A 144,179-nucleotide genomic window follows, 5' to 3' on the forward strand; every position below is an offset into this window, starting at 1 on the left:
TAAATTTTCTATTTGACATTGTAGCATATATGGTTTCTAATCTTTCTTTTATCTTGCAGGTACCACCTATCCCTGGGGGACAAAGTGTGAGGGATGAGCCAGAACCCATTGACAAAGGAAAGGTAATTAGGTGCTTTCTATTTAATTATATATCAATGTATTCTTTTAAAATATTTTTGGTAATGAAATTTAATTACATTCTTTATTGTATAGTGCCCATGCAAATTTTGCATCATAGATGCTCAGGCATTTCCATTCGCACTGAGAGCCCCATTGTATGTATAAGTATCATTAATTTTTTATTTTCCTTATTTTCATAAATAAATTCAGAATTGATTTTTGTGATATTAACAACTAGTATTTTGTATCTCATAGGAAACTCCTAGTGCACATGAGGTTGGACAGGAGAGTTTTGTATCTTTGATAATGTAGCCATGACATCCTGAGGAGGAGCCTACACTAGTAAGTTGTAGTTTGAATTCTTGATTATATGCTATAAATTTAGCATTGTATGAATTATAGTATTATATTTTAAGTTGTAGATTCATTTGAAAAACATATTTGAACATACACAGGCCACAATCAGTGAGGTACATGCATTGTTGAGGGCATATGAGAGGACTCCTGACTGGCGTAGGAGGTTGATGAGAGAGGTATTTATGATGAAATTTTAATAGCATAAATCTTCATAAAAAAAAGATTGTTATGCATTTGAGTAATTAAATTTTAGATACAAAGAATCATATAAATTTAGTAGTCTAACTTTGGGTTTTCCTTTTTTGTTTATGTAGGAGGCATCTAATCCACCTAGTATAGCAAAGAGGTTGCATTTTGATCATCCACCAGTAGCCTAGGATAGTATAGTTGTTATAGGATGCATCATGAAAATTTTTGAGATGGCAGATGCCACATTATTTACAGAAATATTGATATTATTTGCATTCTGATGGCATGATCAGCCACATTTTGTATATGGGTCTATGTATTTTGATATATATATTTTTTTCATTTATGTGCACAATGATATACATATTAATTTAGTATCTAGTATTGTTATATTTATCATGGATCATGTGTATTGTTCATGTTTATGGAATATCATTAATTTTGACAATATTTTTTATATTCAATTCAAATGCAATAATTTTTTAATAACATTTTAACAACCTTTATTATCAAATTTGGATGCAATTTTAAATTTGAAGTGCTATCATGACATAAACACATTTGTTAACCTCCTACACAAGGTTCACATAACCTCAAATCTAATTTTAAACTCCACTTTTAACCATGAAACTAACTCTTGGCTTCAAATCTAATCTCAACACCCTTAAGGGCTCCACTCCTCAACCATGGATTCTATTTCCAACAACAAACTCATTCCTAGATTCATAATCTTTGATAACTAGCCCTTCACTTTATTACTATCCTCATACTACAACTTTTTAATTACAACATAACCTCAAAATATACCAACTTAAGAGACTTAATTGGATCAAATCTTTTTAACTTGGTTCCCCAATACCATATCCATATGAATAACATCTATACATTTCTCACATTGATCAAATTACCCATACTGATCCACTTAACAAAAGTTAGAAACCAAATCATCCAAAACACACCTTCTTGCCATCCTTTGTATAGACCCAAACACAATCATTCATAACTTTTGAACCATACTTCATTTCCTCAATCCAATCATCGAGTAATGCATTCTATCATTATGTAATTTGGCTTCATTAATGCATTCTATCATTTCACACCTTATATAGGTGTTTCTAACCTTGTATGGTCATGCTCAAACCCCTAACTAACTCTTTGCCATCATTTTCACTTTGCAAAAAAAAGTTGCAAAAGTTGCAAAATTTCAAATTTGCAACTTTTTTCAATTTTGAGCAATTTTTGCTATAACTTAAAATTCTTAATTAGATGAGTTCACAAAACTTGGTAAGGGGTTATTGATAGCCTACATGATCTTTGAGTTACGACCCTCAAAAGATTGACCTTGATATGCACTTAGAGCACCTTGGAGACTCCTTGGTAGGAGGTGATTGTAGATGATGGAGGGTCTTTATGGTTAAAACAAGGGTGTCACTAGGGTTAAACCACCCATTTGGAGCTAATGGCACTGACAATTTGATGCCAAGATCAATGATTTCAAAGTTATGCTATGGTGCACTTATGAACTAAGGCACACTACAAGTTTTGGCATCAAGCAATATCACTATGTCAAATCCAAATAGAATGTGATCTCTTAAAAATGAGATAGGTTATTTTAGGCCTTAGCATCACCATCTTGTAGCATTTGAGATTTCATCAATAGCCCTCATGAGCTTCAAGTTATGACCCTTGGAAGATTGACCTTGAAACACACTTAGAGCACCTTGGAGACTCCTCGATATGGAGTGGTTATGGATGATGGATGGTCTCCATGCCTAGAAAAAGGGTGTCATTAGGGTTCACTCACCCATTTGAAGCTAATGATGCTGACAATTTGATGCCAAGATCAACAGTTTCAAAGTTACGTTGTGGTGCACCTATGAACTGAGACACATTATGAGTTTTGGCATTGAGGGAGATCACTGTGCCAAATCCAAATAGAATGTGATCTCTCAAAAATGAGATAGGTTATTTCAAGCCTCAGAATTTCCATCCCATAGAATTTGACATTTCATCAATACCCCTCACGAGCTTCGAGTTACAACCCTCAGAAGATTTACCTTTAAATGCACTTAGAACACATTGGAGACTCCTTAGTATGGGGTGGCCGTGAATGATGGATGGTCTCCATGGCTATCATAAGGGTGTCACTAGGGTTCACCTACCCATCTAGAGCTAATGGCACTAACAATTTGATGCCAAGATCAGCGGTTTCAAAGGTACGCTGTAGTGCACCTATGAACTTAGGCATACTATGAGTTTTGCCATTGAGAAAGATCACTGTGCCAAATCCAAATGGAATGTGATCTCTCAAAAATGACATAGGTTATTTTAGACCTTGACATGACCATCCTATTGCATTTGACATTTCATCAATAGCCCTCATGAGCTCTAAGTTATGACCCTCAAAAGATTGACCTCGAAATGCACTTAGAGCACCTTGGAGACTCCTTGGTACGGGGTGGCTATGGACAATAGATGGTCTCCATGGCCAGAATAAGGGTGTCACTAGGGTTCAATCACTCATTCAAAGTTAATGGTGCTGATTATTTGATGCCAAGATCAACGGTTTCAAAGTTACGCTATGGTGCACCTATAAATTGAGGCACGCTACAATTTTTGGCATCGAGAGAGATCGTTGTTCCAAATCCATATGGAATGTGATCTCTTAAAAATGAGATAGGTTATTGTAGGCATTGGCATGACCGTCCTATAGCATTCAATGTTTTATCGATAGCCCTCATAAACTCTGAGTTATGACCCTCGAAAGATCAACCTTGAAACACACTTAGAGCACCTTGGAGACTAGTCAGTATGGGGTGGCCGTAGATGATGGAAAATCTCCATAGCCAGAACAAGGGTATTGCTAGGGTTCACCTATCCATCTAGAGCTAATGGCACTAATGATTTGATGCTAAGATCAACAGTTTCAAATTTACATTGTGGTGCACCTATGAATTGAGACATACTGCCAATTTTGGCATCAAGTGAGATCACTGTGCTAAATCCAAACAGAATATGATCTCTTAAAAATGTGATAGGTTATTTTAGGCCTTGACATCATCATCTTGTAGCATTTGACATTTCATCAATATCCCTCATGAGCTCCAAGTTATGATCCTCGAAAGATCAACCACGAAACGCACATAGAGCACCTTGGGGACTCCTCAGTACGGGGTGGTCACGGACGATGATGGTCTTTGTAGTTGGAACAAGGATTTTACTAGGGTTTACCCACCCATTTAGAGCTAATAACACTGACAATTCAATGCCAAGATTAGCAGTTTCAAAGTTATGCTATGGTGCACCTATGAATTGAGGCACACTGCAAGTTTTGGTATCAAGAAAGATCATTGTGCCGAATCCAAATGGAATGTGGTCTCTTGAAAATGAGATAGATTATTTTAGGTCTCAGCATCACCATCCTATATCATTTGATGTTTCATTGATAGCCCTTATGAGCTCTGAGTTACGACCCTAAGAAGATTAACCTTGAAACACACTTCGAGCACCTTGGAGACTCCTTGGTACGGGGTGGCCGCTGGTGATGTAGGGTCTCCATGGCAGGAACAAGGGTGTCACTAGGGTTAGTATTAAAAGAAAGAAAACATTATTTTTTACCTCTCTCAAGTTTTTGGCATTTGGTACAATGCAAGTTTGGTGTTAATATTTATTAAAATAATCATTTTTTAGGTCTCATCACATAAATTGCATTAAGTAAAATTATCTTTGTTTCTTACATTAAATCGACAAGTTTCCATTTACAATATATCAAGTGTTTTATTATTATTACATCAATACACAACTACCAAAAATCTTAATGTCAAAAATAGTGTCAAAAATCATAAAGTCAATAAAAGTATTGTTAGAAATCATAGTGTTAAAAATAGAATAGATTTTTCTTCATTCTACTCTTTATTTAGCTTTTTATCTTCATGCATGGCTACTCTTAATGATGTACCTACATTCCAATATCATTAAAAGTATTAGTAATTTATTGTATTAAACAAGATAACCATCAGTTTACTAAATAATTATGAAAAAAATAACATAAGTAAATATACCTAGTCGAGTGTTCCAGCAGGGTCCTCTCTCTATTTTAGGTTTTCCAACAAGGCTTCATGATCAGCATTAGTACTAGTAAAAAATTTATTTACTTTTGGTCTTCCTTGATGCTTCAACAACTTTATATTTTTTGCTATAATAAGATGTGAATATATGAGAATTACTTTGTGCTTCTGATAGTCTTCGAATGCAGGAATTGCATTCCTTCTAAGCATGTGTCCATAGCTATGTTCTAGTGACAACGACTAAACTAGTAGGTTATGTGAATCCATCATCATTTGTGATCGATTATGCAAGATTTTATTTACCTCTTACACAACATGCTAACTAATAATCAAATTTCTCATCATTCTCTTGTGGTACAACCAATGCAAAGACATATCCTAGCTGAAGAAGATGTGATAGATGGTTATGCTCAAGTGAACTTTCCATGTCATCATTTCTAATAGAGGGTATGATAGAAAATGGAGTAAGATAATGTGGATCCCATGTGTCCACCCATTGACTTGACTCATAGTGATCCCAATCACAATGAAAATAACTAGGACAAAAGCAAGCTAGCTATCGTGTCCAAATGGTCCATGTACTAGAATTAGAGCTCTAGAATGAATGCATTTTTGATGAGTCTCTCACTATAGCATAACCTGATCTATCACCTATGGACCCTTCATCAACCAACCAAAAGAACCAACATACTACTGAATCAAGAGTCTCCCCTTTGGTAATGCTAAACGACACCAATCAAGAATGCTACGAGCATTAAGAGGCTCTACTCCTGAAACCTTCAATTGCTCCTTAACTAGACCTCTCTTCACACATGCCCCTACTCCATCATATTCCCCTTTCCCATGGCCAAACTAAAAAGACTCCAAATACGAGGCACCCCCTCTCTACGTACATCCTACACAACCAATAAAACATGCGAGCATTCTTGAATTGACTTGTACAGTTATCTGACCGAATGATATGTCCATCCCTAGAAATTGCATGCTCCTATAACAAATCAAAATAATTCTCAAAAAAATGTTGCACAAACTTGTTAAAGTGAGATCTATCATCACTCATATAAAAATGATACTCTCTAATAATCTTCTGATTATCTTCTGCACTATCAGGGGCATGTCTATATGTTATGTGGATGAAAATAACAATCTGAATGGAGTTGTAATACTAAGATTGTATCTCATTTTGAGGTTGCAATGTGTAGTTCTCAGCAAAGTCAATAATTGATATAATAGTGTTAATGGGAAAAGTCTCCTTACACATTCTAAATTGTTGATTGAACCATTGAGACCTATGTCTATGTCTTGCATACTTGTAGAAAAGATTTGTCTTAAAATATGAAATAAAACTAGTCATGTTGATTTCTTTTGCAACCAATTCACATCTAGAGCCCTCACCCCCAGTCTTCAATGTTTATTTCACCATTTCATATATCTTTTTTTTTACTATTATCTTTCCAAGATCTTGTTTGCACCCCTCATGGAAACATGTGTCAAACTTAGATAAGCCACCACATTTTGAACACTTCCATTTAAGCAAATATTTCTATAAAATAAACAACCATAAACTCTATGACATAAAAATCGATCTAGCAAGTTTCTTGATGATTTTGGAAGCCCGCTAACACCATGATTCTCCAACATTTCTTTACTATGCAAAGTAGAATAGATGAAGCATAATAGTTCATGGTGCATAGAAAACTCCACATGATATTTGCAACAACATGTATTTCAAATTTTAAGTGGCACACAATAAAATGACTTCAAAGATTCAAAAGCCCTTTGTGATATATGAAGACTTGGATGGCTCTCTTTGAATTGTTTGAACAAAATAGTTTGACTTACCTCCAAATAATGTTTAGGATGTGGCGTGTGGTCTCTAATGCCAATTCTCAACTTCAACATGTCTTTAGCATTGGGTGATACTCTTGTGCTAGAGTGCCAAAATTGTGTAATTTCTTCCTTCACATCATCAAATAGCTTCTTATTAGAATGTGGAAGTCTCCCACCAAAATTCCATGTTTCATTTTGAAGAGGATCATCAATTCTCTTTCATCTACTAAGTGCTCTTCTCAAAGTAGTATGATTTAGGTTCAAGTCAATACAAGTTTGTCTCATATATCTACCCTTTCTCAAATGATGACTTACCAAAGAGGTTGTAATTGTATATGAGAAATATGTTAGCAAGTAATACTAATCTATTCAAAAACAAAAGCATTAACTAGCATATAAACCATAACATAAATGAGAGACTAAAGAGGAAACCCCAATTGGAAATGTGAGCCAAATGAATGGACTCTCCCAATGGGATTTAGCTACTTTCTTGGTAGATGGGTCTAAAGATTGGGATGTATGCTCAAGGCTCCCAAAAACTAGCTTCAATGGAGATGAAAAATGGCAAATTGGTAGCTTTGTGAGCTCTCAATTTGGCATCATAAGGGTATGGTTGATGGCTTTTGGCTCTCAAAAGGGCATTATAACTTTAGCTCCAAGATTGTGAATGAAAAGGCTTGGGAGGGGATTCAATTTATAGTCTAAGGGCTTGAGAGATGGAGGGCTAAGATGGAAGGAAAGATGAAAGCTTAAGGAGGGCTAGGATGCACTCAAAAGGGAGCACATGGATTGTGCTTGTTTAGCACCAATCAGGGAGTGACACATGTCACAAGGTGAGTGGATGGAGGAAAGGGGAAGGATGAGTCAACAAAAGAGGCTCAAAGGATAATATCTTCATAAAGACCCTTCATTATGGCTTGTAAGAGCTTGTAAGAGTCTTTATGGCTTTTGTAAGAGCATTCATTGTTGGGTGGTTGGGATATTTTGAGGGGAGTTGAGATTGTTGACTTTCCTTAGCTTAAGAAAGTCTTAAGCTTGCTTAGGGAATGTGACAACATTAGGGGGTGGATTAGGCTTGGGTTTAGGATTAGATTAGGGATGTTAGAGATTTTCAAGTGGATGGCATTCATGAGGCTGGGTGAGTTAGTGACTAGGCTTAGTTAGTATGGGTGGATGGGGTGGATTAGGCTAAAAAGAGGGTTTAGGAATAAGTTAAGGGTTATTAGATTTGAGAGTTTCATTTATCAAATAGGTTTATTTAATAAATGGGGATTTTGGAATTAGATAGAAGAATAGGATTTAATTGATAAATAATAGGTTATTTGATTTATCAATTAGGACTATAGATGATTAATTAAATTAATCAGCTAGGGGATGGCAAAGGATTAATTAAATAGGAATTTAATTAATGATGCCTTTAGAGATAACTAAATAGGATTACCAAAGCAATGTAATCAAATTTAGGTGTCTATAGTGATAACCTTTCGAGAAGCTCTCTTATCCTTCTCCCTGCTATTTTTTCCAATTCTATTGAGAGCACTGAAAAGATTCTTCACAATAATGGCATTTCTTTCCAATTTTTTATTGACATGAATCTTCAATTTGGAAAGCATAGGTCTCATCTTTTGCATCTTTAATAACTACATAAAAACCTGACATTGCTCCACCACTATCTTGTTGCCGAAAAATATCTTTTTTATTTTTTCCCTTCCAAATTGGTAACAATCATTTCATCAATTTTAATTATCCATTTTGGTGTTCTATAACCTTCATGTTGATTATAATTAGGAGATATGTAAGGTTCCTATGCATTGTCATGTTCGGCATGGTCAATCATGCAATTTACATTATGACCTAGTAGCATTTCATCCTCCAAATTTTTATTCTCTAATTTTTCAATCGTGGCATTATTGTTATCAATTGGTACATTTTCATTTCTCAATTGCACATATTTATTATCTAATTCTGATTTCACCTTCGACAAATTCATCATCAACTTGACTCACATTTAACATACCTTGTCTTTTCCTTCAATGTTTTACCTTGTCCCTTTCCCTATATTCTGGAATGTCTTCATTGGATACCTTCCTTTTGCATTTAGCCTTTCGATGACTATTGCTCCCCATTCAAATGACAATATCGCACACCTAATGATATATTATCAAACCTTTTTTAACCATTTGGGCCCCAAAACATTAGTTTTCCCAAAACCCATGAAAATGGCCCACAAAAAGTGATGTTGTCAGGTCTACAGTGACAGGGAATATATTGGAAAAATTATGCTAGTTTAATTAGGTATCTAATCTAAGATCACATACCTAATAATAAATCATATATCTGATTTTAGATCGGATATCTGATATTGATTCCAATATTTTGGAGGGAATTATGGGCAATGTATGATGATTAATATTATATAGGATTATTATTATGTATTATATATTATTATGACCTATGATTATGACCTATTATTATTAATATATGTGATTATTATATTATATTATTATTAAATATAATAACGTCATATATGTTAAATTATTATTATTATAAACTATAAATATTATATATATGATTATTATATTACGTTATCATTTTTACTATTATTATTAAATATAATAATGTAATATATTATATATGTTATTATTATTATTAAGAATAACAACATATATTATTATTGTTATTATTATTATTATGACCTATGATCCATTTGGTTGGTTCTCTAATGTGTTGAGAGGGTCATAGGTTAACCTATGACCCCTCATGAAATGCATCGAGAGGAGTCATAGATTAACTTATGACCCCTCTCAACACATTTCATGACAACCTATGTCCCTAGGGGTCCTAGGGTCCCTAGGGACGCATCTGGTTGGTTCCAATGCATCGAGAGGGGTCATAGGTTAACCTATGACACTCTCAACGCATTAGAGAACCGGCCAAGTGGATCATAGGTCATAATAACAATAATAATATATGTTGTTATACTTAATAATAATAATAACATATATAATATATTACATTATTATATTTAATAATAATAGTAAAAATGATAATATAATATAATAATCATATATATATATATACATATATATATATGTATATATATACATATATATATATATACATGTATATATATGTATATACATATGTATATATATGTATATACATATGTATATATATGTATATACATATGTATATATGTATATACATATGTATATACATATATATATACATGTATATATATATATACATGTATATATATACATGTATATATATACATGTATATATATATATACATGTATATATATACATGTATATATATATATACATGTATATATATACATGTATATATATATATACATGTATATATATACATGTATATATATATATATATATTATAGGTTAACCTATGACCTCTCTCAATTCATTTCATGACAATGTATGTCCCTAGGGCCCCTAGGGCCCCTAGGGATGCATCTAGTTGGTTCTAATGTGTCGAAAGGGGTCATAGGTTAACCTATGACCCCTATCAATGCATTTCATGACAACCTATGTCTCTAGGGGTCCTAGGGGCCCTAGGACCCCTAGGCACATATGTTGTCATAAAATATGTCGAGAGGGTTCATAGGCCCCTCTCGACACATTGAAACCAACCAAATATGTCCCTAGGGGTCCCACGGCCCCTAGAGACATACATTGTCATGAAATGTGTTGAGAAGGGTCATAGGTTAACCTATGATCCCTCTTGACGCATTGGAACCAACTAGATGTGTCCCTAAGACCCATAAGGATGCATTTGGTTGGTTCAAATGCATCGGGAGGGGTCATAGGTTTGCCTATGATCTCTCTCAATGCATTTCATGACAACATATGTCCCTAGGGGTCCTAGGGCCCCTAGAGATGCATGTGGTTGGTTCCAATGCATTGAGAGGGGTCATAGGTTAACCTATGAACCCTATCGATGCGTTTCATGACAACCTATGTCAGATGCATATGGTTGGTTCCAATTCATCGAGAGGGGTCATAGGTTAACCTATGACCTCTCTCAACACATTTCATGATAGTCTATGTCCCTAGGGCCTCTTGGGCCATAGGGATGCATCTAGTTGGTTCCAATGTGTCAAGAGGGGTCACAGGTTAACCTATGACCACTCTTGATGCATTTCATTGCAACCTATGTCCCTAGGGTGCCTAGAGATGCATCTACTTGGTTCCAATGCATAAAGAGGGGTCATAGGCATCTGTTTGGTTCCAATCCATTGAGAGGGATCATAGGTTTACCTATCACTCCTCTGGATGCATTAAAACCAAGCAGATGCATCCTTAGGGGCCCTAGGGACATAGGTTGTCATGAAATACATCGAGAGGGGTCATAGGTTAACCTATGACATCTTTCAATGCATTTCATGACAACATATATCGCTAGGGGCCCTAGGACTATTAGAGACACATTTGGTTAGTTCCAATGTGTTGAGAGGGGTCATAGGTTAACATGTGACCCCTCTCAATGTATTTCATAAAAATGTATGATGACAACGTATGTCCCTAGGGGCCCTAGGGCCTCTAGGGACACATTTGGTTGGTTCTAATGCATCAAGAGGGGCCATAGGTTAACTTATGACCCCTATTGATGCATTTCAAAACAACGTATGTCCCTAGGGGCCCTAGTACCCCTAGGGACACATTGGGTTAGTTCTAATACATCAAGAGGGGTCATCAATTAACCTATAACCTCTATCAATGCATTTCATGACAACGTATGTCCCTAGGGACCCTAGGACCCCTAAGGATGCATTTGGTTGGTTCTAATGCATTGAGAGAGGTCATAGATTAATTTATGACCCCTCTTGATGTATTTCATGACAACGTATGTCCCTAGGGGCCCTAGGTCCCCTAGGGACACATTTGGTTGGTTCTAATGCGTCAAGAGAGGTCATAGGTTAACCTATGACCCCTATCAATATATTTCATAACAACATATGTCCCTAGGGGGCCTTAGGACCCTTAGGGACCCATTTGGAATGCATCAAAAGGGGTCATAGGCTAACCTATGACCCCTATAGATGCATTTCATGACAATATTATATTTAATAGTAATATAATACTGCATATTTTAATATAATAATAATATATTATTAGATTATATAACAATAATAATCATATATATTACTAGATTATAGATTTAATAATAATAAAAATAACCATATATATTATAATATAGATAATAATCATATAATATTACTATATATATTTAATAATAATAATATTTATCATATATATTAATATATTATATTTAGTTATAATAATAATTATATTTATAACTATATTATATTTAATAAGAATAATCATGCATATTACTCTATATAATAGTAATTATAATAATATATAATAATAATAATTATAATCATATGTAATAATAATATTAATGTCCACACTTCAACCAAATAAATTTCACTCTAAAATTCTCTAAAGTTTCCCTCTCAAATTTCCTCCCTCCAAAATTGCAATTGGAAAATATTTCCTCTCAAATTTTCATCCATATTTGCAGTTGGAAAACTTGCAATAATCAAATACCTGATTTCATCGATATGAGTTCGGGTATCTAATTAGGCTCAGCATTTACCAAGCCTATTTGGTCAACCCAAAAAATGTGTTTGAGAAGGGTTTCACTAACACTTAAACTATGGGTAGCCATCTCACAATGTTATTTTTATCTAAATTGAATAAAACGAAAAAGATTTTTTTATAACACTCTCGAGATTCCATCAATATAATTGCTATCAAATTCTAAATTTGATAAGTATATATTACTTAATTTTCAATTAAGATGATTGTAAAGTGCTAATTGACATACTGATTGAAAAATAGCTATAACTTTCAAATGGTATAACATTTTTTAAATCCAAAACTTACATCACATTTTATGCTTTGCCTAGTATAAGGAAAAAAAGTTAATTTGGTAAAGTTTTTAATTAGTTAAGGTGGTTAGACACAAGAGTTTTCTTTTCAAAAAAGTTTTAGTAAAAAATTCATATTTAATTATTTATTTGGAATAAAAATACCAAAAAATATGTGTCATATCTGGGCACGAGTCTAATTTATATATATATATATATATATATATTAAAAAATATTATCATTTGATTTTGATTAAGGTGGTCAAACGTACACCTACTTTTTATATTCGCCTTGAAATTCTCATACTACTGCATTAAAATCCAAACTTTTGACCAATCAAATTTTTTTTTCTCTAGATAAGGCCTAGTAGTTCAGAAACTACATTCAATTTCTTACAAATTATTTTCTTACAACTTTTTGATATAAAGTCCAGAACCACTTTAAAATTATGTGTCAAGTTGGCATAACTCTGATTTACTAGTTTTTCACTACCACTTAAGGCCATAGTTTGGTTGACCATGATCTTGCACATACCTTGGTATTGTCAATAAAAAATACAAAATTTGAGTAAAGAGCATTGGAAAAAGTGATATAAATGCTTCTTTATCTTATAGGCATAAGTGACTATAAGTTTATAGTGGTTGCAATGATTTTGTTGATGGTTATTTTGATCTAGACAAAAGATCCACTTTATGTATTCACTCTTGTTGGAGAACATATTTGTTGGATGTCAAGCCTTTATGAATGTCAAACCTTCAAGGAATAGTTGAGGCATAATATATAAAAGATAGTATCTTTGCATGAAGGTTGTCTCACATGCATGCAAAGATGCAACTCGATCGAGGGTATATTGGGTGCGTTTGGAGAAGTGTAGTGCAAGTTAAATTTATTCTATGATATTCAAATTACTATTCATTTAGCTAAAAATCAGTTCATCACAGTGTGATCAAGCATACTTCAGATAAATAAAGAAGTTATTGATGGAAGTGCACTAGCACTTGAGAAAGTTCATATGCCAAATATGCCAAATTTTATGTAGTTATGTTTACAAAACCAATACTATTATGGAGTTTGGCTTCTCTTGGCTTGTAGAAAAGGTGATGAATGGGCATGGGTTGGTATTAAATAAATTATTGCTAAGGCTGATTGTTGGATTGTGACAACAACAAAACAAAACAAAAAATTGTATTTGAAAAACTACATTTTCTTAAAAGGTAATCTATAATTTCCTTTGGAGAAACAATTAGGTTTTTAAAAAGTTGAAGTTATCATTGTCCTAAAGATATTATAGATATCTTTGTAACCTTGTAAGGAAAATCAACTTGTAATAGCAGCAGCTATGTGAAAATTGTAAATTTTCTTCTGAAAAATAAAAGTATTGATACTTTGTCCCGTAATGTTTTCCTTGTCAAGGTTTAGCATAAATTCGTGTCTTGTTGAATGAGTGAGAAATATTATAAACTTAAATTACAACTCACAACCCTAAACCTAAAATCTTTACTCGGCACTTGAAAAAGTGCTCAACACATGAAGGTGCCGAGTGCCATTTTTGCTTGGCACTTGCTCGACACAGGAAGGTGCCGAGTGATAGATTGCTCAGCACGTGATGTGCTGAGTGACAGGCAACAGGTGCTCAGTAAACTCGACACACAAAGGAGAAACCTCAACACCAATGGATGTCGAGTGAGCTCGGCTCACAAAGAAAATTATCGGCACTTGAAAAGCTCGGCACAAAAATGCAGTAGGTGTCGAGTGTTCTATTTCAACTGAAATATTATAACTTAGAGAAATTCAATGTGAATGCTTTCACCATTAAAACCAGAAAGGCCAAAGCTTTAACTTTTTAAACAAACTTGTCAAATGCAATGAATAGAAGAGGAAGATAGATTCAAGTATGCCTGCTTGCTTTCTATTAAATTTTTCATTAAACTATTACAAAATTTGGGAGCATTCGGCTTCAACCAGAAAACCCTAAAATAACCCTAAACCGATAATACTTCAAACTTCAATAAAATTTTAAACCTACAACTCTAACGGATACATACAATGGTTCCTAGAGCAATCACTTCTTCAATAGGACAAAATAAAACAACAACCAACTCATAGAATGAACAAAGGAGTCACGTGCAACTGGAGACACTGAACATACTTCCTTCTATCTCTGCAACAAGTGGATCTGCTGACCACTTTCTTCTTCTTCCTTTTTTCTTCTCTGGTGAACTGAAACTCTAAATAATCTGACTGAATGAATGAATGCATAAACATTCTTTTTTCACATTCCATTTTCCCCCTCTTTTTAGAATTTGAAAAAACTTCACCTACCCGTATTAATTTTTTCTGTCTGTTCTGGACGTCTGGGGGGTAGGTGGGCATTTGGCTCTAAGGGAAAACATCAATGCTACATTAAATATTCCAACACTCCCCCTTTGTCCCAAGCCAAACAAATAAAGATCGCAGCTGATTCAAATCAACTACACCAAGACACTCTCTTAGGTGTACAAAAGATCCAATGCCTAATGGCTTTGTGAAAATGTCTGCTAGCTGCTGCTCATACTTGCAAAAATTCATTTTGATATCCCCATTCTCCACCAACTCTCTGATGAAGTGATATCTGATTTCTATGTGTTTGCTTCTCCCATGGGAGACTGGATTCTTAGACAATGCAATTGATGAGATGTTGTCACAATAAATTGTGGTTCCAACCTCTTGCCTTTCATTCAAATCTGTCAAGATCCTCCTTAACCAAATAGCTTGGCATGCTACTACATTTTCTGCTATGTATTCAGCCTCTGCCGTAGATTGAGCAACAATAGGTTGCTTCTTGGATGCCTATGAAATTGCACCCGATCCCATATGAAACATGTATCCAGAAGTGCTCTTCCTATCATCTATACTTCCAACCCAATCACTATCTATGTATCCCACCAACTTGAAATCATCATTTGTAGTATACAAAATTCCAAATCCCTTGGTACCTTTCACATACCTTAGGATCCTTTTTCCCACTTGCCAATGGGAATCCTTTGGTATTTCCATAAATTTGGAAATCAGACTTACTGCATGCATTATGTCTGGCCGAGTTACAATCAAATACATTAAAATCCCAACCATACTCTTGTATAATGTTGGATCCACTCTCTTGCTGATGTCTTCTTTGCTCAACTTCAGACCTACTGATGTTGGTGGCGAGGCTGCCTTACTATTATGCATTTTAAATCTCTCCAAGATCTACCCTATATACTTTTCTTGAGAGATGAAGATGCCATCATGCATTTGTTTTACTTCTATCCCTAGAAAATATTTCAAGAGACCTAGCTCTGTCATTTCAAATTCACTTTTCATGGCCTCTTTAAACTCACCAATTAGAGCCTTGTCATTTTCAGCAAAAATTAAGTCATCTACATACAAGACAACAATCAATACATTACCATTTTCTGCCTTGATGTAAAGAGTGAGCTCACCATTGCTTTTGCTAAAGCCATTGCTCATCAAATATGAGTCAATCCTACTGTACCATGCCCTTGGAGCTTTCTTGAGCCCATAAAGAGCTCTCTTCAATCTATATACATTGTTCTCTTCACCTACAACTTCATAACTAGGTGGCTGCTCCACATACACTTCTTCTTTCAATACACCATTTAGGAACGCGAACTTCACATCTATTTGAAATATCTTCCATTTATGTTGGGCTGCAATTGCTATGACAGCACGCACAGTTTCCATTCTTGCAATAGGGGCATATGTCTCATCATAGTCTCTTCCATATTGTTGTTTGTAGCCCTTGACTACTAGCCTTGCCTTATGCTTATCAATCTTGCCTTCAGCATTGCATTTGGTCTTATAGACCCATTTCACTCCAATCACTTGCTTCTTGGGAGGCAATTCAGTTAGCTCACATGTCTCATTTCTTTCTATAGCATCTATTTCCTCATCCATGGCTTTACACCATTTCTTCTCCTTAATAGCTTCTTCAAAATATATTGCATCACTATGAGAAAATAATGCAAAATTAACACTCTCATCATAATATTCATACCTTTCATCTTGGTATATCTCCCTAAGGCTCTTGGTCTTTCTTGGTAATAGGGAGGAGAGTGTAGGATCAAAATCTTCACTACTGTTGCTTTGCCGACTTGTTCAGTCTTCACTGGTACTTGGCACTGACACTCGATCATGCCTAGAGGAGCTCGGCACTGTCTGAACTTGCTTGCCTTTTCTCTTATTTGCTCCTTCTTGATGTTCATCAATATCTTCTTCACTCATAATTGGCACTTTACTTGAAGTGCTCGATGACTCATCAATTGAACCATACCAAGATTGATTTTCAAGAAATTCCACATCTCTTGAAAGAGTCATCTTGTTGTTCAATGGGTCATACAATCTGTATGCCTTTGATTCTGAGTTGTACCCTATGAAGATGCACTTCACACCTTTGTCATCCAATTTTTGTCTTTCCTCTTTAGGCACATGTGCATATGCAACACATCCAAACACCCTTAGGTGTTCAACTATCCATCTTGCTCGTAACCATGCTTCCATTGGAATTTTGTCACGGACTGCCTTTTTAGGACATGTATTAATTAGGTAAACTATTGTTGCCATAGCCTCTCCCCAAAATTTAGTTGGGAGACTTTTCTCCTTCATCATGTTCCTTGCCATTTCAATAATGGTCTTATTCTTTCTTTTAGCCACTCCATTATGCTATGTGTATAGCTAGTTGTAAGCTCTTTCTTTATGCCATGTTTCCTACAAAAATTTACAAAAGAATTGGAGGTATACTCCCATCCTCTATCTAATATTAGGACCTTGATATAGTGTCCACATTCTTTTTCAGCCTAGGCTTTAAATTCTACAAATTTATCGAATGCTTCAGATTTATTCTTTAAGAAATACACCCATTCCCTACGATTGAAATCATCAACGAATGTCATGAAATAAGTACTCCCCCCAATGGAAGTAACTTGTTTAAGACCGACTAGGTTAGTATGCACTAACTCTAATGGATATCTAGCCCTCCTAGAATTTTCAGAATTAAAGGGAAGCCTATGTTGCTTACCCAAAATACAAGCCTCACACTTGTCACAAGAATTTCCTACACGTGGCAAACCATCTACCATTCTTTTATTTGATAACAAATTTAAACCAACATAGCCAAGATGACCATACCTAAGATGCCACAACCATGAAGGGTCTTTAATCACACTCCTTAGAGCTGATTGTGTGTGAGGTGTAGCACAAACTTGAGATGAGAAACATGTCTCTATGCTCAAGGGAAACATTCTGTTCTTTGTCATTTGAACTGCTGCAAGTAAGTTCTTGCTCCCATCCTTTTCAAGAATGACACACCTGTCATTTTCCATCAGCACTTTGTATCCATTTTGAATGATCTGACCAATGCTCATCAAATTGTGCTTCATACCAAGGGCGAAATACACATTTTGTATTTCCTTCTTCTCACCTTTCTTGGTGCGGACCATAATAGATCCTTTGCCCACAACTAGTAGGGTTCCATTGTTACCCATCTTAATTTCTGATTTGAAACTCTTGTTAATGAATGAAAACAAGGTTTCATTACCACTCATGTGGTTGCTACATCCACTATCAAGGTACCAAACCTCAGGGCTTCCTTCTTCACCAACATTACACATGATGAAGGCAGTGTTTTCACTTCCCATATTCACGTCAGCCACATTTGCTTGTCTTGACTTATCTTTCTAACTTTTCTAGCATTCATTTTCATAATGCCCATATTTATGATAGTAGTAGCATTCTACATTAATCTTATTTGAGTTTTAGTTTCTCTTACCTCGTCTTGAAGTATTTTGAGAGCTACTTGCTCCATCTTCTCTTCCTGAGCTTTCTGCTACAGCATTTCTTTGTCCTCCATTTCCTCGACCTCTTCCTCTGGAGTTTCTGCCTGAGCAATTTCTTCCTCTCCCCCTTCCTCTTGGATTTGACTGATCCTTGAATGCTTGCTCTTGAGAAGAAGAAGATGTGGATGTATTGATCCTATGCTCATGGGTTTGAAGTGTACCCATTAACTCATCCATTGTCAAAATAGTGAGGTCTTTTGCCTCTTCTACGATCATGACCAAATTGTCATATTTATTAGGTAAACTCCTCAATATCTTCTCCACTATCCTCTACTCTTGATATTCTTCTCCATTTGACTTCAGTTGGTTAATCACATTGGAGGTCCTTAAACTAAAGTTAGCAATTGATTCATTTTCTTTCATCTGAAGGTTCTCAAACTCCCTCCTTATATTCTGTAGCTTTACAGTACGAACTTAGTCCCCTTGAAGTTTGTCTCAAGGATATCTCATGCTTCCTTTGCATAATTTTCTCCTGCAATCTTTAAGAATACTGTCTCTGTCATTGCTGCTTCAATAAGACTTAATGCCTTTGCATCTTTCCTCCTTGACTCCTTCAAATGAGTCTTCTATGCATTTGTGAGGGCAGCATACTGAGTTGGGTCTATCACATCATTGAATCCATTGACCACAAACTCCCACAAATCATTTGCAACCATTATGGTCTTCATCTTCTTTGCCTATGTATCATAATTCTGTCCATTAAAAGATGGTGGTTGTTGCCATATCTTTCCTGCATCTCCTACCATGTCAAATATCCCAAGAAAAACAAATGCCCTAACTCACTATGGATGTGGGGCCTCAAAGCTCTAATACCATGTGAGAAAAATTATAAACTTAAATTGCAACTCACAACCCTAAACTTGAAATCTTTACTCGGTACTTGAAAAAGTGCTTGGCACATGAAGGTGCTGAGTGCTAGTTTTGCTCGGTACTTGCTCAACACAGGAAGGTGTCAAGTGATAGATTTCTCGGCACTTGATGTGCCAAGTGACAGGCAACAGGTGCCGAGTAAACTCGGCACACAAAGGAGAAAGCTCAACAACAATGGATGTCGAGTGAGCTCATCTCACAAAGAAAATGCTCGGCACTTGAAAAGCTTGGCAAAAAAATGTAGTAGGTGCCGAGTGTTCTGTTTCAACTGAAATATTATAACTTAGAGAAATTCAACGTGAATGCTTTCACCATTAAAACCAGAAAGGCCAAAGCTTTAACTTTTTAAACAAACTTGTCAAATGCAATGAATAGAAGAGGAAGATAGATTCAAGTATGCCTGCTTGCTTTCTATTCAATCTTTCATTAAACTATTATAAAATCTGGGAGTATTCAGCTTCAACTAGAAAACCCTAAAATAACCCTAAACTGATAATACTTCAAACTTCAATAAACTTTTAAACCTGCAACTCTAATGGCTGCATACAATGGTGCCTGGAGCAGTCACTATTTCAATAGGACAAAACAAAACAACAACCAACTCATAGAATGAACAAAGGAGTCACGTGCAATTGGAGACACTGAACATACTTCCTCCTGTCTCTGCAACAAGTGGATCTCCTGACCACTTTCTTCTTCTTCCTTTTTTCTGCTCTACTAAACTGAAACTCTAAATAATCTGACTAAATGAATGATTGAATAAACATTCTTTTTTACATTCCATTTTTCCACTCTTTTCAAAATTTAAAAAAAATTCACCTACCCATACTAATTTTTTCTATTTTTTCTGGACGTCAGGGGAGTAGGTGAGCATTTGGCTCTAAGGGCAAATGTCAATACTGCATTAAATATTCCAATAGAATGTTATTCTATTGTTCTATATTATCATTTCTTTTATTTCTTCAAAACTATTTTGTACTGTATCATCATGCAATAATTTGAGCTCATGGTTTTCAGCCATATTCTTAAGATAAATGATGAAACATCTGATGCTTTGCTTAATGTTTTTCTGTGGGCTCAACTTCTCAACAATGTTTTTCACTCATAGTGAGTAATCCAAATGTTTTTGTTTGGCTCTGTTTCTTGAACCCCTTCTTATGATTTTCCAGATTATCCAGTAGTGTAAGAAAAACTATTTGTATGGTCTTATGAGGCACTGCATGTTAATGCTGGCAATATTTGACAATTATGTTGGTTTAATGCAGGAGAAAATGTTATGACCAACCTAGGGCGAGCGGTGCTTTTGATATGGTTGTTTGTTGTTTTGATCATTAATTCTAGTTATACTGCAAGCCTGACCTCAATTCTTACGGTACAACAGCTTTCACCGATAATAAATGGGATTGATAGTTTAATCCAAAGCAATGAACCAGTTCGGTATCAAGAAGGGACCTATATAAGAAGATATTTATCTCAGGAGTTAAATATAAATGAATCTAGACTTGTTCCTCTTAATGCTCCAGAAAGTTATGCGAGAGCATTGACACTAGGACCAAGCAAACCTGGAGGGGTAGCAGCAATTGTGGATTCATCGCCAATTATCCAGCTCTTTCTCTCTAAGCAATGTGGTTTGACAACTGTTGGCCCAGCATTTAACAAATCAGGATGGGGATTTGTAAGTAAAACAATTGATTATGTCAATTTCTTCTAAACAATAATTTTGCACACATGATTGATTTGGCTGATAAAAGTCATCGAACATCAAACTCTCTTTGTTTTCTGTTGCATGTTAATAGGTTTTCCAAAAGGACTCACAACTAGCAATTGATAAGTCAACGGTGATCCTGACCCTTTCAAAAAGTGGTGAGCTTCAGAGAATTCATGACAAATGGTTAAGTAGATCTCATTGTGATACACAAGCCACAGAGGTTGAATCAACTCAGCTTCAATTGAAATGTTTTTGGGTCTTTTCTTGATCAGTGGAGTGGTATCATTTGTAGCTCTCATTGTCTTTTTGGTTCGCATGATCTTTCAATTTGTTTGGAATTATAATAACTCGCAAGATCATTCTACAAGATCCTACCCATCAAGAATTTTACATGCATTTTTTGATTTTATAGATAAAAAAGAGAAAGATAGTAGTGCTAGCGAAGATGATAAAAGGAACGATTGTTCAAGAATTGAAGAGAGTGTTACCCCAAGAAGTCAACAAAAAACTTGGCTCAAATTTGAATACTACTCTACAAATTAGTCGACTTCAACTAGCTAAAATGTAATGTAGGATTCACATAGTATAAAAATAGCTTAAGTTATATTATTAGTTTATGTGCAGGAGGCACAAGAGATAAAGGGTTATAAAACTGTTCAGGTGGCATCAATTGGAATCAGTTTCAAGTTTGTTTGATTCATTAGCAAATGCTGCATTTGTTTTATATTTAGAATTTGTGAGATGTATTTGTTAATTCAATATTGAGTTTTGTTGAGTGGGAAAAAAAATAAATTCAAATTTAATTTAATTCCAATCTTAATATTACCTCTTGAGATGGAATTAACAAATCTTCATTTTGAACAAAAATGGGAATTTGAAACTCATATTCCAATTCTGGGTTGATACATCCAAATTGATGATTAAATTTTTTTATAATTTTTTCTTACCAATTTTGGTTCAATTTCAACAACCAAGCGAGCCCTCAGTTCTCTAGCCTTGTAAAGAATATTTCATTTTTCTTGACGCGGTTAATTTTTTTAAAAAAAATTTTCCTTAAAGTTGTGGTTTAATGGGGGAGAGGTTGAGGTTGTGATAAGTTTAATTATTTAATGTAGGTTGGTGAGAAACTTTAATCTTATACTTTTGTATAACAATAATGTTGATAGAACTTTGTTTCTTGCATTGCCAATAGAGTAATAGTTGTCACTGGACTAGAATGTTTGACCATTATCACCTAAAAGAGTAGAGAGAGGAACTCTCAACTCCCAAGCTCTTGTAGATCGAGTCTTGATCGTGCAAGAAATAGACAAAATTTGGATGAGGAGGTGACTGAGTTTACAATAAGGTGGGCAGAGTCTTCATCGATTCTTTGTGTTAATTGGATTTTGGCAATAGGTCACTTGAAATGGGTTGGGAAAATGTCATAGGATGGAACCAAAGGGGGTTACAAGAAGAAAATAATATGAAAGTAAAGAGCCTACATAGTTAGAGATTTAATCTACATGTAGTCTACTTTTGCACTATTATTATCAACTATACATGCTTGAATGGTGGGACAACTTAAGTACATGTTTGATCAATCAATCTAACATTACTAAATGTTGCAAATGAAATAATACCAAAGTAAACAAGATCATTTAGATTTATCCAAGACAAGGAAGATAACAGTAACAAAATAGAAAGATCTCACCACTTTCTAAGATAAATGAATCCCATAGCAAGCACTCTAGGATTCCTCTACTCTAATAACATCTCAAAATATCAACAAGCACTGGGCCGAACAACGCTTCAAGGAAGCCAATTTGCAAAATAAAAGGTGGTATTGCTTTTATTCATAACAATGCTATTACAATGAAATGGAACACAAAATCATCAATTTTATAGACCCTAGAATAGTCAACGATCTTATTTATAGGCCACTATCTACAACTTTAGATAGGAAACTAACTTCTTACCTTAGCTAATTCACCTAGCACCTTTGAGATTTACAAAATATACTACTATCTTCATGCAAAATAGCAGTGGAAGAGGAAATTACACTTGAAAAGCCATGAAAGGAGGATAGAAAGAAGTAGGCAATGAGAAAAGGGATTTCCCAAGGAAAATTTGATCCGTAAAAGTTGATCTTTACACACTTTTTCTATCATGTCTCTGATAGTTATCTCCTCAAGGCATCCACAGATTGATAAGATAACTCCACTCCTTTGACAACCTTAAATGCATCGAGTATGCAGGGGAACACATAGTTTGACAAAAGAGGAATTCTTTATCTGTCATCATTAACTATTTGTTGCATCAATAATGAATCTATTAGCTACATCAGTAGTGGAATGATGGATTTGGAAGGAATATAAGCACATTTGTCTATGCATCAAAAGGACTAGAGTTCCAAAACCTTTGAGCATGAAACAACAATTATTGGCTACCACCTAATGCAAGCTCACCCAACCAAGTCATAAGGAAAAGGAATCCCCAGACCTAGATTTGTATTCCATAGAGTTGTGGTGCCTCCAAAAGCAAGTGAAGCTCCCACTCAGCAATTTATTGAAATTGGCCAAAAAATCTAGCTTGTAGGGAGGTCCTCTTTATGTACTCTCCCATCACATGCCATCAAAAGGGTTAGAAGTGGAAGGGGAAGCCTCATCGACCTTAGAGGATAATCATTTATAACCCGCTCACACAAAGTGCCAATTGTATAAGTACCTTTCCATTTGCTAACTCACTAGGGCTTGTGTTCTTGGGAAGGCTTGCCTCTAATGTTTCTAGTTCAACCTTCCATAGTTTGGATCTCAGGACTAGACTAACCTAGACCCATCAGAGAATCATCTTCCGAACTTTGTTTGGGGATACCCTTTTTATCAAGAGACCTCCATCTTATGGAATTTATATCGTTCTTTGTGTAACCATGATACCTAAACAATTTTATCAATCCTCCAAAGCCAATACCCATTACCACTTGCAGAGACGGGACACTTGTTAATACCATGATCTTCATTTCAATAATAGTTCATTTATCAGATTTAAGATTTCAAGGATTTCAGGGTTCCATGCTTTCTCATCCTTACAAAAGATAAATGTGCCACATGAAGAAGGAATGCAAAACCTAGAATCCTAAACATATATAACAACTAACAAAAGAGAAAAGAAAGGTAATTAGAAGCCATACCTTGGGAGATGAAAACTATCTCTCACCAATAATGGGGTGAAGAATCCCCAAATCTTGAGAACTTGCAATTTCAAACTTCCCAAGTGCCAAAGTGTATAGTTTCAAAACTTGAAACATATTATTTTATGTATATTAGAAACCCAAAAATGTGTCACCCGAATAAAACTTTCGGCAACATGGCTCATGATGTTGACTTGTCCCTACATGATTGACAAGAATACTATTCAACATCCACTCACATGACACATGGGACTAATATATGTTGGGTGACTTTGATGTGACAGTCATTCAAATATGAAATACTAGTAAATACATTATAAATGATGCAAGACACTCAGCCTCAGCAAGAATTTTGCATCTAGGTAGATGAAGAAATTGGAAAACCACCACTCACTACCACCCAAAATGCTATGGAGTTGCTAGTGCAATGCCAAACAAGCCATTGCTCATCCTACCAAGGCTGAGGTCACACATGTGCATGTACTAGTGACAACATAATTGTAATTTTGATTTTTCAAAGCCAAAAACCACCACCTAGACATCCATGGAGGTATGGTTGCAACTTCTTTGGTCAAGAAAAAGAAGGTTGCTCAGTGAGATCCTATCTCACACCAAAACTAGGAGCAAAATAGGGTACCAAAGAGTACCTAGATTGCAAACACCACCTCTTGGTAGAGCAAGCACTTATAAAAACTAGAATAAATGGAGCTTGCACCACCAAACCAAGTAACACAAAAGGAATTGACTATGCCCCCCATTAAAGGGATGAGTTTTGAACTACGAATTCTAGGAACCCTTTATAGGATCCCAAAGTCCAAACTGCCTAAAACTAGCTTGACAACACACAAAGGGTGGAGCCAAAGTGGCTCCAACCAATGACAAACAAAAAAAATGATGAGATGCAACACACAAACTTGACCAAAGGAGGATCCACATGACCACCAAAACTACACTGAAGTGGCAAGAAAAACACAAAACAAAGACAAGTGAACAAATGAAAGAAAGAACACACTTTGCAAAAAGGACCTAGAAGACATGACTTGCAAAAGAAAATAAATGCAACAAAAGGAGAAACAAAACAACCAACTAAGAGCATTGGGGTAGGGGAGTATTGCACTGTTAGAACTTGTCCCTATCTGCATTCAAACTAGAACTAGCTTGGCCTTGAGAAGACTCATTTGTGGACTTGTAGAACAAATACTTCTAGGTAGGGTGATGACTCGAACAACAAATTTTCTTGCAGAGACAACTGTGATTATCGAAAAAAATGATAATTAATCCCTATAGCTATCTTAGATAGCATGGTTATCATGATAGCTAAAGGGGTGCATTCGTTTTACTTATCTTTCGTTAATGAACATTGCCACATGTCTAGCTTTAGGACCATAGAAATATTCCCCCCCCTCCCCCCCATCCAAGACATACAAGAGTAGATTCCTACCTAATCAAACAGTAACTTTTATGGAGACCAAGGACATCTTGCCCCAAGCCCAGGAATCCTCACTTCCTTCTTCCACATGCAAGGGTCTCATGTCCAGGATAGGGTTATGAAAACCAAAATACGGAAAAATGAAACCAAACAAAGTAACCTACCCCAAATGAGGTAAGTCAAGAATGAAAAGAGGGGACCCAACTTTTTTCTCACAAAAATTAGGGACATGTATGTAGGGCATAACAAATAGTTAATGGAAAAAATAAATAAAAGTTTTCAAAAAGTTAGTGGTTTCATGATTTTAAAAAAAATCTATATTATTATATTAACATCATAAAGAGAGAGATAATTCTTCTTTTAAAAATTTATCTAAAGTCTATAAAGTAATTTTATAATTATGTCTTGTGAAGCTATAATGTGGGCTCACTTATTTTTTGAATTTTAGATTATAATTTCTCCCATAACAACTTATTCATCAATCCATAGAAACTATCACTCAACAAATGAATTTGGAGCCCTATGTCAAGCATCATCTCCTTAGTGTGAGTTTTATTAAACTCTTTATACCTATGGTAGAAGACCAATAAAGTGATTTGAATGTACGTGTACACTCTCTAAGAAGGGTATTTTTCCTATTCAAAAATTATAAGATAGAGGGTAGAATATGTGCTCAAAATATTAGTTGCACAACATATGTTTTTCATATTTTTATTTGGATGAAGGTGTGTACTTGTTGTAATGGATATTGTTAGGGATGTTGTATTTTATGAAATAGATGTATGGATTTGGTACAAGGACCCATAAGTGGTAAACCACTAAGCATGAGTCAAAACCATGACCCATAGATGGTGCCTAAATCTAGACCTTAATTCTAGAGCCATTTTGCATGATGAGTCAATATGTTGATAATAGTAGATGTTTTACATTCTTGTAATGCTCAAAAATTATCTCATAATCCACTTACCAATTGGGTGCTTTATTTTGGCTCTATAATTTGTTTCTAAAGATGCTTCATGACACATAATAAAATGTGGCATATAGTTCATCATGCTTCATAGTCAATAATGTTACTTCTCAACCATTATGCTCTTATGCATCTTAAAACTTATTACACCACTATATTTGCCAAAGATACTATGTGAAACATAATATAATATGTCTAACAGTTGATCATGATTAGTAATCAATGATGTAACTCATCACCCCATTATTTTTATCGAAGATGTTCTTATACAACCTTCATGATAAATTATTCTCTTGCACATCCCTATTCACAATATATAATAAGGAATACAAAACATAATGAATAAATGTATTTTAGATGCCCATTTTGTAGTAAGTTGGTCATGATTTGTAATTAGTAGTGTAACTCCTCAATAATCACAATCTTATGAATATTAATATATACACCACTATTTTATCAAAGATGTCCTTACCCATCCTTTATGATAAATTGTTCTTTTTTTTTATATCGATAAACGACCAAAGCCTAGATTAATTATTATTAATATCATTTTTTGGAATTTATTATTATTATCTCTTAATTTTGAGTATTATTTGAACCCAAGACCCCCTTCATGAGAGGCGCACAAGTTACCCTTGTGTTGTAGGCTCTTGCAAAAATGATAAATCATTCTTTTACACATTGTTATTCACATCATAATAATATATAAGACATACAAAACATAATCAATAACTATATATTAGATGCCCTTTTTGAGTCGGCTCACAAATAATAAGCAAAGATAATATTAATAATTAAATTCAAAATTTAGAATTATAAGGAGTATGATACATAAGTCTCAACATTTACCCACTTAATGTAAGAGCAAAGTAGAACACCAAAATGTTCAATTAATTAATAGAGGTCATAAGGCCCATAAACTCATTACACCACTTGAACATCTATGTAAACACATGATTCACCAATGTATCTACAACATTTTTAATGTATCAACCTTCACTAGCATCATCTTCCAATCATTCATTGTGTGATGAATAAATTGGTACTTGTCACAAAAGTTTGCACCCTTGCCCAAAGTTTGACCTAAAGGAAACCTTGTGAAACATGGAATTAATCTCCAAGTTGTGGGACTTGAATAATGAGATTGAGTCTTCAAAGAAGTTTGGCTTCCTCACTATTGGGATGTGCCTAACTACTTCTTAGAAGGAAAAGGGAGAAGGAAATGCATGCAATCAAACTACCTAGTCTAATCTAGAGGAGTGATACACCAAATAGTACATTCAGTCTTATCTCTGTCTAGAATTGTGTAGTTCATCACTATAATCCAAAAGTACATAGATACAATCTTTGCTTTAACTCAACAACCACATGTAGATCATAAACCAATAGAACTTTATAAGGAAGGATCTTTACTCTATATCATTCAAAGGAAATATAGATACAACATATAGGTTGAAGAATGGAAACAACACATTAACAGAAGGCAAGAAGGTTTTTCACATGTATTAACAGAAGAAAGAGGTACAAAAGAGAAATATATTCATTCAGAGGCAAAGGAAATTATAGTAGCCGAGTATACAATATAGCTGATACAAAATCAGAGAAGAGATTGACCCTTTGAAAGAGTTACAAAATTTATCTTTACAACTTAGGCATAACTGAGAAGACCTCCACTAAAACCCTAAAACTCAACCACTATCTTCAAGGTGTAGAGAACAATAACTACTGATCCAAGGAAGATTTGATCGGATGCCTATCCCTATGTAAAAAAAAATTGATTTTTACATGAAAACTAGGGCCCTAAAGAGACAAAAATGATGGTCATAATTTTCTCTAACTAGTAGATGGATAACCATGATAGTGGTAGAATGAAATTTACATTTATGAGGTGCCAAGAACACCAAAGAGGTGGTTTTAGGTGATCAAATCATTTTTCTACCATTAATGAGCCACTTTTGATAGTGTTTACAACAACACAAGGTCAACTATGTAATTGAGTCAATTGAATTCAATAGTCAACCTCACCATGTGGCCTTATATCTTTGAAGCATTCTACCAAATCATCCTATTCTTTCTAACTACCATGTCAAGCCTATTATGACTTGGAATTCAAACCCTTTTTATCTTGAAAAGAGGCCCTTTAGGTTTCTTGCGATCTTACGAGCCACAACTTATTGTAAGATTGGAACACTGAAAGCTGTGTCTTCTTTTAGAGCTGCAAACTTACACTTAGGGTTTTCTAAACCTTTTTGTAGCTTCACCAACATGTGTCTTATCCCATATGATCTTACAATCATAGCTTTTCATAACATTGGAGTTCACCTTCTCTTGCCTTATGATCTCTTGATCACGATTAACTGAGCCTCTTTGTAACTTTAGAAGTTATCTCTTAACCACTACTTTTACCTCCCCATCATATGCCTGGATGTACTTCATGGCTTTGGAAAACATTACTATTTTCTTCTACAATCTTACAATTCATTTCCTTTCATAACTTTGGGAGATTCAAATGTCACATTTCTCAAATTCTTTATGCTCATACACCTAGCCCCCCTCTACAGAACAACCAATAAAATATGAACACCTATCATCTTCCCCAACATCTTTACCAACTGCAAAAGAAGTGGCCCACAAGGATGCATGTCTCTTCATAACTTTCCTACTTTGGTTAAACATTACACATCTTCAAAATGTGGGAAAGAGATGATCATTGATCCTAATTTGATCGACAATCATAGAAAAGCAATACACTTTTTTATACTCTGCATTTTTGGAAAATCAAGACTCACCATCTAGAACCTTGTACTGACATCACCCTTTGGTGATTCATAACCCAGAATGGCCCTACCATTTCCATGTGTCATTATGTCACTTTATTGCTTTAGTTAATCTTTATATAGCTTTAGAAAGAAAGAAAGCATCAACAATCAATCTACATTTGATTAATGGTCTCTATAAAACTGAAATTTTATTGTCATAGTTAGCACCTCCAACAAACTAGAACATGCCACTCTATCAACTTGCTCTGACATACCCTTTTGTGGCCCACAAATAAGTTTGGTCCCACTATGTCCACATGTTGAATGCTCATTTTATTGCTTTATTTAATTTTCATGCATCTTTGAAAAGAAGGAAAACGAAAAGAATTGATCTGCAAAAATATGGCACCTATCATTGATCGCGAGTATTTGAAACATTTCTTCCTTCGATTCATTGAGATCTCCTAGAATGCTGACACCTATCCAATGCTACATCACCACCATCGAGTCTCACTAAGACATGTTTCCAATGCTTGCTTTCTCACTTTGGCTAAACTTCATGCATCTTCCAAAAGTGGAAAGTGATGATCGCTGATCATTTGAGATCTAACGATTATAAAAGACTCCCTTGGGTTAAGAAACTAAAATGAAACAAAGGATGAGCTAACCAAAGGTAAACCTAGGTTGGATATGGGTTAGGTTCTAGGGAAAATAGGCTTTTACATAATTATTTAAAAAGGTTGTGTGAAACTTTATAATAAAAGGTTTTTTAAAGGGGTTTTAGGGCTTTATTTAAAAAACCTTCCTACACATATTTGAAAATGTGAACAACGTCAACCAATCTTAGAGACATATAGAACAAAAGACATTTAGGGAAATACAATTAGGGGTTTGCTAAAATGGCTAACATTTTTGGTGACTCAAAGGGGATGCTTGCATGTTAAGAATGGGCCAGTGGACTTAGCAATCCATTGGGCATAGAGTCCCAAAAAATGAACCTTGTTCTACAACAAAAAATTGCAACCTCTACAACTGCAAAAAACCTCAAAAAATTTCTATTTCACAAAGAAATAACTTATGCTTATGCACTTATTGAAAATAGAGAAAATACTCTATTATGTATAGAAACCCTCAGCCTTCCCTAGAAGCAAGGCTTAAGGTAAATTCCATTGAATAGAATTGGAAAAATATCACCATTAGGCCTAGATAATTGAAAAGCATTGGCCTCTTTACAACTAGTGATAACATATGGGTCACTCCACATAACAAAAAACTTGGAGTGTCTCCCTAGTTTAGCTCTACCTGCATCCCACTTGAGAACAAGGTCTTCCTCCTTGAAAACCCTAGCTTTAGCCTTCCTTTCAAAACTCCTTTTTACATGTTGTCGATGTGTCTCAAGTGTTTGCATAGCTTGTTATCTTTTTTCTTATAGTTTAATCAATTCTACCATCTTTATTTTCATGACATTATCTTCAATCATCTCTAATTGATGAGCTAATTCAAGAGAGGGAAACTCTAGTGAAATAGGAAGCCTTGTTTCCCTTCCATATACTAGCATAAAGGGTGAGTTCCCAAATGCTCTCTTAGGTGTATTCCTATCAACCCTAAGAGTTGTTCTTAACTTTGAATGCCAACATCTTTGATTGCCTTCAATTGTCCTTTTGATAATTCTAATTAGGTTCTTTTTGGAGGACTCAACCAAGCCATTTCCCTAGGGATAGTAATTTGAGGATGTGCTCAAATAAATACCATGGTCAACTTCCCAAGAGAAAATGTGAGCCACTAAAGGACTTGGAATTATTTGATATAATTGTTGAAGGGACACCAAACTTGGTAACAATTTCATCAAGGAATTCCACTATTGAAGTCTCTATGGCATCCTTCAAGGCTATTGCTTCTGTCGCCCTTGTAAAGTAGTTTGTTGCAGCTAAGATCCACTTGTGACTAGAGCTAGAAGGTGGATTTATTGGAACAATGAAATCTAGCCCCACTGGGAAAAATGGTTGATCAACCTAAATAGGATGAAGCGGAAGAGCTACTAACCTTTGTTTATTTCAAAAGAAGGCACACATCTCACATTTCCTCACATGCTTATGTCATTCATTGAATAGAGTTGGCCAATAATAACTAACTCTCATTATCTTTATGGTTTTTGTTCTAGTTAAGAAGTGGCCAACATTAGGGACATCAAGAAACTCTTTGATCATTATATCTATTTGATCAGGGTTAATGCATCTTGATAGGACTCCATTGAGATCTCTCCTAAAAAGAATCCCATCCACTAGGACAAAAAGGAATAGACTACAATTTAAATTGTCTTCTTTTAGCTCTATCTAACCCTTGTGGATATCCTCCTCCCAATAAGAAGGTTGTCATATCATGTATCCAACTATTCAAATTTGCATCCCTTGCTGGTTGTTCATCCTCTAATACTAGTGTAGCCTCTTCAGTCATTTCCTAGGATAAAATCATCTGCTTGCACAATCCTTTACCTCTCACAAGCTTTGTGATTTTGATTTCAATATCATATTCCATGGCCTTGGTGATTCATCTATCTCTTTTCTCACTGATATCTTTGTTCAAGAGGAACTCATTCATACTTGCATGTGGAACTAGGAGCTAGACCTTGTTATGTGATAACAAATGTCTACATTTCTTTAAAGCTCTTATTAAAGAAAGAACTTGTTTTTCAACATAATTGTATTTTTCCTCATAATTCTTTAGCCCTTCATTGAAAAAGGCTATAGGTTTCTCTTCATCTGCATCAATCAACTATGTCAAGAAAACTAATATTCTTGACTCACCCCTAAGATAAGATAATGAAATCTTTATCAAGGTTGGAATTGATAAGGGTAGGAATTGATGCTATTATTGCTTTGATTTCTTCAAAACTAGCTCTCCCTTCATTTGTCCAAGTGAAAACCATATTCTTCTTTAGCATGGCTATAAGGGGTTTGACCATGGTAGCAAGGTTAGGAATGAACATTCTTAGAAAGTTGATTCTACCAAGGAAGCTTTGCAGCCCCTTCTTATGACTAGGGAGTGGAAGAGCAAGGATTTATTTTAAGCCATCCCTAAACACAATATGTCCTAGCAATTTTCCTTGATTGGTGGAAAATACACACTTTCTTGGATTTAAGGTTAAACCATATTCTCTGCACTTGATGAACACCTGCCTCAAATGACCAAAGTGGTCTGCTACATTCTTTGAGTAGACCATTATGTCATCAAGGTAGACCAACACAAATTTCTCAAGCATGCTCTTGAAATCCATCTCCATTTCTTTTTAGAAGGTAGCACCTGCATTGGTTAATCCAAAAGGCACTTTTCAATAGGCATAAGTGCCCCATTTAGTAGTAAAGCCTATCTTGTACCTATTAGACTCCTAGACTAACAATTGGTTATATCCCGAAAACCCATCTAGGAAGGAAAATATTTCAGAGCCACTAACCTAAGATAAGATTTGTTCCATGGAAGGGAGAGGATGGTGACTTTGAGAGAGGCCCTATTTAGGTCTTTAAAATCTACACATAATCTAATTTCTCCACTATTCTTTCTAACACAAACAAGGTGGGCTACCCTAAAGGAATTATTAATTGGAAAAATAATATTAGCTGTAGCTCCTTTCTCATCATACGTTCAATCTTAGGATTTACTGGTCTTTGCTTTTTCCTAATAGGCTTTACATCACTATTTAAATCTATGGTATGTTGAAAAAAATTGGGTTTAAACCCTTTAAATCATCATATGTCCATGCAAATACAGCATTGAATTCTTGACATAAATGAACAAAATTTTCTTGTTTAGCTTCAGAGCATACCTTTCCCAAACTGAGAACCTTTCCATCATTAGTGGAAACTGGTATGTGATCATCTTTATTTGTAGCTAGGTTCATAATCCTACTCTTTGCTTGACCATTATGATTGAAAACACCCTGTAAAGTGATTAGACCCTTAGGAAACTTGTTGGATCATGAGGTCCATGATTTGATCACCATATTGGATTTTTAGCTTGGATTGATTCCTATCAAAGAATTTTGCTTCTCTTTGTAGAAAGTTGACAATTTTCACATTAGAGTCAAACACCTGCCAATTGGCATGGTTATCTAGAATTGCAGGTCTTACAACAAGTCTGATGTGTTGCTCTCTTTTTTCCTCAACATGCTCTAGTACATCATAGTAAAAACCTATTTCTTCAAGTCTATCAACATTTTTGTTATCTCTTCTAGGGATACTTAAAATATTGAATGATTGGAAGCTGTCATGTAGATCCCAAACTCTATGCTTGTATGATTTGAGCATATTATTCTTTGTGATATTTTGGCTCCTTACTTGGTTAACAACCACCTCACTATCTCCAAAGGTCTTTAAATATTTTATCCCCCTCTTTTGTGCAAGATGGAGGCCTTGAATCAATGCTTCATATTCAGCCACATTATTAGTGTAGCTGAATTAGAGCCTATATGAAAAGTAATATTTCTCCAAACTAGGGGAAAAAAACATTGCACTGGCACCTGAACCATTCTTGTTCCTTGAGCCATCAAAGAACATGTTCCATATTCCATCAATGTCCTCTTATATTTAAATGAGATTAGGAATAGGAGCACCTTTCTCCAATGCGCAATAAGTTCCAAGGCCTGTCTCTTTAGCTTCTTGTATTGGGTTAGGTTGGAAAGTAGTGGCTCACTCATCTAAAAGATAATTAGGTACCTCTATTAATAGTGTAGCATGTTCATGAGTTATGCACTCCTCATCCATCTCATGAATTGTATAGTTCATATTTCTAGGGCTAGGTGTGTATGTCTCTTTGTGATTAAGGGCCAAAGGTTCTATCCTTAGGGAAGCTTCTGGCCCATATCTTGTCCTAAAGAACATATAGGACCAGTCTGATGCAATATAAACACCTATTTGTGTAGCAAACTCTCTTGAAAGACATATGGAAAAATGTGGAGGAAGCTCAACTACTGACATGTCATGAGTGATAGTACAACTAGGGCATTCATGTAATGCCATTTCCACATTTTTTAGGATTACTACTATTATAACAAAGCTACCATCTAACTTAAGTACATCTCTAACCATTTGTTCATATTTAATACCAAGGAGTTCAGCTATACATTTAGGCATCATAGAACTACTAGCTTTAGAATCTATCATGCAATTATGAACTATTTGTTTGTTATAATCAAGGATGTTATTGTATATAGAATCTCTAATAGGAATACTAGTAAAGATAATTATAGTCTTACCTTTCTTAATGCTGATGTATAAATCTTTAGATTCAATCTTCAATGGCCAATGCTAACAATGTGTACTTTGAAACTATAGGTTAAAGAACAATCTTCTGACTGCAAATATGTTAGTACTTAATAATACATTGTCTCCAAGTTCGGTGAGCATATATATCATATAGAAAAGACATGCCCCCATAGGGGCATGACCTACATAGCCAAAGGCCACATAGAGTCATGACACTATGTGGTCATGATTTATATTGTAAGCTCTGATTAGTTAAGGATAACAAGCTCAATACTTATTGGGTGTTATACATAGCAATACAACAAGCCCAATACTTATTAGGTGTGATAAAATCATTGTATATATACAACATGAACATAGAGTATAATCATACTTTTTCTAAGATTATATATAGTCCAATTCATTATCAAATGCTTGCATGAAGTTAAGCCATAACAAGATTAGTGATAAGAACCCAATCCTTGATTGGTGTAACAAAAAGTGTCATCAGCCAACCCGATATGAATTAGAGGCAATCATAAAACTCAGATACTTTTATATATATATATATATATATATATATATATATATATATGCACAAGTACATATAATCTGATGATTACTTTGACAGATGCTAAACTTCAACACTCCCTCTTTAGCAAAGGAGAAGTAATAATCTGGATATTAGAATATCTAATCTTAACACATTATTTGAAACTACCACTCTAAGAATAGAGACTTATCAAATAATTTAAGTTTTCATGCAATGAACACTATCAAGCATGAGATAAGATCTCTAATTATCTAAAACAATATCTAGAGTAATCATAACTTTTTTTGTTATTCTTGATTTCTGACCAAATTTGAACACTGTCATGATAATCGGCCTATCATTTGTAACATCGTCACCTTACAAAGATTACCTTCTAAATGAATATGTCAATGAAATATCATCACCTTTCATTACATATTGGATGCAACTAAACTACCATAGAGAAATAAACACACATATAAATTGAAACTTAAGTTGAATATTCAAAAATTACAATTTGATTAGGTTTACCTCTGAAATATTCCAATTTAATATTGGCAAGAGGTTCAATAAGAATATATTTTGATTTCTCATCAATCTTGCTATAAAATATCTTTAATTCAAAAATTGAACTTATAGATAATTGATTTATTTGAGTACAACATTACATATTCCACTTATGTATTCAAACTTTGGAAATGTACCATTCTCCCTCTAATTCCTCACTATGAGATTCTCATTCCATTTTATCTCTTTGTTGAAAAAACTTAAAATGCAAGATTTTTATCTTTTTCATACTTATCTTCTACTAGGATTTCTTGAATTTTCTCTCATTCTAAAAATAAGCTATGAGTGTGACCAAATTTTTCACATTTGAAGCTTTATATTTTGGACCAATCTCTTTTCCTATATGATTTGTTGAATTCCTTTTTGTCTTGATGAATTCCCTTACTTTTTCCCTTATCATTGGTACTAGCTTGAAGATCTTGAAATTCTCCCTCTTGACTTGAAATGATTCTTCTTGTAATTAATGTTGACTCTTCTTGAGTCCATTCATTTTTGAGATATTCAAATTTAGGAAGCTCAGGTTGGGAGCTTAGACCTCTGATAAAGTTTTCCCAAGATATGGGAAGACCTCTTAGGGAAACCATGGAAAGTTCTTTTTCATCAACTTGATTACCAATAGTTGCAAGTTGATCTTTTAGTTCAAATATTCTCATAAAATATGATGTTATAGATTCTCCATTATTCATTTTAATGTATAATAAATCCTATTTTAATGTCATCAGTCTGCTACTATTGTTAATCTCAAAAGTATCTCTAATTTTAGATAACATTTTGAATGTTGTATTAAGATTTGAGATTGAAGGGAGAATATGATCTTTAATAGAATCTATAATTATTTTCATAGCTTTGTTATTATGTCTTTTCCATGTATTTTTCTCTTGCTCATTGTCAAGAATGACTTTATTTGTTTCTATAGATTCTTATAATTCAATTTCTCTTAAAATAATCATAACACGATTTTTCCATGAAGGAAAATTTGTTGTCCCTTCTGACCTATCTTCTAGTCTTACGTGGTTGGCCATTTTGATTTGAGAAGATTGAAAATCTTTTTCTAAGTTTTATAAATAAATATGTACAATTTTTTAATAATTACTTCTTATCAAAAGGATTGTAATTACTAAGTAATAATTTCTTATCAAAATTTATTTGATACCATGTTATTGCATATAGGATCTCTGATAGAAATACTGGTAAAGATAATAAATAGTCTTACCTTTCTTAATGCTGATGTATAAATCTTCAAATTCAATCTTCAATGGCCAATGCTAACAATGTGTACTTTGAAACTGTAGGTTAAAGAATGATCTTGGGACTGCAAATATGTTAGTACTTGATATTGTATTGTCTCCAAGTTCAGTGAGCATATATATCATATAGAAGAGACATGACCCTATGTGATCATGATTCATACTATAAGCTTTGATTAGTTAAGGATAACAAGCCTGATACTTATCAAGTGTTATACACAACAACACAGCAAGCTTGATACTAATTAGGTGTGATACAAAAATTACATATATAAAAAATGCACAGAGATTATAATCAAACTTTGTCTAAGATTATATATAGCCCGATTCATTATTAGATGCTTACATGAAGTTAAGACATAGCAAGATCACTGATAAAAAACTAATCCTTGATTAGTGTAATAGCAAGTGTCATTAGCCAACGTGACATGAATTAGAGGCAATCATAAAATTAAGATACTTATATATATATATATATATATATGTGCATAGGTACGTATAATCTGATGATTTCTTTGATAGATGCTAAACTTCAACAAAGGAGACATAAAAAGGAGGCTTGTTTTTCTTACTTGTGCCCCCTTCTTTTGTTGGCTGCACCAAACTTGTTGCATAATCTAAGGTAGCTGACTAATTTGACACCTCCACACTCTTTAATTTTTGTTGTAGTAGCTCTAGTTGTGGTGGCATAATGAGAACATCCCACATAGGAATATTAACACTAGTCTTCTCCATATTATCTATTATGTTGAGAGGAGTGTCAACTGCTTTGACTGGAGCCTTGGGGACTATAGAAATTCATGACTAAATTTGAGCAACCTAAGGTTTAGTAGACCTCTTGTTGCTTATGTTTTTCTTCTTTTAGGGAGAAAAATTAGATTTTTCATTTATAATTGGAGCATGAGGGGAAACATCTAAAGTTGAAGCCTATTTTGATGGAGGAGGTGCAACACTCTCAATGACTCTTATTTTTCTTCTGGTATTATGAGCTATAGCATCATAGTTATCATGGTTGGCATGAAAATACTCCTCTAGCTAATGGTTCATAAAAGAACAATCACCCTGCTGTTGTAAATGAGAATCATCAATAGGTTGACCAACACCATACTATTGTCCTACTGATTGATCCTATGTGACTAATGTCTGAGATGGTTTTGCCTTATGGCATAGGCCATATTCATATAAATAATTTCAAGAAGGAAAATGTTCTTTTTGTCAAGCTAGATTTCTTTGAGAAACTAATGTCCTTTTTTGGATTTATGCTTGTATTTGTAGTAGAGGCATTACCCATAGGTCTATTTTGGTTGTGTGGAACATAACCTTGACCATGATTAGGTTTCTTATTATATGTGGGGTTTTGATAATGAGACTGAAAGGGCCTATTACATTGAGTTTGTTTCCTTTCCAAGGTCACCAACTTATTACTCATATTTTGAATTTTTGAGAAATGGTCTTGAAACTTCCTAGCCATATTTGTTCTTTGATCCTTGATCTTGTCAATATTTTTCATCAAAGTTTAAATCATGTTCTTCAACTCTCCTAACTCATTAGAAGATGTAGAGGCTATTGGAGTTATGGAAAAAGGTTTACTTGTGGATGTGGTAGGAATCAGGGCTACTATAGGTTGATGAGTAGGCATGTCAGGAAAGAAAGGAATTAGAGGCCTTGGGGCTAACTTTCCTCCCTAAATCAAGGTATTTTATTCTCTTATGGCAATTTCATATGCAACTAGTAAGGTATCCCCTCCCATGGTTTGTAAATTAGTAGCAATATTACTATTGAAAGCTCTTAGGTAATACAAAAAAGTATTACCAGGGGAAGGTTTTACTACAGTAGGTATTTTATCTCATGTCTTTTGGAATATATAATTAAAATATGTCATATATTCATGGGGTGTTCTCTTAATCATAGTCAACTTCTCTAAAATTGATAGGTGATCATTTTTATCTTCAAAATATTTGCATATGCTTCTCCTAACTCATCCTAATTATTGATAGAGTAATGTGGTAATCCCCTATACCATTGTAAAGATTTTTCCTTAAGTGATGAAGCTAAAATTCTAACAACAACATGATCCTCTATAATACCATGTGTATTGTAGATGTTGGAAACTTCCTAAATATGTTCTATTGGGGAAATAGAATTTTCACTGGTAAAATTTGGTAGACTTTTAAGAGAAAATACTGGGATATCATGTCTTTAGGCTAAGATGAGAGGACTGACTCCATTGAAGGTAGCAAAAACTTGATTCCTAAGGAGGGTCATATGGAATAATGATCTATTTAGATGAAAATATGGTACTCTAGGTTGTGATCCATCATCTGGAGGAGTAGAAAGAGATCTAGTAGGTGTATGGGCTACTCTTGAACTCCTAACTAGTGATAGAGAGAGTCTACTTCTTTTCCTCCAAGGGTTTGAAATGAAAGTTTATGAAACTAAAAAATGCCTCTAGAAGATGCCCTTGTTTGAACCTTGGGCATGACTTATAGCAATTATGATTTTGAAACCAAGATGTAGAGATGGAGTCTCCAAGTGCTTTGAATGAGAGCCTCTTGAAGGCTTGAAATTCTAGGAGCAACACTATTTCCTCAACATAAGTTTGAAGTTCCTTTCTTGACACTAGTGAACTAGTAGACTTTAGAAGTGTTTCAATGTATGCCCCACCAGGCATGCCAAAAACTCTTGTCACAAAATTTTTCATCCTTGTTTGAAGTTTGACTTAAAGGAAACCATATGAAACAACAATCTCCAAGTTGTGGGACTTGAAAAATGAGATTGAGTCTCTAGAGAAGGTTGAGTTCCTCACTATTACAATGTTCCTAACTACTTCTTAGAAGGAAAAGGGAGAAGGAAATGCATGAAATCAAACTACCTAGTCTAATCTAGAGGGTTGATATACCAAATAGCATGTTTAGTCTTATCTGTTCCTAGAACTACATAGTTCATCAATATATTCCCAAAGTACATAGATTCAATCTTTGCTTTAACTCAACAACCACATGTAGATCAGAAGGAAGATTTGATTAGGTGCCCATCCCTATGCACAAAAACTTAATTTTTATATGCAAACTTAGGCCTTGAAGAGACATAAATGACATCCATAACTTCTCTAACTGGTAAATGGATAACCATGATGGTGGTAGAATGAAATTTGTATTTATTAGGCACCAAGAACACCAAAAATGTGGTTTTAGGTGATCAAAGGATTTGTCCACCATCAATGAGCCACTTTTGATAGTGTTTACAATAGTGCCAGGTTAGTTGTGTCATCAAGTAAATTGAATTCAACAATCAACCTCACCATGTGGCCTTTATATCTTTGAAGCATTCTATGGGATCATCCTATTCTTTCTCACTACCATGTCAAGCCTACGATGACTTAAAATTCAAACCCTTCGTATCTTTGAAAGAGGCCCTTTATGTTTCTTACAATTTTATGAGCCATAGCTTATCATAAGATTGAAAAACTAAAAGCTATGTCTTCTTTTGGAGCCATGAACTTATGCCTAGCATTTTATAAACCTTTTCGTAGCATCACCAACATGTGTCTTAGCCCATATGATCTTACGATCATAGCTTTTCATAACATTGGAATTCAACTTCTCTTTCCTTGTGATCTCTTGATCATGGATAACTGAGCCTCTTTGTAACTTCATAAGTTATCTCTTAACTGCTTCTTTTACCTCCCAATCATATGCCTAGCTATATTTCATGGCTTTGGAAACCATTACTATTTTCTTATGCAATCTTATGTTCCATTTCCTTTTGTAACTTTGGGAGATTCAAATGTCATGTGTCTCAAATTATTTATGCTCATGTGCCTAGCCCCACTCTGTATAACAACCAATCAAATACAAAAACCTATCATCTCTCTTAACATCTTTACTAGCTATAAAAGAAGTGGCCTACAAGGATGTGCATCTCTTCATTGATTTCCCACTTTGGTTAAACATTACACATCTTCAAAATGTGGGAAAGAAATTATCATTGATTTTGATTCGTTCAATAATCAAGAAAAAGAAATACCCTTTTTTACACTCTGCATTTTTGGCAAATCAAGACTCACCATCTAGAACCAACAACAACCTTTGAATATTCACAACACTGAATGGCCCTACCATTTCCACATGTCATTATGTCACTTTCTTGCTTTGGTTAATCTTTGTGCAACTTACGAAAGTGAGAAAGTGACAACCATTGATCTACATCCAATCAATGATCTCTATCAAATTGAAATTCTTGTCATAGTCAGCACCTTCGGCCAACGAAAACATGTCGATCTATCAACTTTCTCTGACACACACTTTTGTAGTCCACACCTAAGTTTTCTCCCACTATGTCTATGTGTTGAATGCTCACTTTCTTGCTTTAGTTTATTTTCATTCATCTTTAGAAATTGGGAAAACAATGAGCATTGATCTGCTAAAATTTGATAGCTATGATTGATGGTGGGCCTTTGAGACATTTCTTCCTTCAATCCATTGAGATCTCCCAGAATTTTGACACCTTTCCAATGCTACATCACCACCACCAGGTCCTACTAAGACATGTATCCAATGCTCACTTTCTCTCTTTGTCTAAACTTCATGCATCTTTCAAAAGTAGGAAAGTGATGATCGTTGATCATCTAAGATCTGATAATCACAAAAGTCTTTCTTGGGTTAAGAAACTAAAATGAAACAAAGGATGGGATAACCAAAGGTAAGCCTAGGTTGGAGATAGGTCAGGAACCAAGGTAAACATGCTTTCATGAGAGAAACTTTATAATAAAAGGTATTTTTTAAGGGGTTTTAGGGCTTTATTTAAAAAACCTTCCTGTGCATATTTGAAAATGTGAACAACATCAACGATCTTAGAGACCTAGGGCACAATTTTTTTTAAAGGGAAATACAATTAGGGGTTTCCTAAAATGGCTAATAGTACTAAACACTAATATGTTTCATACCCACATGAATGGTTAGGTTGTTTTCTAAACATATAGAACTTGAGATCTTAACTCAAACCCACATATGAAAAAAATCCCTTAAGCCATATTTATTCCTTGTGTGTGTGTGAATAGTCATTCACTTAACCTCTATAGTGGATAAAGGGAGTACAATGTCTCACTTTATCATCAAGCTTATATTACCAAGATATGATAAAACATTTCAAGTAATCAAATATTTCACATTATCAAATGTCAAGTGTTGACATCGCATACCAATTTTTAACTCATAATTACATGAATCACCATGATTTAAAAAAGGAATATTTAGAGGTGTTTGATAAATTTTGAAAACCATCTTAATCACTTCTGAACATGTTTGTAAAATATTAGCCATGAAATGACCAGGTACTCCCACTACTTGGACAATGTCTAGTCTTCTATTGACGATAACATACATTAAACACATAAAATTATTGGGATAAGTATTCAAGTTGAGACATATTTGGATGAACTCATCACAATTGAAAGAAGAACACTCAAAATCCTACAAATTAATATGATGAATTTTTAAACATTTATTTCTCATGCTTGATGTAGCTCAAATGATGAATTTTATTTATTGTATCTCTTCTAATCTTCATGACTATAATGTAATTGGTTACTCCCAAATCTTTCATGTTAGATTTTTGTGAAAAACAAGATCACAAATGATGAATCACATTCTTATTATTAAAAAAGAAAAACATACTTGCATATATTAAGGTGACAAGAAAATTATCATTGTCCATCATATATACACATAATGACAAATTGATATCTCTAAAATCATAATCTAAAAACAAAATAATAAATTTTTTTAGCCCATTCTCTAAGTGATTCTCTAAGACCATACAAGATTTTTAACTTACAAACTAGTTTTTATACTTAAGCCATATTATACTCACACATGAATGTAAAAACCTCTACGTATAAAAATTGGGAGCATTTATGTTGACATTTATGTGACATTTCAATAATTTTCTAGATAAGATAATAAGAAAGGTTATCTTATAATCATGCATTTAATACTTAATGACTTATGAAATACACTAAGTTGTGAAGACATGTGCGTGGATACATGTATTTGGACATGGTGAAGAAACAAGAAAGTAAAAATCAAGTATGGAGTGTTGAGTATTTGTTAATTAACCATGGTAATAAGTATCATTAATTGCTTGATTTATATCTTAGATATAGTATCATATTGTGTCTCTTAATAGAATATAATTTAGTATAGTTAAGAATAAGATATTTTGGATGTTTGATGTCCTTGTGTGGAAGGTTCCTCAATGGTGCACAATAGTCAAACATTTCACATTATTTTGAAATTTCATCAAGTTTGGAAATACTTTAGCATAAGTAGGCTTTTCAAAACTCTATAAAGTTGAATAACTCTCTAGAATGAAGTTTTATGAAAGTGGTTATAGTAACTACCCAAGAAGCCAACTATTTTTAAAAATAGAAATACACGATACTGTAGGATGAGGGAAATGGTATACCAAATCAAAGATCTAATTCTTCCAACATTACAAACAATGAAATTATTATGAAAATATAAATACAAATATTTAATAAATAACTAAATGCATTATATGAAAACTTATTTCTATTGCCATCCTATTAACACAATTTGGTTATTTTAAGTATTGTTTGCTCTCATATCACATCACACAAAAGGTTGTAAATAAATGGAGGAATTAAAGATAAGAATGAAAACTCAAATTGTAACTATATAGAAATATATTTATAGATAATGAAAAAAAAAGTTAAGAAAAAATGCAAGAGATATTTATATGTAAGAATTAATAAAGATGCCATGGGGCTTTGGTGCAAAGCACCAAGATACTTGGTTTATATTTTGGTTTTCATGTTTTTTTTCACCTACATAGGCTAGAATAAAAAAAACTTGGATGAAAAGTTCATGGTTGTCAAAGCAAGACACCATTTTGTATGCTTAAAGCACTTATGCAATTTATAAGCAAAAGTTGCTCATTAGGCAGATTTGGTCTTCTATGTATTTAGTCAAGAAAGCCTAGGATTAGGTGGTTTTAGTTTTTTTTAGGCATTCTGAAACCTTTTCCAAGTCCTAAAAATGGAATCAAGTGAAAAATGTAAAAAATGTACTTTTGTGCAAAGTTGCATTGTTGAAAGTTGTAAAAGTTGCTCAAAATTGCAACTTGTTGGGAAAAGGGTTATAACTATTAAAATATTGGTTGTAACAATTCAAATATACATAGGAGAGATATATACCTCATTTGTGAGAAATGGAGGGCATTAATGTACTAATTTGAAGAAGTTGCAAAGAAGAAAAATTTAGTTTTGGAGTCATTTTTACTATTGTTTGCATATTGCATGAACTATACAGATTGTCATACCAAGGTTTGATGGATTTTTGAGATATATCTTTGAATCAGCTTTCATTTTCTTCTAGCCTTATCATTCTAAGTGTTCTCTTGCTCAAATTATGGGATTTTTAGTGAAACTAGGTTTTTAGGACAACATTTTGGTGCATTCAACAAAGATGCGCCTCTAACTGCAATTTCTTTGTTTGGAATTTCATGGCCACTTGGGAAATGGTATCTAGTAGGTTCCTTTTGAATATTTTATGGTTCCAAATATGGAGGATTTGTTTTGTGATTTTTCCAACCAAGCCCTAGGTCAAGTGCCATGAAGGATTTGACCTCTTGTAGTGTGCTAATTTGTGAATGGCAAGAGTTTGGAACCTGGTGAAGGGATGAGAATTTGGAAATAAGTTACTTTAGTGTTTCCATTAATTAATTAATATTTAGTTCATTTCCATGACCCCATTTCCTACTAGTTTCTATGTAAACCAAGCCTAACTTGATCACTTAGGTCTGTGTTTCTTTGCGAAGGAAAGGGAATGTTTGAGTGGGGCTAGATTGGGCTTTGAATTAACTTTAAGAAGGGTATTGAAAAACCTAATTTTTTTGGGGTCTTTTTTTGAAACATTGTGAAGTTAGATCCAAAAGCCATTTTAGGAGGGCTAAAAGGGGCTCATAGGGCTACTAGGCCAAATTGGGGTTTGAGACTTTGTGAAAGCGTATGATTCAAACTAGTGGTGTAGTTTGTGGTAAATAGGTTCCCTAAGATCATTTAACATCTTAAAACCCTTGGGTCAAACTTTTAGGGTGTTTTCCTAGTATTGACCTAGTTGTGGGAGATTGGTGCAAAACCCATAAAGTGGGCAAGATTGGTTCTTTGTCCTTGGATTCTTGGTGGAGTTGGTGAGTGTGTTTCTTTGATACATTGGAGGATTTAAGTGTGCTAAAACCTTGTTAGAAGGTTGAAGAGGTGATAGCCATTTGGTTGATTGCAAGAGTGGGAAGTCCATTTTGAAGCTTCTTAGTTGTGCTCTCTACAATAGGTAGTATCAAAACCACTAAGTATCTTTTGGGAAAGAAAAAATGATAGAAGGAGAAGATATCCCTTTGAGGATAATGAACATTGAGTTGGAAAAATAAGTGAAAGAACAAATGGCTGAGAGCGGGACAGTTACAGAGGAAAATAGAGCAATGAGAAGAGAAATTGATAAGTCGAAAGGGAAAATATGGAGAGGAGACCATGAGGATTCTGAAGAAGAAGAAGAAGAAGATGGAGGTAACTTGCCTAACATGCCTGAAGATCAGAGGATCGTAGCAGCCCTACAGAGGGTAGGAAGAAAAGACAAAGGGGATTTACATATGTTTGATGGAAAGTTGGAACTTGGGGCATGCATGGAATGGTTGGAGGCTCTTGAAAACCATTTTTAAGTAGATGGGATACTTGCAAAAGTAGAGGGGATACCTACAAATTAGAGGGTGAAAGTGGCAAAAGCCAAGTTGAAGGGACCATCCCTAAGTTGGTGGAACTGTCTCCAAGATAAAAGGGTAGAAGAGGAGAAGCAACCCATTTCTACATGGAAGAGGATGATGGAAGAAATCATAAAGCAAATTATTCTAGAGGACTATGAAGTGCTACTCCACAAATGGCTGCATAACCTCAAGAAAAAGGACATGGATGTAAGTGCTTATACTCAAGAATTTCATACTTTGACTCTTAGAGCTAAGTTGAATGAAAATGAAAAGAAAAATCTTGCACGGTATATTAGTGGGCTTAGATATAGTGTACAAGATGAACTAACCTTTGTGACAATAGAATCAGTCCACAAATGTTATCAACTTGTCTCAGGATTAAGGAGAAACAAAAAAGAAAAGGTAAACAAAGTAGTAGAGGAAGAGGTAGATTTCAAGGAAGAGGAAACTACCCAAATAAACCAAGGGGAAGCTAGCATGAGTCAAGGGGCTAAGAATTATACAAAAATTATAGGTTCCTTTAGAGGAAGGAGACCTAATCAAAGAGGTATATTTGGTGGAAGGGGAACAAGTGTTTTCATAGGAAGGTGTTACAATTACAATCAAGTGCGTCACCAAACTTTTAGGTGTCCATAGAAGCAAGGCTTAGTGGGAAACCCAAGTGAAAGAAGAATTAATTTGTTGCAAGATGAGGATGTACAAAGTACAAGTTCTCATGACAATATAATAGATCTAGAGAGAGGAGAGTATCTCATGCTGGAAAAAACTCTCTTGAAGGTGCCTACTAATAAGGAGCCACAACAAAGAAGGTCATTTTTTAGAACCACATGCAAGGTAAGTGGTAAAGTTTGTAAACTTATTTTTGATTCTGGTTCAAATGATAATTTTACTTCTAAGGAGATGGTAGACAGGTGAGGATTGCAAACAATACCTCATCCTTACCCCTATAGAGTGTCTTGGTTGAACAAGGAGAAACATGCCTTGATTGGTGAACAAGTATGGGTATAATTTCAGATTAGGGAGTATAAAGATAAAATCTATGTGATGTGACTAAAATAGATTCTTTCCATTTACTTTTAGATAGGACTTGGAAATATGGTGTAGATGCTAGGCATGATGGGAAACAAAACATTTAATAGTATAACCAAGGATGGAGAAATCTACACTATGAGGCCACTCCTTGATGATGGAAGCCATAGGGTGAGTAGTGTCATGATTGTAGGAGGTAAAGATTTTTTTTCAGACCTTTAAGGAGGAGAAAACACCATGTTTTTCCATCATAGTTAGACCTAAGAAGGAAGTCAAAGTTAATCTCCAAGCCAAGAGTATGGAACATCAAGTAGGACCTAGAGAGGTCAGGGAGTTGTTGGAACAATATAAGAGTGTTGTTGTAGGTATGGAACTAGAATGTTTGCCACCACAAAGGGAGATAGGCCATTGCATAGAATTGATACCAGGTGGTATATTACCTAATAAGGCAGCCTACAAGTTTACCCCTGAGCAAAATGTAGAATTAGCAAGACAAAATGAAGAATTGTTGGCCAGGTGCTTCATAAGGAAGTGTTAGTCCTTGTGTTGTACTTGTCATACTAGCTTCTAAAAAGGAAGGTACATCGAGGCTATGTATAGATTCTAGAGCCATTAACAAGATAACTATTAGAGATAAATTCCCCATGCCAAGAATTCAAGATCTTTTGGATTGCCTAGTAGGTGCAAGTCACTATTCAAAGATGGACTTAAAGAGTGATTACTATCAAATCAAGATAGGGAAGGTGATGAATGGAAAACTACCTTCAAGACAAATGAGAGACTATATGAATGGCGTGTGATGCCATTTCACCTATCTAATGCACCTAGAACATTTATTTAAGACTTATGAATGAAGTCTTAAAGCCTTTTATCAATAGATTTTGCGTTGTTTATCAAGATGACATTCTTGTTTTCAATAGGAGTAGGCAGGAGCACCTAAAGCATTTGGGGTTAGTCTTTGAAAGGTTACATAAGGAGCAATTGAAGATAAATTTGGAGAAGTGTTCATTTTTATAAGAAGAGTTGGTGTTCCTTGGGTTCATCATTTCCAAAAATTAGTTAAAGATGGATCCATCCAAGGTAGAAGCAATTCCAAATTGGCCTAAACCTAGGATAGCTAGTGAGGTAAAAAGTTTTCATGTTCTTGCAAGTTTTTATAGAAAATTTGTGAAGAAATTTAGTGGTGTTTGTGCCCCTATGATTGATACTATAAAAGGGGGCAAAAAAATTAAATTTGTATGGAATAATGAGGTAGATAAGTCATTTGAGTATCTTAAGAGAAGAGTTACAGAGCAACCAATCTTAGCATTACTTGATTTCCACAAGGCGTTCAAAGTGGAATGCGATACTATTAACAAGGCAATTGAAGGAGTGTTAAGCCAGGAAGGGAGGCCCATAGTCTTCTTTAGTGAAAAGATAAATGAAGCTAAATAAAAGTATTCAACTTATGATTTAGAAATGTATGCTTTGGTTTAGTCCTTGAGAAAGTGGAGGCATTATCTCTTTCCCAAAGAATTTATTATTTTTACTGATAATCAAGATCTTAACTCTTGAATAGATAGGGAAAGATGAACCACATGCACATGAAGTGGATGGAATTCATCCAAGCTTACACTTTCTCCATAAAACACAAGAAGGGGACAACAAAAGAAGTTGTAGATGCCCTTAGTAGGATGAATTTGATAGTAAAAGAAATTCAAGTGAGTAGTGTTGGTATTGAAGCCATGAAGGACATGTATGCAGCATATGAAGACTTCAAGGAGGCATATGAGTTTTTTCAAACAATGAATGAAAGGTATTATACTAATTTTTCTATGTTTATATTACAAGATGGATTTTTTTTAAAGATAATTAGCTTTGTGTACCTAAAGGATCAGTTATGGAGAACATTGTCAAAGAGAAGCATTGTGGGAGTCTTATAAGGCACTTTGGCATTGATAAGACTCTAGAATAGGTTAGAAGATTTTTATATTGGCCAAAGATGCGGATAGATATTAGCAAGTTTGTAGAATGTTGCATGATTTGTCAAAAGACCAAAGGGAGACTATCAAATGTTAGACTATATACTCCTTTACCTAAACCCCGTAAGCCATGGGACTCCATCAACATGGAATTTTTCATGGGGTTTCCTAGGACTAAAAGTGGACTTGATAGCATATTTTTTGTTGTTCAAAATTTCTCTAAGATGGATCACTTTCTACCTTGTAAAAAAACTCATGATGCTTCTCACATAGCAGGCATCTTATTTAAGGAAGTTGTTAGGCTCCATGGATTATCTTTGGACATTGTGTCTAATAGAGATTCTAAATTTCTTGGACATTTTTAGAGAGCATTATGGGAGAGACTAGGAACACAACTATCATTTTTTTTAGCATACCATCCCTAATCAAATGGCCAAACTAAAGTTATCAATAGTTCATCATAACCTACTAAGATGTCTAACCAAAGAACATGGAGTTGCTTGGGATGTTGTTCTTCCATAGGCTAAATTCTCATTTAATTATTCTATGAATGGAAGTATAGGTTTAACTCCATTTTAGATTGTATATGGAGGCCATCCAAGAGGTTGGAGTTGAGAGACTTGGGAGATAGTCACAAGAGGAGTGCACAAGCTAAAGAATTTGTAGATGTTTTGAAGGGCATCCATCAACAAGTTAAGGATAAGTTGAAAATTTCAGCAATAAAATACAAGGCACATGCTAATAAGAAGAGAAGGTACTTACATTTTTAGCTAGGGGATCTAATAATGATTCACCTAAGGAAGGAGAGAATGCCAAGTGAGAAGTATACTAAGTTAATGATGAAGAAGAGAAGACCATTCAAAATTTTGAAGAAATGTGGGAAAAATGCCTATCAAATTGACTTGCCTACTAATTTAGGAATATCTCCTATCTTTAGTGTGGAAAATATCTATGCATTCAAGGGTCCAAATCATAATGAGGAATTTGAGTTAGTGCAACAAGAAGAAGAATCTGATTTACTACAAGAACTACCACAAGTGCCTAAACCTACCACACAAAAGAAAAGGAGGAAAGGATATTATAAATACTTGGTCAAGTGGTAAAACAAACCAATAGAGGATGAAAGTTGGCTTTCAGAGAAAGACATCATCAAGCTTGGGAGCAAACGTGAAGACATTCCAACTCAAGAGACTTGAGTTTCTTTTCACTTGGGGAATATGGTGTAGAGAACCAAGGTACTTAGTTTATATGTTGGTTTTCATGTTTTTTTTCACCTAATTAGGCTAGAATAAATGAACCTTGGATGAAAAGTCCATGGTTATCAAAGAAAGACACCATTTTGTATGCTTAAGGCACTTTATGCAATTTACAAGCAAAAGTTGCTCATTAGGAAACTTTCAGTTTTTTAATGTTTTTGGTCAATAAAGCCTAGGATTAGATGGTTTTAGTTTTTTTTATGTATTTTGGAACCTTTTCCAAGTCCTAGAAGTGGAATTAAGTGAAAAATATAAAAATTGCACTTTTGTGCAAAGTTGCATTGTTAAAAGTTGTAAAAGTTGCTCAAAATTGTAACTTGGTGGGAAAAGGGTTATAACTATTAAAATAGTAGTTGTAACCATTTAAATATACAAAGGAGAGATATATACCTCATTTGTGAGGTCTAGAGGGCATTAATGCATAGATAGGAAGAAGTTGCAAAGAAGAAAATTTAGCTTTGGAGTCATTTTATTGTTGTTTGCATGTTGCATGAATTTATAGATTGCCAAACTAGATCTAATAGATTTTAGAGATAGATATTTGAATCAGATTTCATTTTATTCTAATATTATTTTTCTAAGTGTTTTCTTTCTCAAGTTATTGCATTTTTAGTGAAACTAGGTTTTAGGACAACATTTTGGTGCATTTAGCAAAGATGGGCCTCTACCTACAATTTCCTTGGTTAGAATTTCATGGACACTTGGGAAATGGTAGTTAGTAGGGTCCTTTTGAAGATTCTAGGGTTCCAAAATTGGAGGATGTATTTTGTGATTTTTCCAACCAAGCCCTAGGTCAAGTGCCATGAAGGATTTAACCTCTTATAGTGTGTTGATTTGTGAATGAAAGAAGTTCGAGACTTGGTGAAGGGCTAAGAATTTAGAAATAAGATATTTTAGTGTTTTTGGTAATTTTTGAGTATTGAATTCATTTCCATGACCCCATTACCTATTGGTTACTTTGTAAACCAAGCCTAACTTGATCACTTAGGTTTGTGTTGCTTTATGAAGGAAAGGGAATGTTGGAGTGGGGCTAGAACTTGGTTCTTTTGGGTTTAAAGTAACTTTAAAAATGGTATTCAAAAACCTAATTTTTTTTGGGTCTTGTTTTAAAATTTTTGAAGTTAGATCCAAAGAGCCATTTTAGGAGGGCTAAAAGGGGCTCACAAGGCTACTAGGCCAAATTGGGGTTTGAGGCTTTGTGCAAGTGTATGATTCAAACTAGTGGTGTAGTCTATGGTAAATAGGTGCCCTAAGATCATTTAACATCTTATAACCCTTGGGAAAAACTTTTAGGGTGTTTTCCTAGTATTGAACTAGTTGTGGGAGATTGGTGCAAAACTCATAAAGTGTGCACATTTGGTTCTTTGTCCTTGGATTCTTCATGAACTTGGAAAATTTGTTTATTTGATCCATTGGAGGATTTTAGTGTACTAAAACCTTGTAAGAAGGTTGAAGAGTTGATAGCTAGTTGGTTGATTGCAAGAGTGGGAATTCAATTTTGAAGCTTTATAGTTGTGCTCTCTACATCAGGCTTGAATGCAAGAGGAGGGAGGGAGGGAGGTATTTATAGTTTTAGTATAAGAATATAAATTTGTCTATTGAATGTGGGATAAAGGAAGGTAATTAGGAGGTAGTTGGAGGCCCTTTGGTCCCACATTTCATAAGTGAGTGAAATAGTGGGGTTGGAAGTAATAAATAGGATAGCTTGTCATAAGAAAGATATTATGATTAAATGATAATGAGCTTATTTAATTGATATAGAATAATGAAATGCATATGTATCATGGAGTGTGATCTAAAAACTTGATGAATTTTTTTGATACACAATCAAACCTAGAGACATTGCAAACATACTTATAGATTGTGGAAGCTTGCAAAATATAATAATGAGATTATTTAATGAACTAAATAGAGAAGAAAACCATAATAATTAACTAACTAGATAAGAAATATCACTTACTAAATTAATACAAGATATTTGATTTATTTTAAGGAAAAAATTATGTGTATATATTTTTCCCATCTTTGAGACAATGCAACCTATTTTGTTGTTTTAAAGAATATCTAATACAAAGATTTCTTGATACACTCCCCAACTATAGGTAAGAATTGATAAATGTGTCACATTGAGACTTCTCATAATGTGGTTAATATTCATCAAAGAAGAAACATGATCCCTTCAAAATATTTTCTCTTATAAGAAAATTTTGTATTATGTATAGAATTAGGACCCTCTGATCAATTTAGCACCCTCTTCACTTAATTTTTTTAACTCTTCTTGCTTAACATATTTGTCCCTTTGAATTAAATGTGTCCTCTATAAAATTTCTTATAAGATTGTAGGTAGTCTCAATGTTGTAGCAATCTCTCATGCCTCTAATAATTTTATTTTTCTTTCTTGTCTTTCCCTATATGTTCTTAATTTTTTTTTTAATAGAGGGTTCAGACCTATGAGGCATCCCAGTGAGGCACAAAGCCTACAAGCTACCAACCAGTGAAGGCCACCACAAAATCATTTTAGGAACCCAATATAGGCCCACACATACCTAAAACCTCTTCAATTTAGAGCCAAGGATTGAGGGGAATCCATGCCATCAAAATCACTCAGGGCATGATCTCGACCTCATCCCTTATTATGTCAGAACTTTGCATTGAAAAAGACTTGATCCCTAGTGGGCTCTTTGTGAACCATTTAGCTTCACCAATAGACCAAGGGCCGGTTGACATATGTTCTTGATATTGCTTTTGTATCCTATTAGATATTCTCCTCTATTATGTTATTTGAGTGTTTAGATAATTGAGACCATAATTTGATGCTCTATGAGTTTTGATTTACTCCAAAAATATGTTTTAAATGGACATGAAACACTTTACAAAGATTTTATGAAATATTAAACTTTAGAGAACCCTAGCATAAAATAGTTAGACAACAAAAAACCTTCACTAGAAAATAACCAATACAAAGCTAACAAAACATAACTCAGAACAAACTAAAGGTTAACAAGGTTTTTCAAGGTTTTAGTGGCCTCTTCTTCTATTTGCTTCATATTTTAGAGCCACAATCTTTATCTTATGAATGTTGTGTTCCAAGGAGACAACTTTCTTTTTAATGATGGCTCTAGTTCTCTTACCTAGGTCTTCCACTTCACTAGCAATCAACTCTTTATCCTAATCAAGGTTGAGAATCTCCTTCTCCTATTAAGAAGACTCTAAAGTTTCAACCAAGGCTCTCATATTATCTACAAAAGACTTAATGATTTTGAAGTTATGATCCATTATTTTCTTGAGCTTGTATAATTTCTCTTACCAACTTATTGCCTCAGATTTTCTATCTCCTCAAAGATCTTAGTGGCCTTCACATTCATATAATTTTTCATTTTGTTCTTTTCATTAGAATACCATATGACATAAGGGAAAATATCAAGAATAGTCTCCTACTGAGCATCTTTAATCCCACCATTTTGTTGCATCTCCTCGATTTTAGATGATAGGCCATGATATTTAAGTTAAGAAAGTTAATTTCTTGAAAGGCCCATCTCATAACCCTTAAGGGAGTATATGGAGTTGGATTTTTTACTTCTTAAAACCCCAAAGTTGAGCTCAATTTTATCCTTAAAATACCAAAGTTAAATAGAGGAGGCCCTAAGAGTGCCTATGTTTTGGGGTAATGACTCATAATCCTTAGACCCATGTGGATAGATAGGAATATCATGATCAATGCATCTCTCATAATCAACTAAACATTGAACCTTTCCCTTACCCTTTTCATCTTTCTTAGCACCACCATCTTCAAAAATAGGGGAATATTTCTCCATTTTTTCCTTTTTTCTAGCTCTAGTCTTTCCAATAGAATGAGTGGCCAAACCTGCATCAATTGGTTCACTCTTACTAGATTCACCAACATTCTTCTTAGTTCTAGTATTTTTCTTCATGTGCAAGGGTAAAGGTTAAACAAATCCTTCCTCACCTTTTTAAGTATCCATCCTATCTTCCTCCATTTATTCTCCAACTTTAGAAGTAACAAACTTCATGGTAACATACTTCTTGCTACTTGAAGGGTTAAGGGTAAAAGTTTCCTCTCCACTCACCTCATTTAACATACCCTCATCATCCTCATACTTTCTCATTTTATTATTCCAACCACCTTATTTTTTCACCATAGGAGGTGGATAATTGTTTTGGAAATATAAGAGGAGTAACTAAGAGGGGAGGAGTGAATTAGTTACTACAAAAATAAATGCCAAATCCCTTAGATGTTAGCACAAAAGAAACTTTGAATACTGATACTCAACATACACATATTTAGTGTTGTAATTTAGTAAATACTAAATGTATTATGTAATGAATTAATTTTGCAAATCTTAAGATGTTATTAGTGATTATCATTACTTATATTAGTTTGCAATTATAAAATAAATATCATGAATACATATGACACCAAGATTTAATGTGGAAACCCAATTTGGGAAAAACCACCAATTGTAACTAGTTATTGTTTTCACTCTTCTAAAGTGAGCCCTGTTAGGAGCCAATCCTATTAAAGATTACAAAACACACTATTAGGTGTGACCCTATTAAAGGATTTAATCCGCCCATTAGGAGTGGCCTTGTTAGAGGTCTTTTAGACAATTCAACAGAACTGCCACTTTGTTAAAGAATTTACAAATGGCTGGTAAAACATCTCTATTAAGAGATTTAGATCACTACTACAATGGTTTAGAGTAATAATGAATTGAACTGATTGAGATGTAACTGAATTTTTTATTATAGATCTCTATTCTTGCTTTTAGTTAATCCTTTCTGATCGAATATAGCTTTTTTGCTCCATGAGGATATTTCTCTTATCCTTAAAGTTCTCTTCCTCTCTTCATCCCCTTTCAATTCATTCATCACATCTTACACACTTTGAAACCACAACTTGACCTTTTACTTATACCTTTTATATTATCAATTCAGCTCAAATACAACTTAGAATAATTAGCATTCATCCTCTTAGTTGGTTGGAATCAATAAATTAATTAATTAAGCTTAATATGCCAAAATAAGAAAATCCTTTGTTAGTAGACCTAGCTTGGTAGAAACTAACATAAATGCAATTTCTTGTGTTAACCAACAAAAGCTCAGTTAACACTGCAAACTTGTGAAAATATTTTGATAACTAAGTGAACTTGGTTAACACTAATCCTTTCCAACATTTCCTTCATTAATTGAGTGAGCTCGATTAACACTCATTTTTTGCATGTTTTTCTTTGATGCTCGAGTGAACTTGGTAGACACTGCTTTCTAAACTATGCAACCATAAGAACGCTCAGTAGACACAGAAAACTATCTTCATTGCTTGAGTGAGCTTGGCATGTACTAACTAACAATGATATGAAATTTGTATAACATCAAAGACAAAACACAATTAATCAATTGTATCCAACAATCTCCCTCTTTGGCATTGATGACAACACAACATTTCATAGCATAATGAAATTTTTAGAACAAGACTCCCTCTGTTAGTGAGCTTGTATCTACAACAATCTTCTGCCAATTATATTCTTCCTTTTTGATGTTTCTTTATAGAACTTCTCCCTCTATGACTTTTCTTCATAGAACTTCTCCTTCTATACAACTTCTCCCTATTTGGAATAACAAAATTTATAAGAGATATGACAGTAAACTTCTCCCTCTTTGACAACACATGCCAAAGGCAACAATTCTAATAATATCAATGTACCTTAAGTACTGATTCATTTGCAATATGCACTTGTTAATACTACATCAACTGATTGATCTTCAACTTCTTCAAGTTGATGCATCAGTATTCTTCATTTAGTGAACATCAAATAGGGGAATGACCCCTATCTTACCTTTTAGATACAAAATGCATCTTTAGGTAATGGCTTGGTGAATATATCTACAATTTTCTCTTTTGTGTTCACATATTCTAATTTGACTTCTTTATCCTGCACTAATTCTCTTAAGAAGTGATATTTTATAGCAATGTGCTTTGTTTTGGAATGCATTCTTGGATTCTTTTATAAATAGGTTGCATTGGTGCTATCACAATATATGACTAATGGATCATTGATTTCTACCTTTATTCCTTTCAACAGTTGTTTGAACCAAACAATGTTAGAATAATTGACTGCTGCTACCACATAATCTGCCTTTGTTATGGATTGAGATGTACAATTTGGTTTCTTACTTGTCCAACATACCAATCTTTTACCAAGAAAGAATGCTCCTCCACTAGTGTTTTTTCTGTCATCAACACTTCATGCCCAATCAGCATCAATTAACACCTTTAAGTCCATATTGCCACCAATTTTGTACCATAAGCCATAGTCTTCACTACCTTTCAGATATCTCATGATTCTCTTGATTTCCATCATGTGCTTTTCTTTAGGATTTTTTGAAAATCTTGCCACTATCCTAACTGCTAAGACAATGTCAGGCCTTGTATGTACTACATACTATGATTTCCCAATCATTGATCTATTTGTGGTCTAATCTACTTCTTTGGAGTCATCATTTTTGGAAATATTATGTCCAGTAGACATGGGAGTTCCAACTAGTTTTGAATCTTCCATTCCAAACTTCTTTAGTATCTCCTTGATATACTTAGATTGAGTGATGTAGATACCATTTTTGTTCTACTATATTTACAATCCAACAAAGAAGTTTATCTCACCAAACATGGACATCTCAAATTCTTTACTCATTTCTTCTAAAAATGCTTTACATAATTCATCATTTCTTGTAAATAGAGTATCATCAACAAATATTTCTGCCAACACAATCTTCTTATCTAGTCCTTCCTTGATATATAGACTACTATTATCATTTGTCCTTTGAAAGCCATTCGGTATCAAATAGTTATGCAGTCTTTCATACTAGGCTCTAGCAGCTTTTTTGAGACCATATAGTGCTTTGTGTAATTTGAAGAACATGTCTCTTTTGTTAGAATCTACAAAACCTTTTGGTTGTTCAATGTAGACTTCCTCATTGAGAATTCCATTCAAGAATGCAGATTTAACATCTATTTGATACACTTTAAATCCTCTATGAGTTGCATATGCAAGTAGAGTTCTAACACCTTCTAATCTTGTGACAGGTGCAAAAGTTTCACATTAATCAATACCTTCTTCTTGAGAATAATCTTTACATACCAATCTTGCTTTGTTTCTAAACACTTTTCCATCTTGATTCAACCTATTTCTAAATACCCTTTTTGTAACAATTACATTTTTATCTTTGGGTCTAGGAACAAGAGTCCAAGTTTTTTTCTTTTCTATCTATTCTATCTCTTCATTCATTGCTTCAATCCAACTTTCATTTTCTAGGGCATGCTTAATATTTCTAGGTTCAAATTCAACAAGTAAACATGTATCTTTTAATTTGCTTCTTGTCATTCTTCCACCTAATTTGTCTAAAATGATCTAATTAAGTGCATGATGCCTTCTGACATATCTTTCTAATATAGGCTCTTTGGGCTCTGAATGAATTCCAATATCTTCATTATGAACTTCAACTTCAAGCTCAAGTCCTTCTGCCTATGACTTGGTTCTATCAAACTCGGTTTGAACTAGCTTAGTAGCCTCTGATTGTGACTTGCTTCCTTCAGAATGTGATTCAATTTTTACTTCCTACAACTTGGTAACTATTGGAGATTTAGGGGACTCGGGAGATGAATCTTATTTCTTTCAAATAGGTTTGGTAATGTATCAGGTTCATAGTAAACAAATCTTTTGTAATGCCCTAGATCCTTTTTGCTGTCTTCTTCACTCTTTTTTGCAAACTCATCAATTCTCACATGTGCACTTTCTATGATCTTATGAGTAGAAAAATTCAAACATTTTTATGCTATACTTCTATAGGAGTATCCTAGAAATATATCTTCATCACCTTTTACATCAAATTTTCCTTTTCTAGATTTTTACAAGATATACCGTTTGTTGCCAAATACTTTCAACTAATTTACATTAGGTTTGTAACCATACTATAGTTCATAGGGATTTTGGTTTGAGTCCTTCTTAAGCTGAACTTGGCTCAAAGTATGAACTTTAGTGTTGATAGCTTCCTTCCAATATTTGATAGCAACATTCTTTTCAATCATTAGTGTACTTGCATAATCCATGATGGATTTATTCCTTCTTTTAGCTATACCATTCTGTTGAGGTGTACCAAGGGTTGATACTTGTCTTTTGATTCCTCTTTCAATACATAATTTATTGAATTCATTGGAGATGAATTAACCACCTCTATCTAATCTTAGGCATTTCAATCTCTTTCCAATTTCTTTTTCTACTCTTGCCAAATACCATTTCAATTTTTTAAAAGCTTCTGATTTTTCTTTAAGATACATCACAGTCATCATTCTGGAATAATCATCAACAAAAAAGTATAAAAAAAATTTCCCCACTATAACTTTATATTCCAATAGCTCCACGTAATTCAGTATGTACAATTTCTAAGATTTCTTCTAACTGATAGCTTTTGCTTTTAAAACTAGTCTTTCCCATCTTGCTGATTTGGAATTTTTTGCACAAACCAAAATCAGGTTTCTTCAAACTAGGAATGCCTCTTACTCTTCTAATTTTTCTTATCTTGACCATATTATCAAAGTTTACATGAAATAGTATCCTATACCATAACCAATTTTCTTGTACTTGAGCAATAAAACATGAGCATTCACCAAGATCAAGATAAAATATATTTCCTTTTGTTTACTTGCTTGATCCAACCAGATTTCCTTTGTCATCCAACAGTTTTTCCTTGCCATCCATGAATTCAACCTTGAATCCAATCTTGTTCAACTATGCCACACTCAGTAGATTATGCTTTAGTCCTTCAACCCAATAGGCATTATCACAAACAATTTCATTGGTTAATGAGATATGACCTTTTCCTTTTATGCAACAAGGTTCATTGTTACCAAATCTTACACTTCCTCCATCATAATATTCAAAGTGCTCAAATTTTGATTTATCTCTAGTCATATGGTGTAAACATCCACTATCTATAATCCATGTATCATTTTTGCTAACATGAGAGATAAGAGCCATCTTATCTCCTTCATTGTCATATTCATCTTTTACAACAATATACACTATTTCATCTTCACTGTCATCAGAATCTTTAGCCATAAAATAATTTTTCTTACCTTTGTCTTTGTAGGTTTTGTGACTTTTGAATTCCTTCTTGCCTTTGTACTTGTGGCTTTTCTTCTCATCCTTGCTTTCTCTATTTGTGTAGCTAGCAACAATATGACCAATTTCTTCACAAGAAAAATAGATTAGAGGGATTTTACCTTTGTACTTTCCTCTACCTTTGGAATATTTCTTTTCAAGTAGGGCTTCAACAATTTAAAGGTCACTATTAAAACTTTCTTCAATTTCTTCCTCACTTCCTAATTGATTGTCTTTTGATTTCTTGCCATTTTTCTTGAGTGAGAGTTTGGCTTCAAATATAGACTTAATGTTCTTGGAAATAGGAGCATAGTTATCATAATTATCTAGTTCAAAAGCTACCAATATTCCAACTAGAGCATCCAAGGTTAATTTTTTATGTGGATCACATCTCATTTCTTGAAAAGCAAAAACTTTGATTGCATAGATAGGATGAAGAGTTCTAGGTACCTTACTTACAATAGTTTCCTCCTTAATGTCTCCTCCAAATGCTTTGATTGCACTTATACTAGCCTTGATTCTTTCCACATATTTTGAAATGTTTTCATCTTCTCTCATTTTCATTTGGTCAAATTTTCCTCTAAGACTTTCTGCTTTAGCTCTTCTTACATTGTTATCACCTCCATAGATATCTTTTATTTTGGTCTACATTGCATGAGTAGTTTCACAGTCTTTTACCTCATCAAATTCAACATAACTAAGAGTAGATGCAATATCAATCATCATGATGTTATGGTTCTTCTTCTTAGAAATGTCTTCAACTAACAATGTTCCAGTGGGAGTTTTATATTTAGTATCAAGATATTCTCAACTTGAATCACCGATAGTAGCTAGCTGAAGCTTCATAAGTCCTTGCCATGCTGCAAAGTTGTCTTTGTTCATCTTTGGAATCTCTCTCTTGTAATACATCTTCATCTTTAGCTTAGGTCCTTGAAACCTTCTCTACAAGCACCAAATTCTCATATACTAATTGTTGGAAATATAAGAGGAGTAACTAAGAGGGGAGGGGTGAATCAATTACCACAAAAATAAATCCCATACCCCTTAGATGTCAGCACAAAAGAAACTCTGAATATTGATACTCAATGTACACATAGTTAGTTTTGTAACTTGGTAAATACTAAATGTATTCTATAATGAATTAATTTTGTAGATCTTAAGATGTTATCAATGATTATCATTATTTATCTTAGTTTGCAAGCATAAAATAAATAGAATGAACACATATGACACCAAGATTTAATGTGGAAACCCAATTTGGGAAAAACCACCAATTGTAACTAGTTACAATTTTCACTCTTCTAAAGTGAGCCTTGCTAGGAGCCAACCCTATTAAAGGTTACAAAACACACTATTAGGTTTAACCCTATTAAAGGATTTAATCACCCTATTAGGAGTGGCCTTGTTAGGGGTCTTTTAGACAATTCAACAGAATTGCCACCTTGTTAGAAGATTTACAAATGGCTGCTAAACCAACTCTATTAAGAGATTTAGATCACTGCTACAATTGTTAGAGAGTAACAATGAATTGACCTGATTGAGATGCAACTAAATTGCTGATTATAGATCTCTATTCTAGCTTGTACTTAATCCTTTCTGATCAAATATAGCTTTTCTGCTCCAAGAGGATATTCTTCTTATCCTTCAAGTTCACTTCCTCTCTTCATCCCTTTTCAATTCATTCATCACATCTTATACACTTTGAAACCACAACTTGAACTTTTACTTATACCTTTCATATTGTCAATTTGGCTCAAATACAACTTAGAAGAATTAACATTCATCCTCTTAGTTGACTAGAATCAATAATAAATTAATTAAGCTTAATATGCCAAAATAAGAAAATCCTTCGTTAGCGGACCTAGCTCAGTAGAAACTAACTTAGAAGTGATTTCCTATGTTAACCAATAGAATCTCAGTTAACATTACAAACTTGCAAAAATCCTTTAATAACCTAGTGAAATTAGTTAACACTAATCCTATCCAACCTTTCCTTCATTAACCGAGTGAGCTCAGTTAACACTCATTTTTTGCATGCTTTTATTTAACACTCAAGTGAACTTGGTAGACACTATTTTCTGAACTAAGCAACCATAGGAATGCTCAGTAGACACAAAAAATTGTCTTCATTGCCCAAGTGAGCTCAGCATGTACTGACTAACAATGATATGACATTTGTGTAACATCAAAGACAACACACAATTAATCAATTGTAGCCCACAAATTTTTTTCCTCCTTAGTTTCCCATCCCCTCTTAAAACCCTTTAAATTCTCCTCCCCTTCATCATAAGAATCTACAATATTCTTAAGGGGTAGTAAGGATCCTTATCCCAAAAAAACTCAAAGATTAACAAAATAATGCTTTGATGAAGAAATATATTATTAGGGGTTTTCCTATTTTCTTTTATGTCAGTGCTAAGAGAGGAAAGAATAAAATATAGAAAATACATCAGAATATTGTGTCTAAAGTGATTCAAGGAAAACAATGGTAACCATGAACCCTATTTTATCTACCATATAGGGTAAAATACTTTATTATTGGGTTTAAAACTTCATGCCATAGAAGCTTAATTTTCTTAGGTACATAGTAAGTGTTATTACCTTTTGCCATTTCATATTTCTCCCCCTCAATATTAGGGAGCCTTCTCATAGAATTTTCTAAACCCTTCTTATCCTTATAAAATTTCATTCCCTTCATAGATAATCTAGTGATATCATAAACAAGATTATTGTCTATCACTAACTCCATACAAAATATATTTATGGTGGCATTGTCTCAATCTTGGAGAAAAATCATGGTGACTATTCTATCATAGTTGTACAACTTTTCAAGATAGGGGGAACCCTTCCTTTCCTTATCCTATACCAAATATCTTCATCATTCTTCTGCTCTTCATAATTTATCATCTCAACTCTCTTAAGTTCTCTACCCATCTTCCAAATAGTAGAGCCAAGCAAGATCTAGTTCAAAATTTGAATGGCACAAAGAAAAATGGAAATCAAGGAAATCACTCTATAGATCACCCACAAAATATGTGAGACATCATTAGTAATAATGGATCTCATCCCCATAGGACAATCATTGCCACTCTCACTAACTCCAAAAAAAAAAATGTGTCATTTCCATCATTACTTGATATATTTCATGTTTTCCATTAATTTGGTTGTATACAAGGAGAGGTTTGATGTCTTTATTCATATTAATTTCTCCATCCAAAATTTTTGTTTCTTGTAATTGGAAACCAATGTTAGAAAGAACATTCACCACCTTGTAAGTCAAATTATATGTATGAGTAGGCTATTTAGAATATTTTAAAATTTTGGATTATAGCCATTGAATCTTGGATTATATGATATATAGACCAAGAGGCCTTTTTTCCCCTTTCAAAATATTTACATATCATTCAAATATCCTTCTTAAATTTTGGTAGGTTACTATGGCCTCTAAAAATTGGTTAGATTGAAATCCCAAGGAAATTTTGTTTATGTAATGAATATTTCCCTCATAAATTTATGTTCTTAAGGAGCGTTGGTCTTCACTTCTCACTTAATATGAAGTCTCTAGAGAGAAAGAAATAATAGGATTTTTATGGATAATACCTCTGCACCTCAAGTGGTTATTGAAGAAATTATTAAGAATATTAGATATATAACATTAATATTCTTTATAATGATTTAAAGGATAAACTAAGTCTCCTATCAAAGGTCAATGATACTAGAACAAGAAATTAGAACTTTAGTATTGATGCCTCCAAATGTATGGGAAAATTCAAGAAGAAAATGAAGGGCTTGGTTTGGTTGATTCCTCCAAGTGGATGGGCCAAACTTAACTTTGATGAAGTGACTTTTTAGATAACTAAGAGGGTGGTGTGAATCAATTATAATTAGTTATCCTAAAAATATTAAAAACACTTTTCACCAACTTAAACAGTTTAACCTTCTAGATTATTAGCCTAGTAACCAAATCTAGCATCACATTATAAATTGATAAAAAGTTTGTAATCAATTTTCAACTATCCATACCTGGTATTAGAGTTATCTTCCATCTTATATTGAGTTTCAAAAATAAACAATTAACATGGAATAAAATAGCAACATCATCAATATCCACAAAATTTTGACACAAGCATTTAATGTGGAAACCCTATAAAGGGAAAACCCACCTAGGAACAAGAAATCAAAAAATTTCACTCTTCTAGAATGGACTATGTTAGGAGCCAGCCTTGTTAAAGGTTACATTCATATTGTTAATGTGACCTTGTTAGAGGATTTTCACCAAATATCATTTAGAGCTTGTTAATTCTTTGACACTTCTAAATAATGGCCTACTCTAAAGGACTTACAAAACATTACTATATAATGTTACCATATAGGATTTCAAAAGAGTGTTAGGTCCACTTAGTGAAGAGATTTGTATGCTACAATTATTAGAGAGTAATAGTGAAATGATATGTTAGGTTTAACACTACCTTTCTTGTTTAGATCTTTGTTTCACTCAATCTCTTTCTTCCTTTCTTCCTTCTTCTTCCCTATGCTTCCTCATGGCTTATTCAAACACTATCACATCAACTTAGTACCCCCTTTTCTTGATCTTCAAATTATAATTATGCTTGATTCACCTTTTGGCTATCAATTTCTTCCTTTCACTTGATCATCTCAATCAACAACAATAAACATTGTGTTCATCCTTTAAATAGAAAATGTTTTTTTCTCCTCTAGAATCCTCTACATTTTTCCATTTAATCATAATCATAGATCTTCATCCAACTCATATTCATTAAATCTAGACACTCGATTGTTACACCTTCAACTTGAGATCTGTGATTTGATGCAAATAATCAAATAACCTTCATTTGATCATCTTTGAATTTCTCCAAATTTTTAATCCCATAAATAACTTTTTCCTTATCTTTAAAACTTATCGAACATTCTTTATTTCCACAAAATTTTGGCCTTATATTAAATCTTCTTTAAACAATTATTTCTTCCCGTGCTTGATTAATACTCCATCTTTTCTCGGGCAACACTAGACTTGATTAATAGTGAAATTTCTCAATTGACACTAGACTCAATTAATGCTAAAATCACTTGGTAAATATTGTGGTTCTTCATTCACCAACCAAACAGTATTGCTTATACATGACTTCATAACTTTGATCATATGTTGAGATCATGTAAAATGATCAAACTAATATTGTAATGTCAAAGTCAAACTCATTCAAGTGCCCATTGAATACCATACACTTATCAACTCTTACATCATCATACTTTCCTTGAATGCTCTTCATCATTAAAATCCTCTTGATCAATCAAATGATATGGCAATCTAGTAAATTAGCATAATGTCTAACTAATTAAGGCTTGCCATCAATGACAACATAATAATTGATATGACTCTTTTACATACATTAATAACATTATTTGGCATTGATGACAATACATACACATAATATATTACATTACATTATAAAATAATAATAAACAAATGCCACAACATTTTTTTAATCTCTATGTCTTCATTTCTCACTTTCCTCTTTGGCAACAATGCTAAAGATAACTATAAGTTTAAATGAGAAATCTATAAAGCTTGGTAGTAATACCTTTTACCTTGCATGTATTTATTTCTCTAGTTTCATTACAATCACTTTCACAACTTTAGTAAATAGTTCCTCAAGAGTGAACTCTTGAATCAAATCGATAAAGCTATTATGATAATCTATTAATATTTGCAACATGTTGTTGGAAATGTAGAGTAGGATAGGTGACTGTGAGGGGGCCGAATTAGGAACCAATAAAACTTTTAACTGTAATTTACCATTTAATCCTTTATAAATTAATCTAATCTAATTGTGTGTATGAAAGACTAAAAGAAATAAAACATTCATAACAATTGACATAATATTGGGTAACCCAGAAACCTTCCAAATATAAAGTAAAATTGGGGTGGGGATGATACCCACAAGCTTTAGTAATATAGTATAAATTTTGCATGTTAAGGCTTACAATTGATCATTTCTGGTGATCTGCCCTATTAGGAGCAATAAGGACTGGTAGATCCACCTTGTGAAAGGATTTATATAATACAATGAACCATGTACTCGGTTATAAAATTCTTCATAAGATTAAATCCACCATGTTAGAGGATTTGACTGATGCACCTATTAGGATGAACCAATAGCTAATCTTTGCTATGCAACTCAGTTTGCTAAATGAGACTTTATTTTTTCTCTTATCCTACTTGTAGCCTTTAGTCAATCTTCATCTTAATATTTTCTAGTTTGTTGCTCATTATGTTTTTCACACATTTCTCTTCTCATTTGGATTTGACAAAATATCACATTTATACCAATCTATTTAATTACCTTCTAAATTTAGTTACAATATCATATTAAATAATATTCACCTAGTTGGTTCAGTGTTGACACTCAGGTTTAGAAGAACACTTGGGTGATATACTAATACTCAGAAACATAGTGAACTTAGGAATCTTTGGCACTTGGTTGACTCTGGTGCTTAGTCCACATTAATCACTTAGGGGTTAGCATGGAACTTGGTTAACACTAATGACTCATAAAGCATTGTTCAGAACAAATAGCTTGATTGATATTGTAACAACTTGGTTACTATTGCAGCTCAGTCAATACTACTTTCTACTTTGTTTGGTTTACATTCCATGACTAGCTTGGTTTACATTATCTACAAGGTTTACTCTATGGTGCTTGGCAACAATGTAACCAACCAAATGACTAAGTGTTCTGGCACTAATTAACAACTAGTTTGGTCATAAGGTCAACAATCTTCCCCTTTGGCATTAGTAACAAAAATACTTATCATACCAAAAATTATGAATACTCAAAATGATGAGTCAAAACTCCCCCTTATCAATGTACATGGGTTTGTAGCTCAATTTTGACTACTATGCTTATACTTGGCTAACACTGATTCTATTTTTGATTTATCAAAATTGGTCTTGTAGTTGTTGTAGCCTTTCTATAGACATAGATTCCTTCTTCCTTTTACATAAAATCTCCTCATATCTATATTTCCCTTTTTGTATTATATAACTATATTTCCCCCTTGTTTTTGACACAAATGCAAAAAATGACTATTTATAAGATAACACCAAAATGTGTGAGGAAATCACTATGGACCTTCAAAATTAGAGACATGGTTTTTTTCTAATTTTCTTAGGTAGTTCTTCTTCTATTTCTTCTTCTTCATCATGTTCCTCTACTTCTCCTTCCTCTACAGTGTCACTTTGCTTACCTTTTGTGAGAAGAAGAAGGGAACTAGATTTCACATTCTCCTTCTTAATCTTTTTTACCTTCTTCCTTCCTCTCTTCAAGATTTGAGGAATCTTGATTTCAAGTGAAATCATGGTTTTAGCTTCTTCATAGGCTCCAAAATAAGGTGCTTTTGGGTCCATAGGCTCATTGACAAGAGCCTTAATGATGTCCTTAGTATAATCAATATTCACTCATAGGCAAGAGTGTTGGATATATTAGGTAGATAGGGTTATTGAGAGGGGAAGGGTTAATCGGTAACAAATAAAACTTAATCTTACTTCACTAATTAATCCTTCATATAATATTCTAATCTAATTGCATGCATGAGAGAATGAAAGAAAATAAACAATCATAGAAATTCAACATATGATATGGTGACCCAAAAACCTTCCAATTACAAAGTAAAACTGGGGTGGGGATGATACCGACAAGCTTTAGTACTACAATATAAAGTTGGCCTATTAAGGCTTATAATTGATCAATTTTGATGATCTTCCCTATTAGGAGCAATAAGGACTATGAGGTCCACCTTGTCAAAGGATTTACAAAATATACAATGAAGCATGCACTTGGTTAAGAGATTTATCATAGATTGTTAAGTCTACCCTATTAAAGGATTTGGCTAATACACCTATTAGGATGAGCCAATGGTTGATCTTTGATCTACAACAAGATTTGTTGGTTAAGATTCCTTGAAAAGTAATGATCACCTTGTTGTGATAGATAAATCTTTTTTGTCGCTTATACTTCTTGTAGCCTTCCTTAATACTCAGGTTTTGAAGGCAAACTCTATGATGTTTTGATACTTGACAACCACTATCAACACTCAACATTATCTGGCACTTAGTTGATGAAGATTCTCAGTTCATATTGATCACTTCCAAGTAACTTGAATTTGGTTAGTACTATGTGACTCAGTAAACACTATGAAACTTAGCATATATTGAATCACTCAGTTGACACTCCATGGCTCGGTCAACACTAGATTCACATTGCTAACACTGCGAGCTCGGTAGACATTGGAAAACATGGTTAACACTATGTAACTTGGTTAATACTATGAAGTTAGGTTAACACTAGAGTTTTCAATACTTGTATTGAAAAACTCGGTAAACACTATTACACTTGGTATGAACTATACATAGATTTTGAAGCTTAGTAGTAACTATGAAGCTCGGTAGCAACATAACCAATTGAGTAAGTGTGAGTTACTAATAGAAAAATTGGCCTTAATTTCAAAAATCTCCCCTTTTGGCATTATTCACTAAAACACTTATCATCTTAAAATTGATTATAAGTGAAAACATTCTTTTATCACGATTCTCTGTCTACAACTTAGTAACATACTCTATTTTTCAAATTTTCCAAAATTGCTTTTGTAAAAGATGTTTTCTACTTATCTATTCATGTATTTGTATTGCTCCCCCATACATATACCTTATATATCTTTACATATATTTTTCCCTTTATATATACATACTTCTCCCCCTTTTTGACATACATTCCAAAGGTGTATAATGTATGTTAATACCAAAACATGACAAGAATTCAAAGTATACCTTCAAGATTAATGCCATTATTTTATCCCAATTTTCTTGTAACACCTTACTTGCATGCAATGAAATTTAAACTTTTGATGATAACTCGATCATATGATCAGCTATGGAGAAGTTATTGTCATGGATGAGTGTCTTTGCATGTGAAATTTGTGTGTGAAATGCATCCATGTTTGGAAGAATCATGCCTTGGATTTCTACAAGTGTGGCCCTAATCCTGACTTCTCCTTTAGTAAATTTTCTTGTACATTTGTCAAAAATATGATCTTTGAATAATGAGTAGAACTATAGCTTGGATCAAGTGACAATTGGTGTGCACTTGCCTTCATATCTTCATCTATATCTAATAGTTTGTCTTTAATTTCTTGTGTGAAGATAGATGTATCACACGACTTGATAAATAATGAAGTGACATTATTTAAAAATGTCTCCAATGAAACAAGAATAGTAGATAATTCTACTTGGTTTATTGCAATTTTCTATGCTACTTGTTCCAATACCTTATTCTCAAACTTTCATTTTGCTCTTTGTAGCAACTTATCCTATCCATTCAATTCTTCATTGAATTTTTGGACATGTTCTAATAATTGGTCCAAAATAGGTTGTGTAGTATCAACCTCTATACTTAATGCATTTATATATATGTCTTTTATATCTTCAAGCACTTGGGTTTGCCTTCTCTTCTTCTCTAATCTTCTATTGCTTAGCTCTCTTTTGCAATAATTCTCCTAGGGTATTCATTTGATCAAGAGTGAAGGTAGAGATATCTCAATTTGGAATAACTATATCCTCATCTAGATCAATTTCATCTTCTTTACCCTTACCCTTATCTAAAACTTTAGTACTCGGTTGAGACTTGTTCTCAACTATCATTGTACTAGCTTTGGTTACATGTGGAATAGAAACAATAGTAGAAATTGAGTGGCTAGAAACAAATGTAGATATGGCACTAATAGTAGAAATACAATGTTGTTTGATGACTGAACTTGATGATGGAGGAACTTGTAGCTCAGTAGATGAAGTGCTTGACACTTTTGTCAATGTAATATTCAACTAAATAGAACCAAATCTTGGTTGGGTGCTTGGTGTTGCAATGGTAACCACAACCAACTTGGTAGAAGCTTTCTTAGATCCCAATTGCACTAAGACTTTACTTAGAGAATGAGGAAATGAGGCCATTACTACTACTGCAATCTTTTCTGCATCAATTTCCTCAATGCTTTGAATCTCTAGTAGACTTCCTCAAGTAGCTTTATATTCTTCCTCATCATCAAGATTTACATCACCTATTTCATCATCTTTTGTTTCCACATTCTCTTCCTCATTATCATCATCATATTTTTCATTAACATGAACAAAAAAATCACTAGGTTGATGTAGTTTGTAGATGTTCTTCCATGTGTTTGTTACTACCTTCACTACATATTCTATTCAAAGATGTCTCCTTTTCACTAAGACTCAACATGAGTTACCTCAGAGTCTATTCAAAGATGTCTTTTACTATCTTTTTTGCATGTTGCCATCTAGGTTTGATTGCTTGCATAAGCTCATTAGGAATTTACTGAGTAATCTAACTAGGAGAATACTTCTATTTTCCCAATTTGGTCATAATAGCATCTTCAATCTATCTTTTCTCATATGCATTCCTTGATTCATAGTTGCAAGATTTGAAACATGCAATGCTAGTTCCTTCCTCTAATTTATTTAACCTTTTTTTAAGTGGAGGTGTAGGCATTTTGAAGATAATCTACTTTGCTTCTTCTTCTCCTAGCTTCAACTTCCTTTTGGTCTTAACTAACCTTCTTGTAAACACAATAGGGGGTGATCTTGTAGGTTTGGTTATGATGATATTTCCTTTCTTCTTGGGAGTCCCTTTCTCCTCATATTCTACTTCCTCTTCTTCATCCTCTTCTTCATCTTCTTCAACATCATCACCTTTTCCTCCTATCAATAGGAGAGTAGAACTTGCTTGTCTTAGATTTGCTATCCTCTTTCTTCCTTTGTCAACTGCTTGATGAAGCTTAATTTCAAGCTCTATTCTTGCCTTTTCGTCATCATAGGTTCCAAAATATGTGATTTTGGGATCCACATGCTCATTCAACAATGCCTTAATGATATCTTTGGTGTCATCAATGTTGACCTCATACTCCATAGGTTTGACCCATGCTACTCTAGGTTTGACTTCTTGAATATAAACTTTGTCATAGTTCACTATCACTAGTACATTTTCACTTTTTTCTACCAAAATATTTGACCAAAGGTATGATTTCTTTTATTTTTTGGTTTCCATCCCCATATTGGTTGAAAATGTCCTAAGTTTTCCCAAGTTGGTCAAAATTTTGACCAACTTGGGTCATAACCTTAATATGTTAAAAGTATCATATATTAGTATTGGTTGAAAAGTATGATAAAATTTAATCTTGTATATTCTCACCGAAAATTATTTCATTCCCACATAGGGCATCATGGAAATTTGCAGGTGATATTTCAGCTTTGTAGGTAATATTGGGGTAGTGATCAATCACTATGAGTAAAAATTCATAGAGCACAATTCAGATTTCATTAAATTTAATACTCAAACAATGAGGAGCTAATTAGCCTAGTTTTGATCCTACGATGAGCATTGCACACTTTGCAGATTTACTTGGTATGTTTCCTCTATTTTTCTTCCTTGATTTTTCTTTTATAATTCCTAGTGAATTTTTCATTTTTCTAGCATTGGATTTGCAATATTATTAGTATTGGTAAACATAAACTTTAGGGCATCTGTTTTAGTTAGGTGGGTTGAAGCATATATTGTTTGGATTTAGAATCTGCATGTTCTTGCAAAGTCTGGCATAGAGTTGATGTAATTAATCTTCTTCAAAGAAGATGAATTTGCATGATTTTCCATTTGAAGGTTATAACCTAGTGAGATTTTAATTCCATGTGTCATAATCAATGCAGGATTGAGTACTGAGCTTTAAAATAAAATATATATGCACATTTTACAAATACTAGCAAAAACTAGGAGCTCCCAAATGTGTCCAGAGCTCTACATATCACTATTCATTCCTTCACCTGTGTTTCTGGCAAAAAAATCTTTTTCTTTTTCTAGATTCTTCATGGTGAATTTTTTCCTTTAGCAAAATATATTGTGTTCATTATCAATCTCCATATTTCTCTTTCCATTCTCAAAAACATCTACTCCTCACTATGTGGCACAAGATTTTGAGAATCTATAAAAGTTGAATCTTCAGGGCAAGAGTTGTTAGGAAGTAGGTCCCAACAAAAAGAGAGAGATCCACATGATAATACAATGTTGCACTAAAGCTAAGAAATTTCTGACACAACAAGGATGCTACACTATTAGTCAAGGTAACATTTTTCATCAATTCTAGGTGATGCACATAATTTTGATTCTCATGTAATTATGGTGTAAAACTCTATTTTTTATAAGAAAGAGCAGATGATCACCATGATGAAAAATCATTCTAGTTTAGATATGAATGTAATCTTCTTAAAGAAATAAGCAATTTTTGTTTTTGGAGAGCCTTAACAAGTACATCTATAGAAAGAATCTAAATATATCATTTATATGCCCTTCTAAATTTGTGCAATATGTTCTCCTTTCAACAATGAAGAGTATATGATGTTTGTGCAAATCAATAACACAAACCCCTACCAATAACACAAAAGCTATCAAAATCATTAGCATGGAATAAAGGGGTAAACTACCTATGAAAAAATTACCAAAGTTACTCTATGTTTGTTGTAGTAAACAAATTTTCAAAAGCTTGTTGTATTAGTTGGTCATATGCAAGGAAAGCATCCTTGTCCATATTTTATTTACCCATCGCTATGTTCATCTACTGACATCCATTATGTTTAATTTTGATCAAACATTTGTTAGCCAATTTAAATGAACCTTGTGGGAGAGCCTAGATATGTAATTAGATCATTTAATTCCTTTTTTCCTCATAGAAAAACAATCAAATGAAGCAGGTCAAAACATAATCTTGCATCTATAACCTTGCACAAAGGATTACAATCTACTGTTAAGTATCTTAGATGCCACCCAACCACCTCTGTGGACATCTTACTACACATCAACAATTGTAGACTCATATATGTAGAAGTGAGAATTTAATTCAAAGAAAATGCTTTGACATTAGATTCGCTTCACTTTACAAGTCACTAGTAACAGTACTACAACAATTTTTTGGGGTCTTCCACACTCAAAACATTGAAAACCATACCAATATTTTTATTCCCTATTGCATTACAAAGCCCACAACAAAGAAGCTAGGGAATCATTAGCATTGATTTCATTTGGAAACCACCTACATGAGAAAATGCCACAATGTCTATTTATTATAGTTAATGAGATTTCAAATATTGCCATAATGGTTGCACGTATATGGTATTCTTAGAAATGAACATAGTTGAAGGGATATGTGAAGCAAAAGATCCTTTATGATGATTTTTGAGTGTATATAACTTATATATTTTCTTCATTTTTAGTAGTACTTCAATCTTTTTCATTTGAGTCTCCTTTTTAAAAAAAAATTGTAAGAAAATATATTTTCTCTTTCATGCTCTGTTGTGCGAGTCATTAGATATGCTGATATAGGAGATTTATTTGATAAAATTTTTGAGTAGATGAACCAAGCTATTTAGTGTAGGAATCTTGATGTTGGATTATATGAGGAGCATACTAGGCCCATCGATGAATGGAGCTAGAACACTATGAATATCTTACTTCATATAATAATTTGTGCTCTAATTTCCAATTAGTATGCAAAGGCTTTGAAGAGTGGCCCTTGTTGATGATGAAAATTTGTGAAAAAGTTTCATGAAGGCAATTTGATGATAAGGAGAAGGATTCAAATTTTCTTTGAATGGAGTGGCTTGTGTTTGGTGATCTTTAGGTTCCAACATTTAATAAACTATAGGAAGATTTAGCTAGAGCTGAATTAGTTCAAATCATACTCATTACATAGTGAGTTTGGCATGGGAAGGATGCACTAGAGTTGTGGATGCTTGGAATTTTCCTCCATTTATAGGAGGAAAATTCTTGATTTTAGATATGAACTAGTTCACATACAAATTCATTTATTTATTCAAGCGGAATATGCATACCTTCTAATGCATGGAGAAGTTGGTGGCAATGCATGGTGCTTTACTACTTCAAGATTGATAGACTTTGATTGCATGGTAGGATCTTGACCTTGAGGAGGCACAAAGTGCATTGGTTGTGGTATTATTGGACAAGGTAGTTCCTTATGTTGGTAGTGACTCAGATTTAAAATCCAATTCTGATTTTCCCTTAGGTGTAAATGTGCTAGAGGCATGGTGGTAGCAGATACAATTTTGTAACTTTTTTCATTTTGCACTTGTAGCATTTTGGTCTTTACTTTTTGTTCTTTTTTTATGTGCACATTTTAACATTAAATGATTTAGACATTGAAATATTATTAATATGAATGTTGATTCATGTCATTTCTCAATTTAGCTCTAATGTTTCTTGATATGATAAATTATAATGGATCTAGTAAAATACCTTATGGTATGAGTATCTGATATTTCCTATATTTTTTTAATTCCTTAAAATAAGGCCTCTACCTTTACCATCACAAAAAATTGGTGGAACATGTTAGTAAATCAGTGATCTCTAAGGTATAGTCCATGTTAGATAGATCCACACATCCTAAATATAAGAATTGAAGCACTATTACATGATTGGTCCACTTTTAATTACAAAAGTGTTGTAAGACATAAATGTAATTCCATATTAATTATTAGGACTCATGTATTCACTAAATTTTAATATGTGCTAGATAAATTCTCTTAGAAATTTATTATTTTGGACATTGATTTATTTATCTATGTTTTAATGTCCCATGTAGTATGTGTGTCTCTTGGTTATGGTTGTTTAATTGAAACAAAACTTTTTATTTACTTATTTGCATTTGACATCTTGAACTATACAGTCCTATTTTAACATGTGTTTTGGTAATAGGCTTCTTCCTCTACTACCAATATTGATGAATAGTAATGGAAGCTTAGCATGCTTATTCAACAACAAGGAAGAGTAGGAGATAGTATCAAAGGAAAAAAAAAGAGCAAACATGACTATGCACAAATTGCAAAAATGGCCACTAGAATGGGTTTATACATGTAGAAAATCAAAACTTTTCATATAGACATGTGGAAAAATATATGTAGTTAGTTTTACATTTTTTTTATTCTATTGAGATGGATGAGAAACATTTAGATTGAAATATGTATTTTAGCTAGCAATATACAAAAGTTGTTGTTGTGAACAAGGTCCCATTGCCCAACTACAGACCAAATTTAGATGAGATGTGTCCACAAAAAGAGGTTTTAATTTCTCAACCTTAATATACACTTTATCAAGTTCAATTAATTAAAGGATTTTTTTTGTAAGAATTTTCCTTAGGGAAAAATTCACCGAAGATCAAGGAACTCAAGCACAAGCATAATAGTAGACCAAAAGAGTATGATCAGAATAATGATATGATATTCAATTCAATGTGAAAGTACACTACGAATGCCTATATATAAAAGCCTCTAGAATGCTTCTAGAATTCCTAGGAATCAACATACTTAAGTCTTACAACCAAGCACATGTCCACCAGAAGTGGATTATCCTCCATTAAGGACAAGAGTAAGTACGATGATGAGAGGATAAGCCTACAAAGGTGTAGCATGAAAAATCATATTGTAGACACCATGTACTTAGTTAAGAGTGAAAATAATTTTGTTTTCTACATGAAAAGTTAGTTAATTATGGAAACTCAAGTATTGTAGACACCATGTTTTGAATTAGAGTTGCTTACTCCAGTGTTGTCAACATGATAGCTCATAAGAGTATGCAAACTCCTAAGTGTCTCACCTAAGAAATAATAAGATAATGCATTGACCTAAGTAAACTTAAGTAAAGTGTAATAAGTAAATACTTATTTACACCAACACCCCCCCTTAAGTGCAAGTTAGGGGAATGCACTTAAGCTTACGAAAGCTAGGATAAAATGCAAGATGGGTCCTAGCTACAAGGCCATGTTAGGTACCCATGTACATAATGCAATGCAATCTCTCATAAAGTAGATAAAGAGGGAAAAATTCATGGGAAAAACCCTCCCCCAAAAAGAGAGATGAAAAATCAAGATGCATGGATGGATGGAGTAATCAAGATCCTCCCATTATGACATACACCAAGTATATACAAAAGAGAAGTATAAGAAGAACATAGTCCCAAAGGAGAAAAAGGTCCGCCCCACAAGAGAGAGAAGAAAGGAGACAAGGTAGTGCACCCCCGCCCCCAAAATGAAGAATTTCAATTAGTGATAACTACTCCAATGTAGAAGTTGATCCATGACTACTAAATAATATTCCTCCACTTTGGAAGAAACAATATCATAGGTATATATGAGATGCTTCCCCTATGTGTAGAAAGAATCTTGATGATCAATGATTCCTCTAGAACCTGCTCAACTATCCTTGTGTCGATACTAATACTCACCCCTTCCAATACTACTGAAAATAAAAATGTTGGATCTAGCAAAGATGGATGTAGAACCTATCCCAAAGAACTAGCTATCTCCTCAAATGATAAAGAGACCTCCTACAACTGCTATACATAAGGATCCACAATCATATCAACCTGTGAAGACTGGTCATATAGAGAATGGACAAGAGGGTTAGATTAAGCCCTCACAACAACTAAAGAAGGATCATCATCATCAAAGAGAAGATGTATATCATCAATGGTGTCTCCCAAATCTAATATGTGTGACTCCACAAACAAACTTGAAATATCCGTCTAGAAGTCATCCACTAATCTTGGATTTGGAAGAAAAGGTGTACCCTACTGTACTAGACCTATCACTATGGCTACATATGCATTTCAAATATGTTGATATCATGAACTCTTGCTACAACTATCAATAGAATCCCACATATCTGAATATGTTGAATCACTATCGTTGGTGTCACTATCAATTTTGATAATGTATGAAGTACTAAAAGGATTAGAGGATAAGCTAGGTGAACTTTCCTCAAAGTGAACATTCCTCTCTATGAAAATCTCATGTGTCTTAGGATCCATAAGTCTATATGCCTTAACATCATCTTCATATCTGATGAAAGTACAAGGACTTGGAGGTGGTTCCTTACATCCCCTAGAAGATATGTTTTGCCCATGTTGGACATCCAAAGACTCTGAAGTGTTTCACAAATAGTTTTCTATTGCACCATGCCTCAAAAGGAGTCTTTCCATCTAAGACATTATGAGGAGACCTATTAAGTATGTGATTGACACTGATTATAGCTTTGACTTCAAGTGATGGATCAAGAGACTTGGCTTGTATCATGAAACTTTCCATAGACTTAAGAGCTCATAACCTCAATGCAACAACATCTATCTTGTGCAAACTAAGAGCTAGTGGATTTTAAAGATCAATACCCTCAAGTTTGGAGAAGTCTTTAAGTCTTGTGTTCACATATCTACTTTCATTTTCCATCCTAAGAACTTTGATGGCTTTCCTTGATTTCTTTTCAGCATGAGTCTTGAAGGCTAGAAATTTGTCCAACACTTCATTCTTGTGATGAAGAAAGTAGATCCATGTGTAGCATGAAAATTCATCAATGAAAGTGAGCATGTAGCTACCCTAGCTAACTGATATCACTACAAAAGGACTTGCTAGTACCATGTGAACCAACTAAAGAACAATTGGTGCTCTTGAAGACTTTCTTTTATCAAATTTCTCCTCTAGATGCATATCCATTAAACATGTTGAACATTCACCCTTAGAAAGGTTGATTGTAGGTAGACCTTTGACCATATTGTTTGAGAAAAGTTGATGAAGATAATAGAAGGTAAGATGTCCATACCACTCATACCATAATTTGGTTTGTGAATGAGATTGAATCAATAGGGCATGTGAAGGAGACTTAGGCACAAAGTGGGAGAAAGAATACAACCTTGTTTCATGATTAACTTTCTCCACTACAACCAATGAATCATCTTTGAGAGTGCACAACAATATTGAATTTGGAAGGAACTCAACTTTATTTCCATCTCCATAGTGAGTGATTTGTTAAATTGAGAGGAGATTAGAGCTAAGGTTAGGAACATAGAGAACATCTTTGAATTCCCCATTTTCCATCTTCACGTGTCCTTTCCCTTCAACTTCCATTTTTGTATTATCTCCTACAAATATGTGTGGTACCTTATACTGCTTCAATGAAGAAAAGTCTCCTTTTGAAGAACCCATATGATATGAGGCACTTGAGTCAAGAATCCATTCTATTGAAGAAATTGAGTTTATCATAAGTGCTTGCCCTTTGCCCTTTGAATTTGAAGATGAAGATCCTTTCTCCTTATAAGCATTAGGTAGTGGAACATTATGTTTCTTTATGATGTTTGTTAGCTCATCAATCTTTTTATGATAACACTCATCTTCATCATGATCCAACTTCTTGCAATAAGCACACTTTTTCTTCTCCTTATTAGTGTCCTCCTTCTTGTTTGAATTTGAGGAAAACTTTCCTTGTTAATTTGATGGTGGTGTTATCTTTTTTGTATCCTCTTGTGTGTTATTTTTCCACTTGTTCTTCTTTCCCTTTCCTTTATTTGAATTTTGAGAACCCTCATTATTGGCCACCAATACCTTAGACATGGATGACTGGAGAATCCCCATTGATTGTGACTTCTTTTCTTCATCATCCAATAGTTGAGCATAACGATCAAAAGTGACTTTCTGATAGGCATCCCCTAATGTAGTCTTTGTGGTGTTGTAAAAAGAAACAAATGTGGAGTACTCAGATGCTAGTGAATTCAAGTGAGTTGGAGAGATTTTCCAGCGGAGTATTATTACGAAATCTTCTTACTCACCGAGCAGCAATGGCTTCCGCAAGCACCAGCAGTAGCAATGCAAAGAAAGGATCCGAAATGCTTGTGAAGGGAACGGAATGGAAGGCACCGACGTTCAAGCTTGTTCCTGCCATCGCTGAATCACTCAACCCGCTTGGAGCTCAATCACAGCTTCTTCCAAAGGTACTTCTAATCAATGATATTTGTACTCATTTCAAGTGTACTGTGCAAGAAATAGGGACACTAGATATGGATAGCACCCTAGCTGAGTTATGCATGGATGGAACCCTAAAACTTGAGTTCAAACATTTGGAAACCAAAGGCTTAACCCATATCCCGCACCTGCCAAGAAGTTTCCAAGTGAAATAGGTGAGGTATATCTTGAGCCGAGTACATAATGGTCAGTTGTGGTTCGAACAACCAGTTTTGATAACCAAGAAGATGATTCACAAAATCACGGGTCTCCCAATGCTCAGCAAAGCCAAAACCACCAAAATCGTAGGACACTCCAATTTTGTATCAAATAAATGAATTCATAGTAGAAATGGGTATGAATTTTGACAAAGTAATGGATAATTATTTTGAAGATTTCAAGGAAAGGATGAACAACAGATTTAGAATACCTCCAAAACTTGTTGAAGAGTATAAGGATGATGTCTATTTCATGGTTGACTGTGACAAGGTATACATACAGGCAGTTAGACCCCGAGTTGCTTGGGTGAAACCTCTTCCATATGAGGTAAATATTGATGAAACAAGGGATATCATTGAAGCACTGGTAAATGAGCCAGTAGATCCAAGGCAACAAATTTTTGGTACTTATGATGAAGCAAAGGCCAGAATTAAAATGGAAATCAAAATTCCACAGGCCATCAGCAAAGGAAAAAGGAAAATGGCCAAACTGAAAACTGAAATGAGTTCTCTTATGGTCACCAAGGGAAAAGGTGAAGATAAAGAAAGTGAAGAAGAAGAAGAAGGAGAAAAAGAATCAAAAAAAGAGTAACCGGCAAAGAAGAAAGGCAAGGTAATCATTACCAAGCCCAAGAAGCAGCCTACTGTGGTATTCACTCGGAGAATGAGAAAAGGTATTCAGGAACCTGTATTGGTCAAACCTGCACCTACATTCGAGAAAAGGCTCAAATCATTGGAAGAAGGAGCTGGCATTGTAAATTTCAAGGCATTGAGATTTGAGACAAGGACTGATGCAGAGAAAATGCAAATTGAGGAACTGGTACTTAACAAAATGAGAAAATGGAAATACTCCCCGGACCAGATTGCTCCTCATATCTCTAAAGAACTACTGGAGAGAGTACAGCCAAGATGGGAGTTAGCCATCTAGATGGTAAAAGATATATATGAGCAATCCCTGAAGAATCTTCAGCCTAGTCTCACTGGAGCAGAGGTAAAATCTGAATTGAAAACCTATGAAGGTAAAATGATGATCAGATTCCACACTTGTTTGGTTTTGATCAAAGATATAGAGCATGTTGTAAATGATGCTACAAACATGTGGAAAAACATCTATCATCTACATAAGCCCAGTGTAGACCCAGTAGAAATAAAGGATGATAACAGCGGCAGCAGCAGTGATGAATTAGATAGCACTCCATCTATCACAGTTACACCAGGAGAGTTGCATGCAATGATGGAAGAGAAAGAGGAAGAAGACAAAGAGGAAGAAGCTGAAGAGGAAGATAAGGAGGATGATACGGTAAAAATTGTAGCAGCAGTTATTGCATCCCTTTCTCACTCCCCAGCCAAACTTGTGACATCATCAAGGTTAGAGTCAGCTTCAGCAGGTTCATCTACACCAGATTTACCATCTACACCTACCATATCTCAGCTCCAGGTATCATCAGTAGAAGTGACTACCACTTCATCTACCGAGCTGCATCCCTCTTCGACTACCGAGATGCACCCCTTTTCATCTACCAAGTTAGCCTCCTCGACTCCATCATCATCAGTTGGTATTGCTGTAAGTTCTCAAATTTTGACAACTCAAATTTGTTCTACAATTTTATCGCCATCTACTTCAGGCATAGTGAGCTCAGATACTATATTACCGAGTGTATCACCATTTTTGGCTAGCACTAAAATTTTTGACCCTGTACATACTTCTATTGGCACTCAAACCTCAAGCATCCCAATTTTTACTGCTAGTCCTTCTGTCTCTACTGTTGTGTCTATTCCAAAGGTCAAACCAGTCATCTCAGAAGTCAAACAAAAGCAACCATTAAGACTTATGATCACTGGAAAGGAAATTCCTGAAGACATTGACTTGGACACAGAGATAGTAATTCCAAAGATTGACTTTGATAATGCTACCATTGAAGAAATGAGTTATGCTAGTCAACTTATTAAGAAAAAGGCTACTCAGATGTAGTTAAGATCAGAAAGGGATAAGGAATATAGGATAATTAAGGAAGCCCGAAACATAATTACTGAGGCTATAGGTGTTGATGTTGATACTTCTCAACACATTTTGATTCAACTGGAAGAGGCAGTTAATAAATTCAATGAAGATGCCTCTGGACAAGAAAAGCTAATTGAGCGTGCAGAAAAGAAATTTGATAATAAGGTATTAGGGCACATTGCCCAGAACATTGCAATAAATCAGGTTGCATTAACCTCAGTTTTGGCAGATATGGAAAAGTCTTTTAATAATGTAACATCTCTTTTTGCTAAGCTTTGTGATGTTACCAAGTACACTAAAGGAATAAGAGAGAAACTAAATAAAATTGATGAAGATCTAAAGGTAAGCGCATAGAACTTGAAGCTTGACCCCAGTTCAAGCTCATCTCATCACCTCAGAATCAAACTATTGTCAAAGAAGCAGGCAGAGCTATTGAGGGAAGAGGCAAGGATCCGATCTACATTAATAGATATCCAAAACATGATCCTTCCCATCATGGATTCAATGCAGAAGCATATTGCACATTCAAAGACATTAATCCATGATACTAACTTCTCCATTGCAGATCATGTGATTGAACTTTCAGCTGAAGTTCAAATAGCTCTTTTCACCTGCAAAATTTTGCAAGAGAATTGGGATAAGACTCTCCAGCTTATTCTCCAGGTACATTCAGAGTTCATCTCTCATTTTGGTGTTTCTATATAAGTATATATATTCTTTTATTCTTTGGCATTATTGTCAAAAAGGGGGAGATTATTGTTGGATATGTATACTATGGGTGAATAAGTGTTTTCAGAAAAATTGTACAAAGGAAGAGATATACAGCTCATGTAAATAATGTATGTACATTCTATGGGGGAGTTGTATATAACAAAGCTATTCTATGGGGGAGTTGTATATAATGAAGCTATGTATATTCAGAATCAATCATCAGCATGTCAGATAAATTTTGTCTCATAAGTGTTTTTGTCACTAATGCCAAAGGGGGAGATTGTTGGCATTATAATACATTTTTGTCATTAGTTACAACACTTATTGGATTCTGAATGCTTACCGAGCTCTCACCGGAAGCCAAGCTTTACCTAGTTCTCAGTGTTTACTGAGTAATCAAGGTGAACAAAGAAGTCAGTGTTTACCGAGTAATCAAGGTGAACAAAGAAGTCAGTGTTTACTGAGTAATCAAGGTGAACAAAGAAGTCAGTGTTTACCGAGTGTTCAAGGTAAAGAAAGGAATCAGTTTTGATCGAGTGAAGATGTACTAAGATGTAACCGAGAACTTCATGATAACCGAGCTCTTGAGATTATCAAGGAAATTAATTTTTTACCGAACTCAGACGGATATCAAGGAAACTAAGTATCACCGAGTCACAAGGTTCTATCAAGTTTTTCCTTTGATCATCGAGCTACAGTTCAGATAGAAGTATTCACCGAGTGACATCTCTTCTACCGAGTCTCCAGTGGTTACCGAGTTCAGAACTACTCGAAGTGTTTAGTATGGACCATGCCTTCACTTCTACCGAGTGCATGACGATGCTGAGTAACACAGTGGATGCTGAGTATCAGAAGGACACTGAGTCAGTTCAGTGAACCCAAGTTTTTACCTTGGGCCGACTTTGTATAGAGATTTGCACTTGTTGTTTTGGCCGACCTTGCATGTATTGTTTAGCCAACCTTGCATGTATTTTTTATATGGATGGTATATATATGCAATGTATTGTATCATTCAAATATAGTTTTTATGGCAATGGTAATGAATGGAAATGTGAAAGTGTAAAAGTGTGAAAGTGCGAAAGAAATACATGCGTGCGAAAGTATGTGGGCTGAATTGTGAAGATATTCAGCAGGTCGAGTTTTGGAGCAAAAAAGTTTTATCTATCACATCAAGGTGAATCAAAGCATAGCGGATCTTATCAGAAATCAGTTGTAATCAGATCCACTATTTCATTCTAACAGGTGAATCAGTTTTTTTGTAAATCCTTTAACAAGGTAGAATTAACAGTCTTTTGTAAATCTCCTAACAGAGTGCATACTTTATTGTATGTTTGGAAATCCTCTAACAAGGTGGATCTAGCAATCCTTTGTGCTCCTAACAGGGCAGATCACCAGAAGTGGTCATTGTAAGCCTTAACTGGCCAACTTCATACTGCAGTAACGAAGCTTGTGGGTTTCATCCCCACCCCAGTTTTACTTTCTATTTGGAAGGTTTCTGGGTCACCAAATCTATGTGTTCAAGTGTTGCAAATGATTTTGTTTCATGCTTACAGTAGGTTACTTGGATGAATGGTGAATATATCAGCATACAGTTTTATTGTTTAAAATTTTAGAAGTTACTGATTCACCCCTCCCCTCTCAGTAACTTATCATATCTTGAATATTTCCAACAATTGGTATAAGAGCTATAAGGTTCTCAAGATAAAATTTTCACAGCTTGAGCAAAGATCAAGGACAATGGAGATATTCAGACTTGACAAAACTATTGAGAATGAAAAGCTAGATCTGAAAATGGCCATGGCTCAACTCAATGAAGCAAAAGAGCATCTTTCACAATCCTTGAAAAGAAGAAAAGAACTTGCAAAGCAAATGAATGACCATCAGTATGTTGAAGAAAAGATTGAATATCTCTCACCATCAAATAGTTCAGATGAAGCTGACAAAGAAATCAAAGAACTCTTAGAAAAGAATGGATCTCTGCAGGAAGAAGTAAGAAAGCTCAAAAGGGAACAAGGAATCCAGTCCATCAGGCTATGCAAAATCTTGGAGCAAAGGAACAAGGCAGCTGAATACTTAGAGGTAAGGAATAATCAATCCTCTCAGCTTGAAAATCTTGTAACTCAATTATCTAATGCAAATGAAGAAATTATGAATCTGAGATCTGAGAATGAGAATTTGAGAAATGACTTAATTACTGAAAGACAAATCAATGCAAGCTTACAAAGTGATCTAATCTCTGAAAAACAAGTCAATGAGAGAATGGTAAAATCTCAAAAGGACATGGATCAATTGAGTCTGCAAAATGAAGAAAACTTTCATAAACAAAATGTTAAAGCAGGCCTTGGATACAAGGAAGAAGGTGAATCCTCCAAACAGGGTACTCAAAAGAATCAAAAACCTACTTGCAGCCACTGTGGTAAGTTAGGTCATACATCTAACGGATGTTGGAGCAATGGAAAAGGCAAATTTAATGGAAAGTGCTACAATTGCAATCAGCATGGACACAAAGCCAATGAATGCAAAAAGAAACCAAAATTTGAAAGTAAATGTCACAAATGCCAAAAGCAAGGTCATAAGGAATCACAATGCAAATTCAAATCATTTAATCCAGCTGAACAACTTGTCAAAGCAATATTTGGTTGGGACTACAACACTTGGTGCAGATGTCATTATTGTGGAGAATATGGTCATACTGGCATAAACTGTGCAAGGCATCACCTAAGAAAAAGGGATACCACTGTAAGATGTTATACATGTACAGAACTTGGTCATATATCTAAAAATTGCATGAACATAAAGAAAGTCAAGGATGAAAAGAAAATCAAAGAGGAAAATATTCGAAAGCAAATGAAGCAGCAATGGATTTCTAAGTCTACCGAGCCAGATAATTCAAGTGATGGAATGGTCACTCAAGAAGTGAGTGACTCTACCATTTCCAATTAAGACTCATCAGGATAAGATCAGGACTATATCTACAAAGCAATATCCTAAGCAGTCCTAGAATGAAAATATGATCAAATCAATATTTCAGATACATCAGGATCATGGTCGGTACATGACCTTATCGAGCTCAGTCGGGTGCAATAAGGCCTCTTTCACCAAGTTGCACTTACCGAGCATGGTTGGTTCTTCTCTTACCGAGTTAAGAGCGGTTTAACCTATTTTCTTTTGGTCACCGAGTTGTGAAGTTTAAGCCGAGCTAGTGGATGACAGCCTGTCAATCGTAGCTACCTCCGTACTGAACATTAATGGCAAATTTTTCATCAAAAGGGAAGATTTCAACCTCATTTTTCATCGTGAATTCGAGATTTACAAAAAGAGAGCTTTCAAGTGAATTCAAGTGAGTTGAAGAGATTTTCCAGCGGAGTATTCTTACGAAATCTTCTTACTCACCGAGCAGCAATGGCTTCCGCAAGCACCAGCAGCAGCAAGGCAAAGAAAGGATCCGAAATGCTTGTGAAGGGAATAGAATGGAAGGCACCGACGTTCAAGCTTGTTCCTGCCATCGCTAAATCACTCGTCCCGCTTGGAGCTCAATCACAGATTCCTCCAAAGGTACTTCTAATCAATGATATTCGTACTCATTTCAAGTGTACTGTGCAAGAAATAGGGACACTAGATATGGATAGCACCCTAGCTGAGTTATGCATGGATGGAACCCTAAAACCTAAGTTCAAACATTTGGAAACCAAAGGCTTAACCCATATCCCGCACCTGCCAAGAAATTTCCAAGTGAAATGGGTGAGGTATATCTTGAGCCGAGTACATAATGGTCAGTTGTGGTTGGAACAACCAGTTTTGATAACCAAGAAGATGATTCACAAAATCACGGGTCTCCCAATGCTCAGCAAAGCCAAAACCACCAAAACCCTAGGACGGGATGAGTTACAGAAGAAAACCCAAGCTGAATGGGATGGCAGAGGTTTAAAACTCAACAATGTTTCAGATATAGAACTGAAATTTGGTATTTATGTTATTGCATACAAACTGTATAGTTCCAGCAGGCTGAATAGTGTACCTTGCGAGGCTATAGATTTGGCATATAAAATTGTAAAGAAAAATATGGAGTTTGACCTAGCTGATGTGCTATTAAAACAATTCAATAAAAACATGGACAGCATAAGGACTGCAAAGACAAACCCTTGTAAATTTGGTTCTTTGCTAGTTTGTTTATTTTTCTATGTACAAAAATTCTTTCCATCCAAAGGTACAGTTGTATGGAGGAAAGACACTCCAATTTTGTATCAAATAAATGAATTCATAGTAGAAATGGGTATGAATTTTGACAAAGTAATGGATAATTATTTTGAAGATTTCAAGGAAAGGATGAACAACAGATTTAGAATACCTCCAAAACTTGTTGAAGAGTATAAGGATGATGTATGTTTCATGGTTGACTGTGACAAGGTATACATACAGGCAGTTAGACCCCGAGTTGCTTGGGTGAAACCTCTTCCATATGAGGTAAATATTGATGAAACAAGGGATATCATTGAAGCACTGGTAAATGAGCCAGTAGACCCAAGGCAAAAAATTTTTGGTACTTATGATGAAGCAAAGGCCAGAATTGAACTGGAAATCAAAATTCCACAGGCCATCAGCAAAGGAAAAAGGAAAATGGCCAAACTGAAAATTGAAATGAGTTCTCTTATGGTCACCAAGGGAAAAGGTGAAGATAAAGAAAGTGAAGAAGAAGAAGAAGGAGAAAAAGAATCAGAAAAAGAGCAACCGGCAAAGAAGAAAGGCAAGGTAATCATTACCAAGCCCAAGAAGCAGCCTACTGCGATATTCACTCGGAGAACGAGAAAAGGTATTCAAGAACCTGTATTGGTCAAACCTGCACCTACATTCGAGCAAAGGCTCAAATCATTGGAAGAAGGAGCTGGCATTGCAAATTTCAAGGCATTGAGATTTGAGACAAGGACTGATGCAGAGAAAATGCGAATTGAGGAACTGATACTTAACAAAATGGGAAAATGGAAATACTTCCCGGACCAGATTGCTCCTCATATCTCTAAAGAACTACTGGAGAGAGTACAGCCAAGATGGGAGTTAGCCACCAAGAGGGTAAAAGATATATATGAGCAATCCCTGAAGAATCTTCAGCCTAGTCTCACTGGAGCAGAGGTAAAATTTGAATTGAAAACCTATAAAGGTAAAATGATGATCAGATTCCACACTTGTTTGGTTTTGATCAAAGATATAGAGCATATTGTAAATGCTGCTACAAACATGTGGAAAAACATCTATCATCTACATAAGCCCAGTGTAGACCCAGTAGAAATAAAGGATGATGACAGCGGCAGCAGCAGTGATGAATCAGATAGCACTCCATCTATCACAGTTACACTAGGAGAGTTGCATGCAATGATGGAAGAGAAAGAGGAAGAAGAGAAAGAGGAAGAAGTTGAAGAGGAAGATAAGGAGGATGATACGGTAAAAATTGCAGCAGCAGTTATTGCATCCCTTCCTCACTCCCCAGCCAAACTTGTGACATCATCAAGGTTGGAGTCAGCTTCAGCAGGTTCATCTACACCAGATTTACCATCTACACCTACCATATCTCAGCTCCAGGTATCATCAGTAGAAGTGACTACCACTTCATCTACCGAGCTGCATCCCTCTTCGACTACCGAGCTGCACCCCTTTTCATCTACCGAGTTAGCCTCCTCGACTCCATCATCATCAGTTGGTATTGCTGTAAGTTCTCAAATTTTGACAACTCAAATTTGTTCTACAATTTTGTTGCCATCTACTTTAGGCACAATGAGCTCAGATACTATATTACCGAGTGTATCACCATTTTTGGCCAGCACTCAAATTTTTGACCCTGTACATACTTCTATTGGCACTCAAACCTCAAGCATCCCAGTTTTTACTGCTTTTCCTTCTATCTCTACTGTTGTGTCTATTCCAAAGGTCAAATGAGTCATCTCAGAAGTCAAAAAAAAGCAGCCATTAAGACTTATGATCACTGGAAAGGAAATTCCTGAAGACATTGATTTGGACACAGAGATAATAATTCCAAAGATTGACTTTGATAATGCTACCATTGAAGAAATGAGGTATGCTAGTCAACTTATTGAGAAAAAGGCTACTCAGATGTAGTTAAGATCAGAAAGGGATAAGGAATATAGGATAATTGAGGAAGCCCGGAACATAATTACTGAGGCTATAGGTGTTGATGTTGATACTTCTCAACACATTTTGATTCAACTGGAAGAGGTAGTTAATAAATTCAATGAAGATGCCTCCGGACAAGAAAAGCTAATTGAGCGTGCAGAAAAGAAATTTGATAATAAGGTATTAGGGCACATTGCCCAAAACATTGCAATAAATCAGGTTGCATTAACCTCAGTTTTGGCAGATATGGAAAATTCTTTTAATAATGTAACATCTCTTTTTGTTAAGCTTTGTGATGTTACCGAGTACACTAAAGGAATAAGAGAGAAACTAAATAAAATTGATGAAGATCTAAAGGTAAGCGCACAGAACTTGAAGCTTGAACCCAGTTCAAGCTCATCTCATCACCTCAGAATCAAATTTTTGTCAGAGAAGCAGGCAGAGCTATTGAGGGAAGAGGCAAGGATCCGATCTACATTAATAGATATCCAAAACATGATCCTTCCCATCATGGATTCAATGCAGAAGCATATTGCACATTCAAAGACATTAATCCATGATAATAACTTCTTCATTGCAGATCATGTGATTGAACTTTCGGCTGAAGTTCAAATAGCTCTTTCCACCTCCAAAATTTTGCAAGAGAATTGGGATAAGACTCTCCAGCTTATTCTCCAAGTACATTCAGAGTTCATCTCTCATTTTGGTGTTTCTATATAAGTATATATATTCTTTTATTCTTTGGCATTATTGTCAAAAAGGGGGAGATTATTGTTGGATATGTATACTATGGGTGAATAAGTGTTTTCAGAAAAATTGTACAAAGGAAGAGATATACAACTCATGTAAATAATGTATGTACATTCTATGGGGGAGTTGTATATAACAAAGCTATTCTATGGGGGAGTTGTATATAACGAAGCTATGTATATTCAGAATCAATCATCAGCATGTCAGATAAATTTTGTCTCATAAGTGTTTTTGTCACTAATGCCAAAGGGGGAGATTGTTGGCATTATAATACATTTTTGTCATTAGTTACAACACTTATTGGATTCTAAATGCTTACCGAGCTCTCACCGGAAGCCAATCTTTACCTAGTTCTCAGTGTTTACTGAGTAATCAAGGTGAACAAAGAAGTCAGTTTTCACCGAGTAATCAAGGTGAACAAAGAAGTCAGTGTTTACCGAGTAATCAAGGTGAACAAAGAAGTCAGTGTTTACCGAGTGTTCAAGGTAAAGAATGGAATCAGTTTTGACTGAGTGAAGATGTACTAAGATGTAACCAAGAACTTCATGATAATCGAGCTCCTGAGGTTATCAAGGAAATTAATTTTTTATCGAGCTCAGACGGATATCAAGGAAACTAACTATCACCGAGTCACAAGGTTCTATCAAGTGTTTCCTATGATCACCGAGCTACAGTTCAGATAGAAGTATTCACCGAGTGACATCTCTTCTACTGAGTCTCCAGTGGTTACCGAGTTCAGAACTACTCGAAGTGTTTAGTATGGACCATGCCTTCACTTCTACCGAGTGCATGACAATGCCGAGTAACGTAGTGGATGCCGAGTATCAGAAGGACACCGAGTCAGTTCAGTGAACCCGAGTTTTTACCTTGGGCCGACTTTGTATAGAGATTTGCACTTGTTGTTTTGGCCGACCTTGCATGTATTGTTTAGCCGACCTTGCATGTATTGTTTATATGGATGGTATATATATGCAATGTATTGTATCATTCAAATATAGTTGTTATGGCAATGGTAATGAATGAAAATGTGAAAGTGTAAAAGTGTGAAAGTGCGAAAGAAATACATGCGTGCGAAAGTATGTGGGCTGAATTGTGAAGATATTCAGCAGGTCGAGTTTTGGAGCAGAAAAGTTTTATCTATCACATCAAGGTGAATCAGAGCATAGCAGATCTTATCAGCAATCAGTTGTAATCAGATCCACTGTTTCATTCTAACAAGTGAATCAGTTTTTTTGTAAATCTTTTAACAAGGTAGACTTAACAGTCTTTTGTAAATCTCCTAACAGAGTGCATACTTTATTGTATGTTTGGAAATCCTCTAACAAGGTGGATCTAGCAATCCTTTGTGCTCCTAATAGGGCAGATCACCAGAAGTGGTCATTGTAAGCCTTAACCGGCCAACTTCATACTGCAGTAACGAAGCTTGTGGGTTTCATCCCCACCCCAGTTTTACTTTCTATTTGGAAGGTTTCTGGGTCACCAAATCTGTGTGTTCAAGTGTTGCAAATGATTTTGTTTCATGCTTACAGTAGGTTACTTGGATGAATGGTGAATATATCAGCATACAGTTTTATTGTTTAAAATTTTAGAAGTTACTGATTCACCCCTCCCGTCTCAGTAACTTATCATATCTTGAATATTTCCAACAGGACTTGGCCTCCTATAGTGACAAATTTGTTAGAAAATTGTGTTGGTTGGTGGTATATTTGCCAGAAAGTATGTGTCGCCAGATATATGTGAGCTACTCTTCGATAAAATAAAATATTCCCTACGAATATTCTCTACAAGGGCCTAGGTTTCACTGCTCGGTTCCTACAAAAAAAATTTAAAAAAATAGAATTTCAAAAATAATTAAAGAGAAGAATAAAATTCAAATTTGAAATATAAACCAACAAGTCTAATAAATGACCATACTAGAATTGCAAATCGGGCTTTCGAGTGTTGGTTTGCAAAAAAAATTTGCCTCAAAATTGACTTTGGCCAATATAAGCAAATTATAGTCAATTTTCACTGAATCAATGTTCTGGATATAATGGCAAGGTCTATTTTGGCTCTAGATGCTCCTAATGTCTGCGGATACTTCAGCTCTTGGTGGAGGTGCTAAAGCAAGAATGGTCTCGAACAACTATGTGAAGAGAATCTCCCCAAGCTCTGATACCATGTAAGAATTTTCCTTAGGGAAAAATTCACCCAAGATCAAGGAACTTAAGCACAGGCACAATAGTAGACCGAAAGAGTATGATCAAAATAACGTTATGATATTCAATTCAATGTGAAAGTACTCTATATAAAGGCCTATATATAAAGACCTCTGGAATGCTTCTAGAATGCCTAGGAATCAACATACTAATAAGTCTTACAACCAAGCACATGTCCACCAGAAGTGGATTATCCTCGATTAAGCATAGGAGTAAGTGCATTGATGAGAGGATAAGCCTACAAAGGTGTAGCATGCATAATTATGTTGTAGACACCATGTGCTTAATTAAGAGTACAAATAACTATGTTGTCTACATGACAACTTAGTTAATTATGTAGACTCTAGTGTTGTAGACACCATGTGTTGAATTAGAGTTGCTTACTCTAGTGTTGTCAACATGAAAACTCATAAGAGTACATAAACTCCTAAGTGTCTCACCTAAGAAATAATAAAATAATGCATTGACCTAACTAAAATTAAGTAAAGTGTAATAAGTAAATACTTATTTACACCAACACTTTTAAAAAAACCACTTCCTTTTAATGTCAATGTTGTTAGAAATCCTCACTTTTTCTTTTCAAGTTGTAATTCCTCTTGGACTACAAAAATGAGTCAAGAATCTTCTTCGACAACATCTTGTTAGTAAACAAAATAGTTGACACCTATTTCCCGATGCTCATAAATATGGGACAAAGGACAACTTGATTTGTAATGAAGATGGGATTTTGGAGCAAGATGCATGGAAAATTTCTAGGAAGACTGTAATTGAAAGCATTCTTAAGCACAGGAGTATTGAAATTCGGAATAAGCAGTGAGTCTGGTAGGTTTCAGTGTCATTTTACTTGAAAATCAAATATATATAATTTGAAAATAAGATGTTAAAGTAACTACTTGTAAGTTGGTTAACATTCACAAGGTTGTAGAAGTGTTTCTTTTTTGCATTCCAAATTTTTTTTATGAAAATTATACTTCTTAACTAATTATTAATTTTTTGCTTAATTTCTTCTTTTTCCTATTCCTATGCCTTTGAGCATGAAGGAAATATAATCCTTTCTACGATCTCTACAATGAAGTGGGAAAATAACAAATGATAACTCCTCTAATACCTTGTTCATTGGTTTGATTTCCTAAGTTGTGCTTTGGTTTAGCATTGCAAATGTTGCAATCCTTTTAAATGACTTCTGCAATGAAGTGACAAAAGAGCATGTGACTAACTTTTGTGATAGCTTGTTTACTAGCTATTTTTCCTAAATTATGTTTTGAATTATCACTGCACACATTATTTTATGGCAAAGTAGGCTTATAATTTATAAGCTCTTTTTTGGGGGTCTAGTCTATCAGCTTAGAACTAATAGTTTTGTTTTTAAAATGTAATAATGATTGTGGGTTTTAAATAGAATATGATACCATCTATTAAGTTTGACATATAGTATTTTTGGGTTTTATGATGAGTTTTATATAGAAGATGATTGTACCTATCAATTTTGATATATAGTATTTTTGGATATTATTGTAGCATAACCTAGAACATGGAATAATATGAAAGTGATAGATGACAATGTTATATTGTGGAAAGATGAATTAAATCATTTCATTATACTGGAAAACCTTGAAGGCTAGAAGATGCTAAAATTCCAAAAAAGCATCCCTTCTTACAAGGAAAAATATGCATTTCTGGAAGGTGTTGCAAGAAATTAGGTTTGTTTACTAAGGTTTCTCTGACCTAGGTTATGGTGCATTTTGTTTAATATCTAATCTTTCATTTTGTATGCTTTGATTTAACCAGCCCGTGTTGATAATGATTCGGCTTTCCTCCATAGTAATTGGTTAACCTTGAAAAGTGCACTTACTGTGTGTTTAGAAGGACAACTGTCCTTACAAGTAAATGAATAATGTTTCCTTTCTCCAATGACATCTTTCAATATTTTTGAATTATGTGGTAAGCTTGAGAATTGAATTGAGCATGAGTATGATTGTTGTTTGAAATACATGATTGTTCATACTAGAAAAATTTTACGTACTTTTCTCACCACCAGTGGTTGGGATTGCCTTTATACTTGTTTACACTTGAACAAAATTTATGATGTTTAGGTTGAGTCTATCATGAAATTAGATAATTTTGGGTGTTGATCAATGAGCACTTACCATATCTGGTATGCAAATAAATTAAAGTCTTTATTCTTTATAGTAGTTAGTCATCATATTGTTTTCTATTGAATTTTCTTCTTTCCTACTATGCATTTGCTACTTTCCTACCCATTTCTACCTTGTTTTGATAATATAATTTTCTAGCTGATGCCAAAGCTGTAAATGTTGCTAACTAGCAATACAAGTATAATGGGGTATTCTTAGTCTCCTCTATCTAATTTAGGTTAGTTTATACTTTATAAATTAGTTTTATTTTATTTTTCTCTCATTTGTTGGCTCATTATAATTCATTTTCCCCTTTAAAAGATGTTTTCAAATCTTTGTTGGTTATTGCATAGCTCTAGGCCCTTAGATTAACATGGATGGAACTTTTAGCAATAGTTTATGAAGGACTTTTCCATCTGAAATTGAAGAAAAAATCAAATCCAATTTTACAAAGAAACTAATTTAGTTGGTGCAAAGGACTCCTAAGTAGGCCTATAGCCAATAGGTAAGTCACACATCAGTTTGTGCAAAAATAGAATTTGAAAATTGTGAATAATATTACCATGGTAAGAGCTATGGCAACAACCTTTTGGATGAGCCTTGCTCCTAAGATTAATTTTTGTTAAGGTTATCGACATCCTCTAGCAAGAAATGGCTCACAAAGTGGCACTCCTTTCATCTAATTAGATTGTAACATAACTTTGCAAATAGTTTTTTGCAAGATGATTTGAAATAATTTTGAATTTCCCATACTTGTATAGGGATTTTAAATAATTACAAATACCCTATACTTGTATAGGGATTTTAATAATTTTGAATTACCTATACAAGCATCAGGAATTCAAAATTATTAGATAACATACACTTTCATTGTCATATATCCATAGTTGGCAAACTCTGACTTGCCAGACTTGATAGACCCTTAAAATGTCATTTATCAATTCAATAAATTATTAAAGTTTTTTAGAAACACATTGTTTTGGAAATTTTAGTGATAAACAATGTATCCAATGAGTCCATAAATGTGTACAAAAGTGTTTTCTATTAAATATGAATAGTTGAGTAAAAATTGAGTATAAAATCATATTGTCATGTGGAAAACTAATAAAATAGGTATTTGAGAAGTACTATGAATTTATGATTGTTTCCTTTGAAAATCATCATCATTATTTATAAATTACAAACTACAAAATACAATATTTTCAATTTCCTTGTCTGTAATTTAGTGAGATCTTGGGGAGGGGTTGAGTTCTAATTCTTGGAGTCTACTATATACCATATATCTATGTTTGATAAATTTTAAAAAAAAGGCAAGCTACCCCTTCTTAAGTTAGATTTGGTGGTATTCTTGTGTGTAACTTCACAAGAGAAAGGCTCAATTTTGAGTCTATTTCCACCTATACTCATAAAGTTTCTTGAAACAATATTAATTTTCCCAACCTAAACTTTAGAAATTAGATAGAAGATAGATCAATACTTTGTAAGAGAGTTGTCAAAACCTTATAATCAATCTTCTCATGATTATCAATAAAATTTCCTTGGTACCATCACAGTATTTTGACATTTTTTATCATCTCACATTATATAGATCACAATCTAGTATACTTTAAGCCTTTTCAATTCTTACCTTTCATTTCTACTCTCCAAGGGTAGCTATTTCTACCAGTCATTTACAAATAATTATTTAGATATTTTTTTGTCACCTGACTAAAAAAATAGATTTTTTTGTGTTGGGTTTACTTAATATTTTTTAATACTATAGATTAATGGAATACATAGCTTAAGTTATATTATTTTCTTAGTGTTTTTCTTAAAGCAAATGGACATGCACAATGTAACTTAAGTGTTGTTGTTTTCAGGTTAATGAGGGCAATCACAAACATGTTATCAATCAGGCAAGTCTTATTTCTAAATGCTCTGTTTATTATGCATCATTAGGGGATTTTTTTTATTGTTTTGCATAATGTGTCATGTGACATGAAATGCACTTTTTCCATGTATAGCAATGACATATTTGATACATGAAGTATGTAGATATTGAGGGATAATCCAACATCTGCTGAGGCACTAATTGGAAGAGGAATTGCATATGCATTTCAAAGAAAGCTTGAAAATGCAATTTCAGATTTTTTTAAGGTTGAAAAGTAAACACTACATACTATCATCCAATTGAGTATTCTTATTGTCACTATGTTGAATGATTTAATTTTTTGGTTTTGCATTGGTAAGGCAACACAACCAAATCCATCAACTGGTGAGACTTGGAAAAGATGTGGGCAGGCAAGAGCAACATTAGGAGAAAACAAAGAGGTAATAATCTATTTTTTTAATATATTTAAACCAACTTGTCTCTGCTATAGCATAGCAATTTCATTGCTCAATTTACTTTTTAAAAATGAATACGAAATTTTTGGGTCCTTTATGGAGAGATTGGAGATGGAGTAATATGATGCCCTTCTAGTGACATGTGACTAAAACTAAAAGCCTATACAACAAGTTTTAGCGCAAGTGTCCCATCTTCTTGAATTGAACAATGATTTAGGTACTCAAGATTGAAGATTGATGGTTGGTTTAGGTGTGAATTTTTTGAGATGAATTCAAGTTTAAAATTGAGTAAGAAAGGGCTCACTAATGTGATGTCTATAACAACAAGAAATAGTTGATGTTTCTCCATGCTTCTTGTATGGAAAACAAATTACTTAATTCTTTTGGATAACAATGGGATGACAAAATTATAACTAGTGGAGGTTCTATTACTCACTTCTATCTGGCGAGAATGCTCAAGAGTGAGACATTTTATAAGTAATTAGTTTTGATCATGAGTTCTCAAAGATACATTGCCCCAGCAAATTAAAAAAACTGATACTATTTCAATGTGTTGCTAACTTGGTATCTTAAAGCTACAGTATAAAATTTTTTAGAAGCTTCCTATTTTTTTTGGTTGAAACAAGATAAGTTATTTATATTCATATTTCTTAAGTATTCACTAGATGACTCACATATCTACCTACAATCTCAGGAATTTCGTTAACATAGGCCAAAATGAGCTTCCACATATCAAAAACAAGGATGGATATGTCGTAGATATTACTCAAAATTCATATGTACAAAACAAGTTCATGCCTAGACAAAACCTTCTTGTGGCCATTTTTTGATTTATGAAAATAATATTTGAAGATCTTAACTATGAAAGAAAAAAAACATTGATGACAACAAAGCTGACATCTTCACTATGACTAAAACAAATAAAAAACATTTGTAAGAAGATAACAGATGGACCTTAGCTCCAATTAGATGGTCCAAAAAAATCTTCTCTTTAATTTTTTTTCTTCATGAAAATGCATGTTTTCCAGGCTTTGCCATGGGCACACAGGGTTTATCCTCTAGGCGATGAATTTTCCCAGTTATGTCTTAGTTGTACGTGGAACAAACTTGTAATGTTGGGTATATATTCTAACACACCCAGTAGGGGCAAGAAATAGGAAAAGGCTATAACATAGGCCATTGTAAATTCTAAGTATCATTGAACATTACTCCAATTGCTTTCTCCTGGGTGGGTTTGTTCTTGTTTGTCTTAAATTCTATTTTTTGATGAGGCTTAATTCATCCATGATCCTATTTTTAGCTTCTCACTCTAATTATTTTCTCCTTAATTTACCAATATACCTACTTTATTAACCTTTCTACAAGTATTTAATACCATTTCTTTGCAAAAAAAAAAATTCCCTTAATCTTTTCAATGGAAGTGATTCGAAAAAAAAATTTGTTCTTAGTAAACATGCTCTTGGTCCTAGGCACTTTGTTGTTCTATTTGGGGGTTGACCTAAGCTATGGGACCTTTCAAGTTCAAACCCTACTTTCTAACAAAGTCACAACTTTGAGTTAAGACTACTAGAGCTTCCAACTAGATTGCCACTTTATTTGACAAGGGGAAAACATTAATTGAACCTTAGGTGTGAAAAGGAAAGTGACCGTTACAAACTTAACTTCTAAAAAACCAAAAAGAACTATAAATATGATTCATTTTCATTGACTTCTTGCATTGAATAATGTCCAGATTGTAGATTAGATAGAATCTCAAAGGGAACTCTCTAAAATTTGGAGATTCAATTTCATCAATGTGGCCTCCAATGAAAAGAGGGGGATTATTATCAATAGATTGGAGGAGAAACACAAGTTTGGCATCTTAATTCCAAATTATGAATGAAAATAGGGCACAAGCCATGTACCACTTTTTATGATAGAAACTGAAGTTGTGGGATTGGGAAGGCTCCCATCTCAACTAATGGGATAGGTTTTAGGATTAAACTAAGGACATAAATAAAAATTACATGCAAATATAACCAATATCATAAAATAATAGATCACACAAAATAGAACACAAGACACCAAGATTTAAAATGGTTCACCCAATCCCTCGGCTACGTCCACCAAATAGCAAGTCTAATATTATTAAGATCCAGTAATTACAACCTAATTACAATGTGTAATCCCTTATAGCTGAATATTGCTACAAGAACCAATTTTTGCATCACAACTATGAAACAATCCCTAACCCTAAGCCCCTTTATACAAGTATTTTTACCGCTTTAGGGTTATAATTAATAATTACATGTATAATACATATAATGCTTCCATGATTAGTCAACTGAACCTTGATAAGGAATTATGAAGTATGTACATTTCTTCCCTGATCAGTCACCACAATCTAACAATCTCCCACTTCGCGACTAATTAGGATCCACACTAAACAATAATAGGCCCTTCATTCCTTTCTTGCTACTATGTCCCATCCACATGCCCTAGATCTCTACAAAAATGGTCATTAGGAATCTTTCCCTTTATATACTACACAAAAAAAAATGAGAATGAAGGGAGGGGGTAAGCATTGGAATCATTTGTGTGAGAATATATTTCACTTAAGGATATAAGGCATAGAAAATTAAAGTTCCTTGATTCAAAAGTTTTTATACTTATTTTGGCAAGGTTTTTAATTTCATTTAAAATACAAATGGTAGATATTGCTGAACTATTTATATGCATTGAAGTCTACTTGCTATCAGTTTGAATATGGTTTGAAGAAAAATCATACTTTGTTTGGAAATCAATTCAAATTTGTGGGTGAAGAAAAATGGTAAGAACTATAATAGCTGACTCAAGAGGGTTTATCATGCCATAGAATTGAGCATTGATTTTTATACAAATTGTGTAAAAGATGACTAAATTACTTTTAATAAATCAGTTATGTACTTCACAGATTCAAAAGAATGTGAACTGGTAGTATGTATTCAGTTTTTTCGGTATTGGTTTTTTCATATCTTTGACTAAAATTGTATTTGATGGTGTTAGATGTATTAATTATAATCTACAATTTATATTCCTTGGTCCTAGGTATGTGATCCAAGACATGAGATAATTCCAGAATATCACTTTTGGTCATTTATTGACTTAGATTAGTTGAGACCTATTAAGTGTGTTTGGAATCAATTCATATAGGAAGGAATCGAGCCCACTTTTTGAAATATCAAACAATATTGGGGAAGAATATTCCTACAACATTTTATAATTGGACTCATGATATTTGAATTAAGCAATTAGATTTTTTCCTCTTGTCACTAACAATTTTGTAGTGCTTGGAATATGAAGATTTTTTTTATTCTCTAAGATTTCTAGTTGTATTTTTAGTCTCAATGTTACTTGCATCAAATACTTGATTACATGTTAGAGAAGGTACTGGTCTCCTCATCTCCTAATTTACAACTGAATTTACTGCAGTGAATTCAATAACAATTTTTACAGTATAAATAATCAAATTTTTAAATAAATGTATGATTCACATGTATGAAATAATCAAATTTCAAAAAAGGGGTCTACTATAAATTTTAGTTCAATTCCAATTTTCCATGAGGATCTTAATTTTTTCTTTATTATCTGCACTATTATTATTGAATCCTTGTTATATTTTGTTTGTTAGAGTAAGCAAAAAATTTAAGATTATTGAATTTTTTGAGTGATTTGTAACATGAATATGTTTGTGTGCACGGGCAAGATCGGAAGAGGTTGAGCATAGACTTAGTACTACCAGGCATCCAATGGTAGGCAGTAAATCAGCACCCTTGGCACCATCGATTCCTAGGAAGTTTGACAATGTTGACAAGATACAAGATACAAGCACATTAACATAGAAATCTACACACTTATGTTTTGCTAGTTCCAGTTGGTGGTGGAAGTGGAAATATAGCTGGTAGAGGAAGCAAGTTTACAAGACAATAGGTAGAACTGAGACTGTTGCCTCTTTGTGGCATACATCTCCATTATCACAATCCAATATTCAATGTACAAGATCAAAAAAGAATGAGTTGAATGTTGTTGAATTAGATAAAAACCTTCGTATTATTCATATATTGAGTCAAAATGGCATATCAAGAGGTCAACCACTTCCAAAAGAACCAAATATACGCATTCAACCAAGCATATTGCCTATGTCGACTTTAGTTGAAAGGATACCTATGGTAAGGTTTGAAATTCCAAATGCTTCTGATTCTAAGAGAATCAAATGACATGTTGTTTCAGGTCCATTGATAGGCAAGTTGTGGTCTAATTGGTCAAGTATACCTGGCAGTGGCCCATTGACATATAAGCATATAGAGTTCATTCAAATCTAGCCCTATCCTTCATTCCTCAATATCTCATTCTAGTGGTCCATCAAAATTCTCTCCCAATGTCTCACCTCCTAATCTATCTCCACCCCACAAAAGTACACTATATGAGCTTCCCAAGCCACCTATTAATTCAGTGAATCCCTTAAAGTCTTCTTAGATATCTAATATAACTCATTCAACACATTTTCTAGGTAAGAACAGTCAGGATAATTCAATGATACAAAAGCCTAGATCAATAATCCTAAAGGTTGCATCTCCATTGCCTCCACCTCCTCATGGTCTTGTAACTTGTAGTCTGTCTATACCACCAAGTGGTCCAAAGGGTCAATTTTTGTAGCTACCAAAGAGTACAAAAGTCTCAAAAACTATACAGCTTCTTGAGGAAGCTACTTCACCACCTTTAATGCCCATCCCCTTTCCTAACACTAGAGAAAAACAATCAAGTATAGATATTTCTGGCACATCTAGAGAATCATCAGAAGTGAGTATGATTTACAAGAATATGTATTCAATTTTCTTTTTCCTTGAAAGTTTCCTATTGAATCATATAAAGCATAGTGTGTGACTATGCCTTTATAATCTTTTAGATCTCAGAGTATTATGTAAATGGTAAAGTATATAGTTTACATGTAATTATTCGTACAAAGATTGAAGAAGTATGATATATCTACTTTGATGAGATAATGGGAGTTTCTATCTAATGTTTATGATATCATTGAATCTCGAACAATCAACCCTTAAGAATTTTAATCATAAGTATTCTAATAATTCAAGTCTTAGTTTAAGTATGAACATTTGGTTACTTGAAGAGGCAAATATGATTATCACCATCTCTGATTATTGTCCATCTTGTTTTTGTGATGATCTTGTTGTGACACTATCTATGACAAGGCTACGACAAGGCTCCTTAAGGGTTATGACAAGGCTCCTTAAGGGCTTGATTATGGTGTGTAAATATGAATAGATTTTATTGATGTCCTTTGAGAAGTAATTTAGTCTTCTTTAATTTTTTTGAGGAGGCATGATGGTAGAAGTGACATCAAACCATTTTGTCTCATGCAACAAATCACACTTCTTCATGTAACTTAATCAAACTTGCTAATTTGGTCAACTAATTATGTTTCCTTCAGTGGAAATCATGGATGCTTTCCTTAACATATGAGTTGTTGTTGTTTGTTATAAACAAATTCATTATGTATATCATCTTGATAAGTTAGCAAGCCACTTTTATCATTATGCTCAATCCATCCAATTGTAGACTATTGATTCCTCAATTGTCCAATGATCAATCAAACTTGTCCTAACTTGTGTATTAACTAAAAGCTTGATACATATCAAATTAGATATATAAGTGATATACAAATATGCATACAAGTCTGTTGAGAATCTCTATTGTATTATCTATTGATTCATATTGAGTTGAAGACATCTGCTATAGTCCTGACCTGTGTATTAACTGAAAGCTTGATATATATCAAAATAGATATACAAGTTATATACAAATATGCATACAAGTCTGTTGAGAATCTCTATTGTATTATCTACTAATTCATATCAAATTAAAGACATCTACTATAGTTCAACATATCGATCAAGGATCAGGTTTAGTATCACTATCCATATTCTAAGTATCAAGCTTTCACATGGATGATTTCTATTCATTGGGCTTTGTGTATTTACCTTTGATATAACTTGCTATCCATAGTTGCTGAGTTTTCTTATTTACCTTTCATATAACTTATTGTGCATATTTGCCTTTCATATAACTTGTTGTGCATAGTTGTCAAGTTTATCTTTCATATTACTTTCTATGCATATTTGTCAAGTTTACTTACACTATTTAATATTTTTTTCTCATCCCATAGCTTTTGTATTTCTCGTTCATGTGCTCTTTAATTTCTCTAAGCATGAAGCTTGTCTAAGGTGAGTCAACCATATGCTTGTACTCATTTTCATCTTTAGTTTTACCTTGAGATTTTTTATGCATTGTTTCCATAATGAAAACCTTCTCTCCAAATGAAAGAGTTGAGTAAGACCTATCATAAACTAAAACAAGCAATGGGTATTATTTTTTGCAGCAAATAGATGCATTGCCAAATCACTTGAAATTGGGGATGGATGTAGAGTTGTGTTTAAAAAAAACCTACAAAGAAGAAAGTTTAAGGCCAGAAGAAGAAGCCAACAACCTATTTCCTCCTAGGGCTATACATGTAATAGTTAAAGAGGATACAATGCTACTCCTAATTGAACATTGAAGAATTTCCTAGTCCATAGCCCTTAAATCAACAATGTTGACCAACTCAAGATTAGAAACCTTATTCAACATGCTTTCACTTATTTTTTCCACTTCAGCCTCTACATTAACACTCACATAGGGGATAGGAGCCCAATAAGAATATGAAGACCATCATTCTATGGTGCAAATTAATTGGTGATGAAGAGAACAATGAAGAAGTGCCCTCTCCATAGCCTGTACAACCATAATGTTAACCTCATGGAGATTAGAAACCTTATATTAATTGGTGTCTTTGACCCCAAAAAAATTGGTTGCATCTACATCACTCGCATAATTAATGGTGACCTATGCATAAAAGTCCAATTGTTCCATGCTATATCGAGTAATTGTTTCTTATCCAAGCCATTTAATTTGCAACCTTTTAAATCTTTGCAAAGATAAAGTTGGAGTAGAAGAATTTTTCTTCTCAAAGGTGTCCTTTGATTGTAAACTATCCATGAAAAAGATAATGGAATGGACACTTTACAGTCAAAGGACACCTTTGAAAAGAAAAATTCTCCTACTTTGACTTTATCATTGCAGAGATTTATAAAGTTACAAATTAAATGGCTTGGATAAGAAACAACCTTGTGATAAAAATGGGTTGATCTAACCATAACTTTCCATTGTGAACTTGGCTCAAGATAAATTTTATCCATTTTTCCAAAAAATCCCTTGGGATATGTGAAATATGCGTTAAGCCCTTGGCTTCCAAATGTTCATGTTCATGTTTTAGAACACCATTCAAACATAACTTATTTAATGCCTCATTCATCTCATGAGTACCTAGCTCTTGAATAGAAAAATGATAATATGAATGAATATCATACACAAATAGTTGGATCAAGTGCTCTTGTATTTGCCAGACTTATCTTGAAGTTTGGTGCCTTGTAATTACTTCCTTGAACCAACATTTCAACCCTTTCTTTGTTTTACTTCTTGAAGATGCCATGCTCAGTAGGGTTTTTGAAAACCCAATATTTCTCCAATAACAAATGCTTAATTCACTCGAGGGGTTCTAAAATCTCTTTGCACTATTAGCTCTATAAATTTTTTGTGAAAATAATGCCTTCAATTTATTGCTTTTAACAAATTTCCCTTTTATAATTTCCATTAATGCATAGTACATATACTTTCTTAGTGACAGTTTGTCTTCCACTTGGTTTAGCCTTTAATGCTTGACAAACATTCATAGCTCAGCAAAATCATAGCTCAGTGTCCACATACAGTGCTTTACTGTGTCACAACCTTTCATGGCAGGATCTTGTAACTTGACCTAGCTTAGTAAGGTCTTGAGTTTCTACAAGCACTTGGTGATCCTTGTGCATCTTGAATGCTAATAAGGATCTCTTCTTCTTGCTAGTTGAAATAGATGAAGGATGTATGCTTCAAAATCTTAGTTCTAGTTATTCTGATAGGGATTCAAGTTGAGATGGTTGAATCACCCAAATCTTGAGTGACATATGCTTCATGACTTGGGCTTGCATGCTCAGGAGATTTTGGTATCCATTGATGCTTCATCTTCTTTCTAATATTGCCAACTTTGGCTTTCTTTTCATCTTCAATTCTTCCTATGTTCATCTAGTTCTGTGAAAGATGTCCAAGTTTTGTACAAATAAAATATCTTCTAGTGGTGCCTCTTTTCCTCATGTGATGTTTCACACTTTTTTTCTAATGTGCCCAAATTCACCACAGTAGTGGCTTCTACACCATGTGTTGCAGTTCCATCCAAATATTGTTTTCACAATCTGTTATGTTGGATTCAATTTCTTGGTTTTGCATTTAGAAGATTTGTGTCCTTGTTTATCACAACTATAGCATTTCTCCATCAAACATAGATTTCTCATTGCATTCACTTTCTCAATGTCCATATAGGCTTATTGTAGTTCTACCATTTTCCATTGAATTTTGCTTTATCATTACTCCAACATTTGTTTGATGTATGACCTATCTTACCATAATGATTACAAGCATGCCTTCGATTCTTTTGAGCTCCTTGCTGAGAAGATTCACCTTCTTTTGTGTATCCTATTCTAGCTTTGCCTTTGCATCTTTACTAACTTTCTTCATTCAATTGATTCATTCTTTCATTATATTTCATCATCCTTTCCTAGGTTTTCTTTTTAGTATTGAGATCATTTTGTAGTCTTTCATTTTCTGATCTTAGATAAATGAGTTCTTGATTTGCATTGCTAAGCTAATCAATGAAGTCTATTTTCTGAAGGGATAGATGCTAAATTTCATTTTTCTTTTCTTCTATCTCTTCTTTGACTTTGTTCTTTTCTTCCATGACTTCACATAATCTCACTAATTGGATTTCTTATTCTCCTTTTAGCTTTCTAATTTCTTCTTGAATATTGCATTTCTTTTCTAATAAGTCTTTATTTTTTTATTAGCTTCATCTAAATTTATTTTTAGATAGATATGTTCAATACTTTCTTTAGTTTAGAGATTGTCATTCATGTGTACTACAAGATATTTTTCTTCTTTTCAATGATTAAGAGAGTTGCTCCTTTGTTTTCTTTAGTTTCCCAATGGCCAATTCAAGATCTAACTTTTCATTATCAATACCCTTATCTAGCTTCTATACCTCCATTACCTCTAATATTTTCTCAAGCTATCAAACTCCTTCTATGAGAACCACAAAGCTCTAATGTCACCTCCTTTGCTTCTCCTTCCTCTGCAATGTCACCACCCTTACCTTTTGTGAGAAGAAGAAGGGAACCAGATTTCACATTCTCCTTCTTAATCTTTTTTACCTTCTTCCTTCTTCTCTTCAAAATTTGAGGAATCTTTATTTCAAGTAAAATCTTGGTTTTAGCTTCTTCATAGGCTCCAAAATAAGGTGATTTTGGGTCCATAGGCTCATTGACAAGAGCCTCAATGATGTCCTTAGTATCATCAATATTCACCTCATAGGCAAGAGTGTTGAAAATATTAGGTAGATAGGGGTAATACGAGGGGAGGGGTGAATTAGTAACAAATAAAACTTAATCTTACTTCACTACTTAATCCTTCATATAATATTCTGATCTAATTGCATGCATGAGAGAATGAAAGAAAATAAACATTCATATAAATTTGACATAAGATATGGTGATCCAGAAACCTTTCAATTAGAAAGTGAAAATGGGGTGGGGATGATACCCACAAGCTTTAGTACTACAGTATAAAGTTGGCCTATTAAGGCATATAATTGATCAATTTTGATGATCTTCCCTATTAGGAGCAATAAGGACTATGAGGTCCACCTTGTCAAAGGATTCACAAAACATACAATGAAGTAAGCACTCGGTTAAGAGATTTATCAAACATTGTTAAGTATACCTCATTAAAGGGTTTGATTTATACACCTATTAGGATGAACTAGTGGTTGATCTTTGATCTACAACTTGATTTTCTAGTTAAGAATCCTTGAAATGTAATGATCACCTTGTCATGATAGATAAATCTTTTTTGTCCCTTATACTACTTGTAGCCTTCCTTAATTCACACTTATGCTCATCACATACACTTCTATTCATACAATTGAATATGGTTCAATACATTACATATATACCAATCTAATTCATTTCCTTATTGAGTTGGCTAAAATACCAATTTCACCATGATTAACAAATTCAGCCCAATTTCTATAACACAGGTTCTAAAGATAAACTTGATGATGTTCTAATACTCAAGAACCACTATCACCACTCAACATCATCTAGAACTTGGTTGGCAAAGAGGCTTGGTTCATACTGGTCACTTCCAAGTAGCTTGAGCATGGTGAACACTGTGTGACTTAGTGAACACTGTGAAACTTTTCATCTATTGAATCACTCGGTTGACACTCCATGGCTCAGTCAATATTGGATTCACGTTGTTAACACTGTGAGCTTGGTAGACACTAAAAAACATGGTTAACACTATGTAACCTGGTTAACACTATGAATCTTGGTTAAAACTTAAGTTTTCATCACTTGCACTAAACAACTTGATAAACACTACTAAACTTTTTATGAATTGTACATAGATTCTAAAGCTTGGTAGCAATTATGAAACTCGATAGCAACATAACCAATTGATTAAGTGAGAGTCACTAATAGACAAATTGACCTTAATGTCAACAAAGTGGTCCTACCCATGAAACTCTAGGTGTGACTACTTGAATATGTACCTTATCATAGTCTACAATGAAACATATGTCTTGCTCATAGTCTTCTACTAGTTGCTTAGGAATTTTAAATCTTCTTTGCATTCTTTCCTTGAAAGTTTCAAAGTATACATCCATGATGCCTTCAAATTCGTCTCCCATTTTAGTTATGCACTCATTAGTTTGATATACAATGGATCTATCCTTCTTCCATACTACATTACCCTTGGAATGAAATAATTTATGAACAAAAAATAATAAGAAGACTAAAAGTGAACCAAGCTTACATGTATTTGTCTTTGATGCCCAAATTCTTTGCATGTTTTTGCTCAACTCCTGGTGTAGTTGCAACTCAATGAGGTCAATGACAAAGGGAGAGGTTGCTAAATGTATTGAGATGTTTCTAACATAAGTGTCATTGATGTGCATTAATGTTTTTGATGCCAAAACCTTCATACTAATTACTTGGTAGTTTAGTTGGTTGCTAGCAAATTTGGTTGAATCATTGCCAAATGTTCCCTAGGCACATGTCCCCCCACAAAGAAAAAGCCAACATTTGTGGGACAGGGATGTCCCCATCCTGGGGACTTCATTGGGGACTTGCATCCATCCCCTATTTTTTAACACGCATAAAATTAAAAAAAAAAAACAAAAATGTCACTTTTTTCATCCCCATTTACCGCCCTCCCCGTCCCCAAAATCGGCAAAAAAAATTGTCATCCCAAAAACCCATCATGTTATCCCCTATTGTCCCCATCTTGAAAAATTGGGGGAAGATAGGTTGAATGCATGTTGGCTTTTAGTTAAGTATCAATGGTTTTTTTTATATAGAGAATAGGTTTAGTATGTGCATTTTTGTGTGTTTGGAGACAAGTGTACTTGATTTTATTTTTTGGTACACTTGTATGCTTTTAGTAATTGGAGTTGCATGAAACTTTCTATCGGTACCTATTGATAGCTTCACTTACAGTGTACTCCCAGTTGTTCTTTTTATTTACACAATCCTATAGTTCACCAAATGGTTTTTATATAACAATTATATCATATTCTTGACAAGTTCTATCAAGTTTCATCCATCAACGCATTCACAAATTTTGTGGATCGATGTCTTGGACTTGGTTGTGGCATTCCAATAGTTTAGGTAAATGTAATAGCGTTGTATACATCTTAAGTGCAACCTATATTTAGGTCCCATGGTAGTTTTTTGTAAAGAGTTCTTAAATGTGACCTAGATTTAGGATTGTTGTTAGTGCATTTTCAATATCTTCTTTGAATTGAGGCCAATACTTTCTTTGGTGTGCTTGACATTTGTATGGTTGAATATCTTAAAATTATGATTGATACACTCTTTGGTGTGGCCAACATATTTAGGGTTGGCTATATATATAAATAAACACCTTTTGCATCTAAGGTATGGCATGGTATGTATTGAATGAGATTGTTAGGAATAGCACAATATGAGAATATGAGTGATTACTTGGTGGTGATGCATGGGAGCTAAAGTTAAGTGTAGAAGACCATTGAGAGAACAAGGAAAGTTTTGCATACACAAGTGTAGTATATCAAATAGAGGTATACATTAAGAATATTAGCAACCAAATCTATTGTTGAATGTGGTAATTGATGGGCTAAATACTAAAATTGTTTTGTGCATATTCAAATGCAATCTTATTAGTTCATGTTTTCTCTATAAAACATTTTTTTTCCATAAAATTGTTGTATAAGGGTAGTTACCTAATTAATAGTAGGAAAAATTGATAGTGAGACATCTATAAAATCACTTTAACTAGTGTTACCTTAGCTAGCGTTCATTTCATGAGAATCAAATTCTCTGTGGTTTTTCCTAGGTTAGGTTTCCATGTTAATTCTAGTGTTCATTGTGTTCATGCCTTATGTTTCTTACATTCACATCTTTTAAAAGTTTCATAATATTTAAAGAGCTTTTGGGTAGATTAGAAGTTAATATATACTTATTTATGTTAATAATTTGAATGATTTGTGATTTTTTTGGGATAGTAAAGTTTATCAAAGAGTTTTGGAATAACTAATTCACTCCCCTCTTAGTTATTTGGTATTTTCATCAATGATAACCTCAAAGAGCAAGCAAAGGGAAATCCTAACCACTTTCTATGCTTCCTATGAGGGGGAGAGGAGGGAGAGGATTGTTGAAGGATAGACCTCATCTTAGGGTTTACGAGCCAAGAATGGTTGGAAGTGGGGTCTACCTGACACTTAGAACCACACCTAGAGTGAACCCTAGTAAGAAGATGATAAGCTAACAAGACTATCCGGAGGCATGATGTTGGTAAAGATGTTGATGTTGATGCTATAGTGAGTGGTCTTGAAGTCTAGTGGCCTCTTGAATGTAAAGAATGAGGCACCTTCATTCATGAAACTGAAAAATATGGAGAGGAACCTAACACCCCTGAAAAGGTAGTAAGATCTAGCTCTAATCTCATAATATATAGGGTAGCAGAAAATGAATGTTCCTTAGTCTCACCCTTGTCCATGTTACATAACTAGAAAATCATATGCTCCCTAGCCAATTGATGGTTAGTCTCAATTCTAAGATGATGCAAGCCTACTCTCATGGAATTGAGAGGGATCTCAAGGGAATGCTCATAGTGGTGAGATAAGTAAGAAGAACAAATAATGAGTTTTTCCTTTAACCCTATATAATGCTCACCATAAAATGTCATCTTTTATTGAAGACCCCTATTGGGGCTAACCCAAACACTATGAGTGAACAACCTATTGTCGATCCTTATACACTTGTTCAACTCCTATCTAGATTGGAAAAGAAAGTGAGGAGCATCAAGAGAGTATTGAAAAGGAAAAAGATGATCCATCTCAATTCCTATGGAACCCAAGAGGATTGAGGCCCCAACAAACCAACAATGGGCTTGACTCAAAGGAGAAGTTACAATGAGTTTAGAAGAATAGTAAACAAGTTACGGGTATTTGTGATGACCCTTACTAGAGTTAGAAAAACTATGTAGGTGATGCAAGAACCAAACAAGGTTGAAGATAAACCCAAGCTTGAAGGGGCAAGCCCTGATCTCATCAAGGATAATATAATGATGAATGGATTGCTTGCATCTAATAATCCATCAAAGAAGGGAAATTTGAACCCACTCTACTGAAGCCCAATCAAAATCTTAAAGGGAAGAACCCCAAACCATAGAGAATAGTAGCTCTAGTCTAAGTGTACATAAGTGTCAACTTGGACACGTTGTCTTGGAAGTAATGCTGGAAGCATTGTGTCTCAAGAGGGACCAATTAAACATAACCCTTGTTGATACACACTAGGAGGACTAATCTCAAACTAAACTAGGGATTAGATAAATTGAACCCCATGTAGGTGTAAGATAGGGAGATCTCCACCTCTATCCCCTAAAGAAAAAATGAAGGTGGGCGGTCTTAAGATAATTGAAGACCATCAAGTTCATCTTCTCAGAAATAATGGTCAACTGATGAAGATCACAAAAGGTCATAAGGCCATCAAGTTGTCCCTTCAAACCCTTTGGAGGATTTTAGTAAAACCACATCTCAACAAAAAGAAAAATAGTGATAACATGGTAAAGTAGGTAGTCATCCTTAGTCTAAGAATGTTGATGCAAAAAGACCTCCAACACATAAATGTTGACCAAATAAAGTGAGAGACAAGGGGCAATGCTATTTAACACCATTGGTAATCCTCAAGAAGTCAAAAAGACCATCAAGGGTCCTCAGGCATGCCAAAACAATCTCATAAAGTCTCATGATCGATGTGATAAGAATCTCAAATATACCTATCACAAAGCCTTTGAAACAAGGCTATCCATCAAAAAGAATAAAATGCCTTTCAAAAATCCACAAAGTATCAATATACCTTCAAGGAGTGATGTCTAGCCACAATAATAACTTGAAGAGTCAATATGTGGTTAGTAGTTTGATAATATGGCATGAAATGGTCTACCCTCATAGATCCAACTTGATCCAACTCTCTAGAAAGAATGTTGTGAAAAACTCTAGCATAGAGTTTGGAGAAGGTGTGGCCAGCCATCATAGTTCTATAATTGTCAGGATTAGAGGTCAAACTTGCCTTATGAATCAAATGAATAATTTGGTGTGACTAGGAGGGGCAAACCCTATGCAAACCATATGGTTGAAAAGGTCTAATAGGTAGGATCCTAGGATGGTGAAGCCATGCTTGAAGAACTAAGTCTAAAATCCCTCCTCATTAGCAACCCTACTATTGTTAAGGGATCTAATTACATCTTGGAAGTTCATGTCGGTGAAGAGGTGGTAATGAGATGGGGGTATCTTGAATAAATGGTTGGTCAGGGATGTCATAAAGTGAAAAGGTATAGGTAATTAGGGAGATGTAGTTAAAATTGGCTAAAAGGGGAGAAGTGTAGGAGAAAAGAGTGTGCTTAGGGGATGAAGGACCCTTCTACACTAGGAAATGAATAGACACTTTTGGAGGCAGAGGAGATTGTAGTAGGAAATATTTAAGTTGATCAATTAGGGGTTGTAAGGGATGGCAATAGAATGCAGGGCCTAATAGTGAGATTTGCATTCCTTGTCATACTATTTTTTCATAGGACAAGTGTTCATGGACTTGGGTGGAAGTAACATGGGGTGGTTGTATAAGAGAAGGAGAGAAGGGTAAACATCCCAAATTAAGGTGAAGAGGAGGTTAAACTTGGTATGGCACACTCAAGAGGGAAAAATAGGGGATTATAGAGTAGTTTCCTAGAGTGATGAGAAAAAATATCATGGTTCCCTTCTTCAAAATAGAAGATGTTACATGGGAAGGGGGGGATGATGTATGGGGAAGGTGGATAGGATGGAAAGACAAAGGGGAACATGATTAACAAGGAGGATGGGGGTGATAGAGAAGTGGAAAATGAAAGGGATGAATGATTGGCTGGCAAGAACATAGGCAACCACACTTGCACCATCATAGTGAGGTTTGTAGGTGAAGGAATTAGAATTCAAGAAGAAAGAAAGACTATTTAAAGCCACTAGATAAAAGGACTTTCATAGTTGAATGTGATGATGACCATACTCTGTAAAGAGGCCTAAGGCATCATTAGAAGATCTTTCAAGTCCCAAAGAAAAAGGATCCCTGTCCTTAATGCACATAGCATCCAAAGACCTATGATATGTGGGGGTCTTAGCAATAGGAGTTTGAGCATTAAAGACACTAATAATAAGAACATATTTGACCATAGAGAATTGGGAAATGCTATCATATAGGTCTAAATAAGGGTAACCACTAGGCCCAAAGGAATTTAGCATATTCATCCAACAAAAAAATTGAAACTTGGCTCTAGTAATGGTCATTGACAAGGCAAGTGACCCCACTGATACATAACCCATTGAATTTGTAGACACTACCAAGTCTACAAACCCCACCAAAGCTCCTAGTCTTGTGCCTATAAGAAAACATCCAATGATATCCTATGATATGTGGAAGAGGACATCTAAGTCTTTCATATGTTTCCATGAGAAAGACATCAAAAAATCCTAGAGCATCATGGATAACCCCTAGAGAAGACCAAAAGATCCCATTAGCATTCCAACATCTAAAACAAAAAGTAGTATATTTTTGTTAATCCACCATTGACTGATTCTAAAAGTGCCATTTAGTAGTGACAACCACAACCTTGGAATCCCATTGAAGGGGAAAGTATCCTTGATGATCTTTTTTTTATCACTACACCTTGTAGTAGCAATGAAGGCCTTTGACTATTTCAATTAAACTACTTGTTTTTTTGTCAAGTCTTCATCAAGGAAGAGCTTCATACAGAACTTGAGAGCATAGAGGTGGTCTTTTGTAGAGTGAAAAAATAGGAAAGAGTGGAGTCATATCTAATCCATGCATGGTCAAGTTTGACATTTTAAAAGCCAATTTGTTTGTTGAAGAAGCAGTAACTAAAAATTTTTGGGTCAAGAGAACTAGAGGGGAGCCCACAAACTTTCAATAATAGTTCTGACGAACTCTTTCCTTTCTTCAACCAACTAGTAGTGTACAAGTTTCTCCACTCCAACAAGATGTGAGGTGTTATCATTATAGAGGGATGCCCAGGACCTTAATTTTTTTACAAGTTCATTCTTGGAGTTGAGTTTAGACTACTTAGATTTCAACTTGGTAATTATAGAGCCTTTGATTGTTTCCTATTCCATATTCATGCTCAAAAAATTCCCAAAATATGTGTTTTTGGCTATGACTGAAGAATTAAATTTTGAAGTTAAGAAACTCAAGCCTTAGAAAATTGTGTAGCATCCTAAATGCTGGCCTAAAGTTAAGGCTTTTGGTTATCTTGCAACTTAGATAGTCTCATAATTAGAATAATCTTTAGAAATGAGAGTTTGGTTGCATGGGCTCTGAATATTTGTATTCTCCCCATTCAAAATGAAGAGTTAGACAAACATCTTTTTTCTTTTATCAATATTTATGGTATGATTTATTGGGAATCTTGTTAAATAATCTTTGGACTCTTGTGAATAAACCTGTCAGATGGATATTTTGCAACCAAATTTTTTTTAAATTCAATCTCAAAATAGGTAGACCAGCCACAACATATGAGATAGAGTCTCTCCTAGCTTTAAGGGAAGGCTCCCCCTTCTCACCATTCCTTGGATCAACTCAAGGTAAGCAAGAAGTTGAGAGATTTTGAAGGGTCTTACCAATATTCTTTTCTCTTAACTTTCAAAAAAGAATCCACTTACCCGCGTAGTGAGTAATGGGCAAGATAAAATCTCTAACTACACCTATCTTGTAACTAGAAATAGTGATACTGATAAACCAACACCAACTTAAAGGTTGGCCAAAAGTGTACCAATTTGGATCTATGTCCTATTTTAATCTATTTTATAAAAACATTCACTATCATTAGGGCACAAAGAATTCTAGAAGTAGGGAATTCTAACTATTTTTGTGAATTGAGAATGTAATACAAGCTACAATCAAAGCTTCTAGTCTATGTACCAATGCAATTGCTCCCAATCAAAACTTTTTCTCCAATTTCTTCTTAACTATTTTATACTCAATTGTTTAAATACACAAAAATAACATGAATCAAAGATAATAGATGCAAACTATAGTTAAAGCTTCCAATTTGCATTATCAAAAGTGTACTCAATCAAAGCTTCAGCTCCAATTGCTTCTTTTTATTCACTATTCATCAAAATAGTACTACACACTCAACGTTTTCTTGCACAATTCATTAGAGATTTCTTGCATATAATAAAAGATGGATTCTACAATGAGAGAGGCACTCCTTTTGTAGAAAAAGAAGTGAGAAAAATGAGGGAAAAGTGGGAGCAACTCAACCAACTTTGACTTGGTAAAACTAGGTGAGAAGAATTATTGGATTACATGTCATGAGGACATGTAATAAAATTACATGTAATTTCAATTGTATGTAATTCATCTTCTCCAACTAAAAACATGAAAAACTAAAAAATTGGAAGAAGAATAAGAAGATAGAAAAAGTTGAATCAATTCTAAAGATTGTTCTAGAAAGCCTTATATTTGGTGATACAATCATGAACTGTAGGAAGATTTGGGATCTCCATTGTCTTCGAGATAGCGTCAATTTTGACAACATCTGCATGTGCCGATTTTACAATTTTGTAGTTTTTTGCAAGAGAATCCCACAAGTTCTTTGCTACAAATTTGTATGTAGTGAACCTATTTCTCGTGTGTGATCCAAATTGTTCAAAATTGGGATCAACATTGTCTTTGTCAGTATATTTTGAGGTCATTTCTTCTTCTATGAAGATGTTGTCATATTAAGGACATTGCATCCCATTTCCTCCAAATCTCACACAATCTTTTTTTTCACTAATTGACAACCTTCTAAGGCTCCCTTTAACTTTGTCAAAAGTTTTTCAAGTAGCTCCTCCTTATGACTCATGAGTCCTTGATATCTATAGAACATATCAAAAGATGGGATGACAACACATGCAATCAAGGTATCAAGGTCAACACCTACCATTAGATTCCACACACCCAAAATTTCTTTCAATATATTGGTTTCTTGATTTAGAAAGACAATCATATCATATAGTATCTCCTTAATACTTTGATACATATAAGAACTTTGATCGCATCCTTGATGGATCAAACTCCTTTAGATATCACTTCTTTGAACTAAGCCTTTGCTGCTTTAGCTCTACTATTCTCTTGAGTTGTTTGGAGTGCAGGCTATGAAAAATGCTGATAGATGACCTCATTAATATGAATAACCTCCTCCCTTTGTTGATTCTTCTTCTCCCAAATGTCATGATTTCTCTTAGACACATTGGCAAGTACATCTTGAGCATCCTGCAAACAACCCGGTCGTGATTGTTTACCAAGTTTAATTTTGGTGAAATTGTAATATAATGGTTGAGATCAGCAGTTGGCTTGTCTACCAAAGGCTCTACAACCTTGACATACTTGGTCTTTTTAGAATCAACCATAATCCTTGAAAAAACTTTGGCTTTAGAATATTTAGACATGGTCATTTTGATAGGAAAATTTCCTAGAGGTACTACAACCTTCTTTTCATAGTGATTTTTCCCAACCAGGTGGGCAAGCTGAAATCTTCATTTGCTAGAATTGGGTTACTAGCTATAATAGAGATTGATCCTAATTGTATTTTTTTTGTAACTATGCATGCTTTAGTTTGTATGGCCAGAACCATGGGCATCTTCTAAGATGAGTTTGTCATGAACATCTCAAACTGTGATGTCCCCATTTCTCGATTAGGTTTGAAAGTTGTAACTTGCAACTATTTGTTAGTACAATATTGAAAATTGTATGTAAAACATATAAGAAACATTAGATTTAAGTAAATAATATTGTAAATACTACCTAGGATACCCTTCCTAATCCTTTAGGAGAGATCCTTTCTCTAATCACCTAACCCTCTAGTGAGAAATATGTCTCGATTAGGTAATTGTCATAGAAATAGCTTCTCCCTTAGGCCTCTTTGGGATCTTTGGTAACACTACTTGGTAGAGATCCCACCTCTACCAAATCTCTTACCTCTGACATATGCATATGTTTGACTACTACTACTACTATATATATATATAGTCTCTAAGAGATTATCTAGAGATCTCTCTCTGGGACTCTAATCCTAACATTCATTTCTAAATGCCCACTAATCTCTGAGTTCTCTATTGGAGAAAATTGACATCCATAATGAATGTCTTCTACCAAGAATTAACTTGGTCTCTAAGAGAAACTATCAAGTTCTCATATTTTACATTGGATTACCAATCTTTGATTGGTAACCTCTCTATTATATAATTGGAGTTCTAAAATAAAACTATTGGATACCTCTGGTGATCTTTAAATAGTAGCTATAAATCTAGATTTCTTATTCACTACCACTACTATTATTGGTCTATAGAAATTGGTATAACATTGTGTTACTTCCACTTATTTCCTTCAATATAGGCTTTTATTGGGTTATATGATTTGATAGTTTTCTTGTAGGTTTGGACATTGCTCTTCCCCATCCAGGTAGGTGGCCAATGTAGCTATATATACTAATATCATGAATGTCTAGATTAAACCTGGTAACACTTATATGGAGTTGTCATTACTTCACTTTAATCGGGTTACTTGTGCAAAATCTCTTGAATTTCATTGTTATTGTGATCTATGTTGGCAGAGTCTGGTGGTTTAACATCCATGGAAAGGAAAAAGGGTCCAATTAAATCAATGGTCACTTCTTATGAACTCCCTACTCCACATCATGCTCTATTCTTTATATTCCTATTGATCATGGCTCTTTATTCTGACACAATATATTCATACGATGGTATTCTAAGAAACTGAGTCCCTTAAGAAACATTTCCTCCCATGCATATATCATTTCTATTCTTTGCATTCCTTCTTTCATGTAGTAGTGATAGAAATTCTAATTACAGATGGATTCCTCATGTTTGCTTGATGATACTAGTGGTAATGAAACTTTGATGATTGGGCAATGTTAGCTAAGTTGATTTCTTCCCTGGTATTGACATGGCTTTAGAGGTGATAGTATTGTCATATATGCAATGATTTGCCTATGGCCTAGATTCTCCTTATACAAGATGAATGCCTTTGATATTTGGTTGTCTAGCTTAGCTATCTCCCTTTTTTTATATCTTCCCCCATTCCCCACTTTATATTATTTCACGTGTCTTTCTAAATAATCATTCCTTTACATGGCTCATCATTTCTCTTATTAACCAATTATTATATTATTAAATATGTCATATTTAGTTTTATAATTTATATTGAATTTTATATCTATTAGATGATAATAATATGGACTCATTCATATATTATTATTTTATATCTTCATTATATTTATAATTTATGTTATTTACAAAGCTAATAAATTTGATTACTATTAATAATTATATTTTACTATTTTATTAATATTAATTATTAGATAAGTTTAAATTTCTAATTTAAATTTATCTACTTTAATTAATCATACTATAATAAATCAGTATTTAATATTTAATTCATAATTTAATATCTTGATGATATATGTTACCACTTATATTTTTCTCATTTCCTAGGGCAGTTTAGTTGTGAGTCATTTCTTAATCGTGAAGTTGAACTTGAAGTTCCAATTAACTTCAAGTTCAAGTTCACACTTCCTTATGTCTTCTATATGACAAAGTTCACTTTCTCTACCCAAGTCAGTCTTGGTGAGGTTGAAGTCGAAGTTGAAGCCCAATCATCTCAAACTCCAACTTCAACTTTGATATCAATTGTGTATACTAACATTATGTTTTCACACATGCATTTAATCTTTGAAATAAAAAGGTGAGGTGGGTCCTAATGGAAACATTTTCTGAGGCATTTGAGATTATAAATGAGAATATTGAGGTGGCACGTGTCTTGATATGGCAAGATTTGGTGAAAAGGAAAATTTGTCATTTCATGATGATAGGGAGCATTAATAGGCATGCAAATTTGATGGGCATTTGTAACAAATCACTTAGAGGGTATTTTTCAATGCTTGGCACATGAATAGCAATTATTATATTTACTTTCCATCTTTGTACTATGATTTCCTTCATAAGTTTTCCCCTTAAATGCATTACTTAGCCATTTCACTACTCATTTTGTAATTTTCAAAAAGAAATCTTAGCACCATCTGGTAGGGAGAACATGTCGCAGGATATAGCTCTGTCAAACTATAAGTGCACCACCATTACCCTTTGTAATTTTTATTGTGCTTGCTTTTGTTTTGAAATATTCCCATTTATGTCTTTTAGACCTAGTCATCTCATAGCTAGCCATGAAATTATTTTTCCACAAGATGCCCAAATTTGAAAAGCCATGTCTCCTTAGCTCTTTGCTTGAAATTTGTGACACATTTTTGGTTAGTAAAAATTTGAATGATGTCATTGAAAGAGCTAAAAATACCTAGTCAGGTCATGTATACTAGAGATTGGTTATTAGTGGGTTGCTTGAAGCCATTGAATTTCTTGCTGCAATTACATACCCAGAGCTAGTTATTGAATACAAAAATCATTATGATCCTAACATAAGGTGTATCAAGAAAATTTCAATGGAAGTGATAGTTAAGATCAATAGAGCTAGTGTTTGTTTAGCCTTTAGGATCCCTCACAAAGAACCCTATGAGCCATGGATGTTTGAGGAGGCAGAACAACTATATGCTAAAAGGAAAAGCATTTATGAAAATAAAATAGCCTAGTCTTGGCTCATAAAACCAATAGAGGGTGGTTCAAGGTTGCCCAAAACATTAACCATTGAAAATTTCATTAAGGAAATTACAGAAATTGTACTTTTGTTGAACAGAATCAAGGGAAATGAACATGCATTTCATTGAGTGGCATGGATGTGTTTCTTCATTCAAAAGATTGTAGAAGGTGATAAGTTCATTTACTGGGCTAACCTAATTGCTAAGAATTTACACAAGGGTTTAGTGGCTATGAACAATTTTGGGCTATTTTTCCTGTCTTCCTTTTTTATTTATGTCCTAGTGGCATCCAAAGAAGGGGAAAGCCTTCCACATTCACCATGGATAGATGAAATGCCCATTTATTAATATTACAATGATCTTCAAGAAGCTACTTTGTGTAAAGAGTTCAGAAGAGTAAATAATGTCTTTCTGGGAAGGCTAGTCTTTGAGCTTCAAGGTCACAAAAATAATAGACTATCTAAGGAAGCTATGCAAGCTATACAAGTCTATGGCTACTTTTACATTCAGTTTCCTAGGTTCACATATCTCAGGATGGGTGATTTTTCAAGTGAACCATTAAAGTTTCCTCATTACTGCTTAGACTCTATTGTTCTATCTGAAATGTGTAGAAAATTCATCTCTATGATAGAGTCTTTTGAGATTTCTAAGAGGTCTTCTTTTTTTTTCTTTCCTATTGAAATTGGCCACTATAAATGTCCTAGTCTAAAGCAAGTCATGTTAACAAAAGCATCATTGACCCATCTGTTCTTTAAGCCATTCTCCCCTTGGGAAGATTTTGATTATATAAGGTTCATCAGGAACAATGTTAAAAATGTAGTCTCTCTTGTTCACATTCCACAGTTAGAAGACTACTAGGAAAATTGCCCTAATTAGTTTGAGGTAAGGAAAACACTATGGTTGAGGCTAATAGTCAAGCAAATCAATATGTTTAATGTTGATCTTGATACATGCAGGTTAAAGGAGGAAGATTCAGAAGAAGTGCTTGACTCATATTACATTGAACAAATTGAATGCATGCCTATTCCTTAAATTGATTGGGGAAGAAGAGAAGAGGATGATGTATTCTCTTGCACTAAGGATGTATTGACTAGGACTGCAAATTGGGTAAAATCAAAAATTTTTGCCACCACTAACCCTACTAGGAAGTCTTAAAAAACAAAAAGTTTAAAGGCCCCTCAAAAGAAAAAGTTATTACTAATCAAGATGTTCATGGTTAGGTTCAGTTGAAATTGAAGTTGAAGAAGTTCCACAATCACTTCAACTTCAAGTTCAAGCAGGGACCCATAAAGCTAAAAGGATGACCCATTCAAGCACAAAGAAGGCATCAACAACCAAAGGCAAGAATACATTGACAGTCGATCTTGAGGTTGCAGAAGAACCACCTATGGAGGATAGTGTACCTAAACCCTAGAAATCACCAGTGAATAATGAGAGCCAGGAGAGTAATCTCACCTTGGCTAAGTTCTTCCCCACCACCAATAAAGAACTAGTCACACCTAAGTTGTTGGAGAATTATGTTGAAAGGAAATGAAGCATGGTTCCACTTTTCAATTCCAATTGATGATTTAGTTAGTAAATGCTTGGGAAAAACACCTAAGGTGAAGAAAGTGAGGATATAATCTAGGATCAAATTTTATAAAAACTCAAGGCATTGGTTGGCTAAAATAACCATGCCACTGGATGGAAGCTCACGTGAGTCCCTAGCCCCTTAGGACTACCAGATAACAAAGGTTGATTTAGGAAAAGGAAAATATAAAGTGGACATCACTAGTACATTTGGGTTCAATTTTTGACCTTTATTGGTCAAATTTTTGACCAAATTTTGACCAATTTTGACTAACCCATTGGTCGATATTTTTCTACTCAAAATTTTGACCAACTCACTGGTTGGTCAAAATTTTGACCAATCTATTGGTCAAAAACCCACCAAAGCCATTGTCTAAATCCATACAGGAATTGGTCAAAATTTTGACCAACAAAGGTAGAAAAAAAATTTAAGCATTGGTGAAAATTTTGACAAACAAAGGTAGAAGAAAAAATAGGCATTGGTGTAAATTTCGACCAGTGAAGGTGGAAATTTTGACCAATAAAGGTAGAAAAAAATTTAGGCGTTGGTGGAAATTTTGACCAATGAAGGTGGAAATTTTGACCAGCAAAGGTAGAAAGAAATTTAGGCATCGATGGAAATTTTGACCAATGAAGGTGGAAATTTTGACCAACAAAGGTAGAAAAAAATTTAGGCATTGGTGGAAATTTCCACCAATAAAGGTAGAAAAAAATTTAAGCGTTGGTGGAAATTTCCACCAACAAAGGTCAAAAAAACCCAGGCATTGGTGGAAATTTTGACCAATGAAGGTGGAAATTTCCACCAACAGGTAGGTGTAAATTTTTTTCAAGCATTCTATAAAACAGTTCACATGTCTTGCCTATGATATGAAATTTTACATGCACCCTACACTCTCTCATCCTTCTAATGATGGATTATGCAGAGTGATCTGAAACCATGATTCTAAAAAACACACACAATCAAATCCAAAATTAACTTGCACTACAAATAGATTATGGAAATCTGATATTGTTAATTTTGCATGCATGTCTACCAGGACAAATATATGTTTAAGTTGTGATTGTCCTGGTAGACATGCGTGCAATTTTACCAATATTATATTTCCACAATCCATTTGTAGTGCAAGTTCATTTTGGATTTGATTGTGTGTTTTTTAGCATCATGGTTTTAGATCACTCTGCGTAATCCATCATTAGCCAGATGAGAGAGAGTAGGATGCATGTAAAATGTCATATCATAGGAAAGACATGTGAACTATTTTATAGAATGCCTGAAAATAATTTACTATAATTAATATGAATAATATATAATTAGTTATATGATTGAGAAAAATCATGTACTAGTGAGTTGGTCAAAATTTTGAGCAAAAAAATTTTGGTCAAAATTTGGGTTGAATATTTGACCAATAAAGATCAAAAATTGAACCCAAATGTACTAGTGCAAGTATGCTTGCCAAGTTGACTCTTTGAGTTTGGTCATCAAGTCACCCCACCAAAGTGCCTCATCAAAGTCAGTCTTTAGGTTCGCTCATCGTGCTTGCTCACCAAGTTAGCTCACCATGTCACATCTTTAAGTGGCCTCACTAAGTTAGCTCACCAACTTGCCCCACCAAGTTGCCACTTTAAGCCCACTCACCATGTTAGCTCACCAGGCTGACTCCCCAAGTAACCTCACTAGGCTAACAATTGAAGTATGCTCGCCAAGTTGACTGTTCAAGTGTGCTTACCAAGTTGAGTCAGAGTTTATTCATCAAGTCACCCCACCAAAGCACCTCATCAAGGTCAATACTTAAATTTGCTCACCAAGTTAACTCACCAAGTCACCTGACCCACATGTCTGACCAAGTCCCCAAGTCTGCTCACCAAGCCAGAAATTCAATTGCACTCACCAAGTCAACTCTTTAAGTTCACTCACCAAGCCTATCCCCTAGGTCAACTCTCCAGGTCAGCTTGCCAAGTCACTCCCACCCAGTCACCTCAATGAGTTGACCCTTTTAATCAGCTCACCAAGTCTACTATTCAAGTATGCAAGCCAGGTTGGATCACCAAGCTAGCCCACCAAGTCATGTCACCAAGTTGACTGTTCGAGTATGCTCATAAAGTTGACTCTTTAAGTTCACTCATCAAGTCACCCCACCAAAGTGCCTCATCAAGGTTAGTCTTTAAGTCCACTCACCAAGTTAGCTCACCCAGTGGTTTTACCACCTTGCCTTGACAAGTTGGCTCATTATGTGTGCTTGCCAAGTGGCCCCACTAAGTTGCTTCTCTAAGCCCACTCACCATGTTAGCTGACTTGGTCAGCTGACCAAGTTGACTTTGAGTTTGCTCATCAAGTCACCCCACAAAAGCACCTCATTAAGGTCAGTCTTTGAGTCAGCTTTCCAAGTCACCTCTCCAAGTGGCCTCACTAAGTCGGCTTGCTAACTTGCCCCACCAATTCACCACTTTAAGCCCACTCACCATGTTAGATCACCAAGCCGGCTCCCCAAGTGAAATCACCAAGCTGACAATTCAAGTATGCTCACCAAGTTGACTCATTAAGTTTGCTCACCAAGTCTACCCCCTAGGCCAACTCTCCAGGTCATTTGTATCTCCTACTGTAGGTGGACTTGATCTCTGGCAAGCTTATTTTGACTATATATTTTATTTTCAACAATACCAATATTTTTAACTTGGCCTAGCCCCATTCTATTAGATGCTTGATCCAATGTCACCCTGCCAGTAATGAATAAGAATAGCATGTGTATTAAAGATAAATCACTTGAGCTAGAAACTGTATCCATCTTTATGAATCTAAAATATGACATAGCAAAAAGTGGAATAGTTTTGATGGAGAAATATTATGAATGAGCCAACTCCAGCATCAAATACCTAAATAACAATCAAAGTATACCTCAAATTCATAATATTTGCAACAATATAGAGACCTTCCTCTTCGTTCACTATCTACATTAGCCATTTGATTAGATGTTTTTTGAAAATTAATGGAATGGTTCTGAGACAGCAATGACCAAGAACCAACAAAGAAAAATCTAGCTAGGAAACAAATGACTAATAAAAATAATTTTGAAACTTGAAATAAAAAACAATCATTTTATCTTTGCCCATAGATAAAGATATAACTCAAATAGTAACAAAGATCAACATGCATTGCTACTCATATGACACAAATAAAAGAGTGGATTCTCTAGAATCAAATGATTGATTGATGTCTTGCTAGTTTTAGCCTATGAGGGCTCAGTTCTATCTATCCATTGTGAATGTGGATAAAGAATGATTTTCTCACATGCTTTGATCTACAATGACCTTGGATTATAATTGTTACATTTTGCATATCTATTTGGTGCCAATGTTTAATCTATTTGGTAATTACTTATATTATAGTAGTTCATGGTTCAATGGTTTTTAGGATACATGTCTATCATAAGTTACCTACAAAAATTTGCTGCTGCTATCCTGAATACTGCCTACTACACATGGCTTAGACACATCAACATAAGTATGTTCTTTTCCAATGCAAAAAATAATATAGCCCTTCTATTTATCTATCTATGATCTCAATGTTACTTAAGCTTCACATCAAATGTTGGACTAAGTACTTAAAATGGTCCGCAGTGTCACCTAAAGATATAATAGGGCATGTGACCAAGTGGAGTGCATAGAGTCGGGATATGGTTTAATATTGTACAAGTGTTCTTTGGTGTTTCTTTGAGTGTTAGTTAAACTAATTGTTCTTGTATAGTATTATTTTTTGTGTCTACTTTTCATTTATTATCTCTATGGATGCTTTCTCTATGTGGTCATTTAGTTGAAATGAGATTGCACTCTTGGGCCCTTTGACATCTTTATAAAATACTTGTTGATTTTCCACTTTGTTTTATTGCATTACTGAGAATGGGTTTTTTCTGTTATATAATAGCTCCCATTTTCTCAAGAGGGCATTTGTTCTTCAATCAGCAAGTCTCATCAATTTCAACTTTGTTTATTGATTTACCTTGAAATGAGCCTTTTAGATCGAACTACATATGTATGTGAAGCTTTGAACAGAACATATTTAGCATAAGGATAAGTTGAACTTGTTATAAATTTCCAAATCTAATTTTTAAGAATCTGCAATAAGTTTTTCTTCACAATCACTTTCGATTCATAATGACAAAGGAGTCCCATAAATAACATCTAGAGTGTAGAAATAGAAACATCTCAACATGATAAATCATATCACCTCTGCTTATACATTAATGGTATTAATATTAAATATACAAGTGTGGCTCCTCATATTTAATTTTGAAAATAATGTCTAGTTACCAAAAATTGACATATTATGTCAACAATTAAATGGAAAATAGAGTAAGAAGGTATAGAAAATTCGTATACCTTACAACTAGCATTAGTTGGCTACCACACCTAAATGTATAGCTTAAAGGACTCGTTTAGTTAAAGCTAGCATCTTACGATACAAAGATGCATCAATTTCCAAGGATGCTGACAAAAATTGCCAAATAAACTAAGAACAATAACTCCCACTTTCTTCAACTAATTGCAAAAATTGCATAGATGAGACTAAAGTAGTATGCATGGTGTTTAAAATGTAAATCTCTTGTACACCCAAAACCAAGTGTGGCAAATTCAAAATTTTGTGAATCCAATATATCTAGGGACAAACACACAAACTCAAATATACTGAAATGCATTTTGTACATTACCCCACTGCTCCCATAAACAGTTTCACATCCAACTCAAGATATCCCATATCTACAAATAAAGATGGTATTAGATTCTTAGTTGAACATTTTATCAGTAGAACATGTTTACTTTTACACAACTTTGGATCAGAATACAATCAAAAAACTCATATTCAGAATAGGATAACTAAACAGGTTTAGGAAATTTGTACTATAGTTTATAACACTCCTGTAGTAAGTTCTTTTAATGATGCAACTGCCTTGAGGATTTCACTTTTCATCCAGCTTTCTCTAACAAATATCTTCTGCACTTACCATTCAATATGTCAACAAAATATTCTACAAACACATAACACTTGGATGCCTGAATATCATGAAGATATATCAATATGCCTACTTATCCAGGTATATCATTTTCTTATGGATAAAGGAAAATCTACTAAAAAAATAAAAGACCACTTTTTACAAATTCACACAGGTATAAACCCATTCATTATGGGAAAGTAGAAAGAAGATCTAACATAAAAATAAACCAGAACTAGCCCACAAAAATGAAGAGTAAATAAGTAATGCAAGTATGCATTTTTCATTACCTAAAAGTTAAATTTAGGTTCAAAGTAGAGTTCCTTTGGAATACCTTATAAAATGAAGGGAAAACTAGACAACTAACTTGAATTTGGAATATATGCAATATCAAAATCCTTGGGAATGTGAACCCAAGTGCTTAAACATTTTATCTATTCATCACCAGCACTAAAAAAAACTCCTATACCTTGTTATATTATGATATTCCATCAGACTTGCGAGGAGCTTTAAGTTGGTCTTCATTCATTCAAAAAAAGGGCAATAGTAAAATACAATGGAAAATATACTGCAAGAGAAATTAGTGGACTAGCAATGGAAACAAGTTTATGTTTTTGAATTGTACCTTTACTTCAAATTTCCACATTGTCTTTATCATGAACTGATCATTGTGAGAAAGATAAATTACACTACCACTGTTTCTTGGGGAGGAGAGTTCTCGCAGAGCATCATTTCCACAAATAGAAAGCACATAATCAGCTGCATCAATTTTAAAAAGTTCTCGACAATGCCTGAACATTGTGAAAAAAAGCTAAGTCACAAAATGTTGGTAATATCATAATATCTTGAGATAACAACCAAAATATAAGAATTCCAAAGCTCATAACATTCCCACTAAAATTGTAACAATCAATTTTCTCAAATATGCTTGAAGAACTGAATCATTTTGGATTAGGAATTTAGGATATCTTTATGCATAAAATGGTAAAGGAAATAATCTAGGTTTAGGAAATTAAATCAAGTAATTTTGGAAAGATGCTCTTTGGATATTCAAAATTGCTTTGCCATTATCAGGAATTGTGCTGTAAAAATCTACACAACATTCTTTGTAAACTGAATATGGAAAAACAAAAGCATTCAGCCACTCTATAGTGATAAAGAACATCCATGCATTTTCTTGGTTTGAATAAAAATCAATATACTACCGGCAATAATTTGTCTTTGTTTCATTGTTGATGGAATATTTTAAACTATCAGTTTCATTAAGAAATCTAATCCTAGAATTTAAGTTAAACAACCATATTGTTTACAAGTGCAGGAAAAGACAAAAGATGCAACATATTCACTCGGAACGTATTGTGTAGAATCCATGTGTAGACTCTACACTATAAGAAAATAAATAGGTAAAACAATCTTTTCAGACCATTACGGGATCATGTAGTAGCATCAAAGCCATGTTTTTAATCAAATCCAATGAAATTGAAAGGAATTGCAAATCTAGAAAGAGAATATTTCTCAGACACACAAGCAGATCTATCAACATGTAGATATAGTTTGCACAAAACCATACAACTTGAAATCCCTATGTGGGATGTGGCACAAAAAATCCAAGTGAGTTCTCAGCCTTAAACACACTAGGCTTAAAAGTAGCATTACTGTATTGTTGAAGTATAGAGCAGAAATACCATGCACTTGTCAAGAAAAAAACACTAATGATATTATTATTCTAGATATAATCTATTTCCAGTTAAATGACATCTTTATCAATCAAAATTATCTGCATTTTAGAAAGTTTTGGAGCTGAAATAACTTCAGCTGACTGAAAAATGACAATGGAGGAAGACAGTTGATATTACTAGTTGATACAACCTTTGCAGTTAGACCTACAAGTCATTAAGTCAATATTTTTGGTTGCAAAGATACAAAATATGTGTCATAATTTATGCCTCCTAAATTTTGAATGGAACTAAATGTACATGTTACTAAGTGATTTTTCCATAACAATCATAACAAAAATTTAGTTTTTTCTTTGGAGTATTTATTGCAAATATTATCAATGAATCTTATAAGTGGAAAGTTAACATATTTAAAAAATTCCTAAAGGAAACAGATCATTCTAGCTAGCTAGAAAGTAGGTTATTGTGATACATCTATTGCACATAGATTACTGACACAAATGTAATAGACTAATGGTTAAAGCACTACAAAAAGAACATAGAATTCAATGCAAAGAGCTAGATGTGAGAAAAACTTGAAAACCATTGGGTAGTAGTCCTTCTATTTGAAGTAAACAGAATGATGAGGGGGGATGCATGTTGAACCCTCAGGTGGAAATCACATCCGTACACTTTCTTTGGGATCAAAATTAGCAGGGACAATCTCTCATTTGTGTATGGGAGTGATCTTTCCTACATCATACCTGCAATCATAATACATAATGATCAGATGAAATACATAGCATTTTCTCACAAAAAAAAAAAATTCTCTAAAATTAATGCATACCAGAGGAGGCACAGTGGCAACAGATAAAAGCAAACAACCCATTCTTTATGGCATTTAGAAATTACTAATAATGTGAACTGAATCTACCCTTCATAAAACAACCCCAAAGGGATAGATACAAATAGATAATATTTTAGAAATAAAAGCATTTGGATTAAGTTATTATTTGAAATTTTGAAGAGAATTTTACTAAGCTGAAGCAGTGAGACATTCCCATCTCAGATTGCAAGGATAAAATTCAAAACAAAGGCATTGGTTGCCATAGATAATGCTAGTAGACAATCTTCCCATCAGAACATTCAAAATTATACCACAACTCATAAACCAATTAAAGAATGCCTCAAAGATGTTACTTTACAGGGATTTAACAAACTCTATAATTGATAATGGTTACAATATTATTTCCTTTTTGCTTAAATAAGAAACAAAGAGATATCACAAACCACAAAGCAATTATAAGAATGCCTTAAAGCCAAGGATTTAAGTTAATTTTGTGGAGTTCTTGCAACATTATAGGTATTTGGAAAAATCTATAATTCATAATGGTTACACTTACTATTTCCTTTAGCTTGAAAGAGTGGCAGGGCGATTATCAGTTTGGTATTAGAAACCTAAGTAGTATATTTTAGTACAGTCTTCTTCAATAATAAGAAATTGACAAAAAATAAATACACATTTTAAAATCATATTGTTTTCATCATTCAAATATTACACATATACATTTTTCATTCTCTTGTTAGTCTAACTCTGAATTTCTTGTTGGCAATTTAGGTCTAGTAAGGTTTGTAAGGGGTTTAGGTGTCTTTGGAAGGGTTAGTGAAGTTATAAAAACTTTTAAAAGGTTAGTGAAATGTATTAAAGGCATATATGATTGTAAGTTGTCAAAGTTGACACTTTGTGTCAACTTAGACAACAAATTTTAGTTTATAACTAACTGATATCAATCATATAATTGACTGTTACAGTTAGACAGCAGTGGTTACTGGCCTTGTTTGGCTATTTAGTGGAAGGTGGTCAAGTTTTAGAGGCAATGGAGAGTTGGTGTTTGGAATAATAAGACATGTAATAGATTTTGGAAGCAATTAAAAAAAGTTTTTTCTCTATTAACTAGCCATTGTTCCTCGAGTACAATCATAACCAATACCTCTAAAATGATAGTTGAGTTTGGCTCTCAATTGATCATGATGTAGGAATCTTAAGGAAGTTGTGTTTGATTCTTTTTACGCATTTTCTTCCTTATTTCATAGTTTTTAGGTTCAAATAACCAAGCTAGAGTTTGTAAGACAGTGATTGGCAGAGCACAATTGGGCTCATCCAAGAGGTTTGGGTTGAGAATTTTGGTGTAGGGGCACCCAATGGACACAAGAAACTACAGGGTACACCATGAGATATGAAGGAGACCATGAAGGTACCAAGGGAAACCCATGCCTGATGAAGACATATCAAGTCAATTGATGAGTAATCATGGCTATTGAAGCCATTAAATGTAATAAATATAATAAAGTTATCAAAATGTAATGCCTTGCCAAGAATGGGAAAATTAGCATAAATAAGGAGTCAAGAGTCATAAAGGGTCATTTAGGTGTTATTAAATGTGTCGAAGGTCATGAATAATGTAATAGGCTATTTGACACATGCAAAGGGGTGAATAACTAGGGCCAAAGGCTCACCTAGCTATCCAAACCACCCTACAAGAGTTAACACAACAGAAGCAAACACTAGTGGACACCAACCAAAGGATGAGAAGACATAAATAATTTTATTGATTCATCAAAATATCTTCATACATGCCCAGCCATGAGGCCTTCTAGAATAAGGCCAATTACAATACATTCACATTCAAAGATCTAATAGAAAATTTGCACTTTCAATTTTTTTCCCTCCAAAACTTTTCCTTCAAAGACTTACTTAGCTCAGCCTAAACTCTCTATTTATACTTGCCAAAATGGCTTACAAAACATTCTAGAAAATTACATAAGAGGAAGGCCGACCCAACAATGGTTTGGACTCATCCCAAGAAAAGATCTTAACATAAATGTCGCAAATGAAATAAATCACATGAGTCAGCTCATAAAATCATGTCCAAATACTAACACTCAGCATACACTGGGTAACTTGGCACATGAAGAATCACTTGGCATCCACTGGGTAACTCAGCACATGAAGAATCACTCAGCATCCACTGGGTAAATCAGCACATGAAGAATCACTCGACATCCATTGGGTAACTCGACACATGAAGGAATGCTACAGTAACTTGGTACAGAAAGGAATTGCTACAGTAACTTGGCACATGAAGAAAATTGGGTTACTAGGCACATGAAGAAAATTGGATTACTAGGCACATGAAGAAAATTGGGGTACTAGGCACATGAAGAGAACTGGGTTACTAGGCACATGAAGGAATTACTAGGCACATGAAGAACTACTAGGCACATGAAGGAATTGCTAGGCACATTAAGGAATTGCTAGGCACATGAAGGACTACTAGGCACATGAAGGACCTACTAGGCACATAAAGGACTGCTAGGCATATGAAGGAATTGCTAGGCACATGAAAGACTACTAGGTACATGAAGGAATTACTAGGTGAACACAATGAGCAGGATAACAAAACAACCTAGGATGCTCCTGCATTAGACAATTGGGGTTGAAAGAAATGATTCTCTTGAATCATTGAGATGTCCTAACCTAAGTTGAATCCAACTCAAATTGAGAAATCCATGAAGCATCTTCAACAGGTCTATTCTTCCACTTCACAAAATATTCATAGTAATATTTTCCTCTTGTACTCTTGCCAACTCTCTGATCCAATATCTATTCAACTTCCTCACTCTATTTCTTAGGATAATCATCTGGTATAACAACTTCATCTTCTAACTCATGATACTTATACAAATCAGCAATGTTAAATATAGAAGATATATCCATGTCATCAAGTAACTCAACTTCATAAGCATTACCACTATCAAACTTCTTTAGTGTCTTACAAGGTTCAAATTTCTTCATCTTCAACTTGCTATATGTTCCAACTGGGAATCTTCCTTTGTTTAGATGAACCATCACTTCATCACCAACTTGAAAATCATGGTGTCTTCTAGACTGATCAGCATTCTCCTTATACTTCTAATTGCTTTGTTCCGACCTCAACTTCACTTCTTTATGCAAGGACTCTATAAAATCAACAAATTCTTCTCCTGCGGCACTTTTCTTTTTTCACCAGCAACATCTCTCAAATCTCAAAAAGGTGTCTTCCCTGTACTCCTATTCATAGAATTGTTATATGCAAATTCAGCTTGTGCCAATACCATCTCCCAATTACTTGCCTTATTCCCAACTAAACATCTTAGCAAATTACCCAAGCTTCTATTCACAACCTCTATTTGTCCATCTATTTGTGGATGGAATGTAGAACTAAACTTCAATTCAGTACCCATCTTCTTCCACAAAGTCTTCCACAAATAACCAACAAACTTACTTTCTCTATCTAAAATAATGCTTCTTGCTAATCCATGCAATCTCACAATCTCTTTAAAGAAAAGTTCAGCAATGTGCTCAGCATCTGATGTCTTCTTACATGGTATGAAATGAGTCATCTTAGAAAATCTATCCACTACAACAAATATAGAATCATACCCCTTCACTATTTTAGGCAATCCAAGAACAAAATCCATATTGATATTAGTCCAAGGTTTCTCAGGAACAATGATAGGTTTATACAAACCAGTATTTTGATTCACTCCCTTTGCAACTTTACAAACTCCACAACTCTTTACAAATTTTTGAACATCCTTATACATTTGTGGCCAATAATACTTTTCTTTCAGCAAACTCAATGTCTTATCAATTCCAAAATGTCTAGCTAATCCACCACTATGATTTTTCTTAATCAAATTCAATCTCATAGAACTTTTAGGAATACACAATTGAGTACCTTTGAATAGCATACCTTCTTGAATAAAATACTCATCATACTTACTTATGTGATCATTTAGATTTGGTGCTCTACACTCTCTCCGTGCCTTATAAAAATTAGGATCAGCATCATATAACTCTTTCATCGTATCAAAACCAAGAACTTCAACCTTCATTTCAGTCAACAACAAACATCTTCTACTCAATGCATCAACAACTTTTTTAGTAACTCCACTCTTATGCTTGATTACAAATGTAAAAATCTGCAAATACTCAACCCACTTCATATGTCTTTGATTCAATTTATGTTGACATCCCAAGTATTCTAAAGCTTTATGATCAGTATACAACAAAAACTCCTTAGGCATCAAATAATGTATCCACTTCTTCAATGCTTGAACAATAGCATAAAACTCTTGATCATACACAAAATATTTCCTTTTAGCACCATTCAACTTTTCACTAAAGAAAGCAACTGGCTTACCTTCTTGACTTAATATAGCTCCTATTGCATTACCACTTGCATCACATTCAACTTGAAATACTTTGTTGAAATTAGGTAAAGCCAATACAGGTAATTCAGCAACCTTTTGTTTCAAAGTCTCAAAACTCTTATCAACTACATGTGTCCACTTGAATTCCTTTTTATCTCCCCTCATTGTTTCAGTCATAGCATTACAAACAGCACTAAATTTTTTTATAAACTTTCTGTAAAAACTAGCCAAACCATGAAATGATCTTACCTCACTCACATTCTTAGGTGTAGGCCATTCCAAAATTTCTTTAACCTTTTCAAGATCCATCTTCAAACCATCAGCTGAAATCACAAATCCCATATACACAATCTCCTCTTGCATAAAAGAACACTTTTTTAGACTAATCAGCAACTTTTCCTCTTTCAACCTCTGCAATACTTGCCTAATATGCTCAAGATGTTCTTCCTTAGTCTTGCTGAATATCAAAATATCATCCAAATAAACAATCAGAAACTTACCCAACAATCTTTTTAGAACTTCATTCATCAACCTCATGAAAGTACTAGGTACATTAGTCAAACCAAAAGGCATAACCAACCATTCATACAAACCATCTTTTGTCTTGAAAGTGGTCTTCCATTCATCACCTTCTTTGATTCTGATTTGATGATAGCCACTTTTCAAATCAATCTTGGTAAAATACTTTGCTCCACTCAAACAATCCATTTTGTCATCCATCCTTGGCATAGGAAACCTATACTTCACTATTATCTTGTTAATGGCTCTAGAATCAGTACACATTCTCCAATATCTATTCTTTTTAGGTGCAAATACTATAGGTACAACATATAGACTCAAGCTTTCTCTGATCAAACTTTTCTACAACAATTCATGCACTTGTTTGTTAAGTTCTTCATTCTCTACAGGTGTCAATCTATATGGTGCTTTGTTTGTAAAACTAGCTCCAGGGATCAGATCCATATAATGACCTATACTTCTTACTGGAGGTAAACCATCAGGAATATCTTTAGTAATAATGATTTTATGCTCATTCAGCAACTCTGCAATTTCTCCCGGCACTCGATCTCCATTGAGAAAACTCAGTTTTCTTCGAATTGTAGCAAAACAAACTTGATTCTTTTTCACTTCTTTTTCAAATTGTTTCCCATTAACCATGCAAATTTTTATAGCAATATAATTAACCTCATTTGGAACTTTAATCAAAGGCAACAATGTTTGTTTCTTCCTATTTACCCAAAAAGTATATTGATTCAATCTTCCATCATGTACAGCATATTTATCATATTGCCAAGGTCTACCCAAAAAAATATGACAACAATCCATGGGCATAATATCACACAAAAATTCATTAAAGTAATGTCCAATTTTAAACTTCACAAGGCATTTCTCACTTACCAATATCTTATGCTCATTTTTTATCCATGAAACATGATAAGGTTTGGGATGTTTCAGCCTCTGCAACTGTAACTTTGTAACTAGCTCTTTTGATGCCAAATTTTTAGAACTTCCACTATCAATGATCACTTTACAACATTTTCCAGCCATCTTACATCTTGTCTTGAAAAGACTTCTCCTTAAAATAGATTCCTCATCACTTCCCTTATTGCATAAGGTTCTTCTCACCATCAAATTCTCTCCAACCTCAGGTCCACTTGGTGAACCCTCATCATCTTCTTGAATCACAACATTTCTGTTACCTTGCCTACTTTGAGAGGATCTACATTCAAAAGATCTATTATGTCCCTCTTTACCACATCTAAAACAATTACCATGAAATCCACCTCTAGAATAAGAATTACCTCTTCCTCGATAAGAATTACCACTTTTCTATTCAGTCTTGCCTTTGTCATCATTCTTCCATTCAAATTTTCCTTTATCCTACATAGAACTATCAGATCTACCACTTTCTCCATAACATCCACCTCTGCCTCTCTAGAATCTACCACTTCTACCTCTCTATCTTTGTTCATGCTTCTTTGTCAAGATCTCCTTAGCCTTCAAGGCATACTAATATGATTCTTCTACACTTTCTAGCTTCACAAAACTTATTTCATATTGTATTCCAGATCTCAATCCATTAATGTACCTTACAATTTTCTCAACATCATCATCCACATGTCCAGATCTGATGTCTAGTCTATAGAATTCCTCAGTATACTCTTTCACATTCATGTCCTTTTGTTTCAAATTTTGCATCTTTCTCAACAAGCTAACTTGATAATTAGAAAGAAGGAATTTTTTCTTTACCTTTTTCACCATTTTTGGCCAAGTTCTGATCTTCTGCTTTCCTCTCCTTTTTCTATCAGTTTGCAAGTGCTCCCACCATAGAGATGAATGACCTTTCAACCTAGTGATTACAATCTTCACCTTTCTATTATTAGGAGTGTTTTCATACTCAAATAACTTCTCCATATCATAGATCCAATGCAACATAGCATTGGTATCCAATTTTCCATCATAAGGAACAACTTCTACAGCAAGCTTTGAATTCGCTCTAGACAATACTCGCAACAATCTTGCTTCATCTTGGTCTTCTATTGGTTCTTGACTAGGGTTTGGTGTTGCTACTTTATCATCACTTACATCATCAAGATGTGCTCCTCTCCTCTGGTTTGTCTCCATAGCATCTAATCTGGCTATAATTTGTCTCAACTGATCCAATATAGCATTATCAACATTATTTCCTCTACCACGAACCATCTTTACAAATCAAGTTCCTACAAGATTGTAACCCTCTACAAGTTATAGGTCAAATCTGTAGATCTGCCACCCTGCAACCAAATCCAAATTAGGAATCTACATGATCCAATCTCCACAAGGATGAACCTCAAGCTCTCATACCAACTAAAGTAGGCAAAGGGGTGAATAACTAGTGCCAAAGGCTCACCCAGCTATCCAAACCACCCTGCAAGAGTTAACACAATAGAAAGAAACATAAGTGGACACCAACCAAAGGATGAGAAGACATAAATACTTTTATTGATTCATCAAACTATCTTCATACATGCCCAGCTATGAGGTCTTCTAGATTACGGCCAATTACAATACATTCACATTCACAGATCCAACAGCAAATTCACACTTTCAATTTTTTTCCCTCCAAAACTTTTCTTTCAAAGACTTACTTAGCTCTAAGCCTAAACTCTCTATTTATACTTGCCAAAACAACTTACAAAACATTCTATAACATTACATAAGAGGAAGGCTGACCCAACAATGGTCTGGACTCATCCCAAGAAAAGAACTTAACATAAATGTCACAAATGAAATAAATCCCATGAGTCAGCTCACAAAATCATGTCCAAATATTAACACTTAGCATACACTAGGTAACTCAACACATGAAGAATCACTCGACATCCACTGGGTAACTTGGCACATGAAGAATCACTCGTCATCCATTGGGTTACTCGGCACATGAAGGAATGCTATAGTAACTCGACACATAAAGGAATTGCTACAATAACTCAGAACATGAAGGAATTGCTATAGTAACTTGGCACATGAAGGAATTGCTACATTAACTTTGCACATGAAGAAAATTGGGTTACTAGGCACATGAATAAAAATGGGTTACTAGGCACATGAAGAGAACTGGGTTACTAGGCACATGAAGAGAATTGGGTTACTAGGCAAATGAAGGACTGCTAGGCACATGAAGGAATTGCTAGGCACATGAAGGACTGCTAGGCACATGAAGGAACTGCTAGGCACATGAAGGAATTGCTAGGCACATGAATGACTGCTAGGAATATGAAGGAATTACTAGGTGAACACAATGAGTAGGATAACAAGGCAACCCAAGATGCTCCTACATCACTATTAAAGCCTCTAAATGATGTAAAATGCACTCAAAGTGCAAGATGTGGTAAAATTGTTAACATTGACAATGTAAGCCAAATGCGGCACCTTAGAGGAAATTAAGGATAAAGGCGGAGTCTTTAGGTCACTTAGGTGTCATAAAGTCATTTAGGTACAATAATAAATGTTCCCAAGATCTTAAGACAAGAAAGTGGCAAAGGGAAATCAAATAAGTAATGACTGTCATTTAAAAGTTATCAAAAATGCTTGTTTATTATCATGTGATAGTTATATGGGAGTTTGGTCGATAAGAGTCAGTTTGGGGGTAGTTAGAGGGTAAGAGGTCTTTAAAAAGAATTCATTTTTCATGTAAGAGATAGTGGTGGTCAAGGAGGAAGTAGTTTGAAAGAAAGAATAAATAAAATCTCTATCATTTCAGTATTTTTTTCTGACTATCATAACAGTGTTGTCCATTATTGTTTGATTTCAATGTATTTACAAGTTTATTGGCATGTAAAGTTGGTATTTTGTAAGATTTAAGGTTGGTTGAAGAGTATCAATGATTTTTTAAAAGTTTTTTTAACATTGGAGTCAAATATATTGTAAAATTTTATTGGAACGGTGCTGAATAAATTACTGTCTGACATAAGCACATGACAGTCACCTTGCTATTTTGTAAATAAATGGAATAAAGCCTCTCCCACTATCTGTCTGTCACTATAACTTGTGGGAGAGGAGTCCAATGTATTTGATACATATTTTTAATGTGGAATGAGTGCAGGTTTATAAAAAGATAGAGAATAAACTGAAAGGAGCAGTGTGACTGGTGGACAGTACAGTGAGGGTGCATTTGAAAGGCACCATATGGTGGATAGAAGAATCTAAGAGTTGGAATGGACAAGTAAGTGTTCAAAATTATTGGAGGTGTGTATCTTTAAGTTTCTAAACCATCAAAATGGTTTTGAATGTCTGTTAAGGGACTTTTCTGGGAAGCCCTAGGTTAGAAACCCTTAAAGGGAGGGTTTGATGAAAACGTATCTAGAAATGCTTGGAGGTGAAAACAAATTGAAGACTCTTTCTATTGTTAGATGCCTTAAGATTGTGTAAAGGTTTGGAGTGTTGGATATGAATGCAAATAGTAGTTTCTTTGGAAATGGAGGGCTAATGACACCTAATTGCTTGAAGAGACAGTCATGGAGGTGTTCATCAGTCATAGGTTGGGGAATTGACATTTTTAGAGTTTGAAGAACTCCATAAAGGGTACTTGAAAAGGTGACTATGTCATTAGGTTGTTTGGGGAGTTTTAGAGAAAAGTGCAATTTACTATCTGGACAAGGCTAATTGGACAGTCCTAGAAAAGGAAATTTTGAAAATTGAGATAGAGTTGATGCCTGGTAGAGGTTGGAACTCCTTTGTTATGAGATTTGAAGATTGTTGAAGCCTTAGAAGGATTAGAGGAATCCTTGAAGATAGAAATCAAGAGTTGATTGCATGAAGGGTGAATTAGGAGTGTTCCCAAGGAGAGGGCAATTGAAACATGGACAAGGTGAATTGATAAGTGGTTTAAAATGAATCAAGGTAGTGAACCTGTTACAGAGAAGTGTTTGGTTGATTTCTTAAAGTTAGGGACTTCCTATTGATCCTTGAGTTGAACTATAGTTCCTTGAGTTGATTCCTATACTTTGTTGAATCCTCAAGTTGAATAGGGTTCCTTAAGGGGATATTGGAAGGCTCTGCATCAAATTTTGTCTAAATTATGACCAAAAAAGAAGAAAATTTTGTATCCATAGAGAGACTTATTATTTAGAGGCATCCTACTATTTCTTTTGAACTCCCTGTGCTACACATTGCTTGGAATTGATGATAAAGGACATTTGGAAGCTTAGATGTATCAGCAATGTCATTGAAGATGCTAAATAAGTAACTAAATTAGCCTATAATAATACACTATTAATATGTCCTCTCCTTGATAAGAGAACACAAGAATGGCAAGGATCTTATGCAACCAAGAGTCATACTATTTGACACCCACTTCCTCACTTTGCAAAGTATTGTTCATTCTGTTAAGAAAATGTTTTTGTTCAATGCTTAGCTGGAATATCCATATGCCAAAAAATTCTATAGGGAAAAGACTACAAGAACAGGTTTTGATGGCTTAATTGTAACATAAACAAAGTTGCTCCAGATAACTAGCAAATATTTTATTGTTTTCAAACAAATAGTTAGGCGAAGGGGTTAACAATTGTCCTATTTTCAAAAAAAAAGTGCAAGTTTTAGGTGACAAATCTTTCCCAATATGCTTCATTTCATGGATAAAGATGGCATGTCGATGGGTTACCTCTAAAAAGCCATGGATGGGCCCAAGAGGTTGCTTTAATTTTGGTGGATAGATCATTTGGCACGTCATTGAACAAGCTAGACACAAACTCTTCTAACCAATATATGCATTAGCTTAGAGGTTGAACCCAAAGTTTTACTTTTGTACTCCATTTAAGGCCAATGAGAAGGTCATGGCATGCATTTTTTTATACATTGATAAGGTGGTGCTAGATGATGAGATAACAGAGAAAGTTCTTTATGAGATGGAGATCTCAAGGATGAGGATACATTTTCTCTTATAGAAAAGATGAGCACCATCCAATTAGTTTTGGCTATGGCATCTTAGTTTGCCTTGGAAAGTCTGGCAAATGGATGTAAAGAGTGTCTTCATCAATGTGTGAGAAACTATAGGATGAAATAAAATTAATTCCAATTTCTAACTTTGACCTTATAGTTTTGTGTGCTTTCTTCTAATATTATTATTATAATTACTAGTTTGGAGTGAGATTCAACATTGTTTCTCTTGTTACTTATATAAAACTACTGACAGTATGCAAGATGGTTGATGAGTAGCTATCCAAATAAGTATGATTATGACCATTTCCATGGAAAACACCAAAACATGTTGATGTGAGGGAAAAGCTTAGAAGGATACAAGATACTGATATTAATAAAAAATAATTTATTAATCATATTCTAATTTACATGGTAGAATGCTCATACTAGTTGAGGCAAACATGCATTCCCCATGTATGCAAGAGAGTTACCAATTTCTCTTTAAATTAGAGTCATGTTGTCTCACAGGCTCCAAGGTTGCAAACCCAATATTTGTAACCTATTTTATTTTTCTGACAGACACTTAGCTAGTGTATACTAGGTTTCTATGAATCAAGGTATCAAGTTGTGGCTATTACATCTTGTTCTCAGAAAAAGGCTTTATTCAAACACCTGATGGGGCACAAGCAATATCTTGAAGGATTGTAAGAGCTGACAAAAACTTGTGTTTAGAAGCATAATTTAGTGCAGAGTCAAAATGGAGATGGTAGGTTGTCAAACACAAAATGGTAGTGAGCTTGTAAAACGAAAATCAAAGTGAAATCAAAGGCTGAATACATCCTAGGGCATCTCAAAATAAAAATAGATAAGTAGAAATATCACTATAGGAAAATAAACATAAAATCATACAAAAAAATGATGGGCTAAAGACAACCTAGAGTTAGCCAATTATAAATATCTACTTCATGTTGTTTATATATAGAATATTTACAAAAAATTGTATATACTCAAGATAACTAGGTGTGATAAAGGACATACTTTGTGGCTTGGACATCAAGCATCTACCCATGGCATTTTCCCAGGAGCTCCACAACAGTACCCACATATGTTTTTGGTACTTCAATAATAGCAATCTACATTTCATTATTTCTAACATATGAGAAGTAATGTTTGATATTGCAAATGCATATAGTATATATTGTCATCATCTTTTCATCATTTTACTCTGTATAGGATTCCACAATCATCAATAGAAATCCAAGATGATGAAGATATTATTGTACCTCATAGGGTTCAAACAATTTATCATCAACTTCTTTGTTTATAACTTTAGGTGGGCCTACCATAAACTCAAATCCTTCCCTCCGCCTACAAGATCAAAATGTCCAAATAATTGTCAAAGGTTCCTTTTGATTGTAAGATGTTTAAGATAAATAGCTGCATAGTGATAAGAAACTAGATCCATAATTATAAATGTGTTGTAGCTTGCAAAAGAAAATATTATTGTAATTAACCATATCTGGCTTGGATAAAATAAAAATCCATTTAATTATGTTAGTTTCCAACAACACACTATGAGGGAGTTACAGGGTGACTTCTAAGATGGTTTTATGTTGAAAAAGTGGAGTGCTACTTTGGACTGGAACCTTTAATAACACTTGGTATTCTGGTAATGATGTTAGCTTATGTGCATCACTAGGATTTGAGACCTCCTTTGTGCTGTAAATTGAGGCATATGGCCATTAGAAGACTACCCTTTTTCTAATATGTTTGTCGGGCTTATTGCTTAGATGTTGATTTGTGCTGAATTTGTTCAATCTTTTTGGCTAGTTGTTTCTTGAGACTTAAATTGTAGTACAAAGTAAACATTGGGTCAATTTTAGAGAACTTCTCATCAGCTACTACATATTGTTGTAGGTTATTTGCAAGCGGTTGCATGCTATTGTCAATTAATGTAGCCTAGCATGTTTTGTCAATAAGAATCCAGTAGTTTCAGTGTGGTGAGTTCTTTATAAACTTTTTTTTTGTAGAACTAGCCAATGGTTGCATTTGTTAGAGAATTTACACAATATTATCAATCTATGGAATTAAAATTTAAATATAAAGGGAAAGACATGGTGCCTAAAGGCATTTTTGATTAATCAGTATGAGTGGTCACTCCTAGGGGATGGAGAGGACTCTCCACAAGGGACAAATTGCATAGGTAACCAATTGCTCTCTAGTAAAAGGCATGTCTACTGGGTAAGCTTCATTTGTCATAATAACATTCATATAATATTGGATAGCCATAATGTGCTATTTGGTAATTTGTCTCTAGGATTACTATTGGATAGGGTATTTTAATGCATCATAGAGTTGGAAATAGGTTCTAAGCTTGTCATGAACGTCCTTTACTACCATCCACAAATGTATAGAGAAGAAAAAGTAAACATTACAAAGCAATTACTGGAGATGGATCACATCAAGCCAAGTTCTAGCCCTTTTGAATCATATGTGGTGCTTCCAAAGAGAAAATATGGTATGTGATCAGATGTGGATAGACCACAGAACCTTGAGTGGGAAAATCATCAAGAATAGGTATTTGTCTACCATTAAGAATAGGTATCTATCTCTCACGATGAATGTCTTATCAATGAGTTGCATGGAGCAATCTATTTTTTAAAGATTGATCTCAAGTTAGGATATTGTTAAATCCATGTGTGCAATGAGGATGTGTAGAAGACAACATTCAGATTATGTTTTGGGTACTGCAAGTTTTAGTCATGGCTTATGGTTGATAAATTCTCTAACGACTTTCTTGTCATGTACCCATTGCTAATCAATAATCAAGTAAGATTTTTTTTTTTTTTGATGATATATTGATTTACACATAACATAGCAATACCATCTAAAGCATTTAAATATAGCTCTTGGAATAGTAGAGCAATAGGATATTTTTAAAGAAGTGGGCTAGTGCTAGGTTGGGGTTATAAATTTTCTCTACTTGTGCCTTGTTATTAGTGCTCAAAGCTTATAGGTGGATCAATTAAAAATCCAAACCATTTTGAATTGGCCTCTTACTAATTGAATTGAAATGGTTAAGGGGATGCTTTGGTCTTTATAGTTAATGTAGGAGGTTTGTTAGGATTTTACTCTCAACCAAAAACTCCCATAACTAATATGATTACAAAGTGAAAATTCTCATGGGAGTGACATTTCCCAAGAGGTCTTCAAGAAGCTCAAAGAGGTAACAAATTCATTATCATGCATAATGAGAAAGAAAAAGAGACAAAAACTAGTGCTTCCCTAATAAAAAAGTGTTTATAGAGAAAGAAGAAGAGAACATTCCCAAGATCTGGTGTTGCTCTTGAGAATGGTGATGTTAACTTCAAATGCTTCAGATAAAGCAACTCCTCTTCTTAACTGATAATTCTTTGTGTGTGATATCTTCTTACCTACTGCCAATTAACATGACATTGTAAGAAGACTCTGAACAAAGATAATATTTCATGAATATCACCATGTGTTTCTACACATTTTACCAATTGATGATGTAATAATGCCTACAATATTTCACCATATAACACCAATCTTGCCTTCCGTGCCATAAAATATCAAGATTTTCAATCTGTGTGCATTATCCCTCAAAAAGGTTTCTCTTTGATTGCATGAAATTTGATCATCTGCAATTTCAGCCAAAGCTACTGTTGTTTTTTTATTGTACTTTTGACAGACCCATAAGGGCAAATAGGATAGTGCAAAGAGAGCTACTGGATTGTTGCATGTAATTTTCCAAAAAGCACAAACCTACTGAATCCACTTCATTTTTGAGTTTCCACATATCAATATTATCTCTTGTATCAAAATTTATATGGACCATAACCATTTAATTACTTTTAAATTTGGATGTTTTTTGTGAAAAGAGGATTTAATATAATACATAATTGTGCACTAATTCCATGTTTCCCATAAATTTTGTCCTGCACATAATAATAGTTTTTAAAGGTCTTGAAGCTACTTGTGAGGGTTTAATAGACATTGTATAGAGAGGGATTAACAAAAAAGACTGTATTAAGAGGGATTGGACTTAAGAAAAGAAAAAGAAGCATTTATATCTCTAAATTATCAAAGGATTGAACAAAGCCCATATAATTTTGGAGCTTCTAAGACGAAGTTCTAAACATATAAAAGATAGTATCCCCACTTCCATTAGCAGATCTATGCACAAATATAAATTCTTGCTAAACAAAGCAAATTTTGAGCTTCCTCTATGATAGATATAGATCATAGAATCACAGTTTCCAATACTTTAGTGGGTTTGAATGAGCTTGATCTCTACACCAAACTCAAAAATCCATAAATGTTGTGATGAAAGAAATCAAATTTCTTTGCATGCAGATTAAATTTTCTTTAAAGTTGTGGAATGCCCTTTCAACAAATCCATTTTTCCTATATCATGCAAATCTACTATACACATTCCTTGCAAGTTGTGTTAAGACCAGTTTTCCACATTTTGCACTTCACCAAACTGTGGATGTGAACGAGATCAAAAAAAAGCTAAGTGGCAATAGGATGAATGGGAACTACAACATGATAAATGGAAAATAAATAAAAACTTTAGTTGGACGAGAAAGGTCTAGTTGTAAAAGGAAACTAATCAAGTGCTCCTCAATCAAACTAGTCACACTGAAAGAACTACAAATAAGATATTATTAACCACAATTCAACAATTCCTTTTGAGAAATTATTTATCATTATTGAGCCATTTTATTTTTAAAAATGGGTATGTCCAGGTCAATATATTGACATATCAAGATGGAATATTCCCTTTTCATTTAACAAGCACTTCTAAGACTAGGAATGTTAGCCAATCCATCTAAGCATATGGTTATTAAGGGTCAAGATATGTGTAGCGGTAGTCATGAACATTGCTTTTTCTTTGCATTTTTTCTACATTTGATACTTTTCTTATAGGTGGACATGTCATCACAAACATCCAACATGTCTATCCTTAGACTTCATGTCTATCCTTAGACTTCATGTCTATCACACACACAATTCACCTACAAGGATTTCCATGCTAAATAGTATATGCATCTTGTCTTCTTTTGTTAGACATCAACTATGTGAATGCTTTCTACATTGCTTTCAGTTGACTAAATATATATAATAAAATATGTAGGTTTCTATGCCAAACTAACTCCAATGTGGACAAATATCTAATAATTGGGATTTAAACTAAGCAAGAACTATATGTTCAAGGAACCAAAAGATGACCTCCATGAGACTATTACAAGCGAAAAAACTTTAGTCTCGTTAAAGAGAATTGGGATGTGTGTTTGAAGACTTAACAAATTTGAGCTTCACTTGGTTTCAAGAATACTATAATATTCTCTACTTAACAAGGCCAACCATGTGAGGGTGGAAGCTCATTTGGCCTCACCCCCCTCCCCCTAACATCAATCTAAAGTACCAATTATCATCTAATTACATACTTCATTCATTCATTCATCCATTTATGAACTATAACATTCAATCAATACAATCACATAACATTCATTAATATGATATAAAATTCATTAATACACAATACTAATCAAAACTTCATTAATACATAACAATATTCATTAACATAAAATAAAAATATGTATTAATACGCATCATTCATACATAATTACTTAAAACAAAGTTCTTTCATTATCCAACAAGGTTTATCAAAGAATATTTTTAGAACATCATTTCTTTTTTTTGTTTTTTTGAGCTCTCTTAAGAAAAGTGCTCATAGGGACATCCATATCTGCTTCATTCGCCTCCTCTTCTAGCACTTGTAATGTCAAATTATGATGGCTCCTTCTCTTTGGAGGAGCAGGAGGTTGCTGCACTAAAAGGGGCTCTGTTGCAAGAACAAGTGAATGCGATAAATTGGCATACTCTTTTTCTTTTTCTAACTATTACAAGTTTGTAATTAAGTACGAGTACAACATAAAATGCATTCTTTTTACCTGACAATGCCACATCACATACATTAACATTTTGATCTACCACCGCATCAACATGTTGAACACTTGGAACATGGTCCACTCCTTCACCATGATGTTCAACATGCTCTAAAATATTCAAAAAAAGGATACACGTCAAATTCCAATTGAAGATGTTAAATTGTATTCATAATTGCATAATTAATTTCCAATAGAAAATTAATACCTCCACCACTATAATGCACATCATGGCCTTCATCAAGGTAGGTTCTATGGTAGGATATGAAGGCTGCAGTAAAATGTTATGCACATTGTTATGTAGTCAATTTACGTTTAAAACTAATACTAAAAAAGAATCTTCTCAACTATTTAATTTCATTTACTTTTCATCTAACCAATTTACATGTGAGATATCATTTGGTGCACTAGATTCTTGGGCAAGGCTTACAAATTCTTCACATAGGCATGCAACCACAACTTTATAGCCTTCCTTCAAGGAAATTTTTCTATCTTCATCTGTGACCTCCACATTGAAATCTATGCCCTATTTTTTTTGCTTGATAATGTCAGTTTTCCATGTATGGTTTCATTAAAAAAAACTATTTGCAACATTATATTTTTTAAAAAAAAATTCATTGCTCTACTTACAAGTTGAGACTATAGATTCACATAACCACCAAAGCCAAGTTTGTGTTGGCCAACCTTTTCTATTCTCACTTTTGTAGCCATGGATGTGCCCTACAATCTATGAACACTTTCAAACATCTTAGATTATATATTTACAAATATCAATAATTAGTGCATGATTACAATGTACTTAATACTATAATGACATACCTCTTTTTGCCTTGTGTTGCTTCATTATCTCTATCTTCACATAGCCTTTTCTCTTTTGCATCTTCTATTATTTCATTCCACTCCATCGGTGGAATCATAGGAGGATGGTTGTACTTTGGGTTATCCTTAAGAGCCCTTCTATATTGATCCCTCATAGTCTTTATATGCTTTGCTGCTCTTTTCAGAAGTAGGCCAGTGTCAAAAATGATTTTCCCAAATTTCTCCTCAATGGATGCAATCAGCTGATTTTTTAATTCCATGGCTTGTAAATTCCACCTTTTAAAAAAAAATAGATTGTTAGATCAATAACTTTAATATATTGCAATAAATAGAAGAAAAGAACAATTATGTAGCAATGATATGAAACTATGTACCTTTTACATATGATGGGTCCAAATAGTCTCAATGTCATATAAAAATGATGTTTAAAGAAAGCATTATTACCTACAAAAACATAAAAGATTTATCAGTCCAAAATGAGTAATGTAAAAGTAAACTAAATTTACACTTTAAATAATATCAATTTTAAAGCACTTGAAAGCTTTCATTCTCTTAATGGAAACATAGTTTTCTTATTTAGCAATAATGTCCCTTCATACGAACTAGTACTAATCACATGAACTACTCCAAGAAATGGATCAACTTCAGTAGTACTGCTCTTTGTTGCTCTATC

At 34.1% G+C, this 144,179-nt stretch overlaps 1 pseudogene; it reads left to right on the forward strand.

The window, feature by feature from the left end:
* Positions 1 to 45,273: 45,273 nt before the first annotated feature.
* On the forward strand, positions 45,274 to 99,386 carry LOC149560899 (uncharacterized; annotated as a pseudogene).
* Positions 99,387 to 144,179: the final 44,793 nt, after the last annotated feature.

This window comes from Cupressus sempervirens, chromosome 4 (genome assembly GCF_028749045.1).
Source record: "Cupressus sempervirens isolate cs-2001-9-10 chromosome 4, ASM2874904v1, whole genome shotgun sequence".
Classification (NCBI taxonomy): domain Eukaryota; kingdom Viridiplantae; phylum Streptophyta; class Pinopsida; order Cupressales; family Cupressaceae; genus Cupressus; species Cupressus sempervirens.